General features: G+C 45.5%; 2 protein-coding genes, 1 long non-coding RNA gene and 3 pseudogenes across 7 annotated transcripts; 5 read left to right on the top strand and 1 right to left on the bottom strand.

The window, feature by feature from the left end:
• The first annotated feature begins 6,182 nt into the window (after nucleotides 1-6,182).
• On the top strand, nucleotides 6,183-61,246 carry ATN1 (atrophin 1). Of its 5 annotated transcripts, none has more exons than XM_056528905.1 (10): nucleotides 6,183-6,444; nucleotides 40,063-40,214; nucleotides 40,812-40,949; nucleotides 41,033-41,143; nucleotides 43,820-45,525; nucleotides 45,729-45,927; nucleotides 46,163-46,979; nucleotides 47,068-47,211; nucleotides 56,858-57,038; nucleotides 58,079-61,246. In XM_056528905.1, exons 2-10 carry the CDS (start codon nucleotides 40,188-40,190, stop codon nucleotides 58,110-58,112), a joined length of 3,357 nt encoding a protein of 1,118 aa, XP_056384880.1. In that variant the 5' UTR covers nucleotides 6,183-6,444; nucleotides 40,063-40,187; the 3' UTR covers nucleotides 58,113-61,246. The 5 variants fall into 5 exon arrangements, with proteins under 5 accessions (XP_056384880.1, XP_056384876.1, XP_056384881.1 ...); XM_056528901.1 differs by having other exon boundaries at nucleotides 40,809-40,949; XM_056528906.1 differs by having other exon boundaries at nucleotides 40,809-40,949; nucleotides 58,009-61,246.
• LOC130281562 (uncharacterized) lies at nucleotides 58,637-78,472 on the bottom strand. Its single transcript, XR_008846037.1, has 3 exons — nucleotides 78,413-78,472; nucleotides 64,018-64,075; nucleotides 58,637-58,765 (listed from the first exon to the last, which is right to left on the bottom strand). It is a non-coding gene; the product is annotated as an uncharacterized LOC130281562 (long non-coding RNA).
• Nucleotides 68,865-68,968, top strand: LOC130283588 (U2 spliceosomal RNA; annotated as a pseudogene).
• Nucleotides 72,693-72,748, top strand: LOC130283665 (U7 small nuclear RNA; annotated as a pseudogene).
• A 292-nt stretch (nucleotides 78,473-78,764) lies between the features above and the next one.
• On the top strand, nucleotides 78,765-78,820 carry LOC130283664 (U7 small nuclear RNA; annotated as a pseudogene).
• A 115-nt stretch (nucleotides 78,821-78,935) lies between these two features.
• Nucleotides 78,936-86,632, top strand: C7H12orf57 (chromosome 7 C12orf57 homolog). Its single transcript, XM_056528907.1, has 3 exons — nucleotides 78,936-79,196; nucleotides 83,537-83,713; nucleotides 86,386-86,632. Exons 1-3 carry the CDS (start codon nucleotides 79,130-79,132, stop codon nucleotides 86,526-86,528), a joined length of 387 nt encoding a protein of 128 aa, XP_056384882.1. The 5' UTR covers nucleotides 78,936-79,129; the 3' UTR covers nucleotides 86,529-86,632.
• The last annotated feature ends 25,265 nt before the right edge of the window (nucleotides 86,633-111,897 follow it).

Genomic DNA, 111,897 nt, shown 5'->3' with positions numbered 1-111,897 from the left:
TCCAGCATGCCCGGACAGCCAAAGGCTGTCCGGGCATGCTGGGAGTTGTAGTTTTGCAACAGCTGCAGGCACCCTGGTTGGGAAACACTGCCATAGATGCTAACAGCCCTATATAGTCCCATCCTTATAGACCACAGAGTGCCAGTAGAAAAAAAAATACAATGCCAGTCAAGGACCCCATACAGTGCCAGCAACAGACAGGACAGGTGCCATTAGGCGCCACTAGCGCTGGTCCTTCTGTTATGTCACATGGACAATATATACCTCTGAATAGGACCGAACGACACAGAAACACAACAGGACTCCTTTACAGCAACCCAGCGCATAGCAAATACTACAACTGGGAACTATAAGTGGACCTGAGGAAGGCATCAGTGGATGCCGAAACGCGTTGTCCCTGCTACACCAGTAAAGTTTTTATTGTCCTGTGCTACTCGAGTCCTTCTTTATCGACCGTACAATGAGAAGCGCCTCGCCAAACCGTTTTTTTTTCTCATTTTAATTTCCACCTCTGAATAGGGTTTCCTGACATGTTGACTATGCTATTCACCACAGTTGAAAAAAAAATTATACTGCCATATACTGGCCCATATCTGAACATCGGTGAAGAGTTTGCTCGGTTTCATTGACGTGCACTAGTGGTCTCCAAACTGTGGACCTTCAGATGTTGCAAACCTACAGCTCTCAGCATGTCCAGACAGCCACTGACCTACACTGTCTAAGGCTGGGTTCACACCACGTTTTTGTAATACAGTTCCCGTATCAGGTTTTTGATAAAAACTGATTCCTCAAAACCTGACTAAACTGTAAACTATTTGTACGAGTGTACAAATTTCAACCTGGTTTTAGAAATGATGTCCGGTTGCATCCGTTTTTTAAGAAAAAAATGTATACGTTTTTAACTTTTTATTCCATTTTGAATAAAGTTTCACTTGTTTGATTGAAATTCCACCCAAAAATCTGTGCAAAGTCAAAAACCGGATGGTGCAAATCGGATGGAACCGTACGCACATACGGTTCTGTACCGTTCCCATTGACTCCCATGTTAAAAAAAAAAAAGATATATGTTTCAATACGGTTTTTCATCCGGACCAAAAACCGTGGTAGGCTATGATTTTGGGTAGGGGAAAAAAACTGACAAAACCGTACAGGATGCAAAATGGACACAACCGGATGCATCGTTTGGCATACAGTTTTCAATGAAGGCAGGTCCCCCTGTAGATATGTTTGGCCTGCTATAAGTAGTAGATAGTTATTCACTGTAGATAGTTACTCCATGTAGATAGTTTCTGAATAGATAGTTGACCCCTGTAGATAGGTCTTCTGTAGATAGGTTCCTTGTACATGTTACCCCCTTTAGGTAGTTTGCCATGACCAGTGTTGCCCCCTGATGGTGGGTTATCCTGTAGATAGTTTCCTGTCCACACAATAGGGGATGAGTAGATGTTCACAAGGGGTCTGACCACTGGACCCCCCCGCGATCTCCGTAACGGGACCCTGACTGTCAGTGAGGAGCACATGTTGTCTACCGGTAGACAACATGCACTCCATTCATTTCTTTTTTTATTAAGAGCCGAGGCGCGTGCTCTCTATCACCCAAAGTGCAAGAAAAAGTGCAAATGTGTCACACTAAAAAACGTGCACAAAGGATGCGGTCGATCGCTAAGCCCTTCTCCAACAGGAGAGAGGCCCCCCAACAAACCTACCTTTCACCTCCAGGCCAAAAGGCACCTGCAAGGATCCAGGTTCGATGCCCCTTTTCACCGAAGCTACTAAGGGGCCACAAATGACCTGGCTTTAACCTAGGCGTTATCCAAGGTATCAGCCAAGGAGCCGTATACTGATGGCATCTTGACCGAAGCCAAGATGCCCAGGGGTTGCAGGGAGGTGAGGAACCGAATGGCCACACACACCTCCCCTAGACCGCCAGGAGGGACACCCAGAAGGGCTACCGCATCCTGACAAATCCTGTGTACAAACAAAACACGCAAAGTGGCACAGTGACATACAAAAATAATAAATAATTGGATGAGTGCAGATATATACTGCCCGGTCATCCGGACGGATCTATAAAAATTTCCCTGATCCTAGCCAGAAGGCCGGGATACCAAAGGTGAGTGCTAAAGGTGAAGAGTATATGGTGCAGTGTGTTTACTCAGTGAACTATAACACCCAGTGAGTTTCGGCACCTCAGGGTCACCACTCCCCGAGGCACAAAAGTACCTTGGCTCTAGACCCCCCAACCTCATGGCGAGACACGGAGGAAACAGGTCACATCGGGGCAGCCGTAGAGCTGATTCCTCAGAACCAGCCCTGGAACGTCCTGGTACACCCATCCCTACCAGCTCCACACCGGTGACGCCTGCCACCGGCATGAAACTGATAAGAACAGATACTACACTTGATCTTATTTTATTTTTTTTTCTTAGAGCTGAGGAACGTGCTCTCGAATCACCCAAAGTGCAAGAAAAAGTGCAAACGTGTTACACTAAAAAAAGGATGCGGTGCACAAAGGATGCGGTCTATCACAAGCCCTTCTCCGATAGGAGAGGCCCCCCAACAAACCTTACCCTACCCCTCTAGACCAAAAGGTACCTGCGAGGCTCAAGGTTCGATGTCCCTTTTCGATGAAGCTACTAAGGGACCACAAATACTCCCGGCATCTCCCTTGGCGTTAGCCAAGGTATCTGCCCGCAGAGCCGATTACGGTCGGTACCCTGCCAATGCAGGAGTACCCGGGGTGTTTGCAGGGAGGTGCAGAACCTAATGGCCACACACACCTCCCCTAGACCGCCAGGAGGGACAACCAGAAGGCCTTCCACATCCTGACAAATCCTGTGGACACAACACGCAAAAAGTGACACAGTGACAAAAAAGAAATAAATATACTGCCTGGACATCCGGCCGGATCTATAAAAAATGTCTCTGATCCTAGCCAGAAGGCCGGGAATCAAGAGATGAGTGCCCCAAGGTGAAGAGTTTATGGTGCCCGTGCTTCCACTCAGTGAGTCCATCCTCCCAGTGAGTTTCGGCACCTCGGGGGTCACCACTCCCCGAGGCACTAAAGTTCCTCGGCTCTAGACCTTCTCAGCCTCATGGCGAGACCCGGAGGAAACAGGTCACATCGGGGCAGCCGTCAAGCTGATTCCTCTGAACCAGCCCCGGAACACCATGCAACACCCATCCCCACCAGCTCCACACCGGCGTCGCCTGCCACTGGCATGAAACTGATAAGAACAGATACTACACTTTATCTTAGCCAAAAGGCCGAGCCCGAGTGCTGTACTTGGGTCTCTTCGGCGCTGCTATAGAAACAAATTAAGCATGTGCCATCTGCAGCAGAGTCTCATTCTGGGGATTGCGTTTGGGGGTCGGTTGAACCCCCCAGCACGATCAGCTTCTTATCCCCTACCCTGTGGATCGGGGATACGTTAGTTTTGGCTGGAGTTCTCCTTTAAGAAGTGTTTATGGTTAAACATGGCTTTGGCAACTGTGTCTTCCCCACAGCTCTACTAGAGGACCAGCCTGGGGGGGGGATGTGGGCAAAATCCTGCCAGCTAAATCTGAGGAAGCCGGCAGGTTGGGCTCTAGATGGTAGTGCGCCATGGGTGGCTGCCTAGTTTGCTTAGTGGCAGCGCCGACCCTACTGTTTCAGAGGCACTACTATATGTTCACTTATATACTAAGGGGTGTTAGCAGTGAAATGCCCACTTTGTTCAAATCATGATGAAAATATTGTAACCTGAGGCCATTGTAACTTGAGTGATCACTGTATATGCAAATGCCAGCCCATGATGGGCGTTCATGCGTAGTTGTGCAACAGCTGTAGAGGTAAAGGTTAGGGATCACTACTATAGTGGATGCAGGGGTGTTGCATCTAGTACCCGAGGGGGGACCAGTGGTGCCACAAGAGGAGAGCACTACCTTAATCATCGATGGCAATAGATTGTTTGGCTTCAAGGGAACCCGGCTCCACGGCGCTGATCGACCAGACAGGTGAGTGGGTAAAAGAGGGTTTATTGACCAGAATGTAACGCGTTTCGCTGCGCTTGCGCAGCGAAACACGTTGTTTTCTGGTCAATAAACCCTCTTTTACCTACTCACCTGTCTGGTCGATCAGCGCCGTGGAGCTGGGTTCCCTTGAAGCCAAACAATCTATTGCCATACACCTACCAGAGGGCAGCAGACGACCTACCTTGCATGCTGTTACCATTGTTGTGTATGTGGCTACACAACTACCCAGGGTGAGCAGTTAATTTACATCACTTTCTCACCATTAGGGTTTAAACAATACTACTCTATGGAGCGCTTATTCCTTTATTCCTTAGTCATCGATGGGCCTTCTCAGGGCTCCAAATACTTAACAGCACCTTTATGTGTATACAAACAGTTTTGGCTGAAGAATATCGTAGCATGCTAGGAGTTGTAGTTTTGCAACAACTGAAGAGCCACAGGGAGATTGCTGGGGGATCATTGTTATAGGGGTGCAGGGGTAGCATTAACATCTGAAGGGGTGTAGGGGCCAGAGCCAGATCATCATTGGCGCTCATGGAGTCTGGGTCCCTGTGTCCCGAAAAATCTTTTCAGGGCACAAGGATGTCCTGGCGGTTACCTCTCTGCAGCGGCCAACGCGTTAACTTTAAAAGCACAGGGGCCGCCGGGAGATAGCGCACGCAGGGACGCCCATAAGAGAAAAGCGGAGCTGAGCAGTGAGGAGGACGTGCACGCATGGTAAGTGTCCCCGGACCGGAGGAGCGGTGGTCGGAACACTGAGGCAAACAGGCATACAGCCTCCAGCCATACACTGTATATGGCTGAAGGCTGTATGTCTGTGGGGGAACTGTACTGCACCTAATGTGGGGAACTATACTGTACCTAATGTGGGGGGAACTATACTGTACCTAATGTGGGGAACTATACAGTACCTAATGTGGGGGAACTATACAGTACCTAATGTGGGGGAACTATACTGTACCTAATGTGGGGGAACTATACTGTACCTAATGTGGGGGAACTATACTGTACCTAATGTGGGGGAACTATACTGTACCTAATGTGGGGGAACTGTACTGTACCTAATGTGAGGGAACTGTACTGCACCTAATGTGGGGGAGGGAACTATACTGTACCTAATGTGGGGGAACTGTACTGCCAACCTAATGTGGGGGAACTGTACTGCCAACCTAATGTGGGGGAACTGTACTGCCAACCTAATGTGGGGGAACTGTACTGCCAACCTAATGTGGGGGAACTGTCGGGGGGGCCCATCATAATGAAGTGCTCCGTCTTCCAGGCAGCCTTCATCTGGCCCTGGCAGGGGCTACAACAATTGGGCAGTAATTGAGGGACCCTCCCAGAAACTTGACAGCAACTTCACATGTGCTGGTAGTTGTAGTTTTGCAATGTCGAAAAGCTACATTTGGGGATGACTGCTATAGAGTGTGCAGGGGGCCTGAGAAACTTGACATTATATGGATAAAATACACTTTTCCGTAGCATAGCAAAGTTAAATAATTGATGCATTTTTAGCAATGTACCCACTACAGAATTTTGTCGAGAACGAGGCCTTACACAGGCTAGAACCAAGCACACACATACATCCAATGCATTACCTAGCACGCACACAGTTACTTTCGAGTCCTGCAGATAAATTCTCTCCCCCCCCCCCCCTTTTGTGTTAGAAATTACAGGAAGAGCAGGAGGGGGGGAGCGAAAAGCGAGGAGGGGGGAAGAGAAAGACAGCTAGTGGGAGAATGAAAACATTTCTGTCGCTGTGACCTCTCTCTCCTCCCTCCTTTTACATTTGGAGGCAACATGAAATATCTAAGGCCCCAAACACCCCATTTTGCAGGACCCCCCCCCCCCCCTTATCTATGCGCCTGTCTGTGTATAACCCCCCCCATCCTGTTTTCAGAGATCTCAAGGAAGAGAGTACGAGAGAGAGAGAGGTGAGAGAGGGAGGGTTAGACAGACAGAGAGACGCAGAGAAAGAGAGGGAGGTGACAAGGCAGAGGGGAGTAACCAGCAGGAGTGGGGGAGGGAGGGTGCAGTTCAGGAGGAGAGGAGAGGGGGAGGGAGGAGGTAGAAAAAAAATTTTTTTTCGTCTTTTGTGGGATTTTCACTGCACAACGGATTAAAAAAAAAAAAAAAGCAAAAAAAAAAAAAAAAAGCTTTCTCTCTTCTTTTTTTTTTTTTTATTCTTTCTGTCGTGTGGCTGGTTTCTTGCGCACCCCCTTTTTTCCCTTTTCGGCCTGAGCCAGCACAGAAACAACCGGGCACAATGATTCTCCGGGGCTCCCACGGCGATGTTCCGCTTGGCCCTGGATAATTGCGAACGTCTCCTTTCCGAAAAAAGGGGGTCTGGAATCTAAAGAGAGAGGGAGCGAGAGAAAAAAAACACATGAGGAATCGCAGCCTCCTGCGCCCCCCAATTCCTTTTGTTAGGTGGGTGCCGCTGCGCTTGTTCTGGATCCTTCCAGAGAGAGATTCGGGAGCTGAGATTGGGATGGAGGCGTAAATAGATTTACACACGTACACATACACACACACACATGCACGCGTATCTATGTAACCACCCGGAGGGGACGCAGGCTCTGAGCGACACGCTACATGAGACACACACATGAAGCCATTGATCACAGAGGTGGACGGCAAATTTTTTTTTCTTTTTTTTATCGCTTAGCCCTCCATAACGATATCGCTCCTAAAACACTAAAGTATTGACGGTCACATGGATTATTCCGGATAAAACACTGTAATTATTATTTTTTTTTTTTCGAACGCATAGACATACAAAGATTACACATACACACCCCCTCCTGTGGGATCCCCTCCGTGTACACACCCCCCACCCAGCACCAACATACACAACGACGGAGTACACATGGAGGGGTAACTTGTGTACCTAGTATCTGCCCCCCACCCCTGTGCTCAACAGCTTGCAATCTACATGGAGAGAACACAGGAGAGGCCTACGAGGGGAGCAGGTATTGCTAGATTTTTGGTTCATGCACTTTAATCTGTGTTCCTGTTGCCAAAACTACAACTCCCAGCATGTCCGGACAGCCGTTGGCTGTCCGGGCATGCTGGGAGTTGTAGTTTTGCAACATCTGGAGGCAGTGTTCGGGAAACACTGACTTTAATGCATACTGTTCCTATAATAAGCAATAATCTATTCCATTATGTTACTTTATATGTTTGTGTGTGTGTATGTATATATATATATATATATATATATATATATATATATATATATGTATATATATATATATATTTTCTGCAGATAGAACTATAGAAATGGATACCTATGCGAAGAGTATTCTTGTTGGTCCCGACCCCACTAACTATGTGCATGGTTGTACCCATTGGTTTATGTAATGAAATGTTTAATCGTCTACGTACCCTACCTACCCATTGCTTACTATTAGATGTATCTATGTGGATCGTCATACGACTAACGGAAAAGGGTTAACGGTTATAGCTTTCGGTGCCGTGCATCGACTGAGGTCAGATAAGGTTTGCGGAGTTACGACCAATGCCGTACGCAAATGTTATGTCCCCGATAAATCTAATAATTTTGAAAAATATTACTAAAAACTCCCTAGTAAATAGAAGTCCTTGAGTCGTCCTCTTCTGCCAAGTTGTGAAAAAAATAAATTCTGCTCAGTCTTAGCCATATCAGTTATTGGGAAAGCTGAGTGACAATCAATATGGCCTCTGTCACGGTTACCATAGTGATTGATACCCAGCTTTCCTGCACGCTGAAAATTGTATATCTGTCCCGTCATGCCTCTGTATCTTTGGGAAAAGGGTTCGACATTTCATGCAGGAGTTTAGGAAAGCTGCATGGAGATAAAATGGATAATAAACTGTTAGTCACCAAGCTTTTCCACAAGCAGGAGTTACAAGGGTAAGGCTCTGTTCACACATAGTATTTTGGTCAGTATTTTTTAACCAAAATCAGGAGTGGAACAGATTCAGAGAAAAACTATAACAGAAAAAACTGCTGTTTTGGTTAAAAATACTGACCCAAATTCTGTCCAAAATTCTATGTTTGAACATAGCCTCAAAGGGGTTATCCAGGATTATAAAAATTTTTTTTTTTAGAAACAGTGCCACTCTTGTCCTCAGTTTGTGTGTGGTATTGCAACTCACTTCCAGTAAAGTGAAAGGAGCTGATTTGTAATACCACACACATCCTGAAGATAAGAGTGGCGCCATTTTTGGAAAATAGCAGCTATGGATAACCCCTTTAAAAGAGGTGGATGTAAAGTGCTGTATTGTATGTTGGTGCTATAAAATAAAATAAAAATATTTTATAAATGGAGATAATTTTTTGGGTTTAGGGGTTTTTGCTCTTCTTATTATTGTGATTATTGTGACACCTTCTGCATATAACCCATACAGCTTCTTTATGTCTAGGATATGTTGGTACATTATGGTTGGGGATATGCTGATCACCCTAAAATTTTAGATTTGTCAGATGCTTATTCCTTGTTGTGTTTTAATTTTTTAATATTTTTTTTTGACTGAAAATAACTTTATTGGCAATCAATCGTCAATCCCTTATACAATAAATAATACATACGCCAAACCTAGAATGACAGCACAATATAGATGTATATACAGGGGTTCACAGAATGAGCTGCTATAAGAAAACTGAAGATGGTGCCCCTTCCCGGCTTTGGCGAACTTCATTACTACCCAACTAGGTGGGGGATTTATTTTTGGTGCCCTCATTACTCTTGGACCCTTTTTTGCTAATGTTGTAATGATGGGGTTTCTCTCTCCGGGGATGTTACTGTAGAGGGGGGTGACTTCTCTGCCCCATTAGAAGTCACTAGTATTATAAATGGCACATAGTAGACATGGGGCCCTGTTACTGATTTTACATTGGGGCCCATAAATTGCAAGTTATGCCGCTGGGGTCCATATCAATCATAGGATTTAGGGGTGCTACCTATCTGATCACATGGAGTGAATGGAAGCCAGGGGTGTATCTACAGAGGTTGCTGTCACTCCTCTTCACATGCCGCCATCTTTGTATGTTCTGGCGTATGTGTAGTATTTGAATCATCAAAAGGGGGACTGTGCAAGGAGCCCATAGGCTAGCTGTGGGTTATCTGGTCACCTGGTGCTCTCTGGGTAACAAAACATGTGACTTTAACATGTGACAACCACCATCATGTGATCAATAACCATGTGACCATTCAAAGGTCCTTCACACATAATATACAACTAATTACATTATAGTATAATGCAGGTGAGCCCTGGGGATGTGCAGGGACTCAAGCTGATAGGACTGTGAGATGTATATCCCATACTGGGACATCACAAACCCTCCTTCCTGGCTTTGGCGAACTCCATTACTACCCAACTAGGGGGGGATTTCTTTTTGGTGCCCTCATTACTCTTGGGCCCTTTTTTGCTAATGTTGTAATGATAAGGTTTCTCTCTCCAGGGATGTTACTGTAGAGGGGGTGAATTCACTGCCCCATTAGGAGTCACTAGTATTATAAATGACACATAGTAGACATGGGGCCCTGTTACTGATTTTACATTGGGGCCCATAAGTTGCAAGTGATGCCGCTGGGGTCCATATCAATCATAGGATTTGGGGGTTCTACCTATCTGATCACATGGAGTGAATGGAAGCCAGGGGTGTATCTACAGAGGTTGCTGTCACTCCTCTTCACATGCCGCCATCTTTGTATGTTCTGGCGTATGTGTAGTATTTAAAATTATATTTGAATCATCAAAAGGTCAATCAGATGCATCTTCCGTATGTGACCATTGAGGAACCCAAGGGCCAGGCCGGCACCGACCCAAAAATTGTGGCAGTCCTGTTCCAAGTCTCAATAAAGAGGTGACAACGTTGTGTGGTCACTCTCCACTGAAGTGACTTGGAGCTATGGAAAGCTCTAGTACAGTGGTCTGAAACTGTGGCCCTCCAGATGTTGCAAAACTTCAACTCCCAGCATGCCCGGACAGCCGTTGGCTGTCCGGGCATGCTGGGAGTTGAAGTTTTGCAACATCTGGAGGGCCACATTTTGAGACCACTGCTCTAGTCACCCCTTACCTAAAAAGGGGGCCACTATATCCCATTATCAAATGGTGAAGTGTCCAAACATGTCCTGACATTTTCCATCGAAAAACCTTTTCCAGCGCCCATTTCCTTCCATAGGAGTGCCCACTTATCTAGCAAGAATGATAAAGCGAGTTCCCTTATTTTCAGGATTATTGGGAGACTCTTATAGGCGCAACTTGAAAATCTTAGGTTCCAATGCAAAATCTGTAATGGCACTTACGGCCAACGGCGGCCGGATCCGGCTGGGAAATTTCAAAACCGGGCCCTCCCGTATCCCAGCTGGACCGGCGCCGAAACCCATTTACTTTAAAGAGCCGACCTGAGTTAGACAGTGACTCCAATTGGCTCATTTTTGCCCTGTATTCGGTTTTGTGACCGGACCTAAAATCGCAGTATACCACGGATTTAAAGGGGTATTCCAGGGAAAACCTTATATATTATATATATATATATATATATATATATATATATATATATATATATATATAATAAATCAACTAGCTCCAGAAAGATAAAAAGATTTGTAAATTACTTCTATTAAAAAATCTTAATCCTTCCAATAATTATCAGCTGCTGAAGTTGAGTTCTTTTCTGTCTGGCAACAGTGCTCTCTGCTGACATCTCTGCTTGTCTCGGGAACTGCACAGAGTAGGAGAGGTTTGCTATGGGGATTTGCTTCTACTCTGGACAGTTCCTGAGACAGGTGTCATCAGGGAGCACTTAGACAGAAAAGAACAACTAAACTTCAGCAGCTCATAAGTACTGAAAGGATTAAGATGTTTTAATAGAAGTAATTTCCAAATCTGGTTAACTTTCTGGAGCCAGTTGATATATAAAAAATTAAAGTTTTTTTTTCCTGGATAACCCCTTTAAGTCCGGTAACAAAACCGAATACAGGGCAAAAATAAGCAGACAGGAGTCACTATCTGACTCCAGTTGGCTCATTCAAGGTGTGCGGATCCGGCTGGGATACTGGAGCGCCTGGTTTTGAAATTTCCTGGCTGGACTCAGCAGCTATAGGCAGCAAATGTAGTGTGAATGCAGCCTTATATGGGGCAGAGGGATAGTTTAGGCCCCAGGGATATTTTGGGCTCCCTGACCCAAATGCACCACCATCCTCTGCACCCCGTATAGTTACACTTCTGGCTTCTATTCGCTTAAAGGGGTACTCTGTGGAAAAACATATTTCTTTTTTAAATCAACTGGTGCCAGAGAGTTAAACAGATTTGTAAATTAATTCTATTAGAAAATCTTAATCCTTCCAGTACTTATCAGCTGCGGTATGCTCCAGTGGAAGTTCTTTCCTTTTTGAATCTCTCTTCTGTCTGACCACAGTACTCTCTGCTGACACCTCTGTCCATGTAAGGAACTGTCCATAGCAGGAACAAATCCCCATAGCAAACCTCTCCTGCTCTAGACAGTTCCTGACGCAGAAAGAGGTGTCAGCAGAGAACACTGTGGTCAGACAGAAAAGAAATTCAGAAAGAAAATAACTTCCTGTGGCGCATACAGCAGCTGATAACTATTAGAAGGGTTAAGATTTTTTAATAGAAGTCATTTACAAATCTGTTAAACTTTCTGGCACCAGTTGATTTTAAATAAAATTGTTTTCCACCAGAGTACCCCTTTAAGTGGAGAGTTACCGCACATTTATGGATCGCGCCCCCCTCGTTCCTGGCATCAAGGTGGTCCCAGCCAATCACAGCTTTATGACCTTTTCAATTTCCCTTCAAAGTTAACTGGAAAACCTATTGAAGTTTATGACCCTATCCAGTATTAAATAATACACAATCCGTCATATTATAGTCTTATTTGTTACAGTACATTGATCATAATAGTCGGCGTGCTAGGCCTCGCCAGCACAGAGCTCAAATAGAGATGACTATACAGGTCACGGACATCAAAACTGAGGGGCTGCAGTCATCTATAAAGGGTGCAAATTTCTGCAACATAATTGAAAATTTTTCGTGAACGTATATGGTACCTTGTCAGGGCTTGTTTGTGATGCGACCATGTGATCTGCTCCAGACCAATCAGGCCACGGGAAGACTAATTTGTGTGTGGCACATTGTAAATATGTAGTATGCATTATTAAGGGAAATATTTCTTTCATGGGGAAAGTGTCTTCTTCTTCACCTCACAGCAGCTTGTTGTTATCTTTTACCTCTGTTCAGAGCCCCCTCAATCCCCAGAAAATCCATCTAGAGTTCAACAGTAAATAGGAGAGAAGGAGAGGAAGAAGATACAGCACCAGTACATTCTATGAGTGTCTGTGAGCATGCTGTGAGAGGGGAGAGGGAGATGCAGGTGCAGTACCTGTGTCTTGTGTAACGGCATGCTGTGAGAGGGGAGAGGGAGATGCAGCTGCAGTACCTGTGTCTGTAAAACAGCATGCTGTGAGATTCTGCATGCCTTACTTGTGTCTGTGAAATTGCTCGCTGTGAGAGGGAAATGCAGCTGCAGTACCTGTGTCTGTAAAAGTGCATGCTGTGAGAGGGGAGAGGGAGATGCACTGCAGTACCTGTGTTTGTAATCCACAAGAGGGGAGAAAGAGATGCAGCTGCAATACCCTTGTCTGTGAAACTGCATGCTGTGAGAGGGAAGAGGGAGATGCAGGTGCAGTACCTGTGTCTTGTGTAACTGCATGCTGTGAGAGAGGAGATGCAGGTGCAGTACCTGTGTCTGTGTAACGGCATGCTGAGAGGGAAGAGGGAGATGCAGGTGCAGTACCTGTGTCTTGTGTAACTGCATGCTGTGCGAGAGGAGATGCAGGTGCAGTACCCCTGTGTGTAACTGCATGCTGAGAGAGGGAAGAGGGAGATGCAGGTGCAGTACCTGTGTCTTGTGTAACTGCATGCTGTGAGACAGGAGATGCAAGTTCAGTACCTGTGTCTGTGTAACAGCGTGCTGAGAGAGGTAAGAGGGAGGTGCATGTGCAGTACCTGTGTCTTGTGTAACTGCATGCTGTGGGAGAGGAGATGCAGGTGCAGTACCTGTGTATGTTTAACGGCATGCTGAGAGAGGGAAGAGGGAGATGCAGGTTCAGTACCTGTGTCTTATGTAACTGCATGCTGTGGGAGAGGAGATGCAGGTGCAGTACCTGTGTCTTATGTAACTGCATGCTGTGGGAGAGGAGATGCAGGTGCAGTACCTGTGTCTTATGTAACTGCATGCTGTGGGAGAGGAGATGCAGGTGCAGTACCTGTGTCTGTGTAACAGCATGCTGAGAGAGGGAAGAGGGAGATTCAGGTGCAGTACCTGTGTCTTGTGTAACAGCATGCTGAGAGAGGGAAGAGGGAGATTCAGGTGCAGTACCTGTGTCTTGTGTAACAGCATGCTGAGAGAGGGAAGAGGGAGATGCAGGTGCAGTACCTGTGTCTTGTGTAACAGCATGCTGAGAGAGGGAAGAGGGAGATGCAGGTGCAGTGTCTGTGTAACAGCATGCTGAGAGAGGGAAGAGGGAGAGGCATCTCATTGGCCCAGAATGTTCAGCACATCACTATGGTCATACTAGTGTGTTTTTTTTTAATTTTTTATTATTATTATTTTTTTTCAAAAGGGATAAAAAAAAAAACTTAAATACAGGTTGTACACACTGGTTTAAGTACAGATCTTCAGCTGCCGAAGGAGTTATAGTGATCTGTCTCGGTCATGTGACACTTGCCTAAAAATAGGAACATGCAGGGATGTGTATAGTTAACAAAAGTCTGGCCTCCTGCAGATAGGAAAAGGCACAGCCTGAAGGAAAGATGCCACCTCTCCCCACAGATCCTGCATAGGAGGAGCATGTATGCTGTGCCCATCAGCTGTAGAGAATAACACGGCCTGCTCCACCACCTTGCCTATATGTCTGACAGGTATCGTCCCTTGACATCCATCTTACAACCTTTGGTTACCAGCAGTGGCCACATATGGGAGAAGACTGGGGAGTTAAAGGGACATACACAACTCTCTCCATTCCATAGGAAACCTATGAGAGATCTTACATCTAGTGCTTCTACTTCGTCCACTTCTGAATGCAAAGTGAGGGTCCCAGGACCCTCAGTACCCCCAATGGATGGGGCACCCAGAGGTGAGATACATTTTAGGCATATCTATGTTTTATTACAATGAAAACAAAATCACTCTTCTGGCAGCCGTAGATATAATATAGAAAATATATAGTACCGCCTTATATTGTTGTCTGCCCTATTTTATTGTGGGTCTTTCTTTACTTTGTGCATATTTTTAATGCCAGTCCTGTGCTTAGTACTGTGAGCCAATCAGATGTCTTACTACTTAGGACCCTAAAACAGGGGGCGCTTATCGGGCAAACAAGCCAATATCGCCCTGTGTAGTAAGGCTTGCGATCAGCTGACTAACAAGCTTGCTCATTCGTCGGCTGATCGCTAGCCTTTACTACACAGGGAGATATTGACCTGTTCAGCCAGTTGGCTGAAAGATAATCGCCCACCATTCGCACATCTCCCGTGTACCATGGGATGTGCAGCTGATGGCCGATTGCAGCAAAGGGGCTGCACCGAGATCACCACCCGTTTACCTTCATGGTAACCTCATGGTGATCTCGGTGCAGCCCCTTTGCTGCAATCGGCCATCAGCTGCACATCCCATGGTACACGGGAGATGTGCGAATGGTGGGCGATGATCTTGCATGCACATCTCCCATGGTACACGGGGCATGTGCATGCATTCGGCCGTCCTCTATTCTCCTTCTACCCCTCTTACAGACACAAACTGCAGCTGCATCCCCCTCCTCCCTGTCTGCTATTAACTCCATTACTCTAGATGGATTTTTTTGGTGACTGAAGGTTTGCACCAGCCCTGTTGTGGTTTTAGAGGGAATGTCTCATCAGAAAATAACCTAGTGTTTAAATCAAGGTTTTATTTGTTAAATCTTTTTTTTTTTTTTAAAGAATGAGGAATGACCTCTGCACAGGTCATAGAGCATGCCTAGAAAATGTTTCCTTTCTAGTGAATAGGGTATGGGCCAGTATATTGTTTATGGGGCTTGCTGTAAAGCATATGACTAAATCCTGTTCATGCTAGTTCAGTTCAGGTTAGGCTGCATTCACATCTTGTTTTTGCAATACGGTTGCTGTATCCGGTTTTATTGAAAAAAACGCATTGAACCGTATTGCAAACCGTATATATAGACATTTCATTGTAAACCGTATGCCAACCGTAGCATCAGGTTGAGTACGTTTTGCATCATTTACATGGTTTTTAACTGTACACCAAACTGTAGTCTACTACGGTATCCAACCTGTATACGGTTATTTTAAAATGGAGTTCTATGGTAACCGTTTTGCACAATACTCTTTTCATTTTTTGGGGGGGGGGGATTTTTTTGGGGAAATTCAATAAAAAAAGAAAAACTTTAAAATGTTGACAAACATAAAACCGTATCTGTTTTTTGTACAGGAACGGGATACGGGACCCGTATTGCAAAAACGAGATGTGAATGCAGCCTTAGATAGCTGCCCCTGTACTAATATGCTAAAAATTTAATAAAGTAGAAAAAAACAAATCAGAAAATACTACAGATTAGAAAAAAGAACATGTTTCAGTATTAAGGAAAAAATAAAGGTAATACATTTACTTTAAAATTTCCTTATTTCAGATTTTGTTGGGTTAGGGTCACACGGACGGATCCGCAGTGTATTTTACGCTGCAGATCCGCCAACCCTACGATGGACCCTACAGTGTGCCCCAAGCTGTGCCTACAGTGTGCCCCTAGCTGTGCCGCTGCGAGCAGACAGACTGCTCACCGTGCGCATGCGCAGTGTACTCTCACACATCGTGGCTGCTCTCCCTGAGCTAAGCAGAGAGCAGAGAGCAGCCGCGATGTGTGTGAGTATACTGCGCATGCACGTGGTGACTCGCACATCGCAGTGTGTCTGCTCATAGCGACGTATCGCTGCTACGAGCAGGCACAGCTGGGGGCGCACTGTAGGGTAAAATACGCTGCAGATCCGTCCGTGTGACCCTAGCCTAAAAAAGCATATAGCAATCCATTCCTTTCTATAGGGGGGAATTTATTATTGCCCGCGCAAGTGCAAAATAGCGAAATCGTGCAAAATGGTTGCGCAGGATCCATTTCCGGGCTGAAAAAATACGAAGCATGTGGATAAGATTAGTAAAATTTTAACAACATCCATAATGTTATAACTGGCTGGAGATTTTAGCAGTTCAACTTAAACTTACCTTTAAGTCACATTACGGAATCTCCACACGAAATTCTGGTCAAGAATTCTGATCTGAGAGTCTGTCTGAGCCGCTGCCGTCGAAATTCTTATCACTAGAGCCACACGGACCTATGCCATCACCATTCATGGCAATGCAGTCCACGCGTAATTCCGTTAATTTTTTCGGAAGAATTTTCTGCCGCTGAAATTTCACCATGTGAACAGGTCAGCGGAAGACTCATTGACACCAATTCTGTGCGCAGTAATTTCATAGTGTGAACCCCCAGTCCATGTCTGTTTGCATCAGTTTTGTTTCATGTTTATTTCGACGAGAATTAAATAGTGTTTGCTGTTTTTTTCCATTCTAAATAACGGACATTGGCCCTGATTTACCGTGTATACTCAAGTATAAGCCGACCCGAATATAAGCCAAGGCCCCTAATTTCACCCCAAGAACCCAGAAAAAGTTATTGACTCGACTATAAGCCTAGGGTGGGAAATACATTATCCCCCCATGTCATCATCCAGACCCGTCATCACCCCCCCCCCCCCCCCTTTCATCATCACCGCCTGTCAATCCCTTCATCAGTGGTCTTCAACCTGCGGACCTCCAGATGTTGCAAAACTACAACTCCCAGCTGGGAGTTGTAGTTTTGAAACCTCTGGAGGTCTGCAGGTTGAAGACCACTACGGCCTTTCGTCATCATCCAGACCCCCTCTTTAGTTTTCTACTCACCTCCCCTCGGTGGGAAGGAAGGGTGATCTGGTCCGGGCCATCTATGCTGCAGGGACCGTCCAGTGGGGAGGGTTAGTCGTTCCGGGCTGTCCATTTTCATCGGGGGGCCCTCTTCTCCGCTCCGGGCCCAGCCCCGGACTAGTGATGTTGCCTTGATGACGACACACAGGGACGTTCATGCGCAGGAACGGGGTCTTCAACCTGCGGACCTCCAGAGGTTTCAAGAGTTGTAGTTTTGCAACATCTGGAGGTCCGCAGGTTTAAGACCACTGAGAAGGAATTGACAGGCGGAGAGTTCACTCGAGTATAAGCCGAGGGGGGCGTTTTCAGCACGAAAAATCGTGCTGAAAAAATAGGCTTATACTCGAGTATATATGGTACTAAGAGTGTTGTGTAGGTTTCTTTGTGGGTTTTAATTCCCTACAATTTATTTTCTACGGTATTTACTAAACTTTCCCTACATTTTCCACTTTCCCTACATTTTGCTTTTTTTTTTACACCTGCTCTGATCTGTCTGGTTTTCCTCAGCTGAAATCCACCACATTTTCTGTGGAAACCTTAGTAAATAGGTTGAGTTTTTGTGAGAATGTCGGGAACACGCCCCTTTTCTGTGACCACGCCTCTTTCCCAGACAGACACGCCCCCTTTTCCAGGTTTTCTCAGTCAAATGGAGAATTAGTCGGGTTTATCATTTCTGGCGCAGACAGAATTCTGGCGCAATGAGACATAATTCTGGCGCAGAATAGTAAATAGTTACAATAGTGAATCAGGGCCATTGGGCGGATTTCTAACATCCGTTTAAAATTTAACATTGAACTCTATGGTGACTGATGTAAACAGAAGTAATCTCCGTTTGGGTCCGCTATTTGAAACTTCTATTGGAATTTATTATTAAAACTGAGCATGCTAAGAATACAAAAAGAAGGGAAATAGGTTTAAAATAGTAAACGGTCCGTTACTTTCACAGACTATTCCAACAAATCAGTTAAAATAACGTTTACATCCGTCTAAAATAAGATTTGTTCTAACTGTATAAACGGATCTTAATGGTCTGGAGTAGAGATGAGCGAACTTACAGTAAATTTGATTTGTCACGAACTTCTCGGCTCGGCAGTTGATGCTTATCCTGCATAAATTAGTTCAGCTTTCAGGTGCTCCTGTGGGCTGGAAAAGGTGGATACAGTCCTAGGAAAGAGTCTCCTAGGACTGTATCCACCTTTTCCAGCCCCCCGGAGCACCGGAAAGCTGAACTAATTTATGCAGGATAAGTCATCAACTGCCGAGCTGAGAAGTTCGTGACGAATCGAATTTACTGTAAATTCGCTCATCTCTAGTCTGGAGGTCAAACACTGATGTGAATTTAAAGGGGTTATCCAGGAAAAAAAACTTTTTTTTATATATCAACTGGCTCCAGAAAGTTAAACAGATTTGTAAATTACTTCTATTAAAAAATCTTAATCCTTTCAGTACTTATGAGCTGCTGAAGTTGAGTTGTTCTTTTCTGTCTAAGTGCTCTCTGATGACACCTGTCTCGGGAACTGTCCAGAGTAGAAGCGAATCCCCATAGCAAACCTCTTCTACTCTGTGCCGTTCCCGAGACAAGCAGAGATGTCAGCAGAGAGCACTGTTGCCAGACAGAAAAGAACAACTCCGCTTCAGCAGCTGATAATTATTGAAAGGATTAAGATTTTTTTAATAGAAGTAATATACAAATCTGTTTAACTTTCTGGAGCCAATTGATATTAAAACATAACTTTTTTTTTTCCTGCAATACCCCTTTAACCTGAGATGCTGTGAGAAGGAGATGCAGCTGCAGTACCTGTGTCTGTGAAACTGCATGCTGCAAGAGGGGAAAGAGAGGCATCTGATTGGCCCAGAATGTTCGGCACATCACTAGGGCCATACTAGCATGTTTTTTTTTTTTTAAAGGGGTAGTCCAGTGGTGAAAAACTTCTCCCCTATCCTAAGGATAGGGGATAAGTTTGAGATCGCGGGGGGGTCCGACCGCTGGGGCCCCCCTGCGATCTCTCTGTACGGGGGCCAGGCTCTCCGGCCAGATAGCGGGTGTCGACCCCCGCACGAAGCTGTGGCCGACACGCCCCCTCAATACATCTCTATGGTAGAGCCGGAGATTGCCGAAGGCAGCGCTGCCATAGAGTTGTATTGAGGGGGCGTGTCGGCCGCCGCTTCGTGCGGAGGTCGACACGCCCCCTTCCCGCGGGCTGTCGGGGCTCCGTACAGGAGATCGCAGGGGGGCCCCAGCGGTCGGACCCCCCCGCGATCTCAAACTTATCCCCTATCCTTAGGATAGGGGATAAGTTGTTCACCACTGGGTCACCACTGGACTACTCCTTTAAGGAATAAAAACAACTCAAATACCGGTTATACATACACACTGTAGTAATAGTGCCACTTCACCTGATGATATGCATAACGAAATTTTCTGTATTCACATGTACTACACCTTTATGCAAAAGTGAAGTTATATAGATTAAAACTATAATATTATAATATTATATTTAATTATATTATTATATATTATATGTAATTGTACAGATAAAACATGGCCGATCACTGATGCAGAATAGTGACCCCCAACCTGGGGCTCTTTAGTTGTTGCATAACTACAACTCTCATCGTGTCGGGGAACCCTGACCCAGAATGGAGTAGCCCGTACGCTTGACGTACTTCACAGCGAATTATCTCCGAAAAACACAGAAAGACTGCATAATAACAGCCAGTCACAATCTGTAAGCAAGCGCCGTAAAGCTGTAATGTATTATTAATGCTCATTACGGAATCGCTTTAGTATCATAGAAGTAACAATTATTATTAACGGCCGCCATTTATAGTCGGGTCATTAAAGGGCCGCAGAATCTAAACTCGGCAGCTTATAAAAATCTAACAACGTTATAAAGAGGCGCGGCGGATAATAGACTCGCGTGAGACGTGAAATGTCGCTATCGGGCAGGGTTGTTTCCCAACCAGGGTGGTGCCGCAGGTTGCAAAACTACAACTCCCAGCATGCCCGGACAGCCAACGGCTGTCCGGGCATGCTGGGAGTTGTAGTTTTGCAACAGCTGGAGGCACCCTGGTTGTGAAACACTGCTATAGGGTCCAAGCACTGGGGATGCGGGACATAAAGATGGAGACACACTTTTTTTTACAGAACTAACTAGAGCTGATGTGTGGGAAGTCCACACAACAGAACCCATGAATGAAGCACTTGTCATACTTCCAGTGACATAAGTATTCATACCCTTTTACTCATTACTTAGTTTAAAGGGGTACTCCGGTGGAAATCATTTTTTTTTTTTTTAAATCAACTGGTGCCAGAAAGTTAAACAGATTTGTAAATTGCTTCTATTAAAAAATCTTTACCCTTCCAGTACATATTAGCAGCTGTATGCTACAGAGGAAATTCTTTTCTTTTTGAATTTCTTTTCTGTCTTGTCCACAGTGCTCTTTGCTGACACCTGATGCCCGTATCAGGAACTGTCCAGAGTAGGAGAAAATCCCCATAGAAAACCTACGCTGCTCTGGACAGTTCCCGACACGGACAGAGGTGTCAGCAGAGAGCACTGTGGACAAGACAAAAAAGTAAAATTATTTTCTCTGTAGCCCACAGCTGCTAATAAGTACTGGAAGGGTAAAGATTTTTTAATAGAAGTAATTTACAAATCTGTTAAACTTTCTGGCACCAGTACCCCTTTAAGTCCCTTTGGCAGATATTCCGGCCTCCAGTGTCTTGGGTATGAGGCCACAAGGTTTACACACCAGGATTTGGGGATTTTTTTGCCGTTCTTTGCAGACCATCTCAAGTTCTGTCAGGTTGGATGGGGACCATCGGTGGAAGACATTTTCAAGTCTCTCTAGAGATGTTCTATTGGGTTCAGGCTCTGGATGGGCCACTCAAGGACATTCATAGAGTTGTCCCTAAGCCGCTCCTGTGTTGTCTCTAAGTCACGTCTGTGTTGTTTTGTTGGATATGAACCTTCGGCCCAGTCTGAGGTCCAGATTGTTTTTTTTATCAAGAGTAAGAGACCTGCTGCTGCCCCCACCATGATCACTGTAGGGATGGTATTGGGCAGGTGATGAGCAGTGCCTGGTTTCCTCCAGACATGATGCTGCCCCCACCATGATCACTGTAGGTAGGGTATTGGGCAGGTGATGAGCAGTGCCTGGTTTCCCCCAGACATGATGCTGCCCCCACCATGATCACTGTAGGGATGGTATTGGGCAGGTGATGGGCAGTGCCTGGTTTCCTCCAGACATGATGCTGCCCCCACCATGATCACTGTAGAGATGGTATTGGGCAGGTGATGGGCAGTGCCTGGTTTCCCCCAGACATGATGCTGCCCCCACCATGATCACTGTAGGGATGGTATTGGGCAGGTGATGGGCAGTACCTGGTTTCCTCCAGACATGATGCTGCCCCCACCATGATCACTGTAGGGATGGTATTGGGCAGGTGATAGACAGTACCTGGTTTCCTCCAGACATGATGCTGCCCCCACCATGATCACTGTAGGGATGGTATTGGGCAGGTGATGGGCAGTGCCTGGTTTCCCCCAGACATGATGCTGCCCCGCCATGATCACTGTAGGGATGGTATTGGGCAGGTGATGGGCAGTGCCTGGTTTCCTCCAGACATGATGCTGCCCCCACCATGATCACTGTAGGGATGGTATTGGGCAGGTGATAGGCAGTACCTGGTTTCCTCCAGACATGATGCTGCCCCCACCATGATCACTGTAGGGATGGTATTGGGCAGGTGATGGGCAGTACCTGGTTTCCCCCAGACATGATGCTGCCCCGCCATGATCACTGTAGGGATGGTATTGGGCAGGTGATGGGCAGTGCCTGGTTTCCTCCAGACATGATGTTGCCCCCACCATGATCACTGTAGGGATGGTATTGGGCAGGTGATGGGCAGTGCCTGGTTTCCTCCAGACATGATGCTGCCCACACCATGATCACTGTTGGGATGGTATTGGGCAGGTGATGGGCAGTGTCTGGTTTCCCCCAGACATGATGCTGCCCCCACCATGATCACTGTAGGGATGGTATTGGGTGAGTGATGGGCAGTGCCTGGTTTCCTCCAGACATGATGCTGCCCCCACCATGATCACTGTAGGGATGGTATTGGGCAGGTTATGGGCAGTGCCTGGTTTCCCCCAGACATGATGCTGCCCCCACCATGATCACTGTAGGGATGGTATTAGGCAGGTGATGGGCAGTACCTGGTTTCCCCCAGACATGATGCTGCCCCCACCATGTTCACTGTAGGGATGGTATTAGGCAGGTGATGGGCAGTGCCAGGTTCCCTCCAGACATGATGCCTAGAATTGAGGTCAGTAGGTTTAATCTTGGTTTCATTAGAGAATCTTGTTTCTCGCAGTCTTTGAGGTGCTCTTTTTGCAAAAAAAAAGGGGTCAGAAAATGATCATACATTATAGATTTTTATAAATTAGCAACTTAACAGAGTCAGCTACGTAAGATTATTATTATTGGGGGCTATAATAATTGTAAAAAAATAAAACAATTCACGCATGTGATGTATCTGCTTTTTATCTGGGTATTAAGATTTATGTTTTATAAATTCTTATTATAGCCCCCAACTGTCTACTATGTTTCAAATTATGTTGAATTTGCATTGCATGGGAGTATATATTTCGGTACTGTACATTTGTTTCAATTGGCAATGCATTTCCCTTATTCAGACATCAAAATACCGTTATTTAGGTGCTGTATGGGTTGTATGGGCTGTGTATCGCGGCTCTATTTAAGTTTTATATTGTAGTATTATATGGATACTGCATGGTACTGCTATTTATGCTCTGTATGGTAGATTTTCGAAGGATTCCTCTTATTTATTGTGTTATTATCTGTAATATTTCAGCACATATATAGTTGAATAAATTTTGCCCAAGGGCCCCGATGCTGTAACAGTAACAGGAAAGAAGCAAAGTGTCACTAAAGTTGTGAGGCACAATAAGGCAGGAGACACCTTGTTCAGTGAGTAAAAGTACCAGAAACAATACAGAATAAAAGCAGCCAGGATGCTTTAGAGTAACAGTAGAAATGATGCTGCAGAATATCACAAGCAATGAGGATGAAGAGTAGCAGTACAAGAGAGAGACTGCAGAGTAACGGTAATAGAGATGTTGTAGAGTAACCATAGTAGGGATTTCACTAAGTGAAAGAGGAAGGGAAGCTGCAAAGTAGTAGAAGCAAAGATGCAGCAGAGTAACCTGAAAGGATGCTGCAGAATAACAATACTGAAGAGATGCTGCAGAATAACACTGCTGAAGAGATGCTGCAGATTGCAGAATAACACTGCTGAAGAGATGCTCCAGAATAACACTGCAGAAGAGATGCTGCAGATTGCAGAATAACACTGCTGAAGAGATGCTCCAGAATAACACTGCTGAAGAGATGCTACAGAATAACAATGCTGAAGAGATGCTACAGAATAACAATGCTGAAGAGATGCTGCAGAATAACAATGCTGAAGAGATGCTGCAGAATATCAATGCTGAAGAGATGCTGCAGAATAACAATGCTGAAGAGATGCTGCAGAATAACAATGCTGAAGAGATGCTGCAGAATAACAATACTGAAGAGATGCTGCAAAGTAACAATACTAAAGAGATGCTGCAGAGTAACACTAGTAGATATGCTGCATAACAACACTAGTAGATATGCTGCAGAGTAACATTAAAAGAGGATCCTGCAGATGAACATTAGTAGGAATACTGTAATATTTAAGGTCAAACATGTAGCCTATTCAAGCAGTAACTACACATGGAATCATTACAAAATGTCATTACATAAGTGAAAAGGTAGGGTACATTCACACTATCCTCAATAAAATGAAAGCCTAAGGGTATGTCCACACTGAGAATATCCTCCACGAGATCTAGCGCACATTCTGAGTGCAGTCGGTGGACCTGCGCCGCGACCATTGACGAGAATGCAATGCGCATGAATTCTGCCGAAAGAATGAACACTCTCCAATTCCACGTCAGAAATTCAGATTAAGACGTATCACATATCCACGGGATAGGTGATAAGAATCTGATCATTAGGGACCTAACGTCTGGACCCCCCTAATTGTAAGGACGAGGGTCCCTTGGTGTGCATCCGTTCACTCACAAAGGGTTCCTCTGAAGATAACCAAGTAATAAACTTGACTATATCCAGCAGTCCCATAGGGAGGGATTGAAGTGGCAGCTGAGCATGTACATGGTGGGGATCCCAGCAGTCAGATCAAAAGGCTAAGGTGGCTAATGTTATGATGAGGAGCTGCTTGGCCTCAGAATATAGTTACATCTCTATGATGCTGTAAGTTTGGGCCCTTAGACATGTGTGTGGTAGCCTGGGGTTGTAGGGTCTATGGGGTGTAGCTGTGCGGTAACTAAAGGGTGTTTGTTTAACCCTTATCACTCGTGACGCCAGGGTGAGGGCTCCTCTGTATGCTTGTCCTATCGCCACCTGTCCCAAGAAAGATAGGGAGGTATAATAAATGATTGTCCACAACCGGGGATTTGTAGAAACTGTAGGAACTTTTACTGAAGCTTTTATGCAGGATTAAACAGGAACAGTCCATATAACAGAGTCTATTTGGAGTTTGACAGTTGGTTGGGACCTCGTGAGTTTTATAGAGCTTAGGAGGTTAATATGCGCTGTTCCACTTTATTTAGGGGATTGGTATTAGATCCAGTAGTCACGCCAGCTTTAGCGGGGATTGATATTTAAACTCACGGTTTCGCAAGTTACGGAATTTTCAGGCTTCTGGCCTGGTCTTTTCTTTGTAAGTAACTCAGAACTCCTCTCTCTCCGATTGTCCGGCACCCAAGAGATATGCTGCTTGCTTTGCAGCTCAGGAGCAAGAGAGCGATCATTGGCTGCAGCTCCCTTATATGGGCAGGGGCTGACCTTAAGCTCATTGGTCCATACCATATGTCAATTCTCCTTACAAGGGTTATGGTCTGACATGTGACGATACCATGTGACCTCGGAAGGTCCTTAACCCCTTAAGGATGCAGGACGTAAATGTACGTCCTGGTGCGGTGGTACTAACCGCACCAGGACGTACATTTACGTCCTGTGCATAACCGCGGGCATCGGAGCGATGCCCGTGTCATGCGTGGCTGATCCCGGCTGCTGATCGCAGCCAGGGACCCGCCGGCAATGGCCGACGCTCGCGATCTCGCGGGCGTCCGCCATTAACCCCTCAGGTGCCGGGATCAATACAGATCCCGGCATCTGCGGCAGTGCGCGATTTGAATGAATGATCGGATTGCCCGCAGCGCTGCTGCGGGGATCCGATCTTTCACAACGCCGCACGGAGGTCCCCTCTCCTTCCTCCGTGCGGCTCCCGGCGTCTCCTGCTCTGGTCTGTGATCGAGCAGACCAGAGCAGGAGATGACCGATAATACTGATCTGTTTTATGTCCTATACATAGAACAGATCAGTATTAGCAATCATGGTATTGCTATGAATAGTCCCCTATGGGGACTATTCAAGTGTAAAAAAAAATGTAAAAAAAAAATGTAAAAGTAAAAGTTAAAAAAAAGTGAAAAATCCCCTCCCCCAATAAAAAAGTAAAACGTCCGTTTTTCCTATTTTACCCCCAAAAAGCGTAAAAAATAAATTTTATAGACATATTTGGTATCGCCGCGTGCATAAATGTCCGAACTATTAAAATAAAATGTTAATGATCCCGTACGGTGAACGGCGTGAACGAAAAAAAAAAAGTCCAAAATTGCTACTTCTTTAATACATTTTATTTAAAAAAAATTATAAAAAATGTATTAAAAGTTTTTTATATGCAAATGTGGTATCAAAAAAAAGTACAGATCATGGCGCAAAAAATGAGCCCCCATACCGCCACTTATACGGAAAAATAAAAAAGTTAGAGGTCATCAAAATAAAGGGATTATAAACGTACTAATTTGGTTAAAAAGTTTGTGATTTTTTTTTAAGCACAACAATAATAGAAAAGTATGTAATAATGGGTATCATTTTAATCGTATTGACCCAAAGAATAAAGAACAAATGTCATTTTTACCATAAATTGTACGGTGTGAAAAAGAAACCTTCCAAAATTAGCAAAATTGCGTTTTTCTTTTTAATTTCCCCACAAAAATAGTGTTTTTTGGTTGCGCCATACATTTTATGATATAATGAGTGATGTCATTACAAAGGACAACTGGTCGCGCAAAAAACAAGTCCTTAAGGCCAAAATGGGCTGAGTCCTTAAGGGGTTAAGCATACCTTACTAGAACTAACAATAGTCATGTGACCTAAGGTCCTGCGACACTATATAGATAATTAAATACACAATTAAACATCATAAAATTGAATAAGGAAGAGGTGACTAGGGGCTATCCCACCAGGAGGACCCTACTGGAACGAAGTAACTCTGACTTTGGGGACCACCATACAAGGTACGGTATACCATACTGTACTGGGACACCACATGTGGTTGGGCCAGGCTTGCGGCCATAGCACAATGATTTAAAAGCTGGCCAAAAAAAAAAAAAAATGCCATGGACGATGCATGTTTTTTTTTTCCTGCAAAAATGCTGTGGCCAGATGTTCGCTGAGAGTCAATAGGGAAATATAAAGCCCTACATCATAAAGGGGATCCCAGCTTGTGGTTCCCATCTGTGGTGACCCAGTACAACATCATGTGTTCTTCTGAACTCCTGCCCATCCTGTGTGGCAGATGCAGCTTCATTGTCCATCTTGGGCCCACTCTCCTCAAGACTCTCTATAATCCACAGTATTATACACTGTTATGCAATGGTTAATGTATTGGTATTTTCTATGCACTTGTTACTTTAAAGAGTCTGTTGTCAAGGACCTTGTTGTTAGGGGACTATGCAGAGTTGAACCAGGTGACTTATCCGGCCAATGGGATATATCTAAATTCCTCCCATATATAGTGAGGTCAGAGTTCAATTCAGTCAGTTCTGAGGTACAGTTTGGTGAGGAGTGAAGTCTGTGAGGTGATTCTGAAGGAGGCCTGAGGCCTAGTCCAGTAACCACACATCTACTACCAGTTAACCCCACTACCCAGGTGAAAGTCAAAGCCTTGCGGTAAGCCTTACAGTCTGGTGATACAGTATATTCAATCCAGCAAGTAAGTCAAGTCCAAGTCACTAAAGTCTAGCCTGGACTGCATGCAAGTCAAGTCAATCATATACAGCACAATTAACTATAAGTCCCAGCAAGCCGATAAACTTCTCAAAGTTCACCCTGCAACTCCTTCACTCTAATCTGAGCTGTAACGGATTGTACCATCGTTCTAACCTCAGTAAAGCATACCAGTTATCTGTAACCTTGCCTCGGAGTGATTATTTGCCCCGTGCCTGGCACAGGAGAAGCTGGTCTACCTCGGGTGGTGTATTGGTCAACCATGCCCTGGCATCACGAAACAGTTAATTACACATTACCCTCATCGACACCACACATCCATGAGCCAGAGAAGAGAACCACTTTATACAAGCCACTCTCATTTTAGTGGCCGCCATGTATTTCTACCTGGGGATTGAATGTCAAACCAGGGAGTGAAGTGTGCTGCCACATGCTTCGCCCGGTGATTCTGGCAGTCTCAGCACTGAGACACCAACCAATCAAAAATTTTGACATGTCCTCATGACATGAAATTTTTTTATTTTTTTTCAAGTGACCCCATAGCAGCAAAACCACCATGTTAGAATATGTAAGGCCTGATCCACACTACCGTTGTCACACAGTAGTGTGACGGCCGTCAGGGCTGCCGGGGAAAATAGTGGGAGATAAAAATACAACTTGCTCAGTCTTTTTCTCCCGCTTCTCCAGCTGAAAAACAGCGGCGCCTGATGGACCCCATTAACTATAATGTGGTCCATCGGGACCCGCTGTTGCCCTTTGTGCCCCGTCAAGATGATGGCCGTTAAGCAAAAATAAATAAATAAATTTGATGGCCGTTCTTGACGGGGCACAACGAAAGTGTGAAAGAAGCCTTTAAGGGGAAAAAAAAATCTATATTCTTAAAGGAAAGCTGATTGGCTGATTTATGCAGTTTGCTTAATTGTTAGGGCTCATGCACACTACCGAATTTCCGCCCGGCTGGTCCAGCAGACACTGTTGAATTAGCACTAATGCATCAATGCGTACCTGACTTTTTTTTATGTGTCTAGCTTCTGTATTTGGCTCACAATTCCCTCTGTTCTGCAGCTCACTCATTCTGACATCCACTGCTCAGGAAGGGGCATGTTCAAGGCAAGAACTGAGCCCGCTCTCACTTATCATACATTCACTTCCTCCCTGAGTCTCCTGTGCTGTGCCTCCTTATCCAATCTCTGCAGGCTGCTCTGCCACCCCCTCCTCTCTGTTTTCATGCTGCAGTCTGATAGGGCAGGAGTGAGCACAGGGAAGTACTAGTCCTGACTTTACTTCCTAGATTTTGTCCCTGCCTGTGCTTCAGCTGGGACAAAGATGATGCTTCAGCCGGAGAAGAATATGTTCTGGACAGTATGGGGACCCCTAGTGGTCGTTTTTTATAAGCCCTGATTTCTACAAAAAGGAGATACATTTTTTTTATGAAGTATATTATATATAAGATGTGCAACAAATAAAACTTTTTTGATTCTGACAGTGCCCATTAAAGGGGTACTCCGGCTCTAAGACATCTTATCCCCTATCCAAAGGATAGGGGATAAGATGGATAGGGGATAAGATGTCTGACCGCGGGGGTCCCGCCGCTGGGGACCCCTGCAATCTTGCATTCAGCACCCACCTCGGGGGAGCTGCGCGCCGCGCTGCCAGCTCGGGATCTGCCGTGTGACGACCACGGGGCCGGAGTATCCTGATATCACGACTCCGCCCCCGTGTGGCCACGCCCCGACCCCGCTATGCAAGTCTATGGGAGGGGGCGTCACGCCCCCTCCCATAGACTTGCATAGCGGGGGCGGGGCGTGACATCACGCAAAGGGGGAGTTGTGACATCGCGATACTCCGGCCCGTGGTCATCACACGGCACATCCTGAGCTGGCAGCGCGGCGCGCAGCTCCCCCGAGGTGGGTGCTGATTGCAAGATTGCTGTCTTTTCTGCGCTCCCATAGGAAGGAATGGAGCCTGTGCCGGTGGAGTAAACATTTCTGTGTTTACCGGCTGCAGCAAACGCTCCTCACTGAGGGTCAAGTCCCGTCCTGGTGATCACGCCCCGGATGATCGTAAATATAGCCCTTCTTGTATATACCCTCTAAATAAAATAAAAAAAAAACTGCATCAAAAACTGCATGTGTGTGAACCCAGCCTTAGTTCTCATGCACACGACCATATAATTACAGCTCTGTTTTCATGGCGTGATAGGGCATGAGGCCTCCATTGTACTTGTGCATGGCTCCAATTTCATTTATCTGTTGAATTTGTACAGAAAAAAAATGCTCTATCAGACTCTGTATGTATATTCAGGTATAAGATGGTATTTCTCCCTGGGTAGAATGGCTCTGAAATATGGTGCCATACCGAGACACCATACCGCGGCGTGCAGCGTGATAAGCCCAAAATGATAGGAGCGCCGCCCGTACTCAGTAGGAGTATTTAGATGTAGCGTTATCCCCGAAAGACAGGCTCATCTACATGGTAATCCTTTAGGAGAAAAATATCATCTAAGCGCTGTCACAGTCACCTTGTAAAATGTATCTTAAGGTATAAACATAGCAAGTAAGTGCGGCGCCAAAGCCATAGACCAGTGGTCTCCAAACTGTGAACCTCCAGATATACAAGAAAGGAAAGTCCGGCCCCAGATGTCCAGATGCTTCTTAGGTTTATTGTGGCATAAAATCACAAACAGAGGGTAATAGCCTATTACACTGTGATTTTATGCCACAATAAACCTAAGAAGCATCTGGACATCTGGGGCCGGACTTTCCTTTCTTGTGTTGCTGTATATGACGGGTTACGCCAACCGCCAGCCCGAGCACAGGAGCATCTGCGGGAGGTTTGGAGCTGTCTACTTCCATTTCATTGTGAACCTCCAGATACTGCAAAACTACAACTTCCAGCATGCCCAGACAGCTGACTACAACTTCCAGCATGCCCAGACAGCTGACTACAACTTCCAGCATGCCCAGACAGCCGACTACAACTTCCAGCATGCCCGGACAGCCGACTACAACTTCCAGCATGCCCAGACAGCCAACTACAACTTCCAGCATGCCCAGACAGCCGACTACAACTTCCAGCATGCCCGAACAGCAAACTACAACTTCCCTCATGCCCGGACAGCCAACTACAACTTCCAGCATGCCCGGACAGCCAACTACAACTTCCAGCATGCTGTGAGTTGTAGTTTTGCAACATCTGGATGTTCACTGTCTGGAGACCACTGGCTTGGGTGCAGTATTTACTTTCTATATAGGGCAGTGGTCTCCAGACAGTGAACATCCAGATGTTGCAAAACTACAACTCACAGCATGCTGGAAGTTGTAGTTGGCTGTCCGGGCATGCTGGAAGTTGTAGTTGGCTGTCCGGGCATTAGGGAAGTTGTAGTTTGCTGTTCGGGCATGATGGAAGTTGTAGTTGGCTGTTCGGGCATGATGGAAGTTGTAGTTGGCTGTTCGGGCATGATGGAAGTTGTAGTTGGCTGTTCGGGCATGATGGAAGTTGTAGTTGGCTGTTCGGGCATGATGGAAGTTGTAGTTGGCTGTTCGGGCATGATGGAAGTCGTAGTTGGCTGTCCGGGCATGCTGGAAGTTGTAGTTTTGCAACAAGTGCAGGACCAGACCACTGCTATACATATCAAGTAAATGCTGCACCCAAGCTACAGACCAGTGGTCTCCAAACGATGAACCTCCAAATGTTGTAAAACTACAACTTCCAGCATGCCCGGACAGCCAACTACAACTTCCAGCATGCCCGGACAGCCAACTACAACTTCCAGCATGCCCGGACAGCCAACTACAACTTCCAGCATGCCCAGATAGCCAACTACAACTTCCAGCATGCCCGGACAGCCAACTACAACTTCCAGCATGCCCAGATAGCCGACTACAACTTCCAGCATGCCCGGACAGCCGACTACAACTTCCAGCATGCCCGGACAGCCAACTACAACTTCCAGCATGCCCGGACAGCCAACTACAACTTCCAGCATGCCCGGACAGCCAACTACAACTTCCAGCATGCCCGGACAGCCAACTACAACTTCCAGCATGCCCGGACAGCCAACTACAACTTCCAGCATGCTGGGAGTTGTAGTTTTGCAACATCTGGAAGTTCACAGTTTGGAGACCGCTGGTCTATGGCTTGGGTGCAGTATTTACTTGCTATATATGGCAGTGGTCTCCAGACAGTGAACATCCAGATGTTGCAAAACTACAACAAGTTGTAGTTGGCTGTCTGGGCATGCTGGAAGTTGTAGTTGGCTGTCTGGGCATGCTGGAAGTTGTAGTTTTGCAACATCTGGAGGTTCACAGTTTAAAGACCACTGTCATATATAGCAAGTAAATGCTGCACGCAAGGCATAGACCAGTGGTCTCCAAACTGTGAACCTCCAGATGTTGCAAAACTACAAGTTCCAGCATGCCCAGACAGCCAACTACAACTTCCAGCATGTCCAGACAGCCAAGTACAGATTCCAGCATGCTGTGAGTTGTAGTTTTACAACATCAGTGGTCTCCAAACTGTGAACCTCCAGATGTTGCAAAACTACAACTTCCAGCATGCCCAGACAGCCAACTACAACTTCCAGCATGCCCGGACAGCCAACTACAACTTCCAGCATGCCCGGACAGCCAACTACAACTTCCAGCATGCCCAGATAGCCAACTACAACTTCCAGCATGCCCGGACAGCCAACTACAACTTCCAGCATGCCCGGATAGCCGACTACAACTTCCAGCATGCCCGGACAGCCGACTACAACTTCCAGCATGCCCGGACAGCCAACTACAACTTCCAGCATGCCCGGACAGCCAACTACAACTTCCAGCATGCTGGGAGTTGTAGTTTTGCAACATCTGGAAGTTCACAGTTTGGAGACCGCTGGTCTATGGCTTGGGTGCAGTATTTACTTGCTATATATGGCAGTGGTCTCCAGACAGTGAACATCCAGATGTTGCAAAACTACAACAAGTTGTAGTTGGCTGTCTGGGCATGCTGGAAGTTGTAGTTGGCTGTCTGGGCATGCTGGAAGTTGTAGTTTTGCAACATCTGGAGGTTCACAGTTTAAAGACCACTGTCATATATAGCAAGTAAATGCTGCACGCAAGGCATAGACCAGTGGTCTCCAAACTGTGAACCTCCAGATGTTGCAAAACTACAAGTTCCAGCATGCCCAGACAGCCAACTACAACTTCCAGCATGTCCAGACAGCCAAGTACAGATTCCAGCATGCTGTGGGTTGTAGTTTTACAACATCAGTGGTCTCCAAACTGTGAACCTCCAGATGTTGCAAAACTACAACTTCCAGCATGCCCAGACAGACAACTAAAACTTCCAGCATGCCCAGACAGCCAAGCATGCTGGAAGTTGTAGTTTTGATACATCTGGATGTACACTGTCTGGAGACCACTGCCATACATAGCAAGAACATACTGCACCCAAGCCATAGACCAGTGGTCTCCAAACTGAGAAACTCCAGATGTTGTAAAACTACAACTTCCAGCATGCCCGGACAGCCAACTACAACTTCCAGCATGCCCGGACAGCCAACTACAACTTCTAGCATGCTGTGAGTTGTAGTTTTGCAACATCTGGATGTTCACTGTCTGGAGACCGCTGGTCTATGGCTTGGGTGCAGTATGTTCTTGCTATGTATGGCAGTGGTCTCCAGACAGTGAACATCCAGATGTTGCAAAACTACAACTCCCATTTGTACTTGGCTGTCTGGGCATGCTGGAAGTTTTAGTTGGCTGTCTGGGCATGCTGAAAGTTGTAGTTTTGCAACATCTGGAGGTTCACAGTTTGGAGACCACTGGTCTGTAGCTTGGGTGCAGCATTTACTTGATATGTATGGCAGTGGTCTGGTCCTGCACTTGTTGCAAAACTACAACTTCCATCATGCCCGGACAGCCAACTACGACTTCCCTCATGCCCGGACAGCCAACTACAACTTCCCTCATGCCCGGACAGCCAACTACAACTTCCAGCATGCCCGGACAGCCGACTACAACTTCCAGCATGCTGTGAGTTGTAGTTTTGCAACATCTGGATGTTCACTGTCTGGAGACCACTGGCTTGGGTGCAGTATTTACTTTCTATATAGGGCAGTGGTCTCCAGACAGTGAACATCCAGATGTTGCAAAACTACAACTCACAGCATGCTGGAAGTTGTAGTTGGCTGTCCGGGCATGCTGGAAGTTGTAGTTGGCTGTCCGGGCATGCTGGAAGTTGTAGTTGGCTGTCCGGGCATGAGGGAAGTTGTAGTTGGCTGTCCGGGCATGAGGGAAGTCGTAGTTGGCTGTCCGGGCATGCTGGAAGTTGTAGTTTTGCAACAAGTGCAGGACCAGACCACTGCTATACATATCAAGTAAATGCTGCACCCAAGCTACAGACCAGTGGTCTCCAAACGGTGAACCTCCAGATGTTGTAAAACTACAACTTCCAGCATGCCCGGACAGCCGTTGGCTGTCCGGGCGTGCTGGAAGTTGTAGTTTTGCAACATCTGGAGGGCCACAGTTTGGAGACCACTGCCATAGACCATCCAGCCCTTTGCAAAGATTGCACAGTATTCAGTCAATAACCAAGAAAAAATGTGAGGCCTGCAAAGAGCGGATCTGCATCTGCAGAGGACTCTCTTCCTGCAAGGCTCGCCTCCTGGTCACATGACCCCAGAGCAGCGCGGCTCATCTGCGAGCACGCAGGGTGACGGAGAAGTCTAGAGTATCAGCCGAAGCTTCGAGAGCATGTACAAAGTATTACCTGGGGGGTATGTACACTGTGCATGATGGGAGAATATCCCCATAGGAACTGCACAGCTCCCGGGACGTGAGTCATCAGAGAGCAGTTAGACAGAAAACAACAACTCAACTTCAGAAGCTAATAACTATTGGAAGGATTAAGATTTTTTAATAGAAGTAATTTACAAATCTGTTAAACTTTCCGGAGCCAGTTGATATAAAAAAAAAAAAAAAAGTTTTGGCCTGGAATACCCCTTTAAACAGATTTGTAAATTACTTCTATTTAAACAAAAAATCTTAATCCTTCCAGTACTTATTAGCTGCTGAACACTACAAAGGAAATTCTTTTCTTTTTTGGAACACAGAGCTCTCTGCTGACATCACGAGCACAGTGCTCTCTGCTGACATCTCTGTCCATTTCAGGAACTGTCCAGAGCAGTATATGTTTTCTATGGGGATTTTCTCCTACTCTAGACAGTTCTTAAAATGGACAGAGATGTCAGCAGAGAGCACTGTGGTCATGATGTCAGAAAAGAGCACTCTGTTCCAAAAAGAAAATAATTTCCTCTGTAGTATTCAGCAGCTAATAAGTACTGGAAGGATTAAGATTTTTTTTATAGAAGTAATTTACAAATCTGTTTAACTTTCTGGCACCAGTTGATTAAAAAAAAAGTTTTCCATGGGAGTACCCCTTTAACCTCTTAAGGACCCAGGACGTATGGGTACGTCCTGGGTCCTGGTCCTGCGATATAACGCGGTGTCACACGGTGACCCCGCATCATATCGCGGCGGGCCCAGCGTCATAGTGAAGCCGGGACCCGCCTCTAATAGCGCGCGGCACTGATCGCGGTGCCGCGCGCTATTAACCCTTTAGCCGCCTGCTCAAAGCTGAGCCACGTGGCTAAAAGTGAAAGTAAAAAGTGCCGGTTAGCTCAGGGAGCTGTTCGGGATCGCCGCTGTATAATCGCAGCATCCCGAACAGCTGTAGCACAGGAGGAAGGTCTCTTACCTTCCTTCCTGCAGTCCGATCGCCGATTGAATGCTTCAAGCCTGACATCCAGGCTTGAGCATTCAATCGCCGAAAACACTGATTGATCCATTCCTATGGAGATGAATCAATCAGTGTTAAAGATCAGTTAATTCAATGTTATAGCCCCCCCTATAGGAGCTATAATATTGCATTAAAAAAGTGTAAAAAAATCATTAACCCTTTCAATTATCCCTTCCCCTAATAAAAGTTTGAATCACCCGGCATTTCCAAGAATAAAAAAAACATTATGTAAATAATAATAAAAATAAACATATGTGGTATCGCCGCGTGCGGAAATGTCCGAATTATAAAAATATACCGCTTTTTAAACCGCTCGTTCAATGGCGTACGCGCAAAAAAATTCCAAAGTCCAAAATAGCGCATTTTTGATCACTTTTTATACCACAAAAAAGTGAATAAAAAGTGATCAAAAAGTCTGATCAGAACAAAAATGGTACTGCTAAAAACTTCAGATGACGGCGCAAAAAATGAGCCCTCGTAGCGCCCTAAACACAGAAAAATAAAAAAGTTATAGGGGTCAGAAGATGACCATTTTAAACATATAAATTTTCCTGCATGTATTCATGATTTTTTTCTGAAGTGATACAAAATCAAACCTATATAAGTAGGAGATCATTTTAACCGTATGGACCTACAGAATAAAGATAAGGTATCATTTTTGCTGAAAAATTTACTGCGTAAAAACGGAAGCCGCCAAAACTTACAAAATAGTGTTTTTTCATCAATTTTGTCGCACATTGATTTTTTTTCCCGTTTCACCGTAGATTTTTGGGTAAAATGACTAATGTCATTACAAAGTAGAATTAGTGACGCAAAAAATAAGCCATAATATAGAATTTTTGGTGAAAATTTTTAAGAGTTATGATTTTTTAAAGTTAAGGAGGAAAAATTGAAAATGAAAAAACGGAAAAAGCCCCGGTCCTTAAGGGTTTAATGCTGTGATCATACGACGGAATGTCTGGCCGGAAAATTTCAGGAGCCGACATACCGCAGACAGCAGGTGCCGACAGAAGATTCTGGCACTAGGAACCGCTCAAAAATGCTTTTCCAAGAGAATTTCGCAGAAAGAATTGACATGTCAATTCTTTCTGCGGAGGCTGAAATCGGACTTTCTGCAGCTGATGTGTCCGGTACAACAGAAACCTATTAAAAACAATAGGACTCTGCTGCAACGGGAATTATGAGCGTAATTTTCCAGATTCCAGTCAGAAATGACACCGCGTGGCTATGTTCACATGGCGTAAAATGTGCGGAATGTCCGCCCCGGAAAACATTGCAGACGTTCAGAACATTTTCCTGATCCGGCGGGCGCTTTGACCGCTTGGAAATGCGCCATCTTATAGACGGCAATGCATTTCCGAGCGAAATCGGCAGAAACGATAGACAGCGTGTGAACGGTGCAACAGAATCCCATGGAAAACAATGGGACTCTTCCGCAGAGGAATGTCCGTGCGGAATATTCTGGAAGAATGTCGTACTGACATTCTGCCATGTGAACGTGCCCTAAGGGTCTCTGAACACTATGGGTATGCCGCCTGAAAATGTCGCTGCAGCGAAGTCCCATTGATGTTAATGGGATTGTGCTGCACAATGAACACTATGGAATTTCAGCGGCGGAACTTTCCACTGTTGGAATTAAGTCAAAGTAGTTTTGCAACAGCTGGAGGCACTCTGGGTGGACAAAACACTGGTGTGAACTGAGCAACGGAATTACCTTTGAGATCATTTGAAGTCTGCTGCAAGCGGAATCCGCGCTGAATTTTCTTGTTTAAAATGCGCTGGAAATTCTGTAGTATGAACAGAGCCTGTGTTTACACATAGGGGGAGAGTTATTAAAACCTGTGTAGAGGAAGAGCGGTGCCATTGCCTATAGCAACCAATCAGATTGCGTCTTTCATTTTTAAAGGGGCCTGTGAAAAATGAAAGAAGCAAGCTGGTTGGTTGCTATGGGCAACTGCACCGCTCTTCCTCTGCACGGGTTTTGATAAATCTCCCCCATAGTATTTCAATACTAATTTTTTCACCAAAATGGCTGCAGTGCACACCTCATTGTTTTCTGTGAATTGCAGCATATGTGTGTGTGTGTGTGTATATATATATATATATATATATATATATATATATATATATATACAGTCATGGCCGTAAATATTGGCACCCCTGAAATATTTCAACAAAATGAAGTATTTCTCACAGAAAAGGATTGCAGTAACACATGTTTTGCTATACACGTGTTTATTCTCTTTGTGTGTATTGGAACTAAACCAAAAAAGGGAGGAAAAAAAGCAAATTGGACATAATGTCACCAAACTCCAAAAATGGGCTGGACAAAATTATTGGCACCCTTTCAAAATTATGGAAAAATAAGATTGTTTCAAGCATGTGATGCTCGTTTAAATTCACCTGGGGCAAGTACAAATCACACCTGAAAGCAGATAAAAAAGGAGAGAAGTTCACTTTGTCTTTGCACTGTGTGTCTGTGTGTGCCACACTGAGCATGGACAACAGAAAGAGGAGAATTGATAATTTTCAACAATTTTTCTTCTCAAGTCCTCAGACAGTTCTCTTCTCCTCTTTCTGTTGTCCATGATTAGGGCCCGTTCACACGTCGGAATTCAAGAGGAATTTACTCGAGTAATTGATATTAATTATTAAGAAACTATTTTCTGACTAGCACAATCATAAAATGGCCGATTTGGCCCTCCCACAAACCCTCCCCTTCCTTCTGCCCCCTTTCCGCGCGTAATTCCGTGCGCATTTCCGTGCGAAATGAAATTTCGATTTTTCAGACGTAATTTTTTCTGCTCTAATTCCTCTTGACGTTCCGACGTGTGAACGCACCCTTAGTGTGGCACACACAGACACAGAATGCAAAGACCAAGTGAACTTCTCTCCTTTTTATCTGCTTTCAGGTGTGATTTGTATATTGCCCACACCTGTTACTTGCCCCAGGTGAGTGTAAAGGAGCATCACATGCTTGAAACAATCTTATTTTTCCACAATTTTGAAAGGGTGCCAATAATTTTGTCCAGACCATTTTTGGAGTTTGGTGACATTATGTCCAATTTGCTTTTTTTTCCTCCCTTTTTTGGTTTAGTTCCAATACACACAAAGGGAATAAACATGTGTATAGCAAAACATGTGTTACTGCAATCCTTTTCTGTGAGAAATACTTCATTTTGTTGAAATATTTCAGGGGTGCCAACATTTACGGCCATGACTATATATATATATATATATATATATATATATATTTGTGTGTGTGTGTATTTTTAGTGCTGGCCGCTGATTAGCTATATCAAATGGGGCTAATCTTCAGTAAAATATGTCCTAGGCTGCCCTCAGAATTTCTGTCACGTATTACACGGCGCATTTGGCCCCTGGGGGAAATATGCGCAGTGTGAACGTAGCCTATGTGATACCTGAACTCCCACAATGCACTGCTCTCTGGTAGAACAAAACCAGCAGCATTGTCATTTTTGCACTATACACAAAAGGAGAAGAAATCATCATGTAAGTGAAAACCAGCACAAGATAACGGCAAAATATTAATAATGGTATTCATGTATAATGGTATGAATGATGGTAGTAGTAGTTGTCCAAAAGTGGAGTAATGAGGCACGTTTTTTATTTTGCGCCTCGGCAAGACAATATTTCATGATTTGCACCTTTAAGTCAGTTCTTTCCAAGCAATGTATCTCCAGCTGTTGCAAAACTACAACTCCCAGCTTGCCCGGACAGCCGAAGGCTGTCCGGGCATGCTGGGAGTTGTAGTTTTGCAACAGCTGGAGGCACGCTGTTTGGAAACCATTGCTTTGGTTGACTACCGATAGAGCTCTTGCTCTTCGAGGACTTGTCCTTTTAGTACCCAGAAAACTCACTCCATTTGAATGAGCAATGTGTAATGAATAATTTCTCCTGTGGTGGCGCTGCAGAGAAATTGAGCCTTAAGGCTATGCTTACAACTAGGAGTTTCTGTGCAGAATTCCAAGCAGAATTCTGTTGCAGCAGAGTCCCTTTAAAAGTAAAGGGATTCTTCTAAGCTGTGCACGGAGCGAAATTTCCTTGCCAGATGTTTCCAGCACTTAAAGGGGTACTATGCTGCTCAGCATTCGGAACAAAATGTTCTAAATGCTTAGAATCGGCGCCGGGGGCTTGTGACTTCACGGCCACGCCCCCTCATGATGTTATGCCACGCCCCTCAATGCAAGTCCATGGGAGGACGCGTGATGGCAGCCACGCCCCCTCTCATAGACTTGCATTAAGGGGGTGTGACGTCATGAGGGGACGGGGCTGCGATTTCACCCGGCTCTAAGTGTTCAGAACATTTATTCTTTCTGTGGACACCGCACAGAATGCATAGCCGTGTACGAGACGGCGCATTCCCATGCGGTCCTAGCGCCAACAAATTGTGCCGGCGCCCGCAGTCTCTGGAATGTTCACTCGGAGATTTTCCGTGCGGACATTCCGTAGTGTCAACATAACCTCAGGCCCCTTGCACCCTACGGAGCATTCCATGTAGAGCAGGTGCCACCGTAATGAATCAGCGATATGACCGGATTTCCGAACTTCCGAATTGTGAATGGGGCCTAATTGCAAGGAGTACTGCAGTGTAAAACAATTTATCCCCTATACAAAAGTATAGGAAATAAATGTCTGATTGTGGGGGGTCCATCAGCTGGGACTCCTGTGCGGCACTCCTGCTCAGGTGTGGGCACTCGTCTTCTATTCATCTCTATGGGAGAGCCAAAGATACACGAGTACAGCGCTCGTGTATCTTTGGCTCTCCCATAGAGATGAATGGAGAGCGCGCACCAACCCCTGCTCCATGCCGGAGGAAAGCCGGAGCACTGTAAGGGCTGCACTATGTTTATACATGGGGGAGAGTTTCTCTGTTTATAGGTTGTTGTCCGCTTTTGTATCTTATGTAACTATAACTATATATATTTTTTAAGATGCCTTTTAACCCATTTTGCAACTGTCAAGACATTCACATTCCTGGTTACTAAGGATATGAGAGTTTATAGAGGGTTTGTGAAGATATAAAAGTACTATTATTTATGTTAAAATCTTGTTAACCTGTATTTCCCTCTTTTTTTCAGATAAGACCTTCTGTACTGGATATACTTGCCCCCTTCCCTCAACCCTCCCCCCTTCCGACGCAGTCAGAGGGGAAGTTCATGTTATCTGTTAACTGCAAGGAGATGGGGCCTATGCACCCTGCAATATGAAAACCCGACAGAACAAAGACTCGGTGAGTACCGGATAATCCAGGTGCCGAGGCCGATCATTGCCTGACCACTCCCCTTCCTGAAATACTTTGTGCTGCTGTGACCCTCCTACTTCTACTATCTAGCGTTCAGTCCATTCTCTCCAACGGGCCTGCATTGCTCTCCTTACAACGGGACCTGGCTCAGTCACTGCTGCCTTTAAACAAGGCTCCTTCATCTCCAAAAGATCTCACTGTTGCTTAGAGACCCTGCTCAGTTTATGCCATAATTTTAGACTCTGTCTTTATTTCTTCACAAACAGCATAAAACTTTACAGGGTGACGTACAGGGAAGTGGTAATACAGGTAAGGCGGGAGACAAACAAAGGCGGGCTACAATTGTTTCACGCCAGACTGGTGCTTCCTCAGGCCCGTACGGGCCTGAGGAAGCACCAGTCTGGCGTGAAACAATTGTAGCCCGCCTTTGTTTGTCTCCCGCCTCACCTGTATTACCGCTCCCCTGCACGTCTCCCTTTAAGTGGTGGCGGAGCAGTTTCTTTTGGAGTGTTGTATTCCATAGCTTTACATAAGTATCTGTATGTTAACATGACGTGTCCTTTCTTTTTATGTGTCCTCAAGAAGATGTCGATGAGGAGTGGAAGGAAAAAGGAGAGTGTGGGTCCAAGGGAGGAGCGCAGAGCGAGGGGGAGAGCATCACCCGGGGCGATCAGCACGTCCAGTAGTGACAGCAAGAGTGAAAAGGGCAGACCAAGTGCCAAGGTAATGGTCTTATAGAAGACATAAAGTACTCTCGGTTATGCTTTTTCACCTTTCTTTAAACTTCCTACCTCTCTCCCCCACAGAAGGGCCGCATGGATGACTCTGTCCCTAAGAGTAGTAAACGGGAAAGAGTAAAAGACTCCTCCGAAAGTGAGGGAGAACCAGGGAAAAGTCAGAAGAAAGCTAAAATGGAGGTGAGAGACTGGTCCTTCAAAAGTATTCAGACTTTTCCTCAGTAATAGGTTTAATATTGGTTAATAGATGTAGGCACAGGATAGCAGGAGGCTCATTCCTTCATCATCTTATAGAGGTTGTCCATCTTTATTTATTTTTTAGAAAAACCTGATTAATAAAGCTTGACTGGAGCACTGTTGATTCTCCTTGCCTTCTCTCTATAACAGCATACAAAATGAGTGTGGTCTCAGGTTGCAGTGCGGCCCAAGACATTACCTTACTAGTCACTGAAAGAGACCATGTTAGCTTTAATGAGTATAGTGACCGCTGGGGAATTGTAGTTCCAAACACAGCACAGCATGGTAGGGAGCTCAGGTGTGCTTCAATGGGTGGGGTGGCATATGTGTGGGAGGGAGAAAAGTGACCATGATGGTATAGTCCATGAGCAGGCTTTGGACCAGCCTTCGGCAGTCAAAGGGCGGACAAAGAAACATAAAATGTGTCAGAAGATAAGAACCATTTATATGCCCTAACTTGTCAATATAATACAGTTTATAAGGAGCCAGGCCTTCTGATTGCCTCAACATTGTGTACTTGTGTACTCCTCTTGGGCACAGAGTCTCTGAATTTGGGTTCCAGTGTGTCCAACAGGCCCTGTGCAAAGAGGAACTTGCCACATAGGTGCAAAGATTTTTCATCCATAAAGGGGCTCCTGGGGAAGTACCTGGTCTTGCACAGGTTGCGGGCATACATGAACAGCCTCAAAGGTAGTCACCTCCATATAGCCATCCACAACAAATCCTTGTGCCCGTTGGTCAGTCCTTCAGAAGCCATATTACTCCAAATAGTCTTTAAATTGGCCACAGGGAGCCCTGGAACATGCTCCAATGAGTCCTTAATTCCGATGAGCTCCACAGGTAGATGTGCATCCAACAAGCAATGTTTTTTTTGTTTTTTTTGACAGCTCAAAATGATGTGATCAGTCAGCAATAATCATCCGCTGGCCGCCGGCCCTATTACACAGGGCCATATTGGCCGATAATCTACCCACCCTTAAAAGTAATGCTCTATAGGAAAAAAGTATGCAAAATAGGTTTCCACCAGGAGGAAAAAAAAATGTCCCTCTACCTGTATGTTAAAGTCTGACCCTAGTTCTTCATCTCAGCCTGCATTAGTATTTATAAACATAAAAAAGAAAAACACAGGAGCCCGCACCTAGTGAGGACCGTATGGACAAATTAAATCAAAAGAGGAAGGAAAAATTGTCCCCTTACCGTAAGGTGTTAGGCTAAGAGCACAACACCTTTGAAAGTGTATGGGTATGTTGCAATGGTCAGCAGCCTCGTGGCCAATCCGATTCTTCAGGTAGGAACATCGGTGCAAATCTAGAAACCACAGCAGGACTCCAACAGGAGGAAATTGGGACTTGAATTGCCAAAGCACTTCTCAAAGGAATGGATGAAACAGAGTACTATCAGGTATACTGCTTTTATCTAGATAATACTCTGCTTCATCCATTCTTTGGAGAAATGCATGTGAATGTTTTCGAGCAAAAAACCCTGTGTGTTCTAGTTGCCGAATTTGCAGCAGTGCAGGAGCATGCTGTTGTGGTGTTATATACTGTATATATATATATATATATATATATATATATATATATATACATATTTCAAAATAGACCTACTGTTTTACAGCCGCATAAATAAGTGACTGCAAAAATATGGCAGTATTTTCGTCATATTGTGGGCACAGACAATCACTTTCCCATAGACTTACATGGAGCACATTAATGTTAAAGATGCAATGCCATTTTGCAGAAACATTTTTTACAAATTAAATACGCCTGAAAAAAAAAAACTGTGTGAACATAGCCTTACAGTAAGCATTGGCACAGATATGGTGCCAATTTTTTGCTTTTGTGCCCTTATTAAAAAGTAGGGGCTGGAAAAAGTCTACAAATATTTAGAACAATGGCAGAAAGGTTCGATAAATCTTTCACCCTTGGTTAAACTGGAAAGCCACATCTCTTCTACCGAAACAAAAGAGAATTGCTGTTTACATTAGTAAATTACCAGAGTCTACATGCTGTAATAAATCCAATGGCTTGGCAAATCCTTAAAAATTAAAGTCAAGAATAGTGTCAAGCCATTGCGTGAATCATGAATAATACATCTTACAATCAGAAATTGTGCTGAATAAACAGAATGTCTTTCTAAGAAAGCTCTTGAATAAAATTGACTTTAAAGGGGTTCTCCCCAACAAGAAGCTGAGCACGAAGTGTCTTTTGGGATATGTGATAAATGTATGATCCCTAGGGGTCCCACTGCTGGGATCTTGTCTGATTACTACAACATGAACCCCAAGTCCCATTTTCTTCTTACTGATTGACCCCAGTGAGGAGTTTTAATGGAGTTTTGATCCTGTATGTGCACTGCCACTACATACTACAATGATTATGGGGCCAATGTAAACGGGTGAGCACTGTAATCGTCTGCTTTTGGTCAGCCGTGCATACTTTTAATTTAACTACAGAGGTATCTGTGACCACAGCTGCATTTCCTCTCCACTTCTTTGCGGTCATACGGTGAAGAGGAGCTGTGGGCTTGGGGCTCTTGTTCTAGTGATCCATACGGCTCCCAGTGATCATACACTTATAACCTATTCTGACAATATTAATATTCTGTGTTTATCAACAGTCTCCTGAAGTTCCCCGTCCTCCTCCAGATGAAGAAAGCTTGGATGGGCAAAGTGGTAATGAAGATGGGGGTAGCGACCCCCGGGATATTGATCAAGATAACCGCAGCACATCTCCAAGCTTGCACAGTGGGGATAGTGAGAGTGACGCGTCCTCTGTCCCTTCACCAAAATCATTTCCTTCTCTATACAGAGGACCTGGTTCTCCCCCACCTCCTGCTTCACCAGTACCTGAAAATCCTGTGTTGCCACCACCATCTCAGACTTCTCAGCCACCCGCACCGAGCGAGCCTCAGACTTCTAGACCATACCCCGCTCCTCATCTTCCACAGTTGTATCCCAGTAGTGGCGGCATTGTGAAAACTGGGCCCATACAGACTACTCAAGCCAAGCCTCCACCCACTACCCCTATAGCAGGGTTGGGTTCTCCTAGGCCATTGGCATCTCCTACAGCTCCTCCTTCTTCTTTACCCACCAACTCTTCATCCAGTGCGTCATATCCCCATGTTTCTCATAACCTTCCTCCACCTCCGGCTTTGCGTCCTCTTAATGCATCTCCAGGACTGCCATCCCAGGTTGGAGAAAAAACAAATCAACCTATCCCACCTGCTTCTTGTACACTTCGATATCCTCCTTACCCAGGACAGTACCCGCCTGGATATCCTCATCAGTACCCTAATCAAGGGAAATATGGACAGCCTCAGCCAGGTCCCCATCTGTCTTGGGGCCAGGGTGGACTTAATTATGGACGTAATGAAGGAGCACCTCGGTATCCACAGCCCCCACCTCAAAATGGACAAGTGGGTGTAGGGCAGAACATTGGAGGTGGATTTGGTGCCCCACACCACAGTAGCACCCGTGCTCAGTCCCCTCATAGTAGCCACCCACCTCACCAAATGCCTACTCCAGGCACCATTCAATCTCCAGCAACCCAAAGCAGTGTTCTCCACTCTCATGGAGGGGCAACAGGTGGACAGGGTCAGTCTCCAAACCATAATACAAATAATTCTCACCACCCTCATATTCTACCAAACAGAGGACGCTCTCCTACCCCACAAAGTAACCAACCACCAGGGGTTGCTTCACAGTCCAGCCATCAACCCCCTCATGTTCTGCCTGGTGCCATTTTATCTCCAAGTTCACATCATCCAAACAACACCCAGCCTTTAGCTCCTGGGTCAGGAAATGGTGGTGGACAATCACCTGCACCCCAAAATACATCTCATCTCCCATCACAGCCACCATCTACAGGTGGGAATATGGGTTACTCCTCCCAAGTGGAGCCCCAGAATCCTCAGTCATCCCATGCCCTTTATCAACCCCATTCATCTTCATCAGTCTGTCATTATCCTCCTAACACTCAGGCATATGCTAACTACCCATTCCAAGGCTACAAAGGAGCTCCTCCGGCAGCGCCACCTTATAAAACTGGGCCACCACCCTATAAGACAGGAACGTTTCCAGTTTCAACTCCACCACCCATCCCTACTCAGAGTGTCAAAGACACTTCACCTACCACTCCTGCTACAGTCCCCCCACCGGTTCCTCCACCTGCACCTCCACCACCTCCACCAGCTCCTGTGCACATAAAACAGGAGCCCATTGAAGAGTGTGAAGCAGAGGGTGATAGTCCTGTTCCTCCTGCCAGCAGCCCTTCACCTCCACCCAAACTTGTGGATACACCGAGTCACGCCAGTCAATCTGCAAGGTAAAGTTTAAGCAATTGTGTTAGTTTCAGTATTACATGTGACCATAAAGTAAAAGAATGAGCCCATCAGAGTGCAACTACACAGCATAAATCTGTGACCTGGACGGTCTATTCATATTTGTGCTGGTTGTGAAATGCTTCATTTTCTTTGTAGCACAACGATGTATCTATCTATAAGATAACCATGCTTCATGCATTGACAGGTTTAACAAACACCTGGATCGAGGCTACAACTCCTGCTGCCGGACCGATCTGTATTTTGTGCCCTTGGAAGGGTCAAAGCTTTCCAAGAAACGATCGGAAGCAATTGAGAGAGCGCGACGAGAGAGTGAGCAGAGGGCCCGAGAGGAACGTGACCGAGAACGTGAACGTGAAAGGGAACGGGAAATGGAGAGGAATGTGGTAAGTGTGTTTCCATCGTCCAGATCTATTCCCTAGCCGTTAGCCACAGTTTGCCATGTTGTCACCATTTTTGAGTTTCCTCACAAACCTTTGAAATGGAAGGAACCTCTCATAGCCTTGCCTACTGTGATGGAGAATGGCCTACAAAATGTGATAAAATAACTTTACTCCAAAACTGCTTTGAGACTACAAATATCTATAGTGATGTAATCTTGTTTTTCTCCTTTTATTGTAGCAAAAATTGGAATCTCGATCTCATGACTGTCCTCAGCTGTGCCCTCAGCCCCCTTCTCACCATCCCTCTTTGGCCTTGCCTTCTCCTTCTTCAGCCCCATCTCGTCCTTCTCACTTTGAGCCCCCAGGAGCTGTAGCTGCCGTCCCTCCTTATTTGGGCCCTGATACACCTGCTCTTCGTACGTTAAGTGAATACGCCCGCCCTCATGTACTTTCCCCAGCTGGAAGAGCACCTCAACCTGGTCACCCGCCACACCACCCATTTTATTTACCTATAGGTGATCCACTTCTTGCCTACAATTTGCCTGCTGTGTTTGCCAGCGACCCCAGCCGGGCAGAAAGGGAGCTGCGAGAAAGGCTGAAACCTGGGTATGAAGTAAAACCAGGAGAGCTAGACCCTCTTCACCCATCTAATCTCCCTCTGCCGCCTCCACCCCCACCACATCACCAACCCCCTCAACAACCACCGCCCTCTGCTGCTGGTGTCCCTCCTCAAATGGGATTGCACCCTGCATTTCCTTACCACCATGGGCAGCACTCTCACCAACATGCTTTAGAAAGGGAAAGGCTGGCCCTGGGAGCCACAGGAGCAGGGCCTGGAGGTGGACCAGGAGCAACAGGAGCAGCTGGAGCAGCTAGAGGGGAGTTATCCTACGCTGAGCGACTGGCCGCAGAACGACAACATGCAGAAAGAGTGGCTGCTCTGAGTGGTGACCCTTTAACCAGACTTCAAATGTTGAACGTTACCCCACATCACCACCAGCATTCCCACATCCATTCACACCTACACTTACATCAGCAAGACGCCATACATGCAGGTGAGTTCTAGAGCGTTATCTTTTTTTATTAGAAAAATAAAGCATTTTGTGTCCAGTATTTTACAACATTCCCCAATTTTATTTGCAGCTTCTGCTGCTGTGCACCCACTAATGGATCCACTCACGTCAGGTTCTCATCTTACACGGATCCCATACCCTGCGGCTGCCCTCCCAAATCCATTGATTCCTCACCCTCTGCATGATAGCGACGTCCTCCGACAGCAGATATTTGGTAAGTGCAAGAGTACTGAAATAAGGAGATTTTTTTGTACTCACAGTAAAATCTCTTTCTCGTAGCTTTCATTGGGGGGGCACAGAGACCATAGGTATATGCTCTTGCCACTAGGAGGCGCTGACACTAGGAAAAAAAGTCAGCTCCTCCCTGGCAGGATATACCCACCCACTGGAAGTGAGGTAATCAGTTTGGTCACAAAGCAGTAGGAGAAACCAACCAAGAGACAAGTCCAAAGGAAAGGAATCGCGGAGAAACACTCAAGAACCGGAAAAGGCTATCCGGACAAGAATGAAGACATAGGTGGGTGATGTGTCCCCCAATGAAGGCTACGAGAAAGAGATTTTACGGTGAGTACAAAAAAAAATCTCCTTTTCTCGGTCGCTTTTCATTGGTGGACACAGAGAACATGGGACATACCAAAGCAGGCCCTGGGGTGGGAAGACCAACACCAGAGGAAGGGAGTCAGTCCGGAGACTGAACCCCAGACGGCTGTAAGACTCACGGATGAGACCCTGGGTTAAAAGGCAACCGAGGCCTGGAACTGAGTATCTGGCAGTTCCCACTGTCAATGGAGATGGACTAGGATGCCAAGGAAGGTATTGTCCTTAGAAGAGACTCTAAACCAACAGGCCACAGAGAGAGACAAGAAGGGGTGATGCAGAGACCCGATGGACTGAACCAACCTGGAAGGAGGTAGGAAATCCACTCCAAGAAGCACAGAACCAGACAGACAGAGGGAAAGCCCGGTTGGGAACAAAAAAGGAAAAGGGAACAACAAGAGGACCAACCGAAACCAGAGAACCTGGCGAGAAAACGCCAGGGAGAGCCGAAGGTGAGTCAGTCAAGGTGAAGACCAGAAACATCTGGAAAAGAGAGACAGGAACAGTCTCCGGAGAGGCATAGTGCAGAAGATCAGAACCAAAAAGCTGTAGGCACTAAAAAACACTGTCCCAGGGGCACAGCATGAGCACCAGGGGTGAAGAGCCGACTCGGAGAGGACTGAACAGCGGGAAGAAACCACAGCCACGCTGTAGCCAAAAAATGGCCAGACTGGAACAACCCGGTAGACAGACTTGCCGTCCAACCCCGGAGTAAATGGACCCCGAAGGAGGAAAAGGAAAGTAAGGAGTAACCCGAAATCCGGAAGGGTGACATGGAACTGGAGACTCTCGAGACACCGGGAGGTGCCCCACCTGTAAAGGGAGCAAAACCAACAACCGCGAAACGCTCTGGAAAACATACTGCTATGTTGGGACAAGAAAAAGAGCAGTACAGAACGATCACCCCACAATGGAATCATGGAGAAGCCTTGGCCGGGTCACTACACGTGCCCGGGACCGCAAGGACTAGGAGGACCGACCCAGAAAATAAGGTACACCACAGAAGTCTAGGAGAGAGCCCAAAAAACTAAGATGAATTGGTCTTGGACCACGCAGTGGGAGCAAACCAGAGCACTCCCAGCAACATCTCGTCAGGACAGAAATGGAGGGAAAAGCAAAACAGGACCCAGCTGGGACTCCAAGGCTCTGTGCACAAGAAGGTTACTCCAAAAGACCGGAATGGCAGTGTAGTGTACCCGACACTGACATAGGGAAGGATGAGCACACCCTTCCTAGATATTGCACCAAGGAAGGAAGAGAGCAATGACAGACTGGCTGTCGCCATGTAGGGGGAAGTGCAAGATGGCTCCATCTTGGCAGAAGAAAGTGCTCAGTGAAATAGTCCCCCTAGTGGGGGGGAACAAGGGGTGGAGACGAAACTCTGGCACTGACCGCACCAAGCTTCCTGATCCCAGTACCCCCTGTGGAAGGGGATTTCCCAAAAGCGCCATGTAGGAGCAAGGAAATGCCACCCTACGGTAATGGATCAAAGCACTGGGTGGACGTAGCCCCCAGGGATCCTGCGAAAACACACAGAGGCATGGAGGAGCCATGTTGTGTCCCCAGAGGGATTTGAATCCTGGACACTGGAGCTGGGAGATACAAAGACATAACTATGAATGCAAGTAAGAAGCACATGTAGCAACCTACAGCGTTGGGAGGAAACCCCCCATTTAGGCGAAACCTTGGACCCTGCGAAAAAAAAGGGGGGGAAGATGGTGCGGCCACGGAGCCATTCTGGCCGATGAATAAGGCAACAGAGCAGGCGCCTGAGCCACCCCGTACAGGAACCCAGGAAGATACCTGGAGGCATGGGGGGGGGGGGCTGCAGAACAGGCCGTGACCCCACCAGGTCCCATGCCTGAACAGAGGTGCTCAACCGCCACAGGCCTGTGGAAACAATTACACAGGAAAGCCTGAGATACACCCCGCCGAAGAGGAGGGGAGGAAGGCTCTACATGAGCAGGGTGTCCAGAGCATGTGTAGGGACACCGACATGGGTACCTCATGATAGTAGAGGGGTACCAAGACTACCACCACGAATGGAACCACAGACATCCAAACGTCCAGAAGCATGGAAACTAGTCTCAGCACTCAACGGCGTGCTAAAACCATGCTCTGAGAAGACTTATGTTATGCTGTTAGAAAGGGGAACCAAGAGTGCTGCTGCGAGGTCCATAGAACCTGCAGGAAATGCTCACACCCCATCTCTTAATGACGCTACCCACCAGAACTGCAGTTGCAGACTAAAGAGCTGAATGAAGGACGAACGAGGTGCAGGAAATATACAGACACAGTCTGACTTACCGGTAGAAGGGTCCAATGAATCCACAGAGCCACTTCTTCGGAACTTCACACTGAAAGTGAATCATCGGACATCTGCCGCTGGAGCGGCAGGAACGGGGAAGATGACCTGGTGGATGAAAAAACCATGCAGACAGTCTGGCTAATTGGAATAGGGACCGTGGACACACACCGGTCCCGTCCTTGGCACCACACACTGAAAGTGGCTTACCAGCCCTTATCTGTGATAGCAGCAGGCCTGTGGAGAGGGACCTGGGAAAGTAGGGAACCCTGCGAACCACTACGTGGTGCATTGTGAAAGGCCCATGGAGAAACATGGGGTCCCTCGCTCAGAACTACACCTCAGCAGTGGGATACCTGAACTTCCGCCAAGGTGTGGGAAGTGTATGGTAGGTGACCCGACGTAGTTGTAAACCACGCAGACCACCGCCTGGTTGACTGGGTTCCTGAATGCACAGAGGCACTTCTTCAAACCCCCCCATCGAAAGTAGAGTACTGGAGTGCGGCCGAACGGATGGTTGACCCTCAAGCAGAAGAAAGTCTAACTGACTGAGGTCAGTCCGATGTACCTGCAGGGGACCCTCTTCCAGATTTCTCCCACCAGCAGTGAGGTACTGGAACCCCCAGCCATGCATGCGGCAGCCCAGGGATGGGAGACCGACAGCGTCGGAAACCATGCAGACAACAGTCTGGCTTAACGAGTACACCTCCAGGTGCTGGTGAAAAAGGAACAACAGTCATATCGCCAATCACTGTGCCCCCTTGGTCGCAGATGGGAGGACGGGGAGGGCTAGGAGCCATGGATAGAATCCCCGCCACCCTGGGAGATCTAGGGAGGCTGAGGAGCCATGGTTGGTATCCCCATCACCCTTTATAGGGTCCATAGTACACGTCAGGGCACTTCTTTGGACACTGCGCACTGGTAGTGGGGTACCGGAACTCCAGCCGCAGAGACATCAGGCATGTGAGAAATGACAGGCGGCAGAGAAACCAAGCAGACCACTGTCTGGCTTACTGGTATGGGTCCATATTATGCAACAGGTCACTCCTTCGGACACCTCGCACTGGCCGAGGGGTACCGGAATGTCAACCACGGATGCAGCAGATATGAGATTGGTGACCTGTGAAGGAGGGAATCATAGTGTATACACATGGCAAGAACCCTCCCCTGATGGATGACCGTCGGAGGAAGAATCCCAAAAAGGCCCTAGGCGTCCGCCAGGAATGCAAAAGCCCTGTAAGGGCACCGGACTGGAGCCGTGCCCAGATAGGGAGGGACTAGGACCGGCAGTGGGCACAGTAAACATGGCATGGTATGCAGCATAAGGGGAAACCAGGTACGGAATGTAACTCCGAAATCTCCAGGGACCATGTAACGGCCTGCCACCGTGGTTCGCATATACCCCCTCATAGAGCGAGAACTCTGCAGAATTAGGTATGGCAGAGGCATAGGACAAAAAACATTGTGAGGATAGCGCTATCTGGAAAAAAAGGCAGACCCCATATACAGTCCCAGAAAAGGACCCAGCAGATATTAATCTGATAAAAAAAAAAAAAACTGATATTATGGGCAAAAAACTGTAATAGCTATGAGTTGCCACAGAGGGAGCCACAAAAAACACAATACCATTAACAGCCGCTAGAGGACGTTTTCCAGTCAAAGAGACCAGGGGAAGACAATTTTTTTTAATTAATTTTTTTTTTATGAAACTGGCAAATTCCCGGTATTAACCCCCGAGCCCAAGCCTGGAACGCTACGGGAGGAGAGAGGCAGAGCTAAACTCTGTCTGAGATAGGCGCATAATTGCCCGATCCTTGCCCGTCAGGACGGGAGAAGAGAGGAACTGCGGGTGTCCTGTGAGACACCCTGGGAAAAGGGCCCACCCTCCAGGAAAGCGATGCTCGTCACTGCTGGAGTGGAGGTGGGGGGGTCGCAGCTGCAGAAAGGATCCGCAGGCTGGGACTCTGTGCCGATGCCTAAGCAGTAAATCGCGTGCCTCAGCAAGTCGCCGCACAGCTGCACTAAGCCAGCAGCTGTGTACAGCAAGCGGTGATTGTGAGCGCAGGGAGCCGCGGACTAAACAGGTGATGCCAAGGGGGGTGACAGCGGTGCCCGGCTAGACAGGCTTCCGCTGAGCTGGAGGAGAAATGGCCCTGAACCAGAGAGTCAGAGGAAGGAGACAGCCTCTGAAATCCCTGGTAGTGTGAACAACTACTGCAGCACCCTAAACCTGGAGGGCTCGCTGCGGGAGGAGGGGCGGAGCTAAGCTCCGTTCATGAGAGGCACAGAAAGGCTGGGCTTTTCCTGTCCAGCACTCCCAAGATAGCGCCAACAGAGGGGGGAGAGAGGTTCTACATGAGCAGGGTGTCCAGATCATTGTGACAATAGCGCTATCTGGAAAAAAAAGGCTGACCCCCATATACAGTCCTAGAAAAGGACCCAGCAGATATTAATCTGGTAAAAAACAGATATTACAGGCAAAAAACTGTAATATCTATGAGCTGCCACAGAGGGAGCCACAAAAAACACAATACCATTAACAGCCGCTAGAGGGCGTTTTCCAGTCAAAGAGTCAATTTTTTTTATAAATGAAACTGGCGAATTCCCGGCATTAACCCCAGAGCCCAAGCCTGGAACGCCACGGGGGAAGGAGAGAGGCGTAGCTAAACTCTGTCTGAGAGAGGCACAAAATTGCCCGATCCTTGCCCGTCAGGACGGGAGAAGAGAGGAACTGCGGATGTCCTGTGAGACACCCTCGGAAAAGGGCCAACCCTCCAGGAAAGCCATGCTCGTCACTGCTGGAGTGGGGGGGGGGGGGGGGTCCAGCTTTAGAAAGGATCCACAGGCTGGGACTCTGTGCCGGTGCCTGAGCAGTAAATAGCGCTTCGGCAAGTCGCCACACAGCTGCACTAAGCCAGCACCTGTGTACAGCAAGCGGTGATTGTGAGCGCAGGGAGCCGCAGACTAAACAGGAGCAGTGATGCAGCGTGTTGTAGGAGCGCTTGCCGCTCTGAGGCCAAGGGGGGTGACAGCGGTGCCCGGCTAGACAGGTTTCCGCCGAGCTGGAGGAGAAATGGCCCTGAACCAGGGAGTCAGTGGAAGGAGACAGCCTCTGACATCCCTGGTAGCGTGAACAACTACTGCAGCGCCCTAAACCTGGAGGGCTCCCTGCGGGAGGAGGGGCGGAGCTAAGCTCCGTTCAAGAGAGGCGCAGAAAGGCTGGGCTTTTCCTGTCCGGCACTCCCAAGAGAGCTCCAACAGAGGGGGGAGAGATTCCTCCCTCAGTTAGTCTCCAGATTCCCGCGTCAAGCATGGGAAGAACGGGTGCGGAGCTACCTGCCGCCATCATGGGTCCCACTGGCCAGGAAGTGCCGGAGGAGATCTGACCAGCTGAAGTTAAGAAAATCAGTGGCCACAGAAAGTACAGGGAGACACTGCAAAAGCCTGCGGATGCCCTGAGACAGAAACGGCTGCCATAACTGTGAGTCCACTGGCGGGCGGGCAGAGGTACCACACCCGCGGTCTTTATATACTCACCCAGATGGCTTCAACCAGCTTATGGCCACACTGCATCATACCAAGCTAAGATAGCGGGCAAGCAGGAGCAGTGGGGGACCCGGACCCAGGGTACAACCTCCAGGCGCTGGCCATTGGCGAGAAGGGGTTAACAGTACATACTCTATATCTGTGCCCCTTTGTCGCATATAGGGGAACAGGTAGTGACATGCTCCTGAACCCCCACCTGAAAATGAGAAACAAAAGGGAAGAAAAAAGCTAACTAAACAGCCCTTACTATAAAATTATAAAAAAAAAGACCAGGTCTGGGGAGCTTCCAGACATGTGTCTTGCCTCCTACTGACACTAGCTAAAACTGATTACCTCACTTCCAGTGGGCGGGTATATCCTGCCAGGTAGGAGTCGACTTTTTTTTCCTAGTGTCAGCGCCTCCTAGTGGCAAGAGCATATACCCATGGTCTCTGTGTCCCCCAAAGAAGAGCGACCGAGAATTGGATCAATTTATGTGCTTGATGGACCAAGCAGAATACTAGTAGTTTGGTGAATAGTAGACCTCACTCTATTCAACTATGTTATGTATAAAGGAAGAAGCTCTTAGCCCATGAATGATAACTAAGCTAATGTACAGGCTTCATGGTAAAAATAATGAGGGAGATTTATCAAAACCTGTCAAGAGGAAAAGTTGCTGAGTTGCCCATAGCAACTAATCAGATCACTTCTTTCATTTTTCAGAGGCCTTTTCAAAAATTAAAGAAAGGATCTGATTGGTTGCTATGGGCAACTTAGAAACATTTCCTCTGGACAGGTTTTGATAAATCTCCCTCAATATAGTTACAGACAATCAAGAGCATAGCAATGTACTCTTGTAGACTAACCATTCGTTGTAGGTTAGCCATTTGGTGTGTTTTTATTCACGGCTGCGTTTTTTCATTTGTTTGAGTCTACGTGCCCTTTCTTCTTTAGGTTCTTCAGCTCTTTTTGCCTCACATTTTTTTAAACTATTTGTTCATGAGGTTGCTTTTTTTCTCGAGGCATAGTTGGATGTTCACACTTCAAGAGATGGAGTAACAATGTCCATTTTACAATATGTCAGTATTTGAAGAGAGATGTCATGCGCATGCGTACAAATGTGGTGCGCAAACGCTGCCTGTTTTACAATACACCGATTCTTAAACAGAAATCATGCTCACTCCTGCTTGACCGATTTTAGCCAAATTGAATATGTTATTATGTTTAATTTGAGACAAATATAAGGCGTTTTCAAGTTATCACAAAACATACACACCGACAAAATCTACTTTGTTTGGTCAATTATTACTGCCCTAGAACAACCGAAAAGGGAATGTCCATTCTTATACAGGGGGGCAAAAAAGTATTTAGTCAGCCACCAATAGTGCAAGTTCTCCCACTTAAAAAGATGAGAGAGGCCTGTAATTTTCATCATAGGTATACCTCCACTATGAGAGACATAATGAGAAAAAAAAATCCATAAAATCACATTGTCTGATTTTTAAATAATTTATTTGCAAATTATGGTGGAAAATAAGTATTTGGTCACCTACAAACAAACAAGATTTCTGGCTCTCACAGACATCTAACTTCTTTAAGAATCTCCTCTGTTCTCCACTTGTTACCTGTATTAATGGCACCTGTTTGAACTTGTTATCAGTATAAAAGACACCAGTCCACAATCTCAAAGAGCTGTCAAAGGACACCAGAAACAAAATTGTAGACCTGCACCAGGCTGAGAAGAATGAATCTGCAATAGGCAAGCAGCTTGGTGGAAAGAAATCAACTGTGGGAGCAATTATTAGAAAATGGAAGACATACAAGACCACTGATAATCTCCCTCGATCTGGGGCTACACGTAAGATCTCACCCCGTGGTGTCAAAATGATCACAAAAGCGGTGAGCAAAAATCCCAGAACCACACGGTAGTGAATGACCTGCAGAGAGCTGGGACCAAAGTAACAAATGAATATGAAAAATATAATTCTCTCAGCTCACCTCCTCCACGGTCTGCAAGGACTCGAACCCGGCCCGGCTTGGTACTTGTAAGTAAATGAAGAAAGGGTAGTCCAGCAATACCTTTAAAATGTAGATCCTTTATTGAGCTTTTTGTTAAAATGCAGAGCACACACCATCCACCTTCACCTAGTCAGCAAACCTCTCCTATGGACGCGTTTAGAACGCATGCGCGTTCTTGATCACCACACGGTGATCAAGAACGCGCATGCGTTCGAAACGCGTCCATAGGAGAGGTTTGCTGACTAGGTGAAGGTGTATGGTGTGTGCTCTGCATTTTAACAAAAAGCTCAATAAAGGATCTACATTTTAAAGGTATTGCTGGACTACCCTTTCTTCATTTACTACCAAAGTAACAAAGGCTACCATCGGTAACACACTACGCCGCCAGGGACTTAAATCATTCAGTGCCAGACGTTTCCCCCTGCTTAAGCCAGTACATGTTCGGGCCCATCTGAAGTTTGCTAGGGAGCATTTGGATGATCCAGAAGAGTATTGGAAGAATGTCATATGGTCAGATGAAACCAAAGTAGAACTTTTTGGTAAAAACTCAACTCGTGTTTGGAGGAGAAAGAACGCAGCGTTGCATCCAAAGAACACCATACCCACTGTGAAGCACGGGGGTGGAAACATCATGCTTTGGGGCTGTTTTTCTGCTAAGGGACCAGGACGACTGATTCGTGTAAAGGAAAGACTGAATGGTGCCATGTATCGTGAGATTTTGAGTGAAACCCTCCTTCTATCAGCAAGGGCATTGAAGATGAAACGTGGCTGGGTCTTTCAGCATGACAATGATACCAAACACACCGCCAAGACAACAAAGGAGTGGCTTTGTAAGAAGCATTTCAAGGTCCTGGAGTGACCTAGTCTCCAGATCTTAACCCTATAGAAAACCTTTGGAGTGAGTTGAAAGTCCGAGTTGCCAAGCGACAGCCCCAAAACATCACTGCTCTAGAGGAGATCTGCATGGAGGAATGGGCCAAAATACCAGCAACAGTGTGTGAAAACCTTGTGAAGACTTACAGAAAATGTTTGACCTCTGCCATTGCCAACAAAGGGTACAAAACAAAGTATTGAGATGAACTTTTGTTATTGACCAAATACTTATTTTCCACCAAAATTTGCAAATAAATTCTTTAAAAATCAGACAATGTGATTTTATGGATTTTTTTTGTCTCTCATAGTTGAGGTATACCTATCATGAAAATTACAGGCCTCTCATCTTTTTAAGTGGGAGAACTTGCACAATTGGTGGCTGACTAAATACTTTTTTGCCCCATGGTATATAATTTAATTTTTTAATGGAAGTGAGTGGACCAGGAGGTTATTATCCCCTTTATACGCTTAGTTATGTGACAATATATCTGAGGAGATATATCTTTCTATTGACTCTTTCATTATCTTTCCCCCCCAACAGCCTCTCCTTACAGGGACCTCCCTTCCTCTCTCTCCGCCCCTCTTTCGGCTGCTCACCAGTTACAGGCCATGCATGCCCAGTCTGCAGAATTGCAGCGCCTGGCCCTGGAACAGCAGCATTGGCTGCAGACCCATCACCCTCTGCAGGGAGTTCCTCTTCCTGGACAAGAAGACTATTACAGGTGAGGAGATTTGATCAACAAGGCTAAATACCACATTGCCATATTGTCACATTGAGGTGGGCTTGAAAAGGGCATATTGGGAATTATCAGGGTACTACTTAAAGGGATAATTCTGGCTCTATATATATTATCCCCTACCCAAAGGATAGGGGATAAGTTGTATAATCGCAGGGGTCCCGCCGCTGCCTCCGAGACGGGGATGTGACATCACAGCCACGCACCCTAGTAACGTCATGCCACAACCCCTCCATTCATGTCTATGGGAGGGGGCTTTATGGCCGTTACGGCCCCTCCTATAGACAAGAATGTAGGGGGCATGGCGTGATGACACTAGGGGGTGTGGCTGTGACGTCACATCGCTGTCTCGGAGGCAGCACCCGGCACAGAATGCTGGGGGATGCACAGAGATTGCAGGGGTCCCCAGCGGCAGGACCCCTGCGATCATACAATTAATCCCCTATCCTTTGGATTGGGGATAACACGTATAAAGCTGGAAAACCCCTTTAATAAATAAATATGCCGGAAAAAGTTTTGAATGCGTTACTAGAAAAGTTGACTTTTAAGGAATTTATTTATACTTACATTCTGTGCGTAGATTCAGTTTTTCAAAAATCTGATTAATACGGCATTAGGAAGAACAGAAAAGGGTGGCCCAGATGTATATGGACCCTAAGGGGTAGAGTTGCACTGGGGTCCCCTGCCTATGCCAGAATTGTCTTGAGAAGTTGGAGAATATTTATCTCGATCACCATGGGCCTGCCCAGGTTTCCTCGTGGTAACGCCAACTCTTCTGTTAAGCTTGTCCTTTCTTTTTTGTGCCTGGTGTTAATAAAGACCTGAGTAGGCAGATGAGTTGCTAGGGAAATGCTGTCTTGACAATGCCAAACTGTCGCTATGTATCCTTGGCAATTTGTTTATCTATCTCCCCCATCCCAGCCTACTTTATTAATCAGATTTTTCTAAAATTTAGGTGGAGAAAAAAATAGAACGAGATGACAATAGAAAGATCTGTTCTTAAGATATGTGCAATCCTTTTACAGTCACTTGAAGAAAGAAACTGATAAAACCCTCTAATGAAGTCATGAGGTCGGAGGTCATCTCACTAAATGAAAGCATCGGATTGGATAAGACAGGATGACAGCACAGCTCCAGACATGTAACTCTGCTGCCTGAGGAGGGAGGAATATTTATCGAGACCAAAAAAAATAAATATACAAAAAAAACAAGAAAAACTCCCAAAGGATGGACTTTGGTAGCGAGAGCGATGTGCCATGATGGAGCATTGGAGACTGTTTGAAAGATGCTTCTGGATACACATCCTGACACAATCCATATCTGTGACTGTGATACATCTGAGTGAGACACTACGTGGATTAAAAAGCCCCAAAAATTTACCTAAGAGACTGATTCTCCGGACTATATAGACACCCTACTACAGTGAGACAGCCCTTCAGTGACACACTGCACCTTGAAACCCAGAACGTACTGAGATCTCTAAATAGATGCCATGAGACATCCTGTGACACTCCATGACCATCACTCGGGAAGTACACTGTGAGAACTTCTATAGTGACAGCCCCACAACTGATGGAAGCACTTGTGAATGAGGCAAAAGCCTTCTGCAAAAGAGACACTTCCTATGGGAAAGAGACATCATTGGACGGTATCAGTGAGACTCCTTATGTGACACACAGAGATTCTCCCATCCTTCTCAGCAAAGAGACATCCTGCAATAGAAAGGCCACACGGTTATAGAAAAAGACAGCTTGCTCCATTAACCTGACATCTAATGGACATTTTTTTTTTGTATGTAACGTGTCACTAATAGTCCGTCTGGGTGTGACTGAGCTTGGCTCTCCCCGTATGTGTCCGTCTGTATGTATGTTATTATAAGTGGACGTTCGCAGTGAGGCACGGGTACATGGATGGTGGGTAAGGTCATCTGAGTGTAGAAAAATCTGGTATAACACAATGTGGGTATCGAAAATGGACTCCTTGTTGGGGAAGTCATGATGTTATCAAAAGCGCGGCCATTTTATGGGGACTTGTGACATCTCAGATGCCTCATTGCACGTCTTATGTTATTGGTATATGGCTTCCGTAGCATTCTGTGGGAAGCCATTTCAGTGAATCTAGTGGACCTACCTATCAAAACCCCAAAATATTGTGGCCTGTGAAATACTTCTACCTAAAATGGCTGACTTTCTTAAATCAACACAAAGGGTGACAAAATGGCCGCCTTGAAGAAGACAGCTTACAAAATGGGTAACCATTGTTTCCTTACGGTCGAGACATTTAAGAGATGATGACGCCATCACTCCATCGAAAATATCAAATAGATATATGCACACGTGTAACAATTCTGCGATACGTCAGATGAACGGAAAACGCCATCTATGTACTTCTGTGCCACACCGTTTGTATATATCAGTGTATGGCTGTACATATATATAGGTGCGTGTGTGGCTCTCGTTTACCTTGTATATACCTGTAAGTGAGTGAGGATGCATGTTCTTGTCACTTTGTATATATGTGAGTGTATGTACACAAGTGAGTATTGTAAACCTGTATATAGCAGCGAGCGGGTTGTTTAGAATGTTTGAGCGTGTAAGTATACATCTTTATGTATATACTAGCGATGACTGAGTTTTTTTCATATTTGTATATACCTATATTTGAACCCTGAGTATAGAGTATATCTGTGCATATCCATTTCACAGTATATGCCAGAAAAAAAGAAAAAAGCAGCGTATGGGTGAGTATGTGTGTATGTGCGGAGGTGTGCGTGTGCCGTATATTTATCGTCTCATCTGTCTGTAGGTTCTATGGACCGAAATATTATATTTTTCTGAGACAGACTGGTTGCTAAGGCCCATAGTAGCTGTTACAGTGTATCCATAACAACAAGTCTGTCTCATATTTGTGTTATTAATCAGATTATTATTTACCAAACTCTGATTTAGGCTGGGTTCACACCACGTTTTTAGCAATACAGGACCGTATATGGCTGGGGGGAGCGAAAACCGGGGGCCCCTGTATAGCAGCTGTATCTGGCCCATATGTAATGCATTTCAATGAGCCGACCGGAGTCAAACACTGACTCCGGGAGGCTCATTTTTGCCCCTAAAGGAGTAGTGCAGGGAAATATAACTTTTCCCCTATCCAAAGGATAGTGTATAAGTTATACATCACGGCCGTTCCGACCCCCGCAGGAAGCTGCGGCCGACACGCCCCCTCCATGTATCTCTAATGCATGCTCATTCTTTCGGCAGGTCCTGAGTCCGAAATTTCTGTCTTGAGAATTTTCCATCTCAGAAATTCCGCAGCGTGAATGGGGCATTGTATCCATAGCAACCAGTGTGTCTCAGATCCCCGTCTCTCTCCTTTTGTGTTATTAATCAGATTATTTCTAACACATTGGGAAAGATCATCAAAACGCTCTAAAAGGAAAACGCACAGCAACCAATCTGAGCTCACATTTCCTTTCATTTCTTTTAGACCGTTTTGTTTATCCCTCTTTGTGCCAATGACAAGGCTAAGAGCATTAAGAATTGTCACAAGGACACTAAAGCATAGAAGGGATTGGGCCTATGACTTTAAGCACTACCAAATTAAAGGGGTACTCCGCTGCTCAACGTTTGGAACAAACTGTTCCGAACGCTGGAGCCGGCGCCGGGATCTCGTGATGTCATAGCCCCGCCCCCTCATGAAGTCACGCCCAGCCCCCTCAATGCAAGTCTATGGGAGGGGGCATAGACTTGCATTGAGGGGGCGGGGTGTGACATCATGAGGGGGCAATGACATCACAAGCTCCCGATGCCATCTCCAGCGTTCAGAACAGCACACAGAAATTCCACAGAAATTTTGCTCAAATATGCAAAACTGCAAGTCTACAGTTGCAAAGCCTAAAAGAGTTATATTGGACACCACAAGTATCTGGAATTAATCCCAGTGTGAGGCACAATTTACTTTGCATAGAGGCAAATTGCCTCTGAACTTGTTTCTAGTAGTTTTTAGTTTCTGGCAGTATATCTGTGTCGAATAGTAGATGGCGCAATAACCTGCTACAGTATATTTATTTTTTTATGTATTTATTTAATCTTTTTTTATTTTACTTCGTAGAAAAAGAAAGGGTTTGGTCCATAGTTTTCGTTTAGGGTACGTTCCCACCTGGCGTATATGCAGCGTACTTGACGCTGCGCAAAATTTGCAGCAGCAGCGGGAAATACGCTGCGTATTCCTCGCTCACTATACACACACAGGGCTTTCCGGCGGCAGACATATGTGTGCAGTGAGTTTTGGAGGCAGAGCCTCCAAAACTCACTGCACACATAGGGCTGCCGCTGGAAATCCCTGTGTGTATAGTGAGCAAGGAATACGCAGCGTATTTCTCGCTGTTGCCGCAAATTTTGAGCAGTGTGAAATACGCTGCGTATACGCCAGGCAGGAACGCACCCTTAAAGTGCAATTTCACTCAACTTCACTGTCCCCTCTTGCGTTATCGGTGTTTTAGGCTTATAGGTCTGACAACCGTTTTGCATTATAGTTACATAGTATGGTCGAAAAAAGACATGCGTCCATCAAGTTCAATCAAGGAATTCAAGGGAAGGGGTGTGGTTGGATGAAGGGGAAGGGATTGTGCAAGAAGAGTCCCACCTATATTGTTTTCATATGAATACATATTATGGAAGAGGTTGGACCCCCCCCCCCCCCTCCCTCAAATAGAGGTTGCAGCAAAAAAGACGTATAACGTGCCATATGGTACCCTATGTATGATGGATGCCACTAAGTGGCATTAGTCATAAGCATACGTTGGACATACATCTCTCGATGGGTAGGTCTATGGACACTGCCTAATGCAGTATGAAAGGAATGTTCACAATTGTAGTTGTTGGCTTCTGTAGCCTGTGCCACACTGTTGACTTTGACCCTATAAAATTCTCCATTGGGTGGATCCAGCAAGTGATCTCATTTTGTATAGTGCAATGTTTCGGGAGTAATAGTCCCTATGTTGTCTGTATCTTAGGCCCTAGCACTTTTTAACATTTTTTTGTTGTGTGCCTTCAATCATCATTGGGATATCTCCATGAATAGTAGTAGTATAACTATAAATAAAGGATACGTTGTTGGGTTATTTCTATCATCCTCCGAGGTTGGATTCACTGACTGATCGTCTACTTTTCGGATACTCTTTGATGATCTCATGATGTCATTTAGTTGGGTCATTTACAATTTTGCCATCTTTAACTAAGAGTTCCAGTAACCTGGGAGGGACTTGTCGAACCGAGGATCCTCCTGTAGGCCCAGGTAATAGCATAAGTATGGGTTGTATCCACCACAGGGTCAACAAGGTCCAACCGAGGATAGAAATCTGGAGTTGACAACGGACTAGAACACTTATTGTTCAGGTTTTTACAATTTGTCATAAGTATGGTGGGCCTAAGGTACCTTAGTGTAAAGCTGGTCATGCACATTAGATAAGCGTCAGCCAAACCCAACAATATTGGTGGGACCAACCAACACTATCCCAACTGCAGATGTTGGGATTGAGAAGGATTGGGTATGTTAGATATCTCAGGAAGATTAGATGTCGCCAGAGGTGTCTTGCAGCAGTTTACCCCTCCTTTCTTAATTCAGAATACATGTACAGTATACAGGTGAGATATCAGAGAGACAGCTGTTTTGACGCATGTTAGACCAACAGCTATCTTATGTGTATAGCTTGCTTAAAGGGTTATTCCCATGTAGAGAAGTAAACCCATCTTCAAGAAAGGGGACAGAATGAAAAGAGAGCACCGTGCATGCATTGCTAGCACTCTATTCATTCTCTCTCTCCGGACATTGTCGAGCACTGATCTAACCTGGGCTGTGTGCTACATACATTCCTGGAACAATTTTGTTCCCAGGATCAGAATGTTATTCTCTATGCTGTGGATAGCGGAGGACTTCTTCACATGGGAATACCTCCATAAAGGGGTACTCCACCCCTACACATCTTATCCCCTATCCAAATCATAGGGGATAAGATGTCTGATCGCGGGGGTACCAATGCTGGGGTCTCGATCTCCATGCTGCACCCGGCATGACTTCATGGACACGCCCCGTTCATGACGTCGCGGTCATGCCCCCTCAATGCAAGTCTATGGGAGGGGTGTGATGAACATCATGCCCCCTCCCACAGACTTGCATTGAGGGGGCGTGGGCGTGACATCATAAGCGGGCCGTGTCTGTGACTTCAGGAGAATCCGCATTGCCAGTCACCTGGCACAGAGCAAAGTTCGCTCCGTGCACCGGATGTCTGGGCTGCTGCAGCCGAGATCGCGGGGGTCACCAGCGGCGGGACCCCTGCGATCAGACATCTAATCTAGGTGTCTAGGGGCGGAGCACCCCTTTAACTCTGCTAGGGACAACTTCACACCTCAGGACAAATAACCCCTAAAAAGTCCAGAGAAGTAGTCTATGGTTTGGTTCCAAAATGTCTTGCCTGTATATTAGATTTTTTCCACTCCAGTATATATGCACACATATGAAAAATGATCCTGAGAACTTGGGCATCTATATGTATGTATATATGTATGTACGCATTGTTTGTCATCCATCTGTGGGTGTCAGTCTTTCATATATTCAGCTATTACGTAAAACATATTGACCTCCTCTACTCATCATTTTATAAATGACGTGTGTAGGAAGAGAGTGACTGTAAACCTGTATTTATATATGAGAACCCTGTGTGTATTTGTACATATATGTGGGGCCTTGTATATGTACATACGTATGTGAGAGAGAGAGAGATGGGGGAGAGTGAGAGCCTATGAAAATATAACTGTATAAATATATATGGATATTACACTTCTTCATCCACCCAAGCCCCACCCCTTTTGTACTCTCCGCCTCCTCTTGCGCCCTTGCACGATGACTTTGCACGGCCACCTGTGTAACGCGTAGAGGGGGGGTTGGAATAAAGTGAAAAGGCACTTACACTATATGCGTGGAGATTTATTTTTGTGGCTTTGTGACTGTTATTCTGAATATTGTATCTGAAAAGCAAAGGAAGAATGATGCATCAGCTTCTATACTTTCTGATCACATAAGAAGATCCATTGGCAAATAATACAAAAAGTAATAACTAATGAGATCCATATTCCAGAGCTCGGTCCCAGCTGCCATCTTTATCTCCTTGGGAGGGAAAGGTGGAGAATCCCTCCAGCTCCCCACCCTTGGTGTAGAGACATACATAGAGGATACATGCAGTAGTGTATTACTGAATATATTTTGCATTACCATACTTACTTTTGCAAGGGAGGTACAACGACCCCCCCCCCCCAAAACAATCTGTCTTCTAAAGATTCCCCCTTAACAGTGTGTCATCTACAGATCCCCTATAACAGTGTGTCATCTACAAATCCCCCATAACAATGTGTCATCTACATTTCCCCCATAACAGTGTATCATCTACAGATCCCCCATAACAGTGTGTCATCTACAGATCCCCCATAACAGTGTGTCATCTACAGATCCCCCATACCAGTGTGTCATCCACAGGTCCACCCATACCAGTGTGTCACCCACAGGTACCCCCATAACAGTGTGTCATCTACAGATCCCCCATAACAGTGTCATCTACAGATCCCCCATAACAGTGTCATCTACAGATCCCCCCATAACAGTGTGTCATCTACTGATACCCCATAACAGTGTGTCATCTACTGATACCCCATAACAGTGTGTCATCTACTGATACCCCATACCAGTGTGTCATCTACAGATCCCCCATAACAGTGTGTCATCCACAGGTCCACCCATACCAGTGTGTCACCCACAGGTACCCCATAACAGTGTGTCATCTAAAGATACCCCATAACAGTGTGTCATCTACATATCCCCATAACAGTGTAATCTACAGATCCCCAATAACAGTGTGTCACCTACAGATCCCCCATAACAATGTGTCATCTACAGATCCCCCCATAACAATGTGTCATCTACAGATCCCCCATAACAGTGTGTCATCTACAGATCCCCCATAACAGTGTGTCATCTACAGATCCCCCATAACAGTGTGTCATCTACAAATCCCCCATAACAGTGTGTCATCTACAGATCCCCAATAACAGTGTGTCCTCTACAGATCCCCCGTAACAGTGTGTCATCCACAGGTCCCCCCATACCAGTGTGTCACCCACAGGTACCCCCATAACAGTGTATCATCTACAGATACCCCATAACAGTGTGTCATCTACAGATTCCCCATAACAGTGTCACCTACAGATCCCCCATAACAGTGTGTCATCTACAGATCCCCCATAACAGTGTGTCATCTACAGATCCCCCATAACAGTGTGTTATCTACAGATCCCCCATAACAGTGTGTCATCTACATATCCCCATAACAGTGTGTCATCTACATATCCCCATAACAGTGTCCCCTACAGATCCTCCATAACAGTGTGTCATCTACAAATCCCCCATAACAATGTGTCATCTACAAATCCCCCATAACAATGTGTCATCTACAGATCCATCATAACAGTGTGTCATCTACAGATCAATCATAACAGTGTGTCATCTACAGATCCCCCATAACAGTGTGTCATCTACAGATCCCCCATAACAGTGTGTCATCTACAGATCCCCCATAACAGTGTGTCATCTACAGATCCCCCATAACAGTGTGTCATCTACAGATCCCCCATAACAGTGTGTCATCTACAGATCCCCCATAACAGTGTGTCATCTACAGATCCCCCACAACAGTGTGTCATCTACAGATCTCCCATAACAGTGTGTCATCTACAGATCCCCCATAACAGTGTGTCATCTACAGATCCCCAATAACAGTGTATCATCTGCAGATCCCCCATAACAGTGTGTCATCTACAGATCTCCCATAACAGTGTCATCTACAGATCCCCCATAACAGTGTGTCATCCATAGGTCCCCCCCATAACAGTGTGTCATCCACAGGTCCCCCGATACCAGTGTGTCACCCACAGGTACCCCCATAACAGTGTGTCATCTACAGATACCCCATAACAGTGTGTCATCTACAGATTCCTCATAACAGTGTGTCATCTACAAATCCCCCATAACAATGTGTCATCTACAGATCCCCATAACAGTGTGTCATCTACAGATCCCCCATAACAGTGTGTCATCTACAGATCCCTCATAACAGTGTGTCATCTACAGATCCCCCATAACAGTGTGTCATCCCTAGGTCCCCCCCCATAACAGTGTGTCATCCACAGGTCCCCCCATACCAGTGTGTCACCCACATGTACCCCCATAACAGTGTGTCATCTACAGATACCCCATAACAGTGTGTCATCTACATATCCCCATAACAGTATCACCTACAGATCCTCCATAACAGTGTGTCATCTACAAATCCCCCATAACAATGTGTCATCTACAGATCCTTCATAACAGTGTGTCGTCTACAGATCCCTCATAATAGTGTGTCATCTACAGATCCCTCATAACAGTGTGTCATCTACAGATCCCCCATAACAGTGTGTCATCTACAGATCCCCCATGACAGTGTGTCATCTACAGATCCCCCATAACAGTGTGTCATCTACAGATCCCCCACAACAGTGTGTCATCTACAGATCCCCCATAACAGTGTGTCATCTACAGATCCTCCATAACAGTGTGTCATCTACAGATCCCCAATAACAGTGTGTCATCTACAGATCCCTCATAACAGTGTGTCATCTACAGGTCCCCCCATACCAGTGTGTCCCCCACAGGTACCCCCATAACAGTGTGTCATCTACAGATACCCCATAACAGTGTGTCATCTACAGATTCCCCATAACCGTGTCACCTACAGATCCTCCATAACAGTGTGTCATCTACAAATCCCCCATAACAATGTGTCATCTACAGATCCCCCATAACAGTGTGTCATCTACAGATCCCCCATAACAGTGTGTCATCCATAGGTCCCCCCCATAACAGTGTGTCATCCACAGGTCCCCCCATACCAGTGTGTCACCCACATGTACCCCCATAAGTGTGTCATCTACAGATACCCCATAACAGTGTGTCATCTACATATCCCCATAACAGTGTCACCTACAGATCCTCCATAACAGTGTGTCATCTACAAATCCCCCATAACAATGTGTCATCTACAGATCCTCCATAACACTGTGTCGTCTACAGATCCCTCATAATAGTGTGTCATCTACAGATCCCCCATAACAGTGTGTCATCTACAGATCCCCCATAACAGTGTGTCATCTACAGATCCCCCACAACAGTGTGTCATCTACAGATCCCTCATAACAGTGTGTCATCTACAGATCCTCCATAACAGTGTGTCATCTACAGATCCCCCATAACAGTGTGACATCTACAGATCCCCCATAACAGTGTGTCCTCTACAGATCCCCAATAACAGTGTGTCATCTACAGATCCCTCATAACAGTGTCATCTACAGGTCCCACCATACCAGTGTGTCACCCACAGGTACCCCCATAACAGTGTGTCATCTACAGATACCCCATAACAGTGTGTCATCTACAGATTCCCCATAACCGTGTCACCTACAGATCCTCCATAACAGTGTGTCATCTACAAATCCCCCATAACAATGTGTCATCTACAGATCCCCCATAACAGTGTGTCATCTACAGATCCCCCATAACAGTGTGTCATCTACAGATCCCCCACAACAGTGTGTCATCTACAGATCTCCCCATAAAAGTGTGTCATCTACAAATCCCCCATAACAGTGTCACCTACAGATCCCTCATAACAGTGTGTCATCTACAGATTCCCCCATAACAGTGTGTCATCTACAGATCCCCCATAACAGTGTGTCATCTACAGATCCCCTATAACAGTGTGTCATCTACAGATCCCCCATAACAGTGTGTCATCTACAGATTCCCCCATAACAGTGTGTCATCTACAGATCCCCCCTCACTGCCATCTATTCCATTCCAGCACAGCTGCATCCATACATTTCATTATTGTAACTGGGTCATGTGACCACCAGTCTGACCCTCAGAAAATCACAGTGCTTAATGTGTCAGAGGAAATGGTCAGTCTTGGCTCAGTTGACTTCCTGCAAACTACAGGATGACATCATCATCTATAAGATCATTCCCCTCCCCATCCAGATCTGAATGCTGCTGCTATCATGCTGGATCTTTGCTGTAATCTTTTATTTTTTTTTGCACAATCATTTTTTACCGGTATTTTGGAAAATATGCGACAAAAAATGCGACATGTGAACATAGTCTGAAGACTTCAGATATGCATACATTATCACTATTGTGATTATTGATCAAATCACTTTCGCTTTAAGGTAACATTTCACACAAAAAAATGCACTTTAAATAAGAAAAAGCATCGAAACTGCACATGATGTAAACTGACCCCAAATTTTAGGCTGCCAGATGATTAGGTTGATCTCATTTGGGGAACTGTAGTGATGAGAATCCACCCCCTCTCTCCTTTTGGAGAAGAGCTTGCCATGGACCTCATCCTTGTGCACGGTTTTTGTGTGAACACATTTTGCACTGATTACTTGCACTTGGATGAGCACGTACATCGGCTATTAATTAAAACATTTTTTTTTTTTTAAGTTCCTGGTGACAGGAAAGTGCTATCTACCACCCAATTGCAAGAAAATGAGCAAGCGTGTCCATCGCAAGCCCTTATTCGAAAAGGAGAGAGGCCCCCCCAACAAACCTACCCTTTCCCTTTGGGCCAGAAGGCACCTGCAAGGGTCCAGGTTCGATGTCCCTTTTTGCTGAAGCTACTAGGAAACCACAAGTGCTCCTGTCATCAACCTAGGCATTAAAGGGTTAATCGCTTCTTGGCCTTTTGGCAAAGATCAAGTGTAGTATCTGTTCTTATCAGTGGTTTAGTCTTTGCCATTGATGTAGTATGGATACTGCAAGGAGGAGCTGGCGTACCGGGGCGTTCCGGGGCTGGTGCCACATAACCAGCTCAACGGCTGCCCCAATGTGACCTGTTTCCTCCGGGTTTCACCATTAGGTTGGGGCGTGTAGAGCCGAGGTACTTTTGTGCCTTGGGGGGGGGGGGGGTGACCCTGAGGTGCCGAAACTCACTGGGTGTTATAGCTCACGCACTACACCATATACTCTTCACCTTTGGCACTCACCCTTGGTATCCTGACCTTCTGGCTAGGATCAGGGACATTTTTATAGATCCGGCCGGATGATCGGGCAGTATATATCTGCACTCATCCACTTATTTATTATTTTTGTATGTCACTGTGCCCTGTTGTGTGTTTTTTTGTTTGTACACAGGACTGTTAGGATGCAGTAGCCCTTCTGGGTGTCCCTCCTGGCAGTCTAGGGGAGGTGTGGCCATTAGGTTCCTCACCTCCCTGCAACCCCCGGGCATCTTGGCTTTGGCCGAGATGCCATCAGTATATGACTCCTCGGCTGACACCTTGGTTAACGCCTAGGTTGAAGCCAGGAGCATTTGTGGCCCCTTAGTAGCTTCAGCGAAAAGGGGCATCGAACCTGGATCCTTGTAGGCGCCTTTTGGCCCGGAGGTGAAGGGTAGGTTTGTTGGGGGCTTCTCTCCTGTTGGAGAAGGGCTTAGCGATAGACCGCATCCTTTGTGAACGTTTTTTTAGTGTGACACGTTTGCACTTTTTCTTGCACTTTGGGTGATAGAGAGCAACTGCCTCGGCTCAACGTTTGGAACAAACTGTTCCAAACACTGGAGCCGCCGCCGGGAGCTTGTGACATCATAGCCCGCCCCCTCCTGATGTCACACCCCGCCCCCTCAATGCAAGTCTATGGGAGGGGGCATAGACTTGTATTGAGGGGGCGGGGTTATGACATCACGAGCTCCCGGCGCTGGCTCCAGCATTTCGAACAGTTTATTCCAAACGCTGGGCAGCGGAGTACCCCTTTAACCAAGGTGTCAGCCATTAAGCCGTATACTGATGGCATCTCAGCCGAAGCTAAGACACCCAGGGTTGCAGGGAGGTGTGGAACCTCATGGCCACACACACACCTCCCCTAGACCGCCAGGAGGGACACCCAGAAGGGCACCACACCCTGATGGCCCTAGTGAATATAGACACAACAAACGTGGCACAGTAAGAAAAAGGAGACATACAAATAAATAAATGGATGATGCAGTGAGTTAAAGGGGTACTTCGGTGGAAAACTTTTTATTTATTTTTTATTATTATTATAATTTTTTTTTTATGAACTGGTGTCAGAAAGTTAAACAGATTTGTAAATTACTTCTATTAAAAAAAACTTTACCCTTCCAGTACTTTTTAGCAGCTGTATGCAACAGAGGAAATTCTGTTCTTTTTGAATTTTTTTTTTTGTCTTGTCCACAGTGCTCTCTGCTGACACCTGATGTCCGTATCAGGAACTGTCCAGAGCAGGATAAAATCCCCATAGCAAACCTATGCTGCTCCGGACAGTTCCTGACATGGACAGATGTGTCAGCAGAGAGCACTGTGGACAAGACAAAAAAGAATTTCAGAAAGAACAAAATTTCCTCTGTAGCATACTGCTGCTAAAAAGTACAGGAAGGGTAAAGATTTTTTTAATAGAAGTAATTTACAAATCTGTTTAACTTTCTGGCACCAGTTGACTTATAAAGACCTAAAAAAAAAAAAAAATTCCACCGGAGTACCCCTTTAAGCCATTATTAACAGAACTTTATTGATATTGTGAAAAGTAGATATTTATGATAATATTGGTGGTATGTTGTGCTGTTTAACTGGTTATGCAGTGTCATACCCACCTCAGACCCATGAGTGTAGAAGTCAATGGGTAGCAAAATCAGTTGCTACCCATTGACTTCAATGGGTAGGAAAATACGCTGCAAAATACAGCACATGACCACATGTGAATTCTACTTGCCCTGTACCTATAACATCTAGCTTTGTGATCCGAGAAGGCAAGAAACTATAGGAATCATCAGGCATCTGTATAGTATCTTTAGCTACTAGAAATAATCCCCAAAATAAAAAATTCACATCACACAGGGCAGGCCCAAGGCACTGTTCTGCCTGGGAACAAGAATTAAATGCTTCTGCAGGAGAAACATGTAAGGCTCTGTCTGTAGGCAGGTAGCTAGGTTGCTATCTAAGTAGGTAGATAGGTAGTTAGTTAGATAGCCAAGTAAGTAGCTAGCTAGGTAGAAAGGTAAGTAGCTAGGTAGGTTGTTAGCTAGGTAAATAGCCAGATAGCTAGGTAGTTAGCTAGATAGGTTGTTAGCTAGCTAGGTAGATATCCAGGTAGGTAGCTTGATAGGTATGTTGTTAGCTAGGTAAATAGACAGGTTGATAGCCAAGTAGGTAGGCATCTAGCTAGATAGGTTGTTAGCCAGCTAGATAGATAGCCAGGTAAGTATCTAGCTAACTAGGTGGGTAGGTAGCCAGGCAGGTAGCAGGATGGAATCTCAAGGTGCCAATCTGTTGTCAGGGCAGACCAAGACTTGCACTAGGCCTCAGTGTCTGCAGTGACTGGGCATTCCATACGACCTACCAATAGAGCGCTGATCTAATACATGTAATGCAGGGGGGGGGGGGGGGTAAAAAAAAAAAGAAAAGAAAAGTTGCGAAAAAAATGAAGTTCCATTTTTTCTCTCCACCTAATTCCTGCAAATAAATGGACACCAGACAGAAACACAACAGACCCCCCATTCAAGGTCATTTGGACCTATTGGTGTTCTTTTTTCTTTTCTTTTTTTTTTTTTTTAAGAGCCGAGGCGCGTTCTCTCTATCACCCAAAGTGCAAGAAAAAGTGTAAACGTGTCACACTATAAAAAAAAAGAGAGGAGAGAGGCTCCCCAACAAACCTACCCTTCACCTCCGGGCCAGAAGGCGCCTACAAGGATCCAGGTTCGATGCCCCTTTTCGCTGAAGCTACTAAGGTGCCGAAAATGCTCCTGGCTTCAACCCAGGCGTTAACCAAGGTATCAGCCATGGATCCGTATACTGATGCCATCTTGACCGAAGCCAAGATGCCCAGGGGTTGCAGGGAGGTGAGGAACCTAATGGCCACACACACACCTACCCTAGACTGCCAGGAGGGACACCCAGAAGGGCTACCGCATCCTGACAAATCCTGTGTACAAACAAAAATACGAAACGTGGCACAGTGACATACAAAAATAATAAATAAATAAGTGAATGAAGTGCAGATATGCTGCCCGGTCATCCAGCTGGATCTATAAAAATGTCCCCAATCCTAGCCAGAAGGCCGGGATACCAAGGGTGAGAGCCAAAGGTGAAGAGTAATGGTGCAGTGCTTCTTTGTCACTGAAATGAAGTCTGCGGCAGAGCTCCTGAAGGAAAAGAAAAATATTTCCTGTAGCGCTTCTTTAAAAGACAGGAAACCGCGCCCGCATCCCTGGTCTGCAGAAGGTAACGCCCTTTAGTCTATTCAGCCAATCAGTGCACAGTAATCTGCATATGACATCGGGATATAGTTGCTAGAACATTATGCAAAAAGAAAGCTAATATTGCTTCATGGTGTTATCTTTCCAAACATGACTGCAAGTATATATATATATATATATATATGTTTTTTATATCTATTTTCCTGATATGTTATACTAGCATTGAGGTGTCACCATGACCTTTATAGTATGTGCCAACACTGGGCCCCTATTGCCTCTGTATGATACTTTGGTTTAATAACTCTTTTACTATTTGTCTAGAAGGTTCCTGGTGACAGGAGCCGCCTCTATATTGTGAAAAATAGATAATTCAGATCCAGGTGGTATTATGATCTATGGCAGGGGTCCTCAAACTTTTTAAACAGGGGCCAGTTCACTGTTCCTCAGCCTGTTGGAGGGCTGGACTATAGTAAAAAAAAAAAACTATGAACAAATTCCTATGCACACTTATTTATCTTATTAGTGGACTACCCCTTTAAGTACACAGCACAGTTCCCCCCACATTAGGTTGGCAGTATAGTTGCCCCAACAGTAGGTTGTAGTTCCCCACATTAGGTTGTAGTTCCCCCATATTAGGTTGCAGTTCCCCCACATTAGGTAGGCAGTATAGTCCCCCCACATTAGGTTGTAGTTCCCCACATTAAGTAGGCAGTATAGTCCCCCACATTAGGTTGTAGTTCCCCCACATTAGGTTGGCAGTATAGTTCCCCCACATTAGGCTGGCAGTATAGTTCCCCCACATTAGGCTGGCAGTATAGTTCCTCCACATTAGGCTGGCAGTATAGTTCCCCCATAAACATACAGCTTCCAGCGTACTGCCCCACTTCCGTGCTCCGACCACCGCTCCTCCGGTCCGGCCATAGCAGTAGGTCCCGGGACCGGAGGAGCGGTGGTTGGAGCACCGAAGCTGACGTGCCACTGGTAACACTTACCAAGCTGTCCAGCGCACGTCCTGCTCGCTGCTCCACTCCTCCGAGCTCCGTTGCTATGGGCGCACACACGGGTTGCTATGGGTGCACAAACGGGGCATGTGCTACCTCCCGGAGGTCCTTGCGTTTTTAAATTATGCACGGGGCCACAGAGAGTTAACAGGGGCATCCCTGTGTCCCGAAAACATCTTTCGGGACACAGGGATGTCCTTATGCAGCGGCGGAAAAAACACCCGCCGGGCTGGATAAATGTCCTCGGCGGGCCGCATGTGGCCCGCGGGCCGTAGTTTGAGGACCAATGATCTATGGGATATGTGCTTATATGTAAAGAGTCCTATAAGGCCGGGTTCACACCATGTTTTTGCAATACAGTTCCCGTAAACATTTTCAATTTGAAAACCACATGGAACCGTATGCCAAGAGATGCAGCAGGTTGTGTCCGTTTTGCATCCTGTAGGTTTTTTTTCCCCGTAGCCTACCGCGGTTTTATGGTCCCGGTGAAAAAACGTATTGAAACGTATACATTTTTTTTTTTACATAGGAACCGTACTGAACCGTATGGTTCCATCCGGTTTTCAACATATGGTTGTTCAATCAAACAAGTGAAACTTTATTTATAATGGAATGAAAAGTTAAAAACGTATACTTTTTTTTTCTATAAAAAAACTGATGCAACCGGACATCATTTTTCAAACCGTATACGGATTAAAATTTGTACACACATTTTGATACAGTTTAGTCAGGTTTTGAGGAATCAGTTTTTTTTTATCAAAAACCTGATACGGTTTTTGTTTTGTTCTGTTTTGTTTTCTGATTTTGCTTTGTTTTGTTTGCAGCTTTTAAAGCCCTCGGACCACCAAGATTTTTGAAAGTCGTAATAATTGTATATTTAAATACTCAAGGTCCTGTGCATGTTCAAAAGTATGGTATATATGCCTTTTGCTTTAATATTCTGTAAGGTTATACAATGATTAATAAAAGGAAAAAAAAAAAAAAACTGATACGGGAAACTGTATTGCAAAAACATGGTGTGAACCCAGCCTAAAAATAGTTTTTAAATGTCCCCACCTCCAATACAAATTAATTTATGTTATATTGTGTTATGCAAAAATGATCATATTATTAATACAGAACACTAAACGGCGTAGATGCAAAAAAATAAAAATAAATTCCAAGTACTGAAAGTGCCTATTTCTGGTCACATTACATCCCAGATCAAAATAGTACTGAAAGTGAGCTATACCAAAAACACTCTGTTATGAGATACCTCACCTCCTACCCCGAACGTACGTTTTCACCTGTTGCTTCGTCAGGGGGCGTGCCCTCTGACTATACAGTGACCCCCCCGACCTACAATGGCCCCGACATACGATCATTTCAACATATGATGCTTTTGTATGTCGGGGCCATCGCATAAACGGCTATCCGGCAGCGCAGACTGCTTCAGCTGCCACATAGCCATTTACGGTGCCCCGTGTGCTCCGGTGATGATCACTTACCTGTCCTCGGGGCTCCAGCGCGTCCTCTTCGGGATCCCCTGCATCGTCGTCGCTCTCCATCGTCGTCATCACGTCGCTGCGCACGCCGTCCCGTCATCCAATTGGAGCGGCGTGTGTAGTGACGTGATGGCGGCGACGGAGAGCGAGGATGCCGGGGAAGTAGAGACCTTGCCGGAGCGTCGGGGACACCACAGGGACGCGGCGACAGTGATGGACGGCGACATCCAGGGCAGCGGTGACGAGCGGTGACGGTCCGGAGCGGCGGGGACAGGTGAGTACAACTTCCTCTAACAGTGATCTACAACCTGCGGACCTCCAGATGTTGCAAAACTACAACACCCAGCATGCCCGGACAGCCAACGGCTGTCCGGGCATGCTGGGTGTTGTAGTTTTGCAACATCTGGAGGTCCGCAGGTTGTAGATAACTGTCCTATACTTTACATTGCACGGATCCCTCAACATACGATGGTTTCAACAAACGATGGTCCGTTTGGATCGGATTACCATGGTATGTTGAGGGACCACTGTATTGTGATTATCATTGTGAGTTTACCCCACCATTCATTTTCTGCTTGTACTTCTGCACCGCCATTTTCCTCCGCTATCCGAGTTTTAACATTGTATATTTTATATGTTTAATTAAGATTGTCATATATGCAGAATTCATGCGGAAATTACGCCTGAATTCTGCATACCGTATTTATCGGGGTATACCACGCACCGGCCTATAACACGCACCCTCATTTTTCCAAGGAAATTTGGGTAAAAAAGGTTTTTTAACCACATATCCTTGTTAAAGGGAAAAGTTTTTATTTTTATTTTTTTAAATCAACTGGTGCCAGAAAGTTAAACAGATCTGTAAATTACTTTTATTAAAAATTCTTAATCCTTCCACTACTTATTAGCGGCTGTATACTACAAAGGAAATTATTTTCTGTCACGGCCACAGTGCTCTCTGCTGACACCTCTGTCCATGTCAGGAACTGTCCAGAGCAGCATAGGTTTGCGATGGGGATTTTCTCCTGCTCTGGACAGTTCCTGACATGGACAGAGGTGTCAGCAGAGAGCACTGTGGTTGTGACAGAAAAGAAATCCCAAAAGAAAAGAATTTCCTCTGTAGTATACAGCCGCTAATAAGTACTGGAAGGAGTCATTTAGAAATCTGTTTAACTTTCTGGCATCAGTTGATCTAAAAAAAAAAGTTTTCCACCGGAGTACCCCTTTAAAATGAGGGTGCGTGTAGGTGAGTGTATACTCCGATAAACATGTGACGCTCAACATGTGACGTCTTGTTGAGCGCACAGCGACAGCGCAGGAGGCTGCAGGAGGGCATCCAGGACAGGTAAATATGAAAGCCGGGGATGGGGAGGGAATCGGGGGGCAGTGGCGGGACTCTGGTCCCACAGAAGCCGCTGCAGTTAGGCTGGGTTCACACCACGTGTTTCAAATACGGTTACCGTATACGGTTTTCCGCTAAAAAACGTACGGCAAAAACCGTATGCAACCGTATGACTCCAAATTAAAACGTATACGTTTTTTTCCCCGTACGGTTCTATCCGTTTGCATCCGTTTTTGCCGACGGTTTAGCTATTTTGTTGGAATTAGTTTTCAAGCAATTTAATAAAGTTACTATTGTTCTATTGAAATTCCAATCTGCGCATGTGTCAACTCCAAAAACGGATTAGAAAAACCGCGTGCAACCGTATTCTGAAATTCTGTGTATGGTTCTCATAGACAACAATGTTAAAAGAAGCGCATACGGTTTCACATACGGTTTTCCAACCGGAGGCAAAAACGTGGTCGACAGCGTTTTTTTGCCTACGGTTGAAAAATCGGCAAAACCGTCTCCGAGGCAAAACGGATGCAACCGTACACAACATTTGGAATACGGTTTACAATGCATTCTCTATGCATACGGTTTCGGATACGGTCGTATACGTTTTTTTTTTTACGGAAAACCGTATATGGTAACCGTATTTGAAAAACGTGGTGTGAACCCAGCCTTAGATGATTTAAAGCGGCCACTTTAAATCATTGAACCCCAGCGGCTTCTGCAGGGCCAGAAAGAGTTTTTCGGCATATAAGGCCCCTTTCACACTACAAAATGACTCCATTTTAAAGATCCGTACAAAGTTCCGTCTGAAAATCGGCTGTAAAACGGTTGTTACAAAATCCTATACGGCCGTTAGAAAATCCCATTATAGTCTATGGGATTTTTCTAATAGCCGTTTTAACCCGTTACAGCCCGTTGCATGCACTATTTCTCCCGTTACTATCTTCCGTCACAAAATTAATAACGGGCTATAACGGGTTAAAACGGCTATTAGAAAAATCCCATAGACTATACAGTGGTCCCTCAACATACGATGGTAATCCGTTCCAAATGGACCATCGTATGTTGAAACCATCGCATGTTGAGGGATCCGTGCAATGTAAAGTATAGGACAGTGGTCTATACAACCTGCGGACCTCCAGATGTTGCAAAACTACAACACCCAGCATGCCCGGACAGCCAACGGCTGTCCGGGCATGCTGGGTGTTGTAGTTTTGCAACATCTGGAGGTCCGCAGGTCGTAGACCACTGAACGGATTCTACAGTTTTCATAGGCCCTTAGGGCTATGAGTCTCTTTGTTGCCGATAGCAACCGATCAGAGCTCGGTTTTCATGAAAAAGGAAAGCTGAGCTGTGATTGGTTGCTAGGGGCAACAATAAAAAGCAATAAATGTGCAGATTTCCCACCATTGACTTCAATAGGTTCACGGTAAATCTGCCGCTATTGAGGATTTTACGTTAACTTGCTGAGAGTGCCCCCAGCTGTTGCTAAACTACATATGGGAGTTGTAGTTAGACAACAGCTGGGGAGCGAATGGCTGTCTGGGCATGCTGGGAGTTGTAGTTTGACAACAGCTGGAGGGCCAATGGCTGTCTGGGCATGCTGGGAGTTGTAGTTAGACAACAGCTGGGGAGCGAATGGCTGTCTGGGCATGCTGGGAGTTGTAGTTTCACAACAGCTGGGGAGCGAACGGCTGTCTGGGCATGCTGGGAGTTGTAGTTAGACAACAGCTGGGGAGCGGATGGCTGTCTGGGCATGCTGGGAGTTGTAGTTAGACAACAGCTGGGGAGCGAATGGCTGTCTGGGCATGCTGGGAGTTGTAGTTTCACAACAGCTGGCAAGCCAATGGCTGTCGGGGCATGCTGGGAGTTGTGGTTAGACAACAGCTGGAGGGCCAATGGCTGTCTGGGCATGTTGGGAGTTGTAGTTTCACAACAGCTGGGGAACCACAAGTGGAAGATGGGAAGTAGAACCTTATATAACGCAATGTTTTCCAACCAGGGTGGCTCCAGCTGTTGCAAAACTACAACTCCCAGCATGCCCGGACAGCGAGTTGTAGTTTTGAACCACCTGGTTAGGTAGGCCTATAAGTAACATCTTCATTGTCCTCCTCCCCCATTAGTATTCCGCGCACCCCCTGAGCCTCATCCGACACAAGTCACTCAAGGACATTCCCGCCTCGCCTCACCGAGAGCACACGAGTTCATCGCTCCAGTCTCCTAGCAACAGAGCAGGAAACCACGCCTACTACTTCCCCGGGCCCGCACAAAGTAACGCCCCTTTAGTCTGCTCAGCCAATCAGCGTACAGTAATCTGCATATGACGCCCGGATGTTAGTTGATGGAACGTTCTGAGTCAAATTAAATATTATTCCTTCCCTATATCTCCATAAACACGAATGCAGGCATATACAATTATTTTATTATTATAACTATTCTTCATATGTTATTGCTGAGGTTATATCGAACCGAGGTGGGTAGTCGCCATAACTGTAATAGGATGCGTCTAGCACTGGGTACTATGGCGTCACGTTTGATCTTCGGTTTAATAGCTCTTTTACTATTTGTCTAGAAGGTTCCTGGAAACAGGAGCCGCCTCTTGATTGGTTAAAAATAGATAATGTCATGTAAGTGCTTATTGGAAATTGAATGTATAGTGTGTTGCTTAATGAATAGTGAATGTTAGTCCGCCATATTGTTGGTGACCATTCCGAATGGACAGTTGCTGCTGTGCGGTAATTCTATCCTCCCGTCTCCAGTGGCCGCTGTGGCGTTGCGTCTTTGCCGGTATAGACACCACCGAGCTGTGCGCCGCTCCCCGTGTTCCCATAACATACAGCCGGGTGATGCTTATAAGCTTCAGGTATCACTAGAGATCCGTATAGATCCGGCCACAGGTGAGCGCCATGTCCAGTCTCCAGAGACCGGCTCCTCCCGCGCAGAACGTCAGCCTCAGCCTGGAGCAGGTGAAAGGTAAATGGAGACATACATGATAGATATGTAACATATGGGTCACTGTATATATATATATGTATATATACTCTCCTCCTCCATATAGGCGGTTATAGGTGACGGGCCCTATCCTTCTCATTCAGTCACGGAATACGGCTTTCTTCTGAGCTGTCGGGAAGTCTAGAGGAGGGAATTTCGTTCGTTGCCCATAGCAACCAATCACAGTGCAGCTTTCACTTTGTATTCTGCTATTTGAAAATGAAACCTGTGCTGTGATTGGTTATGATTGAATGCAACAAGAATGTCCCTAGAGGTTTCAGGGCAAATTGATATACAGTGACCCCCTCGACCTATGATGACCCCGACATACGATAATTTCAACATGCGATGGCTTCTCAGAGACAGCATCAACATCCGATGCTTTTGTATGTCGGGGCCATCGCATAAAGGGCTATCCGGCAGCGCAGACTGCTTCAGCTGACACCGGATAGCCGTTTACGGTGCCCCGTGTGGTCCGCTGACGATCACTTACCTGTCCTCGGGGCTCCGGTACGTCCTCTTCGGGATCCCCTGCATCGTCGGCGCTCTCCATCGTCGTCATCACGTCGCTGCGCACGCCGTCCCGTCATCCAATAGGAGCGGCGTGCGTAACGACGTGATGGCGGCGATGGAGCGCGCGGATGCCGGGGATGTAGAGGCCTTGGCGGGGACGCGGCGACAGGGATGGACAGTGACATCCCGGGCAGCGGTGACGAGCGGTGATGGTCCGGATCGGCGGGGACACGTGAGTATAACCTCCAATACCAGTGGTCTTCAACATGTGGACCTCCAGATGTAGCAAAACTACAACTCCCAGCATGCCCGGACAGCCGTTGGCTGTCCGGGCATGCTGGGTGTTGTAGTTTTGCAATATCTGGAGGTCCGCAGGTTGTAGACCACTGTCCTATACTTTACATTGCACGGATCCCTCAACATACGATGGTTTTAACAAACGATGGTCCATTTGGAACGGATTACCATCGTATGTTGAGGGACCACTTGTATAACAACCTTTAAGGGGTTGCCCCCTGTCGGGGAAAACCCTTTACTGGAACATTTTTTTAAATATAACCTTTATTGGTATTTTAAAATTATACCCCACACAGATAAAAATTCCAGCGGATTTGATATGGTGTGTAAACTAGTATCTGTTATACACTTATTAGGGATATAAGGGTCCAAGTGTGCGCTTGTGTAGTCGTGTGCTTCTTATCCAACACACGTCAGCTGTTGGTACCCAATCCCTACACTATCATCATTATCCTCCGCTGATTTAAAACCAAGCAACTACTAGCCTCCCCGACGTTTCGCTGAACGGATCAGCTTTGTCAAGGGTAGCGAGGCTAATGTGTGATTGGGTATGGGCAACTTTTCTTTTGTATTTTGGTGTCGCAAAACTACAATGGGTGCGCCAGAGATGCGTTTGTACAGCATTTGGGTCTCTTCGGTGGTCCCATAGAGAGCCGGGCTACGTGATGAGACACTTAGGGAGAGATTTATCAAAACCTGTCCAGAGGAAAAGTTGCTGAGTTGCCCATAGCAACCAATTAGATCGCTTCTTTCATTTTTCAGAGGCCTTTAGGCTTCTGAAAAATAGAAAGAAGCGATCTGATTGGTTGCTATGGGCAACTCAGCAACTTTTCCTCTAGACAGGTTTTGATAAATCTCCCCCTTAGCCATTATCTTGTGGATATGGGATACATTGTCCTTCACACAAAAACCCCTTTAAAGGAGATATCCAGTGCTGAAAAACTTATCCCCTAATCTAAGGATAGGGGATAAGTTTCAGATGGCGGGGGGTCCGACCGCTGGGGCCCCCCACGATCTCCTGTACGGGGCCCGGCAGGGGGCGTGTTGACCATTACACGAAGCGGAGGCCAACACGCCCTCTCAATACATCTCTATGGCAGAGCCGGAGCGCTGCCTTCGACAATCTTCGGCTCTGCTATAGCGCAGCATTGAGGCGGCGTGTCGACCGCTGCTTTGTGCGGTTGTCGACACCCCCTATCTGGCCAGCGAGCTGGGCCCTGTACAGAAAATCGCGGGGGGGCCCCAGCGGTCGGACCCCCCGCAATCTGAAACGTATCCCCTATCCTTAGGATAGGGGATACGTTTTTTTCAGTACTAGAATACCCCTTTAATGTGGGCATCTACTTAATAGGGGGAATTCCCTTCCAACCTACTGAGGACTTCAAAGTAACTGGGAATTCCCATCCTACCTACTGGGGGCTTCTGCCAAATTTGGGGGATTCCCTACCTACCTACTGGGGACTTCAACCTAATAGGAGGGATTCTCTACCTATCTACCAGGGGCTTTTGCCTAATAGGGGGATTTACCTACCTACTTGGGGCTTATATGTAATAGAGGGGGAATTCCTACCTACCTACTGGGGGCTGCTACCTAATAGGGGTGATTCCCTACGTAAGTACTGAGTGCTTCTACCTAACTTCTGGGGGCTTATCTTCATTATATTGTGTCAGTAATGTTCTCATGTTCTACTTTCCCTCACTAAGGCTTCAGAAAATCTAGAGCCATCTCTGCTGTCACATGACATTAAAAAAAAAGTATTGGTAATTGGCTTTGGTGGGTACTTAGAAAAAATACACACACACATATATATATACACTCGTACTCTGTATTACAAAAAATGGTGCCTACTGTAAACAAGAATATATATTTTTTTCACTTACAGCAAGCAGAGATCTTGAATTGTAACATCATATAATATTGGAAAGCTTCAGAACTTGACTAAGATCTTCAGCTTCTCGGCCTTTTGGCTAAGATCAAGTGTAGTACCTTTCCTGTTAGTTGGCGGTGTGGAAGACCACCATGGCAGGATGGGGAACCACACAGTATGACAGGTGTACCAGGGATGGCTGTATACAGCGGCACTAATCTCTTATCAGACCTGTTCCTGCTGGATCTGGCCCTAAGGTCCAGGTAGAGTGAAGGCCGAGGTGCAGTGGTGACCCCAGGGTGCCGGAACTCCCTTGGGATTGGCAACCCCACTTGAAGGAAGGCACATAGCACGCACTTTTTTTCTCACTCTTCTGGGCACTCACCCTTTGTTATCCCGGCCTTCCGGCTAGGATCAGGGAATTTTTATAGATCCGGGCAGTATTAGGCTAGGTTCACATCACGTTTTGTCCCATACGGGTTGGCTCATTTTTGCCCCGTGGGCGGTTTTCCCACCGCACCTAAAATCGTGGTCGACTACGATTTTAGGTCCGGTGGAAAACCGCATACGGGGCAAAAATGAGCCGACCGGAGTCATCGTTTCACTCCGGTCGGCTCATTGAAATGAATCACATGCGGGACCGCAAGTTTTCAGCTCCCCCTGCCGTTAGCGGTCCCGTATGGGACAAAACGTGATGTGAACCCAGCCTTACACTGTGCACATCCACTTATTATTTTTTTTTATCACTGTGTCCACGTTTTGTGTTCTGTTTGTCCACTAGGATTTGGCAGGGTGCGGTGCCCTTATGGGTGTCCCTCCTGCCGGTCAATGGGAGGTGTGTGTGGCCATGAGGTTGGTTCCTCACCTCTCTGCAAAAACCCCTGTGGCAACCCTGCTTCTGCAGGATGCCAAACCGGTGTTACTGGTTCCTTGGTGACAACCTGGTTAACCTGGCCTAGTTGTCCACCGGGAACACTTTTGGCAGGTGCAGGTGCCTTTTGGCCCGGAGGCGAAGGGTTTGGTTTATTGTGGGGCCTCTCTCCTTTCGGTGATTTGAGAGCACGGACCTTGGCTGTTCAAAAAAATAAATAAAAACAGCGATCGACAGTAAAACTCCTTTTAGGATTGTGGACGTGACATGAGACCACCCATTTAGCAGCTAATGATACTGAATAAGGGGTCACTGCCCATAATTTACATAATTTGTTGCAGTTTCTGTAGGACAACATTGCAGTCACTGTGTGCTTCCCAACCTTAAAGGGGTACTCTGGTTCTCCAGGTTCTGAACATTTTGATCACAACACTCGGAGCCGGAGGCGTGATCGTAATGTCACGGCCACGCCCCCTCATAACGTTATGCCACACCCCTTCCATTCATGTCTATGGGAGGGGGCGTGTCGGCCGACACGCCCCCTCCCATAGACATGAATGGAGGGGGCATGGTGTGACGTCACGACCACTGCCGCAGGAACCTGGCGTTTGTTTAGAATGCCGGGTACTGCGGGAGATCGCGGGACCCCAGTGATCAGACACCTTATCTCCCCTATTCTTCGGATAGGGGATAAGATGTCTAGCAGTGGAGTAACCCTTTAATATCACTGTCTGTGTATTTTCCCTTATGGGTGATATTATCTTCTGTTGCAGAGGCATTAGGGGAGGTGCTGGACGCTTTGCAGTCGCCCACCGGAAGCGCTCGCCTGGAGGAGGCCAGAGAGAATTCTGGGAACGACCTGGGGAAAGTGCTGCAGCTTCTGCTCCCTGCGGCCGTACAGATCCAGCAGGAGGTGCTGCAGAATTATGGATTCAGCCCCGATGGGGAGGGTAAGTGTCTGACTGGGGTCAAATGGACATAAGGAATATATCCAATCAATTCAGAGATCACGCAGCCACTTGTGGTGATTTACAAACTTTGGACCTCCAGCTGTTGCAAAACTACAACTCCCAGCATGCCCGGACAGCCGTTGGCTGTCCGGGCATGCTGGGAGTTGTAGTTTTGCAGTATCTGGAGGACCACAGTTTGGAGACCATTGATCTACAGAGTCATTGTCCCTTTATTCTGCAAATTGGTCAGCTTTTAAAGGACCAAGAACACATGTAGGGCCGTGACTTGACAGAGCTCATCTTAAAGGGGTACTCAGGGTGTGTGTGGTATTGCAGCTTAGTTCCATTAAATGTAGCCAAGTTGTAATACCACTCACGTCCTGAGAACAGGGGGGCTGCTATTCCTTCATAACCCATTTAAAGGAGTACTCCGGTGAAATGTTTTTTTTTTTTTAAATCAACTGGTGCCAGAAAGTTAAACAGATTTGTAAATTACTTCTATTAAAAAAAAAATCTTAATCCTTCCAGTACTTATTAGCTGCTGAATACTACAGAGGAAATTCTTTTATTTTTTGGAACACAGAGCTCTCTGCTGACATCACAAGCACAGTGCTCTCTGCTGACATCTCTGTCCATTTTAGGAACTGTCCAGAGCAGCATATGTTTGCTATGGGGATTTTCTCCTACACTGGGCAGTTCTTAAAATGGACAGAGATGTCAGCAGAGAGCACTGTGGTCATGATGTCAGCAGAGAGCTCTGTGTTCCAAAAAGATAATAATGTCTTCTGTAGTATTCAGTAGCTAATAAGTACTGGAAGGATTAAAGGGGTTATCCAGGAAAAAACTTATTTTTATATATATCAACTGGCTCCAGAAAGTTAAGATTTGTAAATTACTTCTATTGAAAAATCTTAATCCTTTCAGTACTTATGAGCTTCTGAAGTTATGGTTGTTACTTCTATTAAAAAATCTTGATCCTTTCAATACTTATGAGCTTCTGAAATTAAGGTTGTTCCTTTCTTTGTAAGTCCTCTCTGATGACACCTGTCTCGGGAAATGCCCAGTTTAGAAGCAAATCCCCATAGCAAACCTCTTCTAAACTGGGCATTTCCCGAGACAGGTGTCATCAGAGAGCACTTAGACAGAAAAGAACAACCTTAACTTCAGAAGCTCATAAGTATTGAAAGGATTAAGATTTTTTTAATAGAAGTAATTTACAAATCTGTTTAACTTTCTGGCACCAGGTGATTTGAAACATTTTTTTTTCCTCCGGAGTACCCCTTTAAATGGGTTATGAAGGAATAGCAGCACCCCTGTTCTCAGGACGTGAGTGGTATTACAACTTGGCTCCATTTAATGGAACTAAGCTGTAATACCACACACACCCTGAGGACAAGAGTGATGCGGGTTTTAGAAGAAATCAGCTCTAGTTTTTCTATTCCTGGAAAACACATTTGGGGTGTATTTTTTTTATGTAGGCCAATACACAGCAGCAAAATAGGGCACGAGTGACCAAACCGTTAAAGCGTAGATCCAGAGTTTCACGCGCACACAATGAGCGGTGCAGTCACTGAGGAAACTTCCTTATGCTGGAGCTGAAGATTGCGCGGGCCTGGAACTTTGGATTTGCGCTTTTGTCCAAGACTGGAAAAATATGGCTGCCTTCTTCCAGAAACAGCACCACGCCTGTCCATAGGTGGTGTCTGGTAGTGCAGCTTGGCTACATTTGGGCTGAGCTTCAATACCACACACAACCTGTGAACAGGGGTGGCACTGTTTTTGGAAATAAGTAGTTTGTTATTATGAAGGGGACCTATCCTAGGGGTCTGCAGTTTGTAGACTTAGATATTTCTGAAGGCTTTTTAGTAGGGATCGACCAATATCGATTTTTTTAGGGCCGATACCGATAATCTGTGGAGGTTAAGGCCGATAGCCGATAACTTATACCTGAATATCGGTATAAGTTATCAGCTATTTATCAGCCCCCCCCCCCCCCCCCTTGACGCCGCTGCAGATCATTGATTTAAAGCGGGCGCTTTAAATCAATGAACTGCAGCGGCTTTTGTGGTGCCATTGACCGCCGCCGCCACCACCCGCTTCTCCCCCCCTGCCTGTCCTCTGGCCAGAGACCACCTCCCCCATCTCCGGTTTTATAATTACCTGTTCCCGGGGTCCGCGCTCATTCTGGCTCCGGCGGCGTCCTGAGCTGTCACTGTGCGCACTGACGGTGAGGTCGCGTTGAGGACGTCACTCGTCATTGCGCACAGCAACAGCTCAGGACGCCGCAGGAGCCAGAAGTAGCGCGGACCCCGGGAACAGGTAATTATAGAACCAGGGATGGGGGAGGCAATGGGGCAGCAGCGGCGGCAGTCTCTGGCGAGTGTGGTGTGGTGGTGGGGCATTATCGGATTATCGGCACAGTAATTGCCGATACCGATAACGTCCAAAATCGTGACTATCGGCCAAAGCGATAATCGGTCGATCCCTACTTTTTAGGGCTGTTCTCATCACTTCTCTCCTATCGTTCAGTTTCTCAGAACCTCTCAGGTATCGTCTCCCCTCTGGTCCCGACATCTTATCGGTGCAGTCGCTCGACACATGGACGGGTGTAAATATTACTTCATTATGGAGTCGACCCCCTTCATGTCCGTCTTGACTTTCCCTCTTTTCAGGTGTTCTCCGATTTGCTCGTCTGGTGAAATCCTTTGAGTCCCAGGACCCGGAGATCGCGGCCATGTCCAACAAGCTGAAATCCTTCTTCCTTCCGCCTCTGCCCCTGCCCCCTCACGCCGGGCTGCCCATCCCCTCATCCTAAGACTTCTGGCCGTGGCCTCGTCACTACACAGGACTGTGCCGTCTGGATCTTACCCTTCTATTATCTTACGTGCAATTAAATGTATTGGTTTCTTTTTCTACCAAGAGCAGCGGTTGCGTGTCTGTGTATTATGAGCTGTACGATCTGTGTCCTGGAACGCGGGACTGTTTGAGGAGACGACTGATGTCCCTGCCACAATAAGCCGTCTGCACTTACACCAGATGAATAGAAACCCTGTAGTCCAGTGGTCTTCAACCTGCGGACCTCCAGATGTTGCAAAACTACAACCCCCAGCATGCCCGGACAGCCAACGGCTGTCCGGGCATGCTGGGAGTTGTAGTTTTGCAACATCTGGAGGTCCGCAGGTTGAAGACCACTGCTGTGCTCCTTTATATTGTGTTCTGAGTCTGGTGTGTATGATCCTGGGAAGAAGCAAAAAGGATTAAAGGAGAACTCTTATCTTACAGCTAAGTGGAGTAAATAGCAATGTATTCATTGCAAATAGGTTGTGCCACTCACCTTCGCAACCAATGGCTGAATCACCTGCGCAGGGACGCGCCGGTCCCGCCCTCAGCTTAGTAAGGATACTCGCAAAGAAGGAATTGTCCAGCGCCAGGTGTGCAGGTAAAACCTTGCTTTATTTAGTAACCAACAGAGGTCACATACAGAGAGCAGTGTCTGACGCGTTTCGCACCGAGGTGCTTAAAGGGGTAGTCCAGTGGTGAAAAACGTATCCCCTATCCTAAGGATAGGGGATAAGTTTGAGATCGCGGGGGGTCCGACCGCTGGGGCCCCCCGCGATCTCTCTGTACAGGGCCCCGGCTCTCCGCCGAGATAGCGGGTGTCGACCTCCGCACGAGGCGGCGGCCGACACGCCCCCTCAATACATCTCAATGGCAGAGCCGGAGATTGCAGAAGGCAGCGCTTCGGCTCTGCCCTAGAGTTGTATTGAGGGGGCGTGTCGGCCGCCGCTTCGTGCGGAGGTCGACACGCCCCCTTCCCGCGGGCTGTCGGGGCTCCGTACAGGAGATCGCGGGGGGCCCCAGGGGTCGGACCCCCCGCAATCTGCAACTTATCCCCTATCCTTAAGATAGGGGATAAGTTGTAAACCACTGAGTCACCACTGGACTACTCTTTTAATCGTAGACTAACCTGTTAGTAGGGATCGACCGGTATCGTTTTTTTAGGGCCGATACCGATACTCTGTGGAGTTTAGGGTCGATAGCCGATAACTTATACCAATATTCCGGTATAAATTAACGGCTATTTATCCCCCCCCTCGGCGACACCGCTGCAGATCATTGATTTAAAGCGGGCGCTTTAAATCTAGAGATGAGCGAACTTGCAGTAAATTTGATTCGTCACGAACTTCTCGGCTCGGCAGTTGATGGCTTTTCCTGCATAAATTAGTTCAGCTTTCAGGTGCTCCGGTGGGCTGGAAAAGGTGGATACAGTCCTAGGAGACTCTTTCCTAGGACTGTATCCACCTTTTCCAGCCCACGGGAGCACCGGAAAGCTGAACTCATTTATGCAGGATAAGTCATCAACTGCCGAGCCGAGAAGTTCGTGACGAATCGAATTTACTGTAAATTTGCTCATCTCTATTTAAATCAATGAACTGCAGCGGCTTTTGCGCCACCCGCTTCTCTCCCCCTGCCTGTCCTGGGGTCCTGAGTCCTTTCACCGCCACGCGCCGCACCCCCCGCACCGCTCCGGCCATAGACCGCCGCTGCCACTGCCCCATTGCCTCCCCCATCCCCGGTTTTATAATTACCTGTTCCTGGGGTCCGCTCTACTTCTGGCTCCGGCGCCGTCCTCCTGAGCTGTCACTGTGCGCACTTACGGTGACGTCACGTTGAGGACGTCACTCGTCCTTGCGCTGTGCAGCGCACAGCATAACACAGGACGGCGCAGTCCCCAGATATAGCGTGGACCCCGGGAACAGGTAATTATAAAACCGGGGATGGGAGAGGCAATGAGGCAGCGGCCAGGGCGGTGCGGTGGGGGGTGCGGCGCGGTGGTGGGGAGGGGCATTATCGGATTATCTGCAAGGTAATTGCTGATACCGTCCAAAATCGTGAATATCGGCCAAACCGATAATCGGTCGATCCTTACCCGTTAGTCTACGATTAAGCACCTCGGTGCGAAACGCGTCAGCCAGTGCTCTCTGTAAGTGACCTCTGTTGGTTACTAAATAAAGCAAGGTTTTACCTGCACACCTGGCGCTGGACAATTCCTTCTTTGCAATTTATTAATATGCTATTAGCAAGATGGACAAAACTGCAATCACACGGAAACGCCTCCTCGTGACATCACACCACGTTCCCTCCCATAGACATAAATGGAGGGGGCGTGGCCGTGACATCACGACCACTGATGCAGGAACCCAACGTTTGTTTAGAGCGCCGGGTGCTACAGGAAATCGCGGGGGGGTTCCAGCAGGGACCCCCCGCGATCAGACATCTTATCCCCTATCCTTTGTATAGGGGATAAGACGTCTAACAGCGGAGTACCCCTTTTAATGTAGTGATCTCATGAAGGCAATCCCTGCCCATATATCCTATTGGGGCACATGAATGTCGTAGAGGTGGGTCCCCCACTTACATCCCCCTCAATCAGATGAGAGAGGTACTCCGGTGGAAATGTTTTATTTTTTTTTATCAGCTAGTGCCACAAAGTTAAACAGATTTGTAAATGACTTCTATTAAAAAATCTTTACCCTTCCAGTACTTTTTAGCAGCTGTATGCTACAGAGGAAATTCTTTTCTTTTTGAATTTATTTTTTGTCTTGTCCACAGTGCTCTCTGCTGACACCTGATGCCCATATCAGGAACTGTCCAGAGCAGGAGAAAATCCTCATAGCAAACCTATGCTGCTCTGGACAGTTCCTGACCTGGACAGAGGTGTCAGCAGAGAGCACTGTGGACAAGACAAAAAAGAAATTCAGAAAGCAGATAATTTCCTCTGTAGCATACAGCTGCTAAAAAGTACTGGAAGGATAAAGATTTTTAAATAGACCTTTCTGGCACCAGTTCATTTAAAAAAAAAAAAAAAAAAAAAAAAAAAATATTATGTTTTCCACCGGAGTACCCCTTTAAGCTATTTGTATATTACAAAGTCAGCCATTCATCTGAATACTACACTGGGGTCCCCAAAGAGACTACCCCTGGCCATACCAATCGGATAGCTTTAGGTCTTTCATTGATACGCGCATTCGTTTTCGCCTTGCTGGTGGATAATCAGCTGACATCTTTGGTGACGTTTATCCCTAGAGAGAAAAAAAAAAGTTTTTAATAAAAACAAACGCATATGTAATACCAGCAATATCCTGTAGATGGCACTGCTCTCTATGAGGAAACCCCAGTATAGCTATTATTATAAAGGGGAAGGAAAGCTCCACTTATGAAACCATGTTGTCAGCTTCATAGGGGATTTATCATAGTATTTAAAGGGGTACTCCACTGGAAAACATTTTTTTTTAATTTAAACCAACTGGTGCCAGAAAGTTAAAGAGTTTTGTAAATTACTTTTATAAAAAAAAAAAATCTTAATCCTTCCAGTACTTATCAGCTGCTGTATGATCCACAGGAAGTTATTTTCTTTTTGAATTTCCTTTCTGTCTGACCACAGTGCTCTCTGCTGACACCTCTGTTCATTTTAGGAACTGTCCAGAGTAGGAGCAAATCCCCAATAGCAAACCTCTCCTGCTCTTGACAGTTCCTAAAAATGGACAGAGGTGTCAGCAGAGAGCACTGTGGTCAGGCACAAAGGAAACTTTAAAAGAAAAGAACTTCCTGTGGATCATAACAGTAGCTGATAAGTACTGGAAGGATTAAGATTTTTATTTTTAATAAAAGTAATTTACAAATCTGTTTAACTTTCTGGCACCAGTTGATTTAACATTTTTTTTTTCTCCAGTGGAGTACCCCTTTAATGCCACCTAGAAAGCAGTGGCACATGGCCTTTGGTTGTCACTGCCGCCATCTTCATAGTTATATGCTGGTCACTTATCCCAATATGGCCCCTGTTCCCCACACCCCCATGACAGACACTCATTTTCAGCCACCGACAAGCAGTGGACTATGTGTGATCCAGACTGTCAGGGCGATGGTTGTCACCCAGCTTTCCTAGAAATCTGCACTGACATACTTTGGCATAAGAGGACAGCCCAAGGGCTTGCATGACTTTTGGAGGACACTTGCGTTACTATTCTCCAGCCAAAATACACATGACTCACAGGGTTTTTGAGATACAGGATTTGCGCGTAATACTGAAAGCTACAGATCCACCCAACTACACATTGTGAAATCTATAGTTTATTTTAGTGCTATAAGTAGTGTTATCTGGTTATCAGCATTTATATATGATATATAATTCTATTAAAGGGGTACTCCGGTGAAAAACATTTATTTTTTTTTAAATCAACTGGTGCCAGAAAGTTAAACAGATTTGAAAATAACTTCTATTAAAAAAAAAAAATCTTAATCCTTCCAGTACTTATCAGCTGCTGTATAATACAGAGGAAGTTCGTTTCTTTTTGAATTTCTTTTCTGTCTGTCCACGGTGCTCTCTGCTGACACCTCTGTACATGTCAGGAACTGTCCAGAGCAGGAACAAATTCCCCATAGCAAATCTCTCCTGCTCCGGACAGTTCCTGACATGGACAGAGGTGTCAGCAGAGAGCACTGTGGACAGACAGAAAAGAAATGAACTTCCACTGTATTATACAGCAGCTGATAAGTACTTGAAGGATTAAGATTTTTTTTTTTTATAGAAGTTCTTTTCAAATCTGTTTATCTTTCTGGCACCAATTGATTTAAAAAAGAAAATGTTTTCCACCGGAGTACCCCTTTAAGGTCTTAATAAATTTTATTATTTATTCCGATCCCTTGTTCGGAAGGGAGTTGTAACCCTGAGGTTCTATTCACACTGCAGAATTTCCGCACATCCGCACCAATACCGCATTCATTTGGGTGGTTTCTGGCTTGCGTAGAATCCATGCAGAAATTCTGCGGTGTAAATGGGAGTGCGGTATCCCATAGAAGTCTATTGGGCTTTAATTTGAGGCGGAATCCGCATGAGGAGATTCTGCCGTGTGAATAGGCCCTCAGGCTGGTTTCGCACTACGGATGCGGAGCATATAAAATCCGCTCGGTAATTCCAGTGCTGGCAATGAGATTCTACTGCACAGTTCACACTACGGAATTTCAGCCGCCGAATGAACTTATTCATTCTTTAGGCGGAATCCGCTCTTCAGACCTTGCCGTCTATGGGGACAGCAACATCCGCGTGGTCCTAGCGCCGACTGATTCAGTCAGAATTCAGTCATAGTGTGTATGGTCTTCACTCAGAATCTCCGCCGGATTTTGTCCATAGGGCCCATGCACACTATGAATATTCTGCTTAAAGGACATCTGCAGCATTACAAACACTTAACCCCTATCCTCAAGATAGGGGATAAGTGTTTGATCGCGGGGGGTCCGAACGCTGGGGCCCCCGGCGATCTCCCGTACGGGGCCGTGGATCTCCCGTGCAGGGGGCGTGCCAGCCGCAGCATGACGTTGCAGCCTTCATGCCTCCTCCATACATCTCTAATAAGGCACGAATGCTGCCTCCCCGCATCCCCCATAGAACTGTATGGAGACGGGGCGTCAACGTCAACCTCTAGGTCGACGCTACGCGCCTTAGCACTCACCATGAGCGCTTATGGCGGCGCCCCGTTGGGGAGATTGAGGTCGGACCCCCCGCGATCAAACACTTATCCCCTATCCTGTGGTTAGGGGATAAGTGTAATGCCGCTGCAGTTGTCCTTTAATATTAAAGGGGTACTCCGGGGGAAAACATTTTTTTTTAAATCAACTGGTGCCAGAAAATTAAACAGATTTGTAAATTACTTCTATTAAAAAGTATTTGTCCTTCCAGTACTTTTTAGCAGCTGTATGCTACAGAGGAAATTCTTTTCATTTTGAATTTCTTTTTTTTGTCTTGTCCACAGTGCTCTCTGCCGACACCTGATCCGTCCGTATCAGGAACTGTCCAGAGCAGGCGAAAATCCCCATAGCAAACCTATGCTGCTCTGGACAGTTCCTGACACGGACAGAGGTGTCAGGAGAGAGCACTGTGGACAAGACAAAAAAGAAATTCAAAAAGCAAAGAATTTCCTCTGTAGCATACAGCTGCTAATAAGTACTGGAAGGATAAGCAGATTTTTTAATTACTTCTATTTAAAAAATCTTTAACTTTCTGGCACTAGTTCATTAAAAAAAAAAGTTTTTCACTGGAGTACCCCTTTAATCAATTTTCAACAGTATCCCATTGGTCTTGATGCACACTACGGAAGATCCATAGCAGAACTTCCAACTCGAATCCGGATTCCACTGAAAGAATGAACATGTTCTGGATCCGCCAGAAAAGTCCATTAGTCAGTGGGACTTTTCTTTCCGATGTTTATTTCCTCTGTAATAATCAATGCAAAATAAGTGCCGATTCTGGCTGACGCTGCTGCGAAATTCATCAAGAAGACTCCTCGGTTAAATTCCGTAGTATGCGTGGGCCCCTTTGGCTATGTTCACACGGCGGAATTCCACAGGAATATTCCGCACAGGCATTCCACTGCAGAAGAGTCCCATTGATTAAATGGGATTCTGCTGCACTGTGTACGAAATCCTGTGGCACGAAATCCCGATTCCGGTGTCTGCAAAAATAGTAGACTTGCATTCATGTCTATGAAACGGCGCATTTCTGAGCGGCCCTAGCGCCTGCCGGATCGTGCAAAAGTGCAGAACATCTGCCCATGTTTTACATTTTCGTGTATTGTATTATTCTAATTGTTACATACACATCCACACCGTCTATCTTGTGTAGGATTCTATTGTGGCACTTGTAGTCCGCTGCAGGCATCCTCCATTGTACGCATTTTTATGCTGGGGATCGCCCCTAGCAACGGACTACAAGGGCAGGATCTTCCGGTGTAAGATTAACCCCTTAAAGACCAGGCCATTTTACACCTTAGGACCAGAGCGTTTTTTGCACATCTGACCACTGTCACTTTAAACATTAATAACTCTGGAATGCTTTTACTTATCATTCTGATTCCGAGATAGTTTTTTCGTGACATATTCTACTTTAACATGGTGGTAAATTTTTGTGGTAACTTGTATCCTTTCTTGGTGAAAAATCCCAAAATTTGATGAAAAAATTGAAAATTTTGCTTTTTTCTAACTGAAGCTCTCTGCTTGTAAGGAAAATGGATATTCCAAATAAAAAAAAATTTTTTCTCACATTTCCAATATGTCATAAAATTGACGTGTTTTTACTTTTGGAAGACACCAGAGGGCTTCAAAGTTCAGCAGCAATTTTTCAATTTTTCACAAAATTTTCAAACTCACTATTTTTCAGGGACCAGTTCAGGTTTGAAGAGGATTTGAAGGGTCTTCATATTAGAAATACCCCATAAATGACCCCATTATAAAAACTACACCCCCAAAGTATTCAAAATGACATTCAGTAAGTGTGTTAAACCTTTAGGTGTTTCACAGGAATAGCAGCAAAGTGAAGGAGAAAATTCACAATCTTCATTTTTTACACTTGCATGTTCTTGCAGACCCAATTTTTGAATTTTTACAAGGGGTAAAAGGAGAAAATGTATACTTATATTTGTAGCCCAATTTCTCTCGAGTAAGCACATACCTCATATGTCTATGTAAAGTGTTCGGCGGGCGCAGAAGAGGGCTCAGAAGCGAAGTAGCGACAAGGGGATTTTGGAGAGTACGTTTTTCTGAAATGGTTTTTGGGGGGCATGTTGCATTTAGGAAGCCCCTATGGTGCCAGAACAGCAAAAAAAAAAAAAAAACACATGGCATACCATTTTGGAAACTAGACCCCTTGAGGAACGTAACAAGGAATAAAGTGAGGCTTAATACCCCACAGGGATTTCACGACTTTTGCATATGTAAAAAAAATATATTTTTTTTCACTAAAATGTGTGTTTCCCCCCACATTTCACATTTTTGCAAGAGTTAATAGCAGAAAATACCCCCCAAAATTTGTAACCCCATCTCTTCTGAGTATGGAGGTACCCCATAAGTTGACCTGAAGTGCACTACGGGCGAGCTACAATGCTCAGAAGAGAAGGAGTCATATTTGGCTTTTTGAGAGCAAATTTTGCTCGGGGGGCATGTCGCATTTAGGAAGCCCCTATGGTGCCAGAACAGCAAAAAAAAACCACATGGCATACCATTTTGGAAACTAGACCCCTTGAGGAACGTAACAAGGAATAAAGTGAGCCTTAATACCCCACAGGGGTTTCACGACTTTTGCATATGTAAAAAAAAAATTATTATTTTTTCACTAAAATGTGTGTTTCCCACCAAATTTCACATTTTTGCAAGGGTTAATAGCAGAAAATACCCCCCAAAATTTGTAACCCCATCTCTTCTGAGTATGGAGGTACCCCATAAGTTGACCTGAAGTGCACTACGGGCGAACTACAATGCTCAGAAGATAAAGAGTCATATTTGGCTTTTTGAGAGCAAATTTTGCTCGGGGGGGGATGTCACATTTAGGAAGCCCCTATGGTGCCAGGACAGCAAAAAAAAAAAAAAAAAAAAACACATGGCATACTATTTCGGAAACTACATCCCTCAAGGAACATAACAAGGGGTACAGTGAGTCTTCACACCCCACAGGTGTTTGATAAATATTCATGAAGTGGAATGTGAAAATGAAAAATTTGATTTTTTTACACTAAAATGCTGGGGTTACACCAAATTTTTCATTTTCACAAGTGGTAAAAGGAGAAAATGTCACCGTAAGTTTGTAAATACATTTCTTTGGAGTAAGGACATACCTCAAGTCTGGGTGTAAACAGCTTGCACACTGGTCTGAGAGGAGCAGGTCGCATTCAGGGGCCTTGAGCTTCTGCGTTGCGGCCTATGGAGCCAGAACAGTGGGACCCCCCCTCAAGGGGCATTACATGGGGTAAATAACTGGGGTACACTAAATAACTAAAATGGGGTACAGTGGGACATAAAATTATAAAACAGGTTATGTTCCCAGAATGATGACCCAGAGCATAGCCAAAACTAAAAAATATGCCCACCCCAAACCCTATGCTCTGAATCATCATTCTGGGAATGTGATGTGTGTGGCCGTCCCTAACCTGTTGCCTCAAATGCGCACCCCGCTCAGGTGGAGAGAGAGCGCTGCGCATTTGAGGCAACAAAAAAAGTCCCCGATGATAGTGACTCAGTAACCCATGACCCAGAGAAAAAAATACCCCCAGAGGTCTCATCAGTTTTTTTTTTTTTTTTTTAGATGAGTTTTTTTGGGCAATTTAGTGGTTTTATGGTGTTAAAATTTGGAATGTACTCTGGACTTGGTACATTGGGGTCAAATTTTGGAAAATGAAAATGAAAAGGGAAAATTTAGAACTCCATGGAAGTGTGATACTCCATGAAGCAGTCCTTAATGTAGAGGCCCGGATGATCAGGGCAAGTGTCACACTGAGTGGTGGTGTCCTTCCGTATCCCCCTCCTGTTACACACTCTGCATTTTTTCTGGGATCGTTCCTTCTTTCCAGTGTGGGGGACCTCACCTGGAAAGTGTTGGCCTGGGACGATCCTTTAACCTATAACTCCAGTTCCTTGGGAAGTCCGGCCTGCTCTTTCCCAGTCACCAAAGATCAGGACCTTTAGGACTTCTTCTTGGAACTGGAGGAATGTCCCTGTGTTGCCAGCGTACTGGGACAGTACAAAAGAGTTGTACATGGCAACCTGTACCAAGTTGACCGCAACTTTTTTGTACCATACCCGTGTTTTCCGCATGGCCATGTATGGCTTGAGGACTTGATCAGAAAGATCATCTCCCCCCATATACCGATTGTAGTCCAGAATACAATCGGGCTTGAGGACCGGTGTTGTGGTACCTCGCACAGGGACAGGTGAGCTGCCGTTACCATGAATAGTGGTCAGCATAAGGACATCCCTCTTATCCTTATACCTGACCAGCAACAGGTTTTCCTGGGTAAGGGCACGGGACTCACCCTTGGGCATAGATGTCTGCAGAAAATTTAGAGGGAGGCCTCTCTGGTTTTTCCGCATGGTCCCACAAGCAGACGTGGATCTGGCGGCAAGGGATGTGAAGAGAGGGATGCTGGTATAAAAGTTGTCCACGTACACATGGTAACCCTTATCCAGCAAAGGGTGCACAAGCTCCCAAACGATTTTCCCGCTAACACCCAGAGTGGGGGAACAATCTGGGGGTTCAATACGGGAATCTCGTCCCTCATACACTCTAAACTTGAGAGTGTACCCGGAGGTACTCTCACAAAGTTTATAGAGCTTCACGCCATACTGCGCCTGCTTCGAGGGAATATACTGGCGGAAGATGAGTCTCCCCTTAAAACTGATAAGAGACTCATCAACCGAGAGGTCCCTGAGGGGCACATAGGCCTCCAAAAATTTGGCCCCTAAGTGATCGATGACCGGCCTCACTTTGTAAAGCCAGTCATGGGCGGGATCACCTCGGGTTGGACATGCCTCATTATCTGCATAATGCAGGCATTTCCAAATGGCCTCGAACCGCCTCCGTGCCATGACCATACTGTAAAGCGGGGTCTGGTAGAAGATGTCCCCGCTCCAGTACTGTCTGACACTTGGTTTTTTGACCAGACCCATATGCAGCAAGAGGCCCCAAAATGTCCTCATCTCTGCTGCATCAATGGCGCACCATTCATTGGGCCTGGCCAAAACAGAATCAGGGTGGTGGGCGATGAACTGCCTGGCGTACAGATTCGTCTGCTCCACCATTAGATTGACAAAACTGTCACTGAAAAAATAACTGAAATAGTCAATTTCAGTGAATCCAGAATTGTCAATCCGGATTCCGGAGTCACCAACAAACTCTGGAACCCGTGGCTGATAAGCCTCTGGGGGTCTCCAGACAGGGTCACCGGAAGGGGGCTTCGGTAAACTTGTCTGGGGGGACGGACTCCTAGTACGAGCAGCATCACCACTCGCACTAGTGCCGGCCACTGGGCCACTATCATGGGGGGTGCGTGGCCTCGCCTGCCGTACAGGGGACTCATCATCAGTACTAGATGATGAGGAGGACGATGAAGAACACAGGAATGTTGGATCTTCATCGTCCTCACTGACAGATTCGGAGGCAAGAAAAGCATATGCCTCCGCTGCCGAAAATGCCTGGCGAGCCATCGCCTTTTTTCTACGGTGGTGGTGTGGGGGGGGGGGGGGGTATGTAGTGTGTGTGATTGGTGTAACTAACTGTATGGGGGGGGGGGGGGAGGGGAAAGCGCTGCAGCCAAAAAAAAAAAAATGGCTAAATGCAGCGCCCTGAATCCCTAATAGGGCCCGGGTCACACTAAAAAAATTGTTGCGGACCCTTTAGGTCCTATTAGGGGGTCAGGGGGGGGGGGGGGAAATGTTAACTTTTTTTTTACTTTACTTTTTTTACTGGTTAACCCTACCTGTCCCTGGGGCTGTACTCTCTCCCTGCTCTAAGGGGGATCTTCCTCTGTGAGGGGCTCCGATCTTCACAGAGGGGGGGTCCCTGGCTCCTTCTCGCAGCTCTGGCCGCTGAATGAACTCAGGGAGCAAGCAGAGCCGCGAGAAGGGGCCGTTAACCCCTCCCCTGCCGGCTGCTATTGGCCGGACGATCGTCCGGCCAATAGCAGCGATCCTGGGGGGGTGACGACATCGCCACCTCCCCATAGATACAGAGGGTGATAGGGGGTGTATCCTACACCCCCAGATCACCTTGTATCTCCGGGTCAGCGGATCACACGTGACCCGCATCACCGGAATCGCCGAAAATCGCAAGTGTGAATTCAGGCGATCGCCTACATGGGGGGGTCTGATGACCCCCCTGGGCATTGGCGCGGGGTGCCTGCTGATCGATATCAGCAGTCACCCCGGTCCGATCCCCGCCCGGCGCGCGGCAGGGACCGAAATTCCCACGGGCGTACATGTACGCCCTTGGTCCTTAAGTACCAGGGAGCAAAGGCGTACCTGTACGCCCTTGATCCTTAAGGGGTTAAAGGGGTATTCCAGGCAAAAACTTTTTTTTATATATCAACTGGCTCTGGAAAGTTAAACAGATTTGTAAATTACTTCTATTAAAAAATCTTAATCCTTCCAATAGTTATTAGCTTCTGAAGTTTTCTGTCTAACTGCTCAATGATGATGTCACGTCCCGGGAGCTGTGCATGATGGGAGAATATCCCCATAGGAACTGCACAGCTCCCGGGACGTGAGTCATCAGAGAGCAGTTAGACAGAAAACAACAACTCAACTTCAGAAGCTAATAACTATTGGAAGGATTAACATTTTTTAATAGAAGTAATTTACAAATCTGTTTAACTTTCCGGAGCCAGTGGATATATGAAAAAAAGTTTTTGCCTGGATAACCCTTTTAAGCCTGTTCCACATCCTCGGCGGAATTGCGGTTGTGGAACTTCTGATGCGTAAACTGAGCAGCGAAAAACCCATTGAAGCCATTGGGTTGCATGCAGGAGAGCTTTTAATTTACATTCACTAGCCACACACTGGATCAGTGTTTCCCAACCAGGGTGCCTCCAGCTGTTGCAAAACGACAACTCCCAGCTTGCCCGGACAGCCGAAGGCTGTCCGGGCAAGCTGGGAGTTGTCGTTTTGCAACTGCTGGAGGCACCCTGGTTGGGAAATGCTTCACTAGATCCTATGGTTACTGGGGACTCCCATGTCATAAAGTGATGGCAAATTGTTGGTGTAACACTGTATCCCCTTCAGGGCCAGCTCCATCTATAGGCAGAATAGGCAGCTGCCTAAAGCGCCCTCTTGATGGGGGTGCCGTTCTGCCCTCCGCAAGAAAGTTATTTCTCCAGATGCTGACAGCTGCAAGGATGTCACCCCAGTAGTAAGGTGATTACATGAGGAGGAGGTTTGTTACAGTGTGTCACCCCAGTAGTAAGGAGATTACATGAGGAGGAGGTTTGTTACAGTGTGTCACCCCAGTAGTAAGGAGATTACATGAGGAGGAGGGTTGTTACAGTGTGTCACCCCAGTAGTAAGGCGATTACATGAGGAGGAGGTTTGTTACAGTGTGTCACCCCAGTAGTAAGGAGATTACATGAGGAGGAGGTTTGTTACAGTGTGTCACCCCAGTATTAAGGAGATTACATGAGGAGGAGGGTTGTTACAGTGTGTCACCCCAGTAGTAAGGCGATTACATGAGGAGGAGGTTTGTTACAGTGTGTCACCCTAGTAGTAAGGAGATTACATGAGGAGGAGGTTTGTTACAGTGTGTCACCCCAGTAGTAAGTTGATCACATGAGGAGGAGGTTTGTTACAGTGTCACCCCAGTAGTAGGTGATTACATGAGGAGGAGGTTTGTTACAGTGTGTCACCCCAGTAGTAAGGTGATTACATGAGGAGGAGGTTTGTTACAGTGTGTCACCCCAGTAGTAAGGAGATTACATGAGGAGGAGGTTTGTTACAGTGTGTCACCCCAGTAGTAAGGTCATTACATGAGGAGGAGGTTTGTTACAGTTTCACCCCAGTAGTTAGGAGATTACATGAGGAGGAGGTTTGTTACAGTGTGTCACCCCAGTAGTAAGGTGATTACATGAGGAGGAGGTTTGTTACAGTGTGTCACCCCAGTAGTAAGGTGGGGCGTGTCAATGGGAGGAGTCAAGGACCTCTCCTTGCACCATCCCTGATCCCCTTCACTTCCCCCCCCCCCCCAAGGGTATGTTCACACAGTAGTATAATGTGCACAAAATGTCCGCCTGGAAAATGCGCTCTTTGTGTTTTGTACAGTCGGGGGTGCCGATATGCCTGGAAAAAATATGGTTTGGGTCCCAGAGGTCGGACCTGTACTGATCCATCGCAGAAATATAGAATGGGACTGATAAGCAGAGAGGGCCCACTGCTAGGGTTCATGGTGTGGCTAAGGCCTGTGTGTCACCTGAGAAAGATTCAGTAGAGACATTTTTGCCTTGGAAGTTTCTACGGTAATTTGCATCTCTGTGGAACAATTTCTGTTCTGTATCGATTTTCATACGCTGACAAGATAACCCTGACACACCCGTATGTCCTGAGACTACAATAGCTTCATGTTGATAGCTAGACAAGTCCGTAAGCAAATCAGTTAACTGCTGAGGTGCCGGATCTAAACCAATCACATCAATGTAAAGTTAAATTAAAAACAAAAATATACTATAATAATATCACTACTATAATACTGCTCCTATATACATGAATATAACTACTATAATACTGATCCTATATACAAGAATATAACTACTATAATACTGCTCCTATATACAAGACTATAACTACTATAATACTGCTCCTATATACATGAATATAACTACTATAATACTGATCCTATATACAAGAATATAACTACTATAATACTGATCCTATATACAAGACTATAACTACTATAATACTGCTCCTATATACATGAATATAACTACTATAATACTGTCCCCTATATACAAGAATATAACTACTATAATACTGATCCTATATACAAGAATATAACTACTATAATACTGCTTCTATATACAAGAATATAACTACTATAATACTGCTCCTATATACAAGAATATAACCACTATAATACTGCTCCTATATACAAGAATATAACTACTATAATACTGCTCCTATATACAAGAATATAACCACTATAATACTGTCTCATATATACAAGAATATAACTACTATAATACTGCTCCTATATACAGGAATATCACTACTATAATACTGCTCCTATATACAAGAATATAAACTACTATAATACTGCTCCTATATACAAGAATATAACTACTATAATACTGCTCCTATATAAAAGAATATAACTACTATAATACTGCCTCCTGTGTACAAGAATATAACTACTATAATACTGCTCCTATACACAAGAATATAACTACTATAATACTGCTCCTATACACAAGAATATAACTACTATAATACTGCCTCCTGTGTACAAGAATATAACTACTATAATACTGCTCCTATATACAAGAATATAACTACTATAATACTGCTCCTATATACAACAATATAACTACTATAACAGTCCAACAAGATGAGTGGCACTATTGTGTGGTCTCCCTTAGTAACAGGTAAAGTTCTTAGCATACAATGAGAGGCTGTGCAGGTGGACTGATAATCCAGGCTAGACCTGGAGGTGCAGGTAACGGTATAGTATTCATATGAATCCAAAAAGCAAGTAAAGAAAGAAGTACCGCACTCACCCACTGTCAAAAGCCGGGAACGGGAGAGGTTTATTTCAGATCATAAGATCGGAATAACAGGTGCAGGACGTGGAGGAGGGAAAAAAGCCACACACGACTAGTTTCACGCCGGACGGCGCTTTCTCTGGCTGACTTGGCTTCATCAGTTGGCAGGAAAAGGAGGGGTTTTAAAACGCCAAACTGATGACGTATACAGATGCAAAAAAGATATTATTAAGGCTCGTACACAGAAAAAAATTATATATCCAATCGAAAAAGCAAAAAAGTAGGGGGGAGGGGAGGGGGGGAAAAAAAAGGGGAATTAAAAAGGAGAAAAAATATATATATCAGGACCAACAAAAGAAAAAAAGGGGCAAAGTTATAAGAAGACACTGAGGTCTTGGCGATCATTAAGTCCAGTTCCTTCAAGCGCTCTTGTGCGCATGATCCATCTCTCTTCTTTGCGTAGCAATGTTTTGTGACGATCAATTCCTGGTGAGCAGGTTTTAACTCTTTCGATCCCGAAGAAGCGCATAATGTTGGCGTCTCCCGAATGCACTGATCGTATGTGCGTTATGAGGCGGGCACAGCCGTGTCCGGTGTGAATTGACCTCAAGTGTTCCCGGAATCTAATTTTCAGCGGTCGAATAGTGGATCCAATGTAAAAGCACATACACGGGCAGACTATAGCGTAAACGACATATTCAGTCCTACAGCAGATGAAGTCGGTGATTCTTATTTCCTTCCCAGCGAGCTGATATTCTTTACCAGGTAAGAAGAATTTACAATGTGAACAGTTACCGCATTTGTGATTGCCTGAAGGGATTGTTGCCGATAGCCAGTCCTTTTCTTTTTGAGTGGAAGGGAGTGCACTGCGAACTAATACATTAGAAATGCTTTTGCTCCTTCTAAACGATATTATTGGTTTTTTAACCGCTGCTTCTTTGAACAAAGGATCGTTTTCTATGAGAAACCAGTTGTTTTTTATTACTTGTTTTATTGTGCCCGCCAACACGTTGTATCTGAATGAAAAAATAAATTGAGGTTGTAGGGAATTATCTATAGTTTTTTCTTTTTTGTTGCGATTTTTTTTATAAGTTTTTTTGACTAAATCCAATCTTGGGATTTTGGTTGCTTTCTCAAGTGCCTTATTTAATTCAGATGGAGGATAGCCTCTTTTTAGGAATCGATTATATAAATCTTTTGATTGTTGTTGGAAATCTTCTTCATTTTTATTTATTTTCCTAAGCCTCAAAAACTGACTGTATGGAAGAGCCTGTTTTGTATGGGAGGGGTGAAAACTGTTGAAGTGCAGAAGGTTGCTGGAAGCTGTGGGCTTACGATAGCCCTTAGTGAAAAAATGATTATTTTCGACTATAAGTAGAACATCTAGAAATTCCATGGTAGATTCACTGATTTTTTTAGTAAATTTAATATTCATATGATTCTCCCCTATAAAGGCAACAAATTCTTCAAAGTCCTTGGTGGTACTGTCCCAGATTATCAAGATGTCGTCTACATAACGGAAGTATTTTATGATATGATGGAAGAATGGATTGGTATTGTTCAAGATATATCTGCTTTCAAAAATAGCCAGAAAAATAATAGCAAATGAACATGCTACTGGCGTCCCCATGGCCGTCCCTGTACACTGGGCATACCACTGGTCTTGAAAAGTAAAGCAATTATTTTGCAAAATTAGCTGAAGTGCCTCACAGACAAATGATACAAACAGGTCATCTTTTTCGGCATTATTCAAAAATTCTTGAACGGCAAGGACACCTAACTCCTGCGGAATTCTTGTGTACAAACCTTCGACATCTATTGATGTCAATTTATAAGAATTGTGCCACTCTAATGTTTCAAGAGACAATAAAAGATGGTCAGTATCTTTCACGTAAGATGGAATGTCAGCCAATAGGGGGTGCAAGAGCCATTCCACATACTGTGAGAGTGGCTCTGTCACTCCTCCTATTCCGGCCACTATGGGCCGTCCAGGGGGGTGCTCCAGGTTTTTGTGGGTTTTTGGGAGAAAGTACCATTTGGGGTTAATAGGATGGGCAGGTAAGAGTTTTTCCGCATCCTTTTGCTTTAAAAATCCATTCTCTGTATACTTCCTTAGTAGATTTTTAATTTTGTTACTGATATGGTTAGTGGGATCAGATTTAAGGGGGGTATATGTATTGCGGTCATGGAGTTGTCGAATCGCTTCTTTGATATAATAATCCTTTGTCATTATTACGACATTTTGACCTTTATCTGCTTTTTTGATAATCCAATCATCGCGTTTTTGTAGTTTTTTTAAGGCCATGGCTTCCTCTGTTGATATATTAGGTAAGGCTTTGGGATATATTAATGCCTGCATTTGTTTAGACACCTGCCTAGAAAAAACATCCAAACAACTTCCTTGTTGGATAGGGGGATTGAAAGTGGATTTTACTCCACCTCCAAAAAAAGTTTTTTGTGAGCTTTTATGAGAATCGCGTTCCAGTCCTTCATTTTCTGTAAGACTCATGAGTAGAGCCACATCTTCCCAATTAAAATCAGTGAGAGTTTTTTTGGCGAAAAATCCTAAATTCCCTATTTTTTCTTTGATCTGAGTACTAGTATTTTTCTTCGTGACAACGTGAGTTGGTTCGGCTTCCTTTTTATTGAAGAAACGGAAAAGATTCATTTTTCTTATATTCTTGTATAAATCAATTTCAAATTCGACTGGATCGAAATCGACAGGGAGGCAAAAATTAAGGCCTTTTGTGAGGACACTAAGAGTTGCGGCATCTAAGGTTTCTTGCGTGAGATTTATATCGGAAAATTTTTCTAATGTGGAAACCACTTCACTTGTTTCCTTTTCCTGGCTGTTCGTGGATTTGCGGTTTCTTCCTCCTCTTCCTCTTCTGGTTCTCCTCCTAAAGGGCCAGTTTCGGAGGTTGGCATTTTTTGAGGAGCAGATGCGGTTTCATCTTGCTGTTGCGATTTTTTATCAGAAAAGCTTGTTTTTTTCTTCTGAGTTTTTTTTAGGATTAGGTCTGTTTGTTCGTCTGAATTACTGGAATCCGACTCCGTAGTCCAATAATCCCGTGAGGCTTTTTGACGTGGGTAAGTGCGTTTTTTTATATTTTTCTTCTGCTGATTTTTATTCCATGTGAACACTTTATTCTCTTCGTAATCTTGTTTGTCCCGAATATATTTATCTTTTTTCCTTTCTTTTAAATCGGATTGTATAGGGATGAGACGTTTCTCAACTTTCTTTATAAAAGTTGAGTATTGGCTTTCTGTATGACGGGTTCTAAGTTCAGTCCTAGCTCGACATAGATCCATGGTCACTTTTTCGTATTCTTTTTCATTGCGTTTTAAAGTAAGAGAGAGAAGTGTGAACGAGTGTTGTAAATTAGCTTGTTCCCATTCCTTGATAAATGCTGCATCCTGTAAAAATTGTGATGGCTCCTTAAACACCCTTAAGCCCCTGGGCACCCTGTTACATCTTGCATATGATTTTAATGATTGAACTGACCAAAATAACTTAGTTTCTTTTTCAGCCAGTTGTGTAATCTTAAATTCAAGTGTTTTAGTGCTTAAAGATTGAATGGAATCCTTTAAATTGCATCTTTCAAAAAACTCCTCCACGTCCTCTCGACCTGATGATAAAAAATGTCCAGAGTCCTCTGCAGGGGGGGCCTCCATTTCTTCCATTCCAAAAAGAGAGGAGATGAGGAAGAAACGTGATACGAACAGCTGTTGCTGATTGAACGATCCTGTGGGTAATCCAATGTGCTCAACTCCGAAAAAAAGCAAAATTCAAACAGTCCAACAAGATGAGTGGCACTATTGTGTGGTCTCCCTTAGTAACAGGTAAAGTTCTTAGCATACAATGAGAGGCTGTGCAGGTGGACTGATAATCCAGGCTAGACCTGGAGGTGCAGGTAACGGTATAGTATTCATATGAATCCAAAAAGCAAGTAAAGAAAGAAGTACCGCACTCACCCACTGTCAAAAGCCGGGAACGGGAGAGGTTTATTTCAGATCATAAGATCGGAATAACAGGTGCAGGACGTGGAGGAGGGAAAAAAGCCACACACGACTAGTTTCACGCCGGACGGCGCTTTCTCTGGCTGACTTGGCTGCATCAGTTGGCAGGAAAAGGAGGGGTTTTAAAACGCCAAACTGATGACGTATACAGATGCAAAAAAGATATTATTAAGGCTCGTACACAGAAAAAAATTATATATCCAATCGAAAAAGCAAAAAAGTAGGGGGGAGGGGAGGGGGGGAAAAAAAAGGGAATTAAAAAGGAGAAAAAATATATATATCAGGACCAACAAAAGAAAAAAAGGGGCAAAGTTATAAGAAGACACTGAGGTCTTGGCGATCATTAAGTCCAGTTCCTTCAAGCGCTCTTGTGCGCATGATCCATCTCTCTTCTTTGCGTAGCAATGTTTTGTGACGATCAATTCCTGGTGAGCAGGTTTTAACTCTTTCGATCCCGAAGAAGCGCATAATGTTGGCGTCTCCCGAATGCACTGATCGTATGTGCGTTATGAGGCGGGCACAGCCGTGTCCGGTGTGAATTGACCTCAAGTGTTCCCGGAATCTAATTTTCAGCGGTCGAATAGTGGATCCAATGTAAAAGCACATACACGGGCAGACTATAGCGTAAACGACATATTCGGTCCTGCAGCAGATTTTTTTTCCCCCCCTCCCCTCCCCCCTACTTTTTTGCTTTTTCGATTGGATATATAATTTTTTTCTGTGTACGAGCCTTAATAATATCTTTTTTGCATCTGTATACGTCATCAGTTTGGCGTTTTAAAACCCCTCCTTTTCCTGCCAACTGATGCAGCCAAGTCAGCCAGAGAAAGCGCCGTCCGGCGTGAAACTAGTCGTGTGTGGCTTTTTTCCCTCCTCCACGTCCTGCACCTGTTATTCCGATCTTATGATCTGAAATAAACCTCTCCCGTTCCCGGCTTTTGACAGTGGGTGAGTGCGGTACTTCTTTCTTTACTTGCTTTTTGGATTCATATAACTACTATAATACTGCTCCTATATACAAGAATATAACTACTATAATACTGCCTCTATATACGAGACTATAATATATATATTCTCTCTCTTGTTCCTTTACAGCAAATACCCCTTGTATGTTGCATATTGTGCAGGTATTCCAATAATATTATCCTATAGGGCCCATTTTGTAGCACACGGTGTTCAGTTTAGATGGGTGTGTTTGTTTTTTCCTTAAAGTAGCGGTTTTATGAAATGTTCCTGGAACTGCTCCTATGGAAAACAATTGCAGGATCATTTCTAAAAACATGCTGGCCCATGTTGTAAAAAGCGACAACTGCGCTACCGCTGTTTTCTGTAGTAGGAACATTTCTGTCGACGTATTTCAGTTACTAACACCAATGCACTGGAGACATGATACGTGTAGATTGTGGGGGTCTGAATGCTGGGACCCCCACCTAGCATGAGAGATCCCAGGCTTACAACTCTATGGGAGATAAGATTCTCTCATTGTGGACATGTTCATTGGGAAGCACAGGGCAATAATGCTAGTGATCGATGGGGGACCCAGCTGTCAGACCACCATCAATATAACATCAGTAATATCTAGGATAGGTGGTTAGCTTTAAAGGGGTATTCTGGTTTTAGAAAAGTTTATTTTAATAAATCTATCACCCTAAGGCATATAACTTACTAATATAGTGTCATCACATGTTGCACTGGCTTCAGCATGTTTTTGCTTGATTTAACCCTAACAGGATGTTTTGTAGTCCTTTCATTGTCAGTGTGGTGTTGTCATAGCAGCTCCCAGCTCCTCCCCTCTTCTGACAGGATGTTTTGTAGTCCTCTCAATGTCTGTGTGGTGGTGTCTTAGCAGCTCCCCAGCTCCTCCCCTCTTCTGACAGGATGTTTTGTAGTCCTCTCATTGTCTGTGTGGTGTTGTCTTAGCAGCTCTCCAGCTCCTCCCCCTCTTCTGACAGGATGTTTTGTAGTCCTCTCATTGTCTGTGTGGTGGTGTCTTAGCAGCTCCCCAGCTCCTCCCCCTCTTCTGACAGGATGTTATGTAGTCCTCTCATTGTCTGTGTGGTGGTGTCTTAGCAGCTCCCCAGCTCCTCCCCTCTTCTGACAGGATGTTTTGTAGTCCTCTCATTGTCAGTGTGGTGTTGTCTTAGCAGCTCCCCAGCTCCTCCCCTCTTCTGACAGGATGTTTTGTAGTCCTCTCATTGTCAGTGTGGTGTTGTCTTAGCAGCTCCCCAGCTCCTCCCCTCTTCTGACAGGATGTTTTGTAGTCCTCTCATTGTCTGTGTGGTGGTGCCTTAGCAGCTCCCTGACTCCTCCCTCAGACAACACATTATCCTCTGCTGTCTTAGAAGGCATGGCTAGATGTATCTGAGCTCTAGCTCCGCCCCCAAGTGATATCATCACCTTTGACCAGCACCTACAGCTTAAATTACCATCTATATACGCACATTTATCAGGCAGGTTAGCAATGCTATAAGAACATAGTAGTTTTGCCCTTTGATCCGCCCTCCCTACCCCCATAGATCCCATACCCCTCCCCGATCACAGACTGTAATGTGTTGCTGTTTTTCTAATTTGTTTTCTTTGATATCCAGGGATAGAGCAGAGCGGAGTGTTAGTGTAGCATGTGGTATGTGTATGTATGTATATATAAGTGTATGAGAACCTGTGCTGTGTATTATAATGTCATACTTTGTGTGATTGTAATATATTGTATGACTTGTAATGACGACTGAAAGATCAATAAAGCTCATTCAATACACATACAAGAACCTAAACAGTTTTTCCCGTAGCGTCTCTAAGGGAATGTGCCCTGTCTATTGTATCAGGTTTGTTTGCACAGTATTATTATAAACTGTGGTCATTTGTCTTGGGATTATCAACTTTCAGAAGACGCTTCCTTATATTCCCCATTCAGAGACAGCTGCGAAACCAGTCATGTGGCCAACAGTTCTGCAGTGTTTACGCTTATTATAGCAGGACATAAGCTGCAATAAATGTCCTATAGGAATGTAGCTGATCATGTAGCCTCATACCTGCCTACCTCTAATATTAACTAATGCAACAAAATAAATACTCCATAGGGAGCAGTATTATAGTAGTTATATTCTTGCTCCCCGTATATACTTACTGTAATTTAGCTTTCCATGAGTCTGAAGGCAGCACAGAAGGGATATATAGCTCTTCCCAGTTCATACTAGGACCGGCTATGTAAAAGAACAACAAAGAATTAACCAATCCCAGGACGTGTCTGGCTATAATGATCCATCAGATACCATCCACTATGTGTTAATAACTAGACTCAGTTCTGATGCATAAAATCATATTTGATAGGGAGAGTTTATATGTGCTGCCTTCAGACTCATGGAAAGAAAAATGACGGTAAGTATAAAATTACCTCTGTGCTGAAGGCTGGACCCCCGCTCTGGATATCTAGCCTGTAGTTTCTCAAGAAGGTAGAACTTGTTGACCATGTGGCAACGTGACAGATATCCAGTAGCGGAACTTACATCCTCTCTGCCCTAGCCGTGGCAGTGGACCATGTAGCGTGGAAGGAGTCTGGCGGCTCAACCCCTGCAATGTTATAGGCTTCCAGAATTGTAGATTGAAGCCATCCCACCAAGGCATCTTTAGACACCATCTTTCCCTGAAACCGGGAGACTGTATGAACAGATTCTCTTCTCCCCTGAACTCCTTGGTTCTGTCCAAGACGCAGGTTAGTGCTACAGACCCATCCAGATTTTGAAGGACAAGTTCTTCTCCATTAGCTGGATTCAGTGGGAATTTTGGCAAGAGAATTTCTCTGTTGATATAAGCCTCCCTATGTTATGTCACATGACTGGAAGAAGATGGCTGCACGCAGCACACGAAGCTCAGCACTGCCGACCAGCACAGCCTATCCTTGGAAGATGATCGGTGGGCTTTGGAAAGGACGCCGGCTCACATGGCGCAGGAAAAGACAGGATAAAATCAAGGTAGTTTATTTCCCAAGATACAACGCGTTTCGCTGCGGGAAAGCAGGCATCACCTGCCTGATGAAGCTGCTTTCCTGCAGCGAAACGCGTTGTATCTTGGGAAATAAACTACCTTGACTTTATCCTGCCTTTTCCTGTTTATATCCTGCGTCATGTGAGCCGGCATCCTTTCCGAAGCCACAACGATCATCTACCTGTCTTTAGCCGGAGGTCTGCAGATACTATTTCATATGCTTACCATTGTTGTGTGTGCCATTACACAACCATCTCTGGCGAGCGGTTTTCATGTCTTTGATTTATATCTGACTATCTGTCTTTTATTACACCACAGAGCGCTCTTCTCTCTCCTTTTAGATTATCCTTGGAAGAGAAAGCCGCCCGACTCAGAAAGTTGGTAACTAATAGGGGAAGGAATACCATCATTGTGAACAGTAATGCTGTATAAACACCAGCATAAAGGCTGATTTTGAGTACAACTAGGCCAGGACACTGTGGTTGGTGCACAGAGGCCTATATGAGCCAGAACCTCCACACACTGGAAGACCTCAGCAGGTTAAAGGAGCCTGCGCTCGGGGCCAGGGCCTCCCACATTGGCCCAATCTAAAAGAATAGGAGGAAAGAAAAAACAGATTAGTTGGTGGGCTTAGGGGGTGTACAGTACACCTCTGCTGTCTAGAACTGGGGGACAGAAAAAAAACACAAGGCGATGGTGTCTGATGGGTGCTTATAGCCAGGCCTGGGATTGGTTTACTGTCTTGATTGTTTTCGTTGGGCGGTCCTAGAATGAAATGAGAGGAGCTATATATCCCTTCTGTGCTGCCAAAAAATGAATATGGATAGTATTTATATTCTTGTAAATAGAGGCAGTATTATAGTAGTGATATACTTGTACATAGGAGTCAGTATTATAGTAGTTATATTCTTGTATATAGGAGGCAGTATTATAGTAGTTATATTCTTGTATATAGGAGCAGTATTATAGTAGTTATATTCTTGTATATAGGAGCAGTGTTATAGTAGTTATATTCTTGTATATAGGAGCAGTGTTATAGTAGTTATATTCTTGTATATAGAGGCAGTATTATAGTAGTTATATTCTTGTATATAGGAGCAGTATTAGTAGTTATATTCTTGTATATAGGGGCAGTATTATAGTAGTTATATTCTTGTATATAGGAGCAGTATTATAGTAGTTATATTCTTGTATATAGGAGGCAGTACTATAGTAGTTATATTTTTGTATATAGGAGCAGTATTATAGTAGTTATATTCTTGTATATAGGAGCAGTATTATAGTAGTTCTATTCTTGTATATAGAAGCAGTATTATAGTAGTTATATTCTTGTATATAGGAGCAGTATTATAGTAGTTATATTCTTGTATATAGAAGCAGTATTATAGTAGTTATATTCTTGTATATAGGATCAGTATTATAGTAGTTATATTCTTGTATATAGGAGCAGTATTATAGTAGTTATATTCTTGTATATAGGAGCAGTATTATAGTAGTTATATTCTTGTATATAGGAGCAGTATTATAGTAGTTATATTCTTGTATATAGGAGCAGTGTTATAGTAGTTATATTCTTGTATATAGAGGCAGTATTATAATAGTTATATTCTTGTATATAGGAGCAGTATTATAGTAGTTATATTCTTGCATATAGGGGCAGTATTATAGTAGTTATATTCTTGTATATAGGAGCAGTATTATAGTAGTTATATTCTTGTATATAGGAGGCAGTACTATAGTAGTTATATTTTTGTATATAGGAGCAGTATTATAGTAGTTATATTCTTGTATATAGGAGCAGTATTATAGTAGTTATATCCTTGTACATAAGAGGCGGTATTATAGTAGTTATAATCTTGTAATTAGTTGTCATTATTTTATTTGACAAGAAATTCTCTTCGTTTTAATGGATGAAACCCAACTGTGGATTACTTCTCACTTAAATTTGTAGACTAAAAATATGACACGTGTCTCGGGAAACGCCCAGTTTAGAAGCAAATCCCCATAGCAAACCACTTCTAAACTGGGCGGTTCCCGAGACACGTGTCATCAGAGAGCACTTAGACAGAAAATAACAACCTTAACTTCAGAAGCTCATAAGTACTGAAAGGATTAAGATTT

The sequence above is a fragment of the Hyla sarda genome, chromosome 7 (assembly GCF_029499605.1).
Source record: "Hyla sarda isolate aHylSar1 chromosome 7, aHylSar1.hap1, whole genome shotgun sequence".
In the NCBI taxonomy this organism is placed as follows: domain Eukaryota; kingdom Metazoa; phylum Chordata; class Amphibia; order Anura; family Hylidae; genus Hyla; species Hyla sarda.
This window is presented reverse-complemented; position numbering and strand designations above follow the sequence as displayed.

Excerpts from the sequence above, each read along its gene's own strand:
- C7H12orf57 (XM_056528907.1), top strand. The coding sequence starts at position 79,130 with ATGTCCAGTCTCCAGAGACCGGCTCCTCCCGCGCAGAACGTCAGCCTC. Across the intron at positions 79,197-83,536 it reads CAGCCTGGAGCAGGTGAAAG|AGGCATTAGGGGAGGTGCTG; the intron begins GTAAATGGAGAC and ends CTTCTGTTGCAG. Across the intron at positions 83,714-86,385 it reads ATTCAGCCCCGATGGGGAGG|GTGTTCTCCGATTTGCTCGT; the intron begins GTAAGTGTCTGA and ends CCCTCTTTTCAG.
- ATN1 (XM_056528901.1), top strand. The coding sequence starts at position 40,188 with ATGAAAACCCGACAGAACAAAGACTCG. Across the intron at positions 40,215-40,808 it reads CCCGACAGAACAAAGACTCG|AAGATGTCGATGAGGAGTGG; the intron begins GTGAGTACCGGA and ends TGTGTCCTCAAG. Across the intron at positions 47,212-56,857 it reads CCTCCGACAGCAGATATTTG|CCTCTCCTTACAGGGACCTC; the intron begins GTAAGTGCAAGA and ends CCCCCCCAACAG.